This window comes from Leiobunum rupestre, chromosome 4 (assembly GCF_980474605.1).
Source record: "Leiobunum rupestre chromosome 4, qqLeiRupe1.1.hap1, whole genome shotgun sequence".
Taxonomy (NCBI): domain Eukaryota; kingdom Metazoa; phylum Arthropoda; class Arachnida; order Opiliones; family Sclerosomatidae; genus Leiobunum; species Leiobunum rupestre.
Window position 1 is genome coordinate 43,853,094 of NC_143387.1, and position 141,464 is coordinate 43,994,557.

The following is a 141,464-nucleotide window of genomic DNA, read 5'->3' on the forward strand; positions in this document are numbered from 1 at the left end:
GAATCGGTAAATTACTCGAGCTAACATGTTCTATTGAACCTTGTGAAAAACGGCACCAGGCTGTTGCCCAGGAAACTTTCTTTAATACGAGCTGGCCCGAGAAAACATTTAATTAAAAGGTTTCTGCTAGTAAAGAAATAGTTTTCTTCGGGGGAGAGGGGGTTTGCACGTTTTCTTACAAGACGGTTAGCCCGGTAAGGTTCCAACAGCCAGAACCATCTGGCACGCGCGGAAAATCCATCCACTGCAAAGCCTCCGAAACTGCTCCTGGTGGGTTTCGTTTACGAGCATCCAAATAGAAGCGCGAGCCTTACGCAACCCGATATCTTCCATAACGAACGCCAGCTGCTACGAGTAATTCTCGACAATGGCTAGCTAATACCCGATCAACATCAATATACTACCTCGTAGAAATTAGTTTTCCCTCTTTATTAGCGCTTAAAAATCGATGGTCGACCGATACAAAGGAACGATACAAGTCAATAAGTTGTGATAAACCTTTTGATCAATATCATATTAACTTTTCTACATATCAAAAATATAATAATATACTTGTAAACTTAAAAGCTTTCAGTTGTCTTAACAATAAAAAGAAACTGTATATATTAATACGATTTAATCCGATTTCACCATGGGTGGTAAGAGAAACTTCAAAGTAACTGTAATCCAAAATATAAATAAAACATTGTTAAAGAAAAATATTTAAGAAGGGCACAATATTATTTTAAACCTCTGTTAGAAAAAAATATTACTATAACGTCTTCCTAGTCGGGCCATACCATAACAGCGGTGTAACGGATGCAATGTCTAATTACTTTTTATAGAAAATAAGAACTGCTATGATAAGGAAGTATAATATTTAAGAAATCTTATAAGCTATTTTTATTAAAAGAAATATACTCTGAATAAATTGAATTGTCTGTTATCTCCAATATTATTTTCTACATACGAATTAATTAACGATATATAAATACCAAATATAAAACTTCAATTAAAAAGCGGATAATTGAGATACCGATTCGTGACACAGACGAATGCAATAAATCGGAAACAAAATGAAAAATATTTATAATCAGTCTTTAACACTCTCCCTATTAAATCGCAAACATTAACAAATACGATATTTAAAAAAAAAACTTCGTCGTCGTATCTGATGCAAATTGAATTTTCGTGTCATCTGTCCATTAAAGAAAAATACCGAGCCCCTGCTAAAAAAAGTCATACGTTTATGGCGAATAAAAAAGCGTAGGTTCAATTTCTTATCTAAATACCGAAATATATTCAAGTACAAGGATAGAAGCTGGCTATAAACGCGGTCAAAAAATGTCCTTCGTTAAAACGTCAACTCGGCGTAAATAATTAATTAATTCCGAAAGAACCCAAACAAGTATACGCGATTTTTAAATTGATAAGAATGGGATGATAGCCAGCATTTCGTACATACGCGAAAACCTACACGCTCGGCAAAGCCTTAAAAGGCGCGAAACCTTTTTCATTAGTTTTTAGCATGCGAAACCGCGAAAAACATGTTGTGAAAAAACGCCCACCAATTTCTGGCTTCCCCTCGCAATTTTTTTAAGAGGTTAAATGGGGGAATTTCCAAGTAACAATTCCTCATTTTTTAAAAGATCCCAGCTGTGCCCGTTGGTAAACAATAAGAAAGAAACCGGGACTTCTTCGCCGAAGAAAAAGGTCTGGATAGACTCCGACAAACTTGACCATCACCCCATTGGGTCGAACAAAGCCTATTGTGTAACGATGAACTTTGAAAAAATGGATTATTCTCCGAGAATATAAACCGCCTGTTTTATATTAATTTTTACAAAGACATTTCCACAAAGAATCCATATTGTCCTCTTCCCGAGTTACCCGTCTTATATCGTAAGGCGTATCCTTCAGTTTTTTGTTGTCGTTGCTAAGGGTAAAAAAACGCGCGGATCCTCATTTCTTTTTCGAGGATACTTCGAGGCCTATAACCCGGAGATTCTCGTTCAAATGAAACGCATACTTAATGCTTCGGTTGAAGAGTCTGGGTCACTATAATTCCTAGTCGCCCAAAGAAAAGCGTGTTATTGTAAGAGATGTCCGTAACAAAGCGTTGGCGCCAAGAATGGGATTAAGCTCTTTGTGTTGAAATATTAATTTTCATGTCTTTAAGAATAATTTTATTACATTTTCATTTAATAAGAAAATCAGTTTGGTGATAAATCAAACCTTATCATCAAACTGATTTTTAGAGTTATCACGGTTTAGCTCAACACAGAGCCCCTTACCGTTAAATATGCTCAGTTTGGTTACAAGTACAAGTCGGAGCTCGGCGTTAGTGTCGAAAAAACAGTTTTATAAGAAAATGTTACATTATAGCAATAGAAAGCGTCATAACATAACATAATTACTCATAAGCATGCCTCTATATCAGCGGTTCCCAAAAGGTGTTCCGCGGAACCCTAGGGTTCCGTGTAAGGATCACAGGGGTTCCGAGAATTCGCAGCGCGACCATCTTTGTTTGTGTCAAGAGTCTTTTAAGATAAGTAAAAAAATTAGTTGGGGTTCCACCAGAATTATGTGGATAATTTAGGGTTCCATAGCAAAATAAATTTGGGAACCGCTGCTCTATATAACATTTCCATTGAAAAAAATTCAATGAGACTTTGTTTCACACGGAACATACATTAAGTGGACCCAAAAATGCAAAAACTCTTATAATCCTTGCGCTATTGAAAAGGTTACCATGGAAATGAAATCATGTGCCAGGAGGGACGAGCTAAACTTGACAAGGGCAAAGCCAGAAACGCGCGAGGAATTCTCACTAATTTCCGTTTCCCATCAGTAAAGGGGATGACGCTTATTTCGTCACGGAGTTGTAAGTGACGTAATTTACGTCATATCCCGTGAACAAGGTTTCGTTAAAGAAAATGCTTTTATGGCATACTTATGAGTGATTATGTTACATAAGGTCTGCCTATTACGTTACTTATAATTTAATTAAAATATAATTTTTCAGTAAGAACGTAAAAGTGCATTTCAAAATCCATCCGCTATCGTGATTAACTATTCATAGTTTCAAATAAAAGCGCACGAACGAAAAAAAATGAAATCCAGTTCTGGTTGGGGCCTCTTATACCTCTTTCCCACCTACACGAATAAAAACGAAAAAGAAGTGTTGGCGAGCTTGGCCAACTAAGATTTAAATCAATAAAAGTCGCTTAATTATTTCGCATTTGTAATCAAATGTCGTTTTCAATTAATTGGCGTTAAATCAATTTGAAATATTTTTCACTGAAGTCTCCCATCAAGCCAATAAAGATAAGGACGAGTTCTCATTATTAATATTTTGTGACGAAAGCAACGCTTGGCGGTCATCGATAGCCCCTTCGCGACCCTCTCATTAATGAGGAATGCGGCTCCGTTAAATTAAGTGTATTATCGGGACCTTAACAATGAAAGACCCTCCAATCAGCCATCGTCCGCGGACCTATACCTCCTAACCCGGAGTCAATTCGCGATTAACAATGGCGCCGATACCTTCTTTCGTAATCAACATCACAAAGGAGCAAAAAAAAACGCCCAGTAGCTTCGAAGAGGAACCAAAAATTGTTCATTGTATTTCAAATAACGTTTTACCGCGGCGGAGTCTCGCCCGCGGCTACTTTAAACTCTAAAACGCACCGTATTTGAGCCACCGAAGAAACACCGAGATATTAGTGTTTTTGGTCTTCGAAACCGAGTGTATAAAAGGAAAGATTAGTTTGGGACGACGCTCTGGCTGCAATTAGCGAGGAATGTCACTGCCATCTGTATATCATTAAAATTCACAATAGGCTAGTTGTTGAGAAAAGAGAAAAAAAAAGCGTGCTGCCATTGAAGATTCTATTATTTAATATTTTTAAGTAACTGGGAGCGGAATTAAAAGCGAATTTATCGCGTAATTGTGGAAGGAAAGAAAAAATTACCACGCGTTCGAGGAATTTCCAGATATAATCGACAAGATCCCCGAATAGATTCTTGGAACCGTAACAATTACTCTTTAGTAATCGACATTTTAATTAGCAAAAAGCCTTAAATAAACAAAAATATTAGTCGATATTGACGGTTTAACAAGATATTGTAAAATGTGGCGCAAAGTGTTTACAACATCGAAAGATCCGCGGCTAAGAAATTAGTTTTTTAAGAAAAATTGAAAAAGCAATTATTTGGAGAAGCATGCCATTACTTAGCCAAACAAATCGGTTTAAATTATTCCCACAAAAAAAAACAGTGAAAATAAGAAGAGCGATATTTCTAGTGTTGTTAATTTTCCGGAAAAATGCAAATGCGAAAAAATTTGCAGAAAATATTCCGTAAATCGGAAAAATAAAAATTGAAACATAAATTACTTTTTAAGGGTTTTTAATGTTTTTGAACTTTTTATCGATATAAAATGTCTAATATCAGTAAACATACTACAAAACATTAATAGTGTTACATTGTTAATCAGTTTAAACTAGTCTAGAGGTTTAGTTTTACTTTTAGATTCGAAAAAAATTAGGCGAAAATGGCTCTTTATTTCAATTAGCAAACAATATTAGACGTAGGAGCTACAAACACAAGGAGAACGCAGTGTTGTGTACAAATTTCATTGGACGTTTTACTGAAAAGGGGAAGACAATTTCCGAATTTTCCCTTTCCGACGGCAGCAGGCGCTAAAGCGTCTAACCAATGAAAATTGTACACAAGAAAATAGACGACTTTGGACGGATTGCGTTCTCCTTGTGTGGGGTGCTGTGTTTGTTGCTCCTAGATTAGACTAATCATGGAATGAAAATATTTTTAATTTTTTCCGAAAAATACGGAAAATTTTCCGTTTCCTTTCCGCGGAAAATATTCCGACTTACAACACTAGATGTTTCAGTTGGAAGACGCGTGCCAGACGCTCGTCGCACGCGACCTCGTCTCGACACGTGCGAAGGATTGCCGGCGACACATTCGCTCGATCGCGTCGTAATCACTGTCCAACTTTTTCTACTTAGCTCAAATCGGCTTTTGAAAAAAGAAGCCCTCGACTGTCGAAAGACCCAGAATGTAGCTGAAACAACTTTCCTTATATTATCCCCCACTGGCTAAAGGGGTTTTCCCCGAGTTATTCGGTTTCCCCTTTCCATAAAAACTTCCCGAGTTAATAATAATCAGCTAGGCCAATACCCAAGTCATCGAGTGACTTTTAAGGCCATTAATGCAGGTGGCCGGCTTACAATGCGTAGGAGGGTGGTGCGCGTGGTCGGACAGTCAAAGAAATCTCGTACACTTTCCAAGAAATCCGAAATTCAACCTGGTTTTCTTAAAAATCCGGAGGTTTTTTCAAAATCTCGAAATTTGGCAATAAATACAGAAATCCTATGGGAGATCATTAAATCCGGCAAGAAATCCAGAAATCCTAGGGGAAATATTTAAATCCGCCAAGAAATCCAGAAATCCTAGGGGAAATATTTAAATCCGCCCAGAAATCCTAGGGGAAATCTTTAAATCCGCCAAGAAATCCAGAAATCCTAGGGGAAATCTTTAAATCCGGCAAGAAATCCAGAAATACTATGGGAAATATTTAAATCCGCCAAGAAATACAGAAATCCTAAGGGAAATCTTCAAATCCGCCAAGAAATCCAGAAATCCAATGGGAAATCTTTAAATCTGGCAAGAAAACCTGAAATCATATGGGAAATCTTCAAATCCGCCAAGAAATCCAGAAATCCATGGGAAATCTTCAAATCCGCCAAGAAATCCCGAAATCCTGTGGGAAATCTTTAAATCTGGCAAGAAATCCAGAAATACTATGGGAAATCTTTAAATCCGGCAAGAAATCCAGAAATACTATGTGAAATCTTTAAATCTGGCAAGGAATGCAGAAATCATATGGGAAATCTTTAAATCCGGCAAGAAATCCAAAATTACATCGCGAAATCTCGAAATCTGACGAGTAATCCCGTAATTCGACGAGACATCCGGAAATCCGTCGAGGAATCTAGAAATCCAACGAGAAATCGCGATATTCGGAAATACAACGAGAAATCCGGATATCCAGGGAGGAATCCGGAAATCCAGCGATAAATCTCGAAATCCGACGATAAATCCCTAAATCTGGGACAAAAGTTAAAAAATCCGATATCCAACAAGAAATCTTGAAATCCAGTCTGAAATCCCGGATTTCAAAATCCCGTACTCATTTTTGGTGAATGTCCGACCCCTCGGGGAGGTGGTAAGCCCTTCATTCCATGCGAGCCAACTACTATTACCGTTAAACTCAAGAAGGTTTTATGGAAGGGGAAACCGAAGAGCTCGAGAGAAAACTCCTTTAACCAGTGGGGAGAGAACTTGCAAACTCAACGAGGAAGGCGTAGCCTTTGTTTGGAAAAATACTTGTGGGGAGCTGTTGCACAGCGTGGTATAAAGAGCTCGCCATTACCCTTCTACGGACACCTGGAATAATTATATTAAATATCGCTCTTAGGACTAGAGTGGTGTCCCGTGTCTAGCTAATTTATCCTAATTACCCGTTAAAACCGAGGTTAAACCAATGCCGGAAAACGTGTACCGTTGTGATTACACTTGCCATTATTTTGTACGGGATTTCGGGATTTCGTAGAGATTTTGGCGATTTTATCATTACTTTTTGAAGTGATTTTGGGATTTCAATGTTAATTTACCATAGAGAGAGTTAAAAGATTTTGCGAGGGATTTTGGTAAATGTCCGACCCCTCGGATTACAGCCTGCACTTCCTAAAGGTTCCCACATTTCCGGTTCTGGCTAATGCTATCATATCGCTAAACAATAAAATCATGTTGATTTTATCTTTTTATAATAAACGTACTTTCGAAATGTGTCAGTATTTAGATACATATGGAGTCATTTTAAAATACATTTTAACCGCACCGCGTGTTGTACGCGAAAAATAAATTCTTCGAATGCAAAATAAAGTGTGATATTCAACGAAAAAAACCTACATATCCAGATGGAATGTTTTTAAAACGGCGCTTTAACGCGACAAGATACGCACATGTTGGCGCTTTAAGTTAAATGGCCGACCAATGTCATGTGGTGAGCGCGTGATTCCTTTTTCGCTGGCGCCAGGAAACCTCTTGACAACTCTCGTCGCCTTTAAGTTTCGCGACTTTTAAAACGCATTCGTATATAGCTAAGAATCGCGAAATCGGCGTCGGAGCTTCCCCGAGGAAGACTTTAGTAACGCTACGCTCTGGAATTGATTCGGACTGACCACGCGCGTTTCTTCTCGGCGCTGGAAGGGGAACGAAGTTAGACGCGGGGTCCTTGGGGCCAGAATTTGGGGAAAATAGGAAATACGGTCACGCGTTGCACCCGGCGGAAGCCACCCCAGAATTTTCCAACCCAAAACAGGAGATGACCCCGCCGGCTGCAACGCGTCGAGGAGGGGACCGAGATCGCGGGGAAACGTGAGGGCCTTGTATTTGGCTCCGAAGAATCCCGCAAACGACGACGAAGACGTTTCGACGCCGCTTCCTTTGGCTTCGTACATCGGATTAGGCTTTATTAAGCTTAATTAGCTTGAATTTCTAATGCCATTTCAAGCGCGACGAGTCGGGCTTTGTTGCGGAAATGGCCCACGCCGCCATCTCAATTGGAACCCAGTTCCTTTCATTTCGGAGGGTCTATTATTGGGAGAAGCGCTTTACAACAAGTTGCGGTTGAAACTATTTACTCGCGAATCTTTGTAATCGTAATGACATTCGATTGTTTATAGTAAGATTATTTGTAAAATGGAAGCGCCAGAAAAAGCCACGCTGAAAGCATTTGACTAACAAGGAGACTACCCGAGGTGTAACTCACTAACTCACCGATTTTGTTCAAACTCGGGGGATTGGTATGGTAGACCTTCATGTATCATATAAAATCCTAAAGGGATTCTATTCAATGGGCAACCGTTTTTCCATGGAAACGAAAAATGTTTTTGACAACACAAAATATTAAATTTTCCCATTGAAAATTTTTATCTATTTTTTCTATTTTTTGGGATTTTCGAAATTTTAAATTTGTTAAAATGTTTCACAGGGGGGGGGTCCTAGGAATTGGTCAGAATCCCATGTTATTTTCAATGGGAAAATTTTCATTTGTTATTTTGTTGTTGTCAAAAACATTTTTCGTTGCCATGGCAAATCGGTTGCCCATTGAATAAATTCCCTTTAGGATTAATTTTTCAAGTTACATGAAGGTCTAACAATCCCCCGAGTTTGAACTAAATCGGTGGGTTACACTTTGGGATGTCTCCTTGTAAGTGTTAAGCTGGAAATTTTAAAACTTGTTTCCGTTCGTTCGATTCTCTATATTTTCATCTTTTAATTAACGAATTTCGAATAACAATGGCTTTATTATATACTGTACGCTAGAATGAAACGCTGTTTCCTAGTTTACAGCCTAAAATATTCCAATAAGAATTATAATATTTCTGGGTAAAAAATAAGACCAATAAATAAATAAAAATTTAGTGAAGACATTTTTCACTTATTTATGTGTTTCTTTATACCCTTTTCAAACAAGGTTTACGTTCGATCTCAAATATCTAGAGTCAGAGGTTAATTTATATAACGTGGCAGTGATGGGCATTTTCGTCAAAGAACCACTCAGCTCACTCACCGCTCTCACTGGCTAGTCTAATATCCGCTCACGTTCACACATTTTTGAGCGGTAAAATCGGCGCTCCTCTCTTTTCGCTCTTTTTAGAACTGTAAGCGCGCCTCTCTTTTATCTCTTTTTTGAGCTGTAAAATAAGCGCTCCTCTCTTTTCGCTCTTTTTAGAACTGTAAGCGCGCCTCTCTTTTTATCTCTTTTTTGAGCTGTAAAATAAGCGCTCCTCTCTTTTCGCTCTTTTTTGAGCGGTAAAATTGGCACTCCTCTCATTTTCGTTCCCCACTCTTTTACATTTTGTCGCTCAATTTCGTTCATAATAGCAAAAGCGCTCACAATGAGTGGTGCGGTGCCCATCAATACGTACGTTGTTGTTTACTTTGTTCATTTTCAATAAAGCTGCTTTTTGTTCAAGATACTGCAGTTTCATTTATTTTAAACAAAAATGCATGCAATTTAGCTTCTTAAATTTTTAAATCTACATGTAAATAGCCACGATTCATGAAAACGCCAAAACGACGATTTTTTAGAACGCTTTCTTCAATTACCGATTATTTAAAAGCCAATATCAGCGCTCTATTTTCAGAGGTAGCATTTGTGCTCCTATCTTTTCGCTCTTTTTTGAGCGGTAAAATAAGCGCTACTCTCTTTTTGCTCTTTTTAGAGCGGTAAAATAAGCACTCCTCTCATTTTCATTTCACGCTCTTTTAAAAAAAAACACATTTTACCGATCAATTTCGCTCCTAATAACAAAAGCGCTCACAATGAGTGGAGCGGTGCCCATCACTGTAACTAGGACGCCTTCTCCACCTGTATGATATTGAAAGCCTTCCTTCTAAAAATTATTCAAAACTCTCTAATTTACGTTCAGTTGTCGGTTGAGTTATTTTTATTATTATTAAAGCACTTAAATTTATCATAGATAATATGATTAAATATTAATCTTATAATAATAATAATAAATGAAAAATAAATTCATATTATCATGAAATGTGTTTGATAAATTGGAAAATAATAATGTAAAAATCCAGAGGAAACAATTTTAAGATATTACGCAAATTCGACGTTTACGCACGCGCGAGTATCACACGCAGAAACGCGATCCACAAGAATGAACGATTACGCCAGTGCTCAGCGTTAATTGCACGAGCACGAAACCTTTGACGCGTTAGATCCCTGCAGGGCTACCGGAAATTATGCGAGGTTAGCAAACCCTCGCTCATAAATACGACTTCCATGTTAATAAAGAAGTGTTGTTCAGGAAATGAAACCCATTCGTAGACGCGAGCTCAACAGCTCGCTACTCCCCGCGAACGTAAGCCTATGGCACCCAAAAATTACGTGGACCTTTAGCTTTTAAATTTTATAGCAGGCACTTTTTTAGTTTCCTGCGTCAACTTTGGGCTCGGCTGCGGAGTACAATATCTTTTGTGTCGTATCCGGTCGCGCGACCTCTCCTATAAGCGCCACCATAAGCGTCGGAGCCTAGCAACTCCGTGGTCAAAGAAACAGCTGGGATCAGTTCCCACGTCATGTCCGGAGCAGTACCGAAGCCGTCTTATCGTCGGGGGTCGAAGAAGCCTTCTTTACCCCCTCGCGTTTGAAGTTGAACCTACTTCCTTCTAGGGTACGGGCAGTACCACAAAGATCTATCGAATCCCCGGGTTTCCGTTATCGGAATCTTACCCCGTGTAAAGCCCCGTCGATAAAAATATCAGTTGCTTATTCTTGCGCGGGGTGAACGTGAAATTCGTGGTCTTTCGAAGAAACTGGTTTAAATCTCCTCAAAGAGAGCCACATGTTCTTCTTTTTTTGGCCTTTTAAAAATGTCCCAGATTTTCTAGCAAAACAAAACGGTAGATCTCGAAATTGAAACGCAATGTTATGCGATTAACGCCAGTTACGAGTTTTCTTGGCGACAAACCACTCATCAACTAAGTTTTGATTATTCTCAACTCCATTTGCATCCTTGGTAAATAGAAAAAACGTCACGTCTAAAAATGTCTTTCGTCTTCCACCCCGAAGTTACGCTTCATTTTTTTAAATTTTATGCCTGTCAAAGTTTTTTCGGCACGACACTCTCCTCCGAAAACATTGAGTTATAAATGTTTCTCGTCCCACAATTTATCTTGCGCTCCATACATTTTGACAGCTTTTTTTTTCTAAGTCAAGTCAAAAATGGCGTTTTCAGATTATAGATTTAATAAAATGTTAATTTACAATTTTCAGCGAACACTCCGTCAATCAATGATATCGATGTTTAACGAGGTAAATAACGAATAGTTCATAAAATACTCCATTTACGAGTTGATATATGTATATGATGGCATTTTCAGATTATAAATTTAGAAAAATGTTAATTTACAATAGGTGTTTTCGTAAATCCGGCGCTTCACTTTTTACTGCCAACCGAGGCATTTTTTAGTTGGCCGTAATAGCCGGTTTTTTTTTTCGGTTTCGTCTAAAGTGTCGCCTGCTAAAGTTTATGTTTTTTTACTTAGACCGTTTCGATCGTTTCACCTAGGAGCAACAAACACAAGGAGACCGCAGCTAGCCTTTAAACACGCTAACGAAGGGTTGTGTACGAATTTCATTGGACGAGCGTCACGAGCCTTTATGCTAAACGTTTAACGGGCGGGGGGGGGGAGAATTTCCGTATTTTCCCCTTCCGACGGCAGCAGGCGCTAAAGCGTCTAGCCAATGAAAAATGTACACAAGAAAATCCACGACTTTTGACGGGTTGCGTTCTCCTTGTGTGGGGTGTTGTGTTTGTTGCTCCTAGGTTTCACCATCTTTTTAGGTTAAATTGTTATTTAATAAACTAGAAAATTATTAGTTAAACGTTTGAAACTTATTTTGAAAGTTTCAAGATAAGATAAATTGCTTTTCTTGTATATCTAAAGCTATGTACCATATGCAAACTTTTGATAGTGCCATTATTTACGATAAACCTTGTCCTACGTAAAGAAAAACTTAAAACTACATGACAAAAAAATATAAAATATATTAAAACCTACCTAGGAATATTTTCATTTATGGAGTCCATAACCCACCCAACACTTTGCCAACATATAGAATAAATACTAAAATACTAAATAGGACCAAAATTGTTATTTTCTCAAAGGCCGCAGGCTGCTGTTTCACTATCACCCAGTGTACCTGAAGCAGACGCCAAATTCGAACAAAAACGCATAACTCGTTTCTGTGACGTCGACCCCAACAGTAAAACAAGCTCGTCGGTGGGGAAAACCATTTGCTTATTCAGCTATTTTCAGCGAACACTCCGTCAATCAATGATTTCGATATAACTGTTTAACGAAGTAAATAACGTATATTTCATAAAATGCCAGATTTACGAGTTGGCCACTAAAGGTCCTTCAACAGCTTTGTAGTCCTAGTATATGATAGAAATGAAATTGGACATGTCTGAGTGAAGGGGAGAACGCGAAATATTTGACGACTTTTTTATTTAATATCTCGCAAATAGGCAGTACGATTGTTTTCCCTCGGTCGCGGACTCCACATTTGAACGGAGTCCACCGCGACGCGGACGAGCGGGGGAACCGCGAATTCGCATTAACGCGGCTGCTGAATTAAAAGTGACAGTTTATGATGAAAAACTACAAAACGGATGTTGGAAATAGAAAGCGCGTCTAGAAACGCTTTTATTTTCATTTCTATTTTTGAGAACGATGTTACGAAAGAGCAGTCGCAACCGGGGAGTAATATCGCGGTTCCAAGGTCTACCCGAGAATGTTCTCGGAGTTGTACGTATTAGCTAGTGGGTGTTTACGCGCCCCGAGAAACCCCTCTTTCTCGTTGGTAACAGATGCCAGCGAGGAGAGATAGTGCAACCCGTTGTAATAGCGGGGCTGAGCGGGCCAAATGCGAACCATCAAAATAGGAGGTCCGCCGCGGATCCCAAAATGTCCTTTCCGCGCCGCGATCTATTCTTGGACGAGAAATGAAACCATATTCTCCGCTCTTAGCGTCGGTTTACCACGAGGGTCTCTGTGTTTTGTTTATTCAGCTCCAAACCCGTATTAGACCCAAAGTAGGTCTCTAGCTTACTAGTGAACTAGAGTTTTAACGCTGAAACCTCGAGATGATTAAACGTGACTCGTGTACCCGAGAAAAGAATTTCTCCAAAGTGTCGAGTTTGTTTACATTTTTGTAATCGGCATATTGAAGAATTTACGCCTAAGCTCTTACTCTTCAAATTAGGGATTGCAATTGCTGGATCCCTCATCCAGCAATCCAGCTGGATCCAGCGCATTTTTCGGTCTGCTGGATCCAGCACCACGTGCTGGATCCAGCGATGCGGATTCGCAAGTAATTAACTTTTAAATAATTGGCACGTGAATCGCGATTTGCGCGCCGCGAATGGCACAAAAGTGAACTTTCCCGCTTTGCTAGGTGCGCTACGGCCCTGCGTGAGACAAGACCATCAATACCATTTGTTTCTTGAGATTGTACTTACAGAAAAGTTTAAAAAAGGCCTCTTAATATTTTTAAAAAGTAGTTAGTTGCCAGTATTACAATATAGTCTTGTTTATTTGTAATTGTCTGCATTATTCTTCTAAGGTGTCAACAAGAATCCCCTTAACTAGTTGGTGTAGATAGATACCCCCAATCCACGTGCGTTACAAATTATACAAACGTGATTGATTTAATCCTTTAAAATACTTCAAGACTAATATTTTATAACTCCTACTTCTAATAAGACTTTCCCATAACAGAGTTTCCTAGGAGGGGTTTTACAATTTTGTGGTGTGTCTGTTGGCAAAGTATATTCACCGCGTTGGCAGTTTCATGAACTTTGGAAAAGGTTCACCAGGGCAAAACAGGTGTAACGGCTGAACTCCTCGTTACATCTGATATATTTTTTAACGTTAACGCACACCGTTTTGACTTACTTGTTAGTGTAAACCAGCTTTTGAACGTTTGAATTCGAATTCATGCTTTTGTAATGTTTTGTGTACTGCGTGTTTGTGTTTAGACATGGGTGAATGTTGTGTATGTTCTGTAAGTATGGGGCTTCTTCTCTCCAACTCCTAATTGTTTTTTTACTTTTGGGACGGGCCGAGTGTTTAGGGTTACGGTAAATTATGTTGCAACGATACTTATACAAACAACTTTGGGAAAAGTCCGTCTTCCTTTACGTTTTTATGAACTCATTAACGTCATTTATTCTATATTATTTATTATATATATTAATTGAATCAGCAAGATTTTTATTATTTAGATTAAATTAAAATTAATTGATATAATTAAAAGTACAGTGTGAACAGGAAACGAGCAGGAGTTATATTTTTATTAAGTGGATCTTAGGGTTCCAGAGTGGCAAATACCAGGTGGAAAATAATGTGGCAAATAGTGGTAAATACCGGTCCAAATGTTTATTATTGATAACTAATAATTAGATTTTCAACTTATTCTCTTTTCGAAAGGCATATTTTCTTAATTAGCCATTATTAGGCACTATTTGCCAGTATTTTCCACTGGCCTGGACAAAAATCCAAAAAGGTGGCTGAGCCAATGACTGCCACATCTTCTAATGGCAATTAAATAATATCATCGACATACCATGGAGGAATAACAGGAGAAGTTTAAATTTGTCACGCTATTTAGTACAGTACGACAGCCAGGTGACGCTAGCAACTCCTTTCAAAAAAACTCCGGTTATTTATCCATGGTTAACTTCCGAGGAGAGGTATATTTTGGGTTTCTAACTTGTTGGGCATTTTTCATAAAATTCTTTTGTTTTTTGAAAAATATATAAATTGCTGGATCCGCGTTGGATCCAACGGGATTTATGTCGGTCCAGCAAAAATCCAGCTGGATTGAAAACCCTGCTGGATTGCAATCCCTACTTCAAATACTTTCAGATCCATCCAAATAATAATACTTACAAAGAGACATCCCGAAGTGTAACCCACCGATTTTGTTCAAACTCGGGGGATTGGTAGACCTTCGTGTAACATCAAAAATCCTAAAGGGAATTTATTCAATGGGCAACCGATTTGCCATGGCAACGAAAAATGTTTTTGATAACAACAAATGGAAATTTTCCCATTGAAAATAACATGGGATTCTGACCGATTCCTAGGACCCCCCTGTGAAAAATTTTAACAAATTCAAAAATTTCGAAAAGGCCAAAAATTTTAAAAATAGATAAAAATTAATAAAAAAACATCAAAATTGATCAACTTTTGATCAATTTGAGGTCAAAATCCCATGTTATTTTCAATGGGAAAATTTAATATTTTGTGTTGTCAAAAGCATTTTTCGTTGCCATGGCAAAACGGTTGTCCATTGAATAAATTCCCTTTCGGATTTTTCATGATACATGAAGGTCTACCAATCCCCCGAGTTTGAACAAAATCGGTGGGTTACACTTCGGGATGTCTCCTTGTTAATAATAAACGAAGCTTCAGAGTCGACCGGATCCTTTAAAACAATGACACCTTTTTATTTATGTTAGCGTGATTATAACCCTAATGCATCTTGACATCTTTTAAGCGACCCGGGCCTCTCTCTCGATGAGGATTAAGTGTAGTTTCGAACGCTAAACGCATTGTTTAAATCCGCCGCATCCTTAAAAAGTAGGTTACGACCGCGATTCAACAAGCTAAATTGTGAAAATGAACTCATTAGCATTGTTAAGCCGCGACTACCACGTAATCAGATTCTTATCGATCGAAAGGGATTTCTTTCAGAATGATTGAAAAAATTAAGTATTTAATTTATAGTACAATTAAATAACAAAATAATAACAAAATCGTATATTTAGCAGCGTCTTTTGACAATATTCCATTGAATGTGAGTCAGGAAATAAGGTCAGGCGACTGAAATGGGGTGACTTAAACTCGCAGTAGATCATCAAAGCAGAATTAATTGGCAAATTAGGGTCATCTTCAAAATATAGTACCGTTCTAATATTCTTATTAAATGAAATATCGAGGGAGATAGACTGTATTTCATTTTGATTCGTGCAGGAGCTATTTGCCCTATCACCAGAACCGTCCCTTGGGTAGGGCGAGAGGGGCAGGGGCCCAGGGCGCCAAAATGTTAGGGACCCAAAATCGATGATTTTCATTTAAATTAGATATTGAAAATTGAAAAATTTCTACTATAGGTTCTGGGGGCACCATTTTGGTTTTTGGACCAGGGTGCCATATGGACTAGGTACGACTCTGCCTATCACTTAACAGTAATTGTAGGTGGTCATTTGGGAAAATTCCTCCCTTCCTACAAGATTCTCCTAGAGTTCTTTTCAGCTGAATGAGTTTGAAGTAGTGTTGTAAGACGGAAAATTCTTCGGAAAATGACCGAGGCCTTTTTTCCAGAAAAGCTTTCCGTATTTTTCCGAAAAAAATAAAAAGTTTTAATTCCATGAATAGTCTAATACTGTTTGCAAATTTAAATAAAGCGGCATTTTCGCCTCATTTTTTCGAATATAAAAGTAAAACTAAAGCTCTAGACTAGCTGTAAACTGATTAACAATGTAATACTTTTAATGTTTTGTAGTATATTTACTGTTATTAGACATTTTATATCGATAAAAAGTTAAAAAAAATTAAAAACCCTTAAAAAGTAATTTATGTTTCAATTTTTTTATTTTTCCGATTTGCCGAAAATTTTCTAGAATTTTTTCCGCATTTTATTTTTCCGGAAAATTAACAACACTAATTTGAAGAGTGCGAAGAAAAATACTTGTCTTCGCTTAGGTTACTTTACTTAATAAATAGAAAAACCAATATTGTACAATAGTGGATTTTCTATTTATTAAGTTTATTATGTACAAGATAATTAGTAGGTTACTTTACTTAAATAATGCCATAAAAACTTGCCGAGGTTAACGGTAATAGTGAGTGTAGGGAGCTGTTGACCTAAGAATTGTAACCCACCCAGTAGAATTAATGACATTAAATGTTGCTCGATGACTTGGGTATTAGCCTAGCTGGCTGGGGATTTAAAAAATACTAAATTAAAATACTAGCCTGTGGGTAATTATTTCTGAAATCATCATACTTTAACAGATTTTAACCAAACTTTTTTTGTGCGTTCATCTACCTCTACAATGAAGATTTCCGAAGTTTACCGGAAATATTTCAAAAATTTTAAAAGTTATGATTTTTTGAAATTCGAGTTTTTTGGTTTAATTTTGGTGTATGTTATTGACATTAATTTTAATATCGCGTTCGCTAAAGGTTGGGAAAACATAAAAAAAGGGTATCCTAAGATAAAACTGTACGCTGAAACAGAATTTGAAATCTATTTCATTGTATCTGCTATAAATTTTGATATACGAGCCAAAACGTGGGGTGACACTTAATATTTTACTCACTAGGCGGCACACCTCCAATATCAAGAAGACTTTTTTCAGTGCATCATCTTATACACAGAAACGTTCTTGTAAAATATCGTTTTGGTCTAAGCATTATTTCTATATAAAAATAATATAAAATTTTTCTAATTAATGACCAATTATTTATTTAAATTTTTTTGAAGTAATATAAAAAAACCACTAATGGTTATACTAAACAATTTCTATGCAATTTATTCCATTTTTAAGAACCATGCTTTGGTCTTTTTCAAACATTCGTTCGCAAAGTAGTAATGTCTTCACCTTGGTGATGTGGGACTTTTAACTACACAAAAGAATTTCCAATTCCGAAATCCAGTGTTCATCTTTTCTATTTGGCCAGTTGTAAGAGCTCAATATTCCGTGTGGGTGAGTAAACTAATAAGTGATTCTCTGCATTCTTAATTTTTTTCTCTAACAACTCAGAAATATAACTTACGGTCCAAAATTGTGGCAACGTATTGGCCAGGCAAGAAGTCGGACCGTGGATGCAACGTTTCTTCGCATATTTTAACGCGCGGCCTTAGGGAATATTCTTTTAACAAAATTTCGATAAACTATCGTTTAATTAAAATCAGCCCGATTCCGTTAAAATTATAAACCAAAAAGCGAACGGTCGTTATAATACCCTCTGTAGATATTTCTTTCATTAAAATTTGCTTCGTATTATTTTATGTATTCAACTTATAAACTTGTACTGTAAAAAAGGGTTAAATTCAATTGTGCAGTGTTATAGTACGTCTAACTCACTGTTGTAACAACTAACTTATGATATTCTGAATAAATTAAAATTGGTCGTTACGTCTCAATTATTTTAATTATAATTAAAATTTTATACCGGGCGGGATAGAACTGGGATAACATTTTTAACAAATAACTCTAAATTGCGGAGATATATCTTAAAGAGTTATCTCGAGAAATTAATACCACTAGGGACTATTCTTCCAAGGAGAGGTATATTTTGGCTTGCCAACTTGTTTATATACCCGAAGTCTAACGACGTAAGTGTAAATTGGCACTAGGTGTTTCTATAAAATACGGGAGGTCATGTGACAATGTTTTGTCTACGTCACTACAGTAGCTCTTGAAGGTAGAGAGCACGCGCTGCAGACGCGAGACCTTTCGGAATCTGAAACCCGCGTGCAAGTAAAGCACTTAAATAGCTCGTGACGCAGATAAAAACATTTCGTACTTGTAATTTTTATTAATTTATTTCATAGAAACACTTATTATCTAAAAATCGGGAAAAACAATTATTTTGTGTTTTTTATGCCAATATATTTTTTTCTGGTTTCAATTCTTTTTTATAGATTTTACCTAAAACATTGCTTAAAATATTGTTATTGTTAAAATAAATAACTAAATATGTATTCCCTTCCAGCCAAAAGGTTTAAATTGCCGACATATAGTATAAATAAAAGCATTAAATCAAACATTTAATGATTTGTTTCCCTGTAAACAATTTGCGAATAGCTCAATTAACAAGGAACCATACGCGTCTTGGTGTGTTCAAAATGGCGGCAACCACATTTTGTCGCGAAAAAGTATAGTGAATAGAAAATTGCTCCTCGTCGTCCTTTTTCTCTTTAATAAGTTATTATGTTAATATCTTACGTAACTAGTTTATAGATTAAAATACAAGTATACAGGCGGATCTTTCAGTTTTCAAAAAGGATTTGGCACAAAACAAATGAACTCGTAATTTCTATATAATTCAATGTACCACGTATAACGTACAATTGAGTTTAAATTTCGAGCAAAAATAAAACAATTTTACATCGTAATTACAATCCAATCAACATACATGGTCACAATTTGCCAAAGTTAATGACATTTTATCGTTTTTCTTCGTACGCGTTATTTCATCGGTTTCAAAAAAAATGGGTCACCTCTTTGGGTCCCCTTGAAAGACAAACTCTCTCTCTCTCTTTCTTTGGGACGAATTAGAGAAGAAGTGTACAGTGATGGGGTTGGTCTTTGTCTCATTATTATAGTTAAGTGGCGTTGTTGGTGGGAGTTCATCAGCCGTTCCACAAGACACGCTCGCTACTTCAATAAAAAAACGCCATTTAAGCTTAATTACGAGCTCGGAATAGTAATTTCTTTATCGTCCATCTATTGTGCGCGAAACTAGGTCGATCTTGGAACGGCCCCAGACTCTTGCCGCCGCGTCCGCGCTATCAACCGTTAATTCTCTTCTTATCGGACGCGGAGACCACATTGGAAATTTAGCGGGTGTCTCGCTGATATATTATTCCGGGGGCCCCCCGTTTTCCAATACAAATACAGAATATTGATAGGAAAGCACTCCGGATAAATCGAGTGGGTCCTCCTCGCGATTGTCTTGTTATTTTTTTCCGGTATCGCCTATTTCATTCATCGATACGTTGATGGTTTACGTTTACGAATGAAGTTGTAAGAACACAGAATCATTTATTTTATAACGGAAGGTTTTCTTCAACCTTAAGGGGGAAGACTATAGTCGCCATTATCTACTTTCGCGCTATTTCAAGCTGAACTCTTTTAATTTTGTATTTTAATTTATAAAATTAATATTTATGTGTAGAACAGCCTCTTCTTTAGTGCTTAAAATAATTTTGACAATTTCAAATTTAAAAGTAATAAAGTTATTACGTTTTAATTCGGACCCCCGGAGCTAAACAAGTTGGGCAAGCGCCCAAACTAACCTTTAGTTAAGACCTTATATCTCGTTAACTATTAATATTAGAATTATCAAAATTATTTTAAGCGCTAGAGGAAGGTTCAACCTAATAAGAATATATAATTCAATTGTGTAATTGTTAAAACAGAAACGTTCAGCTTGAACGAAAAAGAGGCTTTTACTGTATTCTTCCCCCTTAATCAATCAGATTTAGTTTTTTAGATCATTTATGTACGCGTTGTCTTAATTACTACCCTTATTTTATTTATTAACACCATTAACATTTAACGATGTTGTTTACGTAATTAAAATCCGTCAGCGCCAATGGTTTAAATAACATTAAGTTTTTTTTGATAATTAACCTTGAGCGAAATTTTATTCCATTGGTAGCCCATCAACCTTTCGTATTTCAATATTGGCAAACATATTTTTTTCTCTATACGGAAATAAGGATTTAATATCGTAGGGTTTCCCCGCAATCCCTCCCTAGAGCATTTTTCCGTTGACTTTTGTTTAGATGATTTTATTTCGAAACCCGAGTTGACGAGGGCACCGCGCGGAATATATCCCCAGTAATCCTAGTTTCTAGGCTACAGTTATTACAGTTCTCTTGATTAGAAAGAAGCGTCTCACCGTGAAAGCTTCTCCGTTTCTCTAATACCGAAGAGATGAAAATGTGGGACCTCTATAAAACAGTCTCTAAAGGCGAATCACCGGCGCTGCTTTACGAGAAGCCAACAAACAATCTAAACGAGAAGTAATAACATTGGCTTCCTTCTATTCGAGATCGCGCGCCTTAATTCGACGCTATGAGATAGAGACACGGTGATAGCGAAGACGTCCTATCCTATTGTTCTCTCGTTCTTCACCTAAGAGTGCGCCTCCGAGTGCGCCTCCGAGTGCAGCGCCACTAAAGCAGGGTCACCGCGGAAGTTCAATGTCATTCTAGATTAGATAAAGCGAGCGGTCACGCTATGACCGCGATAAAAGTCAGCCACTCGAAATTATTGCTTTCTCGCGCATCGCGTGCTCGCTTGACGAAGCAAATAAGAATTGAGGCGCTTGTTTTCCACTCCGAGTAGCGACAGATACCCGTTCTTTCGGGGCTCGTGTTCAATTCGATCCTTATTGCACGATTTCGCGCGTCTTACTGTATATTATCAAGAAAATACGAACAAATGATTTATAGTGTTTATACATAAGGATATACTTTGTGGATTTTAACTCAAAATCCGCGAGGTTACCTTGAAACATTCCGTGGTCCTAATTGGGCACGTTCACCTATTTTCAATAAAAGATAAACTAACAATAATCAGTTTAATGAGAAAGGGAAAATTAAAATGAGGAAACTGTTTAACAAACGTTGCTATTGCGAGTTTTTAATAAAATTTTAGCTCTTATAAAATTGATGGTTGGCATATAGTTTTTTTCAATCACTTCACGCCGCTCTGGCCCTTAAACAACGTAAAACCTAAATGGAATTATTTTAGATGCAGCCCAACGGCTCGGGCCATTCGTTATACTTTCTCTTCGGGTGCCAAAGTTCAATATTTGAGTAGAAAATTTACGTCCAGTTTTTCCGCATCGAGTGTACGCTGGGGTCACTTGAAAAATAATATTTCATCGTGACATTTTTGGATACAATTTGTCACGCGACGTTGAACTATCGTTGATTGAAAAGAAAGCAAACCGTCCCTAGCTGAAGGTATAAGAACCTTTTTCTTTACATTATTCTTTAATGCGAAAGAAAGAAAGAGGAAACGTTGTAATATCCTTGACCCTACAAAACGTATGCCGACGAGGAGGAGAAGACAAGACGTTGCACTATATCGTTGAGTAACTTCAGAAGAAGACAAAAGCCCACTAGAACCACCACGATTTGTTTTGATGCCGATCGTTCGACTATAACAACGTAACAATGATTTGCAAACGTATACGTGGAGTTAAATATTAGGTAAAGAAATTCTTTTGCTTAATTTCATGATTTGGGTACATTTGTTCGAATTTCATTCGTCCGAACGGTGGTAAAAATGTTCGAATGCCGGAAAAGAGGATCGTATATCCGAAAACGTATTTCATTTGCCCGAAAAATTTATCACAACTTTTGTTGGTGATTTAGTCGTTCAATTTATGTTAACTTTACTGGCGAATTTCATTTGTTCGAATACTCGTTTGTCCGTTTTTTCGAACATTAGGAATTGTTTTTTTTTTAAATATTGTTAATATAAGAAAATAGTAACATTAACGTGAACCTAACCTAAAATATCCACAACATTCAACGCAATTCCCACAAAAAAACAGCAATAAGAAATACTAATTTAGCGACAGAATTCGGACAAGTGATGCTACCGATTCGGACGAATGAAACAAACAAGTTGTCTAATTCGAACAATTGAAACATTTGTTATTTCCGCGATTCGGACGAATGAAATTCGAACATTTGTTCCACCGTTCGGACGATTGAAATTCGAGCAAATGTACCTACCCCAATTTCATATACTCAATGATTATTTTATTTGTAAAAATTTCGTTAATGTAGCAAACTATGTTTCTTGACATTTAAATAGATCGTTTTTTTGAAAAGTGGATATCGAAATATTAGAGAGGTTAAGCAGGACGCTCTAGAAGTTAGAAAGACAACGTGGGGAGTATCTAGACGTTGGCGAAATTAAATTCTTTGAAATAGACCTTTCTATAAAATAAGCTACGCTTGTTGAACTTGTTTTTACGTAGCTCATTCGTCACGAAATACGTAGTAGTTCAGTTCAGATTATGTTTAAAAACAGGGTTCCTCGATAAATTTAACCCTTATGTCCAGGGCTTTTCGTAGTAAAACGTCATCGATATATCACCCGTGACGCAGAAGCAATATATAAAAAAGGATAAGGACTAATAAAGTATAGAATTTTAAAACGTTTTTAGAAATATTTGCTTAGCCCGGGTACACGACGAAAATAAAAACGGGTATAACCAATACTAAAAAGGCGCCTGTTGTTCAATTTAATAGCTTTGGGAGAGCTGATGTTATCTATAGGAGTTAATCTAGCGGACTGAAACACTAAAATTAACGTTAGCACGTAAAAGTTCCGGGACCTAGCACGTAAGAGCTCGCTTATAGAAAAATAAACTGGAACGCACTTGATTTAAAATTTAACAATTGAAGTTTTATTTACTTTGACCGCACATTGGCCACCACGTTATATTACATTTGGTCGGTGCACATTGCTTGACCGCACGATTCCAACATTAAAACATTTCTGCCCTTTTTTGGACTCTAGAGGCGCGAGGAAGCCTCCGATGGGACTCGGTTTAATATCCCTCCCGGAATGCTGGGAAGTTTCCAGAGAGCGTGCAACCTAGGAGCAACAAACACAACACCCCACACAAGGAGAACGCAACCCGTCAAAAGTCGTGGATTTTCTTGCGTACATTTTTCATTGGCTAGACGCTTTGGCGCCTGCTGCCGTCGGAAGGGGAAAATTTGGAAATTGTCTTTCCCCCGCCCGTAAAACGTATAGCGTAAAGGCTAGTGACACTCGTCCAATGAAATTCGTACACAACCCTTCGTTAGCGTGTTTAAAGGCTAGCTGCGTTCTCCTTGTGTTTGTTGCTCCTAGGTGCAACGAAAAAGGACCAGCATTCTCGATGGAAAAAACCCAAACGTTTCACGGGCGAGCCCCTAAACGGCTCCTTACTGCCTCCACAACTTATACTGATTGACAGCGAAAAGATACAATTTTACAAAAGGATTCTAAAAAGGAGTTTCACAATAAGCATACACTTTGGAAATTTACATCAATAATACAAGCAAAGAAAAATATATACATATTCAAAATTAAAATAAACGTGAAAGTCTTAACTTAATTAACTATACAGTTACACAATAAATAAAGATTTCGATTTTTAACACTTGTGTGTATTGTCTAAACGCAAACATTTGTTTCCATGTTTATTTATTTATTTATTTATTTATTTTTTTTTTATTTATTTATTTATTTATTTATTTATTTATTTATTTATTTATTTATTTATTTATTTATTTATTTATTTATTTATTTATTTATTTATTGAACAGTAAACATCTGTGAAGCCGTTGCCGACTTATATACCGACTGCGGATTAGATACAAAAGTAATGGGAATCCAGATTATAATGCACCACATTGAGATCATATGAGTGAGAAAAAGGAAAGAATATATAAAAAAAATATTAATTTCTTTTTACAGACAATGCCCGATAGGTACTCGCTAGAGTATAACAGAAAAAAGTGGGGCAAATGTTAGTTATACATGATTAGGGAACAGTAATAAGCAGGTTATTAAACACAAAAGAAAAAAACATCTAATACTTATTGAAATGGTCTATTAAAGAGGTCCGAAATTTGGAATAGTTTTTAAGGGAAATAATTTCTTGGGGCAAAGAGTTCCAGTCATTTATAACGGTGTGAGCAAATGAATTAAGTCGAGTGGCAGTGAGAGCTCGGGGCTTACTTAGTTTTAGGGAATGACCTCTTGTGCGCGAACCAACAGGTACAGTGAAGAATTCATTGAAGTCAAGAACCAGGTTGTTATAAAAAAATTATGCAGCAAAATAAGGTTGTTAATTTTATGTCGAATTGTAACTGATTGTATTTTAAGAGATTTAAGTCGAGAGGGTGCGGAATGGGATTGATATTTGGTGGTTAATTTGGAAAAGCGGTTCTGGGCGTTTTGAAGTGCCAATCGAGGGGATGATCACTCCGCGTAATCGGTGTACAGAGCCGTACCTTTGACTGTACTAATGGGATTACGCGTAATCTTTGAAGTCCCTGCCTTTGGCAGTGCTAATCTAAGCGTAATCCGGTGTACAGACTTTCTAAGAGTGGTTAGCCCCTCGGTGCCAATTGATCAGATGCAAGGTACCATGCTTTACTATAAATGTGGCTCCGATTTCGCCTTAAATATACAAGACTTGGCACATTTTATTTAAACTAATATTTATACGATTGCTAAAACGCATGTTGCTAGAAAATGACAACCTATCATCATAATCTCTCGATTTGTTCAGCAAAAAATTGTAATATTCCGGATTTTTCGGGTTTTTTACTTAAACGAGATATTCACTTGTCACATAAGCTCGACAGAAATATGGCGTCGTCTTCAAGTTGTAAATGGTTCCAATTCCGAAGTATAAACGAAATAAGAAAACCGTGGAGGATGATCATGTGACTCTCGACGTTGTGGTTCAAACTTCTAGAGCGCTCTGCTTACCCTCTCTATTGTTTGATTTTGAATAAAGAGTTCTTTGGTGAAATAAAATCAAACACGTAAAAATATGAATTAATTATTGCTCTTACGTCACAAGACAGAACTGTATTATTTTGCGTTCTACACAAGCGCGATTTGCATTCGCGCCAGAAAATGAGACGGTGACGTAAGAGCTACGATCAAACGAGAAGGCCACGTGACTTTACAGAAAAGCCTATTTAGAATTCAAATTGAAGTGATTGTATTAATTAGGCGTAAACTTTTAAAGGAGTTTTTTTTTAAAGGGAGAAAAACACCCATCTAATCTCGGGAAATCCACGTTCTAGGGTTCTAACAAATAAGTTCTAACTAGTTAAAACTTAGGAAATCTTTCACATAATTTCGAAATAATTTTTTAGCATTTGGGCAGAGTGAAAGTTGGCGAGGTATAAGCGAAATTGGGCGCTTTTAATGTCACGAACGTATATTACCACCCATCTTGACCCGCTGACCTTCGTAAACGGGACAACACCCTCACCCGCTCGCGCACACCCGGATCCTCTCGCGCTTCTACGGAAAGCCGATCGCCCCTATAAGAGCATCTACATACGGACGCCATACACTAGTAAAGAAGAATCGAAGAGAATCTAGTTATCGTCTCTCACACGAGAGTGGAATAATATCGCTTGCTTTTGGCCCGTATGTTAAAGAGTCAACGGTCTAAGCCCCGCCATTTCTCGCCATAGAAGTATAGTGCGGATTGAGTGAAATGTCACGAGCTATTTTAGCCTCGTAGCTGCGGCGATGAAAGCTTAAGAGCGGCTAATTACGCTCAATGGCGTGAATTGGATGTACGCGTGCTCTACCCACGCATTAGTAACGGTGAAACTTTCTTATTATCGCGATGCTTCGGTGGAGTAGCATCCTAATTATCAACGGATTAATTTTATGTGGAAAATGTTACAATAATTTATTTATTTATATAATATAGAAATCGGTCACTAAGCTAGTGTTAGCTTATATGTGGCCGTACAGTACATCAAAATAGTTACGGGTTATTAATTAAACAACAAAAACTTACAAAATACAAATAAAAGGGGTGCATACGGTACAACGAGTTAAAAGGGTCATTTGAGACTAGAGTAAAACAGAAGTCAGAGATAATAGTATAAATGGTATAGTTGGGGAAAACGTAAAAGGGGAGTAAAATAAAAGTTAAGCTAGTTGGTCAAGTTTAGGACGCACAATCTCGCGAACAGAGCGTCGGAGAGCAGAACGAGTGCCACAAGAGAGAATATCAGCTGGTAGATAATTCCATAGATCAATAGTTGATTTTATAAAATGTCTTTACGCTTGATCAACTTATTGAAATGTTGCCGTGGAATAGTTCAGCCAATGCCTAAGAATGAGTTCATAAGCTCTTTAGTGGGAGAGAAAACGAATCCACAGCTGAAGCGGGGAGGCAACATTTCAACAAGATGGCCAAGGTTATTTTATAAAAGGAACTATTGTTCGGTGGGAGAAATGCCATTGGCGCAGGGATGTTCTAGTCCTAGGTTTAAAGAAATATATGAAATTTCGGATAATTTTACGCAAAAAAATAAAGTTAATTTCCTATCTTTGACTTTGTTTATCTATAAAAATGTAATTTAAAAATATCGCTCAAAAATTATTATTAGTAGTTCCTCTGAAGATAAAAAAAAATCATTTTATAGAGACTTATATACTCAGGTGTCACGTAGGAAATTGTAAAAAAGAACGCGGAAAAGAACCTTAGAAAAACAGCTATAGAACGAAATTTAAAACGTATTTCGCATAATCATAAGTAACGTAATAACTTTAAGTATGACATTTACTTGCGAAATCAAGGCTTAGTTCATAGAGTAATCAACTCACAAAGAGTGGAAGGCTATCAGCTAAACTTGTTAACACTTTTTGTACGCAACGTCTTGTTTTCGAGGCGTGAAATAAACAAGTTGGCCTAAAGTTCATATACAATATCTGGATAAAAAAAGTAAGTTTCTACTCGAAAAAAAATTAAAAACAACACCATCGCTCTGCGCAATATAATTATTCACGCCTCGAAAACAAGTTGGCCCGTTAGGATTAATGTTTCACGCGCTCCCATGGGGCCTTCCACTCAATGTGAGTGGTTTACTCTATGGTTTAGTTCAGCAAAGAGCCTTCTATTGCCTAAATATATCCAAGGTGAAATACACTACTACAGCCAGTCCAAGACGGAGCTTGTTGAGAGTATCAGTGTTGAAAAAAGGTTCGGTAAGGAAATTGCTAATAAGATGTGTCATACGCGAGGGGCAGGTCACTTCCATATTGGAATTTGGGTGCGTCTTAATCATAGTAAAATGATTAAATCAGGGTTATCAAGATTAAAAAATCTAATCAAGATTAGAAAATCTAATCACGATTTAATCTTTTTAATCAGGATTTAATCATTTAAATGAGATTTAATCATTCTAATCATGATCTAATCTTTTTAATTAGATTTAATCATTTTAATTAGGTTTAATTATTTTAATCACGATTTAATCAATATAATCGGTCGAATATAGAATTAAAATCAAAACTAAAGTACGATTTAATCATACTAAACACGATATAATTTTTTTAATAAGGATTTAATCATTTTAAACAGATTTAACCAATTTAATCAGATTAAATCAGATTTAAACATTATAATCATGATTAAACGTGATTTAATCAACTTAATCGTGATTTAATTTAATCAAAATAATCACGATTAAATCGGATTTAATCTTTTGAGGGGTGCGTCGTTAATCGGTTATACGTATCGTTATTATTTTGCTTATGCATAATGCATATTCACTCAAAAGTGTGTTCTAACTTCATTTTAATTTACAGACTCCCCGCCATCATTAAATGGAATACCGAACACTCTTTTCCCGACGTTCGTAATTTACCGAAACGACACGAACAACTTTCAAATCTCCAAAGTTTTGACATAAAAAGTGTTTTAAATACGTAGCGATAAATAAAATTGGTGCATTTTGTAGCGTAGCCTACAGCGGCTTAAAAGGGGTAGCGGCCATCGTATGTTTGCGATAAATCTTGGCAAACCCCCGGAAGGTAACCGAACCGAGCCGCGTCCGCGCACCAACTTTCTTTATCAACAAAACTCCGAGAAAGTGTAATAAGAAGAAACAAGAAAACTTCTGGGCGCCGAGAAGAGAAGCTTCCTGACAGGGGTTTACGAGGGGGGGGGGTCATCCAACAGGGGGGAGGGAGACTTTTGGTCGAGTTTTCCCGGGATACTCTATGGTGGGGGAAGGGAATATCGGCATGAGGTCCGCGTCCGAGCGTCGATTCTCGAGCAAACATGAAGTGTAGCGCGCGAGAGGGAAACAGAGAGCCAAGCATCCGACCCGAAAGACGCAGTTGAGCCGCGATCTTTGAAGAGCGCGGTTGCCGAACACGCTGGTTCCGTCCATTATGTAATTAACTCTCGGGATTCGATAGCTCTCTTCTTTATAGCCGAGTATCAATTAGGTTTTTTTTTCATCTTCGAGTGCGGAAAAGAGTTTGCGTCTTCGAAGGAAGTTAGTCGGACATTTCGCGCGAGGAAATTGTTTCTGGGAGCGATCCTTTTCGAACTTTCGCGACAATGTTAAAGCACGTGTCATCCTCGCAGTTGTCACCTTTCAAAGGAGGCGGAAGTGGAAAATTACTCGGAGGAAGCGGTGGAAGTATTTCGGGCACTTTAAGTAGTCGTCAAGACTCTGTTAGTTTGGCCAGTTTCGGAAGTAGCGGTGGACAAGAAGCTTTAAGTAGTAGGTCGTCTAGTACCAGTAGCATCCACGAAATGCACCACATATTGCATAACCACGCGAGTCATCCGGGTCCACACAAGGTGAGATATTATTACCATTCGGTTTACCATCTTAGTATTTAGTTAAATTTAAATGCAATCGCGCCTTTTAAATATTGAAAGTTATTGGTAGTATAGGGACTATTCATTAAGGTTATTTACGGCAACTTGCGCGTATCCAAACAAATTAAATATTTAAAAACTACGGTATTAATTTTGTACAATATTAATATTTCATAAAATAAATACAGTCGTTTTTCACATTTGTTTTGTGCAAGATTAATATTTAATATAGCCTAAAATAAATAGCGTAGTTTTAAAACACTACTAGTTCTGCACCATATTAAAATTTAATAAAATAAATACCGTGCTTTTTATCTGTATTTATTTTGCACCATATTAATGTTTAATAAATTAAATACCATGGTTTTTATCTGTATTTAATTTGCACCATATTAATATTTAATAAAATAAATACCATGGTTTTTTATCTGTATTTATTTTGCACCATATTAATATTTAATACAGTATACAATAAATATCATAGCTTCTAAAATTACTTGTTTTGCACAATACTAATATTTACCAAATGAATACCATAACTTCATATCTGTATTTATTTTGCACAATATTAATATTTAATCAAATAAATACCACAATTTTTTATCTGTATTTTATTTCTTTTGCACCATATTAATATTTAATCAAATAAATACCATACATTTTTATCTGTATTTATTATTTTGCACCATATTAATATTTAATCAAATAAATACCATACATTTTTATCTGTATTTATTAATTTTGCACCATAGTAATATTTAACATACATTTTTATCGGTATTTATTCATTTTGCACCATATTAATATTTAATACAGCGCAAATTAAATATCATGGCTTCTAAAGCTAATTGTTTACACAATATTAATATTTAATAAAATAAACACCAAGGTATTTTTATTTATTTTGCTTAATATTACGCCAAAATTGTCAAAATTTATATTTATCAATGAAAAACCGTGATTTAGTTTTTGGTAAAAATAAAAACCATCGCTTCTAACGCTATTAATTTTTAATGTTTAAATAATATGGTTTTTAAGCTCTTCATTGGTTATTGAGTCACCGTATGAACTATAAAATAGTTTGTTTGGCCGACACTTTTAGCGTTGAAATCATCCAAATGACTTTCGCAAATGTGTTTCATCTATAATTTGGACGATTTCCAAAATACATCATATATATATATGGTGTATTATATATATGTGATGTATATATATCTGTGTGTATATATACGGCCCCAAATCGTTATTTCTATGAACGTTTCTCAACTTTACGGCCATTTATTTCGATTTATTCTTAAAGGCAGAAACGTTTATGAAAGGGTCAACTTGACAATTTTCTTTTCCACCTACGTGAAACCAAGTTTCGTTTAATTTTAAAAGTACCACTTTTATAATTGGGCTTTAAAAAACATGGTAAAAAAACTGAAATGAAATGAAAGAGATGTTTGACTTCAGCTTCCCCGGCTTATTTGGCTAAATTTCGGACTCCCTTTTTAGACCTCTTTTTATGAGGGGTAAAATCTTCCCACGATGATTTTGATTAATTTCGAAAGTACGTGGGATCAACGTAGGTGTTTCTTCTCCACCAGATCCGTCAACTTTCGTTGGCTTGAACTACTTTAGTCCGCCTAAGGAACTAGGTATACGTAAAATGCTGCCAATGAGAGTGACGGAAGAACAGCATAATTAAAGGCAAGCGCACTCACCAATAATTTAGCAATTTGCATATTTCCTAAATATCTTACAAAGAAATCTTTAATTCTTACGTTGGTATTTCTTAAATCTTAAAAAATGACTAGGCCTTCAAATGTTTCTATTACTACAACTTAAAAGATTGAACGGAGTGGGTGAATATTAGATAGGAGCCTAAGATATTTTTGTTACTAGAATTGTAAAAATATCAGATTAAACTTTTATTTATTTTTTATGACTTAGTTCAATAATAAAATTTATTTAATTGGATGAAAAAGGGCATTGAAAATAAATATAACGAGACGTGCAAAAACGGTTTAAATTCCTAAAAATATTTAAAATCAAAACACTATAATATATCTGAAGATGCAGTACTAGCTTCTACGAAATATTAAGAAATTACGTTTCTTTATAAATTTGTTAGTACATGCTTTTTTCCTGGATATAACAAATTATGTTAATGCTCAGTAATTAAAATAAAGAATTAAAATCTTAATTATATTTTTGAAATTTTTCATAAAATTTTATTTGAAATAATATTTAATTATTACCCGTTCATATTCTGTAACGAACTAGTTTTGGTAATATATGATTTAAATTAATAAATTTTTACAATATTTTTTTTATTTTTAACGTGAATTAATTACAAATCTATTAGATAAGTTTTAATATTTAATATAAGAGACGAAATAATTAGAGATAATGTTTTAACTAAATATATAACAAGATAATTTAATTTAAACTTCATATTGAATTTTAAAAATATTTTAAATTTTTAAAGTGTATGAATTATAACTGGACGAAATAAATTTTAAATTAATTGGAGCTTCATATTTAATTTAATTATTTTATTTTAATTAATTTGACCCAAAATAAAAATCAGTTTTGATAAAAAAGATAGCCAAATATTACTAAGAGCGGTGTGCGAAAAGGATGCAAATTTCCGAACCGATATCGCGTCGGAAGAAAAAAAAGGAGCAGAAAAACCCGGCAGACGCGATTTGAGATAAACAGGATTAGATTTGGATAGCCGGCATCTACTACTTAGAAAAAAGTCTCGAGGCGTTCGATAAAGGATCGAACGGGCCCAGCGGCGTTACAACCCCAAATGGATCCCGACAAATTCCGGTTGTTTAAAATTCACCGGAGAAAACTCTACTCTCCAGATATTTTAAGGTCGATTTTTTTTGGAACGGACAAATGAGGTGGATTTAATTCGAGAAATTCCCGGCATCGTCGCGCGGAAGGAATAAGAAACGATATTTCTGCGGATTGGGAACAAAACCCAGATTCTTAAAACGAAAATGATGAAACCAGTCGGAAATTCCCCCCTTTCAAGGTAATTTCACCGCGGTTCTCAGAAAATGTCTCCATTTTCAATCGATACAACGTTTCGCAAAATTCCGTAATCTTTTCCGTATTTATCCCCAATTCTAGGTCACATAATTGAACGAAAATTTATCTTAGTAAGTAAAATACTAAGAAACAACCGAAATTGATGTTTAAAAAGGAAAAATTAAGAAAAACTAATATTAAAATAGCAATTTAAGAACATCTTTGATTTAATAATTACATCTACGTAAATATAAAAAGTTATGATTTTTATTTGATTAATTAATGAGGAATTAAATCATAACTCGAGGTTAGATTTGATAGAATCCACCTTTTCAGCGCCTTAAGATTTAATTTAAAACATTATATCTAATTACATTTTGAATTTAAAATTGTCAGAACTATTTTAAGCTCTAAAGGAAAGTGAACTCTATCCGTGGAAATTAATATTACAAATGTGAATTGATAAATAAAAATGTTCTACTTGAACTAAAACTGCGTATAGCAATGACTATAGTGATCTTCCCTTCTATTAGGTGTAAAAATATAGATAATAATCCCGTATAAATAACGGGTTAGGAAAACGCGTACTACCTTTATTATTCGCGCAAGCTAATTATATTTTGCCTACGCGGTATTTCGCTACGCGCTTCCCGGCTAATACCTTTATGTTGACATACCAAACGAAAACAAGAAAATGAACTAGTTCTTTTCAATTTAAATTACAGAAAAGAAATTGAAAATTCGCTCCGATTGGTATAAAAATCAAATCATAAATATTTAAGTAGCTAAAACGTTGCGAAGGGGGTCTATTCCGAATACGTAAGCTCTAACGATATGCCCTCCTGGCGTCAGTTCGAATACTTTTCACATGATAATTCCACCCCCCTCGGAAGGGAGTAGGGGGTCCAGCGGGAACGACACTCTGGAATGCGCGGTCCCGCCGAGCTGCTAAATATCCCCTTTCTACGCGCGCTCCTCTCTTTCTCACTGTCTGCGTTGGCCAGATCCAGTTGGTTGGGAACTATCAAATCTTAAAGGTTGGCTATAGCCACTTTCGCACGACATTGAGGGGTTTTTATTCCCCGCTTATTCTATTTAATAGTTTCTGAGCCTTCGCGTGACTGTTTGTTCGCGTGTTAACTTATCTCATTGCCGCGGCTTCCACGAACAATTCCTCGTATAATTAGACTCTACCGCGCAATGGCACGACCAACGACATTTTAACAAATAGGTCTAGCCAATAATACGCTATTTTTAGCGTTCGTTTTTAGATTCTTGATCCGATTTCTTTTAATGGAAGTACGTTATCCCGTTAAATAGTTTCACCGTGTCCCCTAATGGATAATCACAAATAAATATGCGGAGAAAAAGACATTATAATAAGCGCTACTAAGTGATCGTATTCTTTTCGGGTTATCTTTAATACGAAAAAAAATCTTTTAAGTAAAAAATTTAATACGGAAGGTTTGTATTAGATATTTGACCTTTCAAAGATAAAACAAAATTGTCTGTCGCAATATTTGAAATAGTTTCCAAGTAAAATCGCCACCTTCTACAAACTTCCTCGAAAGTAGCACCGGTTTAAATTAGAATGAGGTAAATGTAAACGAATAAAGCAAACCCAGCGCATTCATTCCGAAGCTTCAAGGAGTGCCTTTCGAATAGTTTCCCTTTGAAATTCTATGTAAATTTTGTTTTCTAGTAACTGTTTCGAGAGACTCCCGGAATTCCGTATAAAATATAAAAGAACAAGTTCAGAAGTTTCAACAGGATACGAACATTTTTGTTTCGTTAAAACTGACCAAAACAATTTTAATATTATCTTTCATAAATAGGCTCTGTTCTAGCGGAATTACTTGAACTTCCAATATCCGGAAAATCACACTGTTGTTAATTATACTACCAAATATAATTTAAAGGCCTAAGTTTTCTTCGCCTGTCTGTTTTCTTCCCGCCGCGCAAATATCGTGGTGGTAGGCCAGCCGCAGAACACGTTGGCCTACCACCAGGATATTTGCGCGGCGGGAAGTAAACTTAGAGGCAGACAGGCGGAAGAAAACCTAGGCCTTTATTTTTTTAATTTTAAATTTAACCGTAGCTGTTTTAATTTTAAATTTCGCGAAAGTCGTAGTTCATCGCGAAATGGCCGTCTTCCATTAGTCATTTAGGAGTTTTTAAATTGGGGAAATTCCCCGTGCGGTGTTTATTTAAAACGCGTTCTCATCCGCGAAATGAAAAGGTATCGGTATACAGCGTCATTGTTCGCGATTACGTAAGAATTTTAATGACCAAGAATGAGTATTCACTTTTAAAAATTCTTAATTGTCGCTTCTTGGAAAAAGGAATGCCATAGCGAATTCAGTCGCCGAAAAACGATATTCTCCGCATTGTTCTTTTCTTAGAGATCCGGTACACGAAGGGAAATATTATATTATAAGCAAAAACCTCATCGAATCGCCAAAATAAAATCGAACTTCGGTATAATTGAACACCGGTCGACTATCGCGCGAGGAGATCGACTATACAGTCTCGAGGTCACCGCGTATTGGAAAGTTATTTAATCGTAATTCCGAATACGAACCAGGAAGGAGACTCGCTCTAACTTCGCCTCCGCGATAATTCCCCCGATCATTCCTCGGAACGGTGATTAGCGCGACATTCGATTGGAACAATAATACTTTATACTGACTAATGACCTGACACGGCGCTATATCGGCGAAACTAAAGCGACTATCTACGAACAACCAACCGGTAAAAAGAGCGGACCATAATGACATCAAATAACAGAGCGACAGGACGGGAGTATTAAAAACACAGCTGGTCGGGGTCACCACACTCCACCATTATTTAAAAAAACCAGCAGCTGCGAAGAATACCGCGTTGGATCTTTAAAACCTGACCTCGAGTCGCGGCTATTTTCTTAGATATTTCACTCCTCCACGTGCCTCTCCAAAATCAGCGCGAAAAAATTTGTTTCTTTCGAGTCTTTAATTTTGCTTTCGAAACACTCGCCTTACAGCCTTGGGATTTCATTGACTGGTGTGGCTAAGACTCGGCGTTCTCTCGCAACCCTCTAATATACTTTAATAAGGAGACTGACTCACCTATAACTGGATTTACGAAGTTATTTCTTCCTGGAAAAGAAAATTCGATTTGTCCTTTAAGGAGTCGAGTCTTTTTTGCCCCGATGTCAAACGGTTGTCGTAACCGACCCTGACGTAAAGTCATTCGGTAAACCATTTCTAATCCAACCCAATTGAGGAATTTCATGCCACTAGCAATTTCGGTAATTAAGGCTAAATAGTTTTGGTCACAAATTCGACAGAAAATGGGTGCCTTTTTCGCGAAAACGAAACGAATGTTTAACGAGTGTTTGTCGCAATAATTTTTTATATAATTATCATCTAATGTAGGAATTTCCAGAAGTTAAATCTCAATAGCTAGAATAACGCAAAAATAATGTTGGCCATCTTCAGGCTAAATCGTGAACTAGGAAAGTGTCTGTCTTGTGTGGGTGTCGCGAATTATCCTTCCACGCGACTTAAAACAGCTTTTTCTACGCCTATAATAGCTAATTTCTGTGACGAACCGCTTTACTACCGGGAAGCTTGAATAAAATGTAATAAATTTAAGCATTAATTACTATAATTAAATTACATACCGACGCGTACAAAATTTTGATATATTTCAAAAATTGTAAAAATTTATAATTACACACTTAGTTTTTTACATATCCATTTTCGTGTTTCTCTGGCTGTAGTTTTTTTTTTCTAAAATAATTGTCGCCTTAAAATATAATTAGCCCCGTAATTAAATCGAATGTATCCCCTACTCGTTTGTATATTTACAGCTGTGACTACGCGTACTCTTTCAATTGAAAGAAAAATCGACATAAGTCACGAAGCCTGGTCGTCGACTAATGAATCATTACCTTCTATTTTTTCCTATTTCTTCAATTCCATTAATGAAAATAAGGTCAGAAGGTTTTTACATTTGCATTTTCTTTGTTACCACTGGCGATGGCAAATGAGCGCATCCGAGAGCGTCTCGGAATTATAATAGAATCCGCTGCAGAAATCTTCCTTCTGGTTACGCGTTAATGGCTGTTTTTTACACGAACAAATCGAAGGGACGCCAAGGCTTAGCTCATCCGTTACTTCTTTTCCCGTCTCGTTCAACAATCGCCCAGAGGCCAAGAAAGTACACACCTCCAATTTAAAGGGACTAATTATATACATCTCGCGTATTAAAAAAAAACTGCCAAAGCGGTACTGTTCATTTGAAGGAAGCATCGGCTTTTTTGATGTAACCTTTCCACCGAAATTGTAGCAGCCTCGAATACATCAAATTCAATTGTTGAAATTTCAAAGGCCGCCAGTGAATTGGAAATCGCGATATCCTATTATTAACCCAAACGTTAAATACGTAAAGCTTCAACGGAAAACGACGCGTTGTATCTAAATTCAATCTTATCTATAGCTCCGTAGTAAACCAACCGTCCTGGATTGTCCAATTACGTTTGCTTTGCTGAGCAGGTAACACGACACTTTATTATTGAAGCCTTGGTTGAACGTGCCATTGAGTAATTGTTTACTATGGCCGTTGTCTTATAGTTTGAAAACATATACGCGAAATAAGCCAATCTGATCAGAAAATGGTGGATCAAGTTAGATGTCAGATCCAATCTGTACTTCATTTGGTCCATTTACAATGTACGAAATTCAACTTTATTCCGATTTCCGGGTGACCACAGAATATTTTAAAATTCTTAAAAGGAATTATAGGAAATTTATCAGTGAAATATAGAAAGAAAATTGGGGAGAGAAAAGGAAAATATAGGAAGAAAATTGGGAGAAAAAAGGAAAAATAGGAGAACATTAATTATACTATAAAAGAAAACGGTTGTCAAAATTGTTTAAAGGGGGTATAACATTCAAAATAAAGTTGATAACCGATAGAAATAGTGAAAAACTATCGCCGAACAGTGTTGGAACTAAGCATCTTTTAAAACTAGGACGTTTTAAAGACTTCAAATGGGAAAATATCAACTATTTTAATTTCTTCAGACTTATGAGTATATTATAAAGGGTATTATAGGAAATTTAATGAAATTATAGGAAAAAATAGGAAATATAGGCACTGTAGTCACCCTGCGATTTGATAAAAAGTATTTAATCCCAAAGGAAAAGAATTCAAACTGGATACGCGTTGATTCCAGTTGGATCCTAACTTGGACATTTGATCGATTTGCCTAAGGGTTACCGCGTGATTCGGCACATAATACCTGCAATATGACCAATATTTCTGACGTCTTATTGCGCCGACCCAAATATAGCCTGAAACTCGTACCCATTCTCCGAATTAACGAAGACGATTTTCGTCTGAATAAATAAAAAGAAACTGAAAAGGGGGTTTCCGGAACAACTTGTATTCCACGAAACTGGAGCCGCTATTGCGATCTTCCGTAAATGGAAACCTCAACGGATTCTCGTGGATCAATTAAAAAAATTATCGCGGTGAAAACGACCCAGATATTTAAGATACCCACGATTATAGTAATTTCTTATCGGAATACCTCTGGGCGTTTGAATGGTTCCATTTCCGATTAAAAGTGTGTTACCGCGATGACAAAATTCAAAATATATAGTCCCGCGGGGGCATTTGATTCACGCTCCGGCCAACCCCATTATATTCTTCTGAAAAGCGGATTTCGCGGCGGTACGAGTGGCCCGTTGTTCAAATATATTTGTTTCGACTTTTATATTTACGGAAGTTCTTATTCGGCACCCGAGAGTTTTCATTAAATTCGGCTTCGCGGCGCATTGTTCGCGGCGAACAATAATTCGCTATTAAATATCGTCAAATCTAGACTAATGTGGTCACGAACGAATGGCGCAAAATTATCGGAGTGAGAAATGGCTCGGTTCAAGGGCAACGAGACTTTGTTTTCTTTTTTATCATTCGACTATTGTTAGTCGCGAATTTCGACATTTCGTGGTATGCAAATAATAACTATACCGGTTTTGAGCAAACGCCGGTTGACGCGGGTTTATTTTTTCCGAGTCTGACAAAGCCGTTCAATATTTGTCGAAAAAAAACTATTTGGTGGTTCCTTATACGCAGCTTCGTGTGACAACAGAGGTCACGGCTGGGTTTTCATTAACTAATAATACTTGGCTAGGCTAATATAACAATGCGCCACTTTAGGCTCAAGTCATCGAGCGACTTTTAATGCCATAAATTCAGTTGACCGGGTGGTTATACTCGGTTATACTGCGTAGAGAGTAATGGCACGCGAGCCAACAGCACCCTACACTTACTATTACCGTTAAACTAAAAGGAGAAACTGAATAACAAGAGGAAAAACCCCTTTAATTATCTCGCGAATTTTAGATAATAACAACCTATAAGTTCGCCAAATAAACAAGTCTGTCAGGTACTCAATTAAAGGCTCGCTATTTAAATAATTATAATAATGACAATTTAGGTTTATTCTATAAAATGGCGTCAAAAAACTGTAACGGTATAAAACTCCCTGATAAGTGAATAATTTTACGCATTGTCATATGCGGAACTCTTGTATTGCTTAAAATAGAGAACTAAATATGATTTTTATATAGTTAAAATAGAGAAGGTTTCTTTGGATCAAAATTACAAAACAAAATTAGATATTATCCACCAAAATGACGCCCCCCCCCCCCCCCCCTAGGACAGGATTTTATTTTACCTTTACTTTATAATAGTATTGTTAATCCGCAAATCAAAAAAAATATAAAATTGAACCATAAATTACTTTTTAAGGGTTTTCAATGTTTTTAACTTTTCATCGATATAAAATGTCTAATATCAGTAAACACACTACAAAACATTAATAGTGTTACATTGTTAATCAGTTTAAACTAGTCTAGAGTTTAAGTTTTACTTTTATATTCGATAACAATAGGCGAAAATGCCGCTTTATTTAAATTTGTTAATAATATATTAGACTAATCATGGATAATTTTTTACTTTTTTTCGGAAAAATACGGAAAATTTTCCGGAAAAAAAGGTCTCGGTCATTTTCCGACTTACAACACTATAAAATTTATAAAATAAACTGCTGCTTCATAGAACACTTTATCTCGGAAGCTTCCTAGGAACTAAAGCGCTCCTTACTTAATAATTTTAATACTGCCTAGAGAGTTCTTGAGATAAAACGTTTTAGTTGTAAATGAATTATTATTTTTAGTTCCACGAAGTACCAGTTTATTTTATAAATTAAATTTAGAAACTGGTATATAGCATCCTGAAGAGATTTCAACTTAAGCTTATTTAGACTTTTTGAACTTATTTTGACCTAGAGTTTGATCGACACATTTCAAAAACACCCTCTATATCTTTGTAAAAATATAAACATTTGAAATTTTTTAGGGATGTTAATTTTCCGGAAAAATAAAATGCGGAAAATTTTCCAGAAAAGTTTCCGGAAAGTTTTCCGAATTGCGGAAACTTTTCCGCAAATCGGAAAAATAAAAATTTGAAATATAAATTATCTTTTAAGGGTTTTTAATGTTTTTAACTTTTTATCGATATAAAATGTCTAATATCAGTAAACATACTACAAAACATTAATAGCGTTACATTGTTAATCGGTTTAAACTAGTCTAGAGGTTTAGTTTTACTTTCAGATTCGAAAAAATGAGGAGAAAATACCGCTTTATTTCAATTTGCAAACAATATATTAGACTAATCATGGAATGAAAACTTTTTTTTATTTTTTTCGGAAAAATACGGAAAATTTTCCGGAAAAGAGGCCTCGGTCATTTTCCGGAAAATTATCCGAGCCGGAAATTATCCGCGGAAAATTTTCCGACTTACAACACTAAAATTTTTATTTCCACTATTTTACATATTGACGCGTATCGCGCGAAACAACGACTTTTCCAAAACAAGCCAAACTGTTGATACAGCTTTACAGAGCGATATAGTTAACAAATCACAGATATTAGGCGGCATATCGCGTCACGGGGCAAATGACGCGTAAATCATATAGCGACGCCAAGGGCCAAAGGGAAGCGTCATAATGAAGATGGGAGTCCGACTATCTTTCCAAAAATAACGTTATACATTTTCAGGGGCTAAAAAATCACCGGAGATAGGGTGTTCTGGTTTCCGCTAAAGTCTTTCTTGCGTAGCTCCTTTCTCGTAAATAAGACAAACGGGGTCCCAGAGACTGTCCTCCACTGACGTACGTACTCGTCCCGGCAGTTCAGCCTGAAAAGCGCCGCTTCTATACACCTCCGTGACGAATTTATATTCTAATATCTTCCAGCAATTCTATACGCGTTTATGTGGGCAACAAAGGCTTCGCAAAATCATAGGAATACCCCGCGGTGTTGGGTCACAATTGAGATTTACGTTTCGCGTGGGACTTCGTCGTGAAAACTCCGGTATATACCGCGGGTATTTACGGATTCGTCGTAAAACGCCCTAAAAAACGCGATGTGGGATTCGACTATTCATCGGAATAGAGGATATGACGTCACCCTCGTTTTATTTCGGAGCATCCGCGAAGCTCGCCTTTCTTCGACAAACAAAAGCGTTATTAATACTTTTTCTTTCATAAACAGACTATTTGGGGAAAAGCGCTTTTATTCGCGTATCCCGGAAACTATAAATTGAATATCTATTTCCTAATAAAAACATTTAATACATTTCCTAGAGCATACTCGTTTTTATTTCAGTTAATTAGACTCGTCTTCCAAAATTTAATAACGGGGAAAACTGTTAAATATTACGAATGCAAAACCGCCCAAAAATATATCGCGAAATCCCGTTAAGTTAAGCGTGACTTTCGCGGTGTTTGGAAGAGTGTTTTAATGGGAATTTAGAATACGTATTCAGTTTACTCTCTCTTTGTCTCTCTTTCTGGCTTTCAAAATGTCGTTTTTCAACACTCGTTTCCTCCAGCGTTCGATTAGTTCCACATCTTCGATTTTTCCCGATGGGAATCAAACTTCTCGGTGTACTTTCTCATTTGAGCTCGCGTTCAAATCAGGAAGCGTAAATGACGCAATTACGAGATGAGAAAGTTTTTGGGAAAGCGCTCAAGTTCAAACCGCAAAAATATCCTCGTAGTTTTCACCCCTATCTTTTTTTAACATCCGTTTTACCTTAAGTCGTACGATTTATAAATATTTTCTAAGCAATTTAATTTAAGGGATTAAAAACTAAATCGAAAAATTGTCTGCTAATACGAGCTAAGACTTGTCTTTAACTTAACTAGTACCAATCACTCTTAGCTTCTCTTAAACCTAGGAAGATGGAAATACGTGGTATTATATTCCTAGCTTAAACCTAGTGACCAAAATGCGAAATTCGTTGATCCACCATTAATGAAGTGTGTACACCCTTAAAACATGTGTTCGGAACTGAATTAACCATTAATCAAAATAAGTACGTGAGAAGAGCGTTATATAAAGATACGTATAAATAAATAGTTTATATTTTTAATTAGATGTAAATGCTTAGGTGCCAATCCTGCCAATATTCTTAGCAGTGGTTTCAAAGATCAGAAAGAGAGAGATGATTTTATTTTTGGTTGAATCCCTCCCGCATTATCTATTTGAAGCTTAGTTCGTTCTCAAAGTGTTTACGAAATATGTTAATTGAAACGAAGTGCAGGCGCGGTACTTAACGCGGGGAGTAAGCCAAGTAGCCCAGTGGGGCAAAAGCTTTTAAAAAGTGGGTTCTTCTCGTCTACGGTACATCCTGAGAGCTCGCTCCGTTTGACTTGAAAGCAAACACCCCCGACGGACTGCGAGTTAATGAGTAAAGCCCCTTTTTAAAATAAGTCGCGGTATTATTTATGGAGGACCTTGGTAACCCCTGGAGAGTCACGTAACCGTGATTAATTTATTCCGGGCTGTTTATACGATGGGAAGTTTCATTGAGAGCTCCGAAGCCAAGATGTAAGAAAACAGAGCGTATCTTTTCTTCGTTCTGCCAGTAAGGTGACGCGTTTTACACTTTTAGAGCGTCATCAAAAAACGCTCGCAAAATGGGGCACCCGCTGTGACATTTCGACGCTAGAAAGACATTCAGTTCGCTCGGTCATTTTCCTCGAATCTTTGGATATGTTTCTTATAAATTTGATAAAATTAGCGAAAAAGTAGATTAGTCCATTAGGAAAATACATAATAAAGCTAAACCCTAAACAAATTTGAAGAAATTTAAAAACTTACTAATAGCTCGTACCGATAGGTCTTCGAGCAAACAAAAAGACGCGAAACTCGGACCAAATATTTCTTCGAGTGAAAATCTAAATTAAATTAAATAAAATAGCCAGAAATTCCAACGGTAGACCGGTTTCGTCCTATTTGGGACTCGTCAGTACCGTGCGGGAAATCTGGCTCGCGACTATTGGTGGATCTTAAAATTCATTTTGCGCGTTAAAATACGCCGCCATGTTAAGGTATAAATGCAAGTAAATAAGCCTGCTATACCTCATGATGTATAGGTAGTGTCACGCGCAAATACGTAATTTTGAAATCGGTCAATAACACCGAATAGAGACACTAAGCCTAAATATTAAACATTTCAAAACGAGTTGCGTAGCAACGGAAAGCCGAATAGGGGGAGAGTGGTGGAGATTAGTATATACGCTCGAAGACCTATTTGGTCCGAGTTTCGCGTCTTTTTGTTTGCTCGAAGACCTATCGGTACGAGCTATTGGTAAGTTTTTAAATTTCTTCAAATTTGTTTAGGGTTTGGCTTTATTATCCCTTTTCATAATGGACTAAGCTACTTATTCGCTAATTTTATCATCCTTTACAATGCAGTCCATAGGTGGTTCCTTTCATATAAATTTGGCTTACTTAATATCGAAGAATTTACACGCGATAGTTCAGTGCTCAGATAAAAACTTTCGGTGCGCTGGATTGATCGAGAATTTAATTAGGCCTGGATACGCGCTTATTTACGAAAGACATTTTAATAACAACTTGCAAAATATTGTAAATGTTTTCAGTTTGATTTTCCCTCTAGTCAACAGCTGCGAAGCTCTTAGTCAATATCAATTGTCATTACGGCCTTAAGCGTTTTACGCTACCTGTTAAGCGCGCTGTCAAGTGGCTCAGTCACTGGCGATGTCATTCTCCCAGTGCCCACCCCAGGTATTTCCGCGCACCTGGCGGATGCAAGGTGACTTTGTAAGGGGAAAAAGCCTTACACGTACCAGGTTTGTTTAGCGAAAAAAACTTTCGATAGCACTAGCAACCTTCTTTTGAGATAATGAACATTTTACTTTCCTCAAAAATCTACTGTTAAAATGAAAGCCTTGTTTTTATAACGGAATCGAAAAGACTTGAGTTATTCGAGCGACACCTGTTGGCTGGGGATGTTCGTTTAATCTGAGTACTTCGTTATTCGGCGAGGGTGGGAAAAAGGGTTAGACAACTCTCGAGAAGAGTTTTAGATGTTTTTCGAGTCAAACGCGCCGAATCGGAACGTCAAAGTCTTTTCGTATAATACGCCAAAGGAAAAAAAATCTACAAACGCGAATTTCTCATAGAAAAAAAAAACCAAAAACTAATAGCTTTATTCCCACTGAAACTATAAACGTAAAAATGTGAATATTTTGATCGCGCAATTTCGGGAGCCAGCAAATTACTATAATAGAAGCGGAGACTTTTTTGGTAAAATGCTTTCTTTTCGGAGGGAAAAGTATTAAAAGGAAACATTATATCGCTTCTTGTAAGAATCCGGGTCCCCAGGGAGTCAGTTGGCTCGGAAGAACGATATGAGCCGCATTTGGGGCTCCTCCCACGCGAGAGACGCCAACCTCAAAGAGTGCCAACAACGGCGTGTTGTCCGAGTCAACAGCCCGTGTCTTCCAAATGAACCTCAGCCCTTTCAGATAAACGGACCACCTTGAAAGACTTCACCGTGAAATACAGGAAAAGAGGTGACCTTAATGACTTCATCGCTGGTAAATATGAAATCCCCGGGGATGAGTCGCTGGATATTTTGACACTTAATAGCTTTACCACGAATTAGAATCTGATTTAATCATTAGTAATTAAATTCAATCGTGATTTATAATTCGTAATCAAAATGATTACATCATGGTTAAAATAATCAAAATGATTGATTTTTAATAAATTAATCTTAATTATGAGGACCCTAAAGCGTATTGATCTATACCCCTCGGTTTCTACCAATGAGGTAGAATAAATAGCGATCCAAATCCGCCTTCCAGGACCTACCGTTTCGCGAGACAGTATTTGCTGAGTTGGAGAGTTAGGCCTAGTAAATGAACTTAATCAAATCGTGTTGGCGCCATCTATCGTGTTATTGGAAAACTAAACCTTAACATATTTTGCGAAATTGTCTGCTTGTAGAAACAGATGGCGCCAACACGATTGGATAAAGTTAAAACTTAAGCCTAATTCTCCTACTCAAATAAAACGTGTCCCGCGAATCCCAGATTTGTTTGGAACTCTATTTATTCTACCTCATTGGTTTCTACTTACAAATGTTGTAAGCTGCGTTACGATAATTTGAAAAATGGTCAAATGATTTCCGGCAAAAGGCCGCCACTTCAGCGGCTTAGGAATAATTACAACCTAATTGAGGAAAATAATCGGTTATTTGACTCGGAAAGGCACGCAAATTGGCATCCTCTTTTTCACATTCGAGTATACGTATTTCATTTAAAAAAAAATGTAAATTTAATTGCACACTCGTGGTAACGGAAGCCATATTCTCGCGCAATTCAGACATTCGCCCTTGAAAACGTAGGCATTTACGGCGCTCGTTCGGTTCTTAAAAATCAGATTATCACGAACTATCGGCTCATTTGAATGACATTGTAACAAACGTGGCCGTCCAATAGCGCCGCCATGGGACGCCGTTTCATTAAATGCGTCTGGATAAAGGATACCCTTGTGAGAAATAAAACCCGTTGACGCGTATACGCGATTTTAGCTGCGCTATAGTTAATACAGATCGGTTCTGTTCGACGAGAGAGTCGAGCAATGATGTTCGAACGGAGCAATAGCGTTTCGAGATATATAACGATCGTAATAACGAGCGAGAGCGAATGCGGAATAAATTAACCATTATAATAAAATTCCGAATTGATCACGCTGATTTTACAAATATTGTAATGAAGTTTGGCCCATAAAATCACTTCTCCTCCGGCGTCGTGCGCTCCGTGGGTTAATCTAGAATATTTTGGCCGACCCCCGATGGCAAAATGCGTAATTCGCGCTCGCTTGAGAGTCGAAATCTTGTTTAGCAGAAGTGAAATTGACCCCCTGTCAGAGAATCATCCACCAGATGTTCCAGGCGGAATTATAGCGCCGCGTTCTTAAGCAGTCGGGGTCATAGAACGCGAGTAACGCTACTTATATCGTCTCCGTTAAGATATATCTATCCATTAAGATGTAAATATTATTCGCCGCTCGTACATTTAAAATTACGCTGGTGAAACTCGAGTTATACGTAAGCCATTAATTTTGCAATGCCGATAGAGATTTAGTTAAACAGGTTTTAACCCCATGATCACTCTTCGAAAGCGAGTAGACGAACCACTCGGTAACGACGGAATAAACCTTGACCTTAAGACTCAAACACGCGCGATTCAAATAATATGGCAATTGCGGTGAATAAGACGAATGGTAAAAAGCGCAAATTATTTCTCAAAATCACCATCCACATTTTTATTTCTTTATTATACTAAATAAAGTTTCGTAGATAAGAACATTCTAAAAGCGGAAGATATATTAGTCCACCTATTATACAAAATTAAATTCCAGACGAGCTAAGAATAAACTTTAAGCTTTGTTTTGAAAATAGTCTTAAGGCTCATTTTCATGCTCGCTGGTAGCGGATAAAAATCATCAAAATTCGCATCCGCCACTCGCAAGCGTGAAAATAAAGCTAAAATATCTGTTTGAAACAGATCGACGCGGAAAGTCAAAAAGTGTGTAGCGGAAGCGGATTTTGTCGATTTTTACTCGCTACCAGCGAGCATGAAAATGGAGCTTTAGTCTAGGCATCAAAAACAAGCAGTGTAAGATTTGGTCGTAAATAATTTATCTTTCGAATTAAGTACTCCCAAAATAAAATGAAATGAAACTTCAAAATAATCATAGATAATTAATAAATTTATTTATTTATCGAACTTCCAACGTATCAGATCATTTATTAAACAACTTAATTCCGAAAAAGAGGGAGAAATTTTAGATTTAAAAATAAAGACGAAAGCAAAGAAGCGTAACGTTCATTGTGAGATATGAGGAAAATGGCGAATTTCGTTGGTCACAAAACACGCGTCTTTTCTTCCCAAAAGCTCGCTTAGAGAAGCGTTTCTGCCCTTCGAATACGCTGAAAAATAGCGACTGCAAGGAGCAGAAATGATAGAGAAGGCTTTTCTTTCGCGTGAGAAAAGAACGTTTATCGCGAAGGCCGAAGAATCTGGGAAAACAAATTATTTCTCTTTTTTTATTGTCTTTTTCTGCATCCGTGTCAGAGCGACCCATTCAACGTTTTCCCGTTCCTTTCAAATATTTGTTTTTTTTTTATTTTTAATAATAATAATACACGCCTCGGGTAAACACAAATACAACTTTAAAAATTGTCAAATATGCTATTTCAACGAAAAGTATAAATAAAAACGAAATAAGTAAATTGAAATTCAGTCGTTAGAATCAAAGTCTCGTTTCTATGGCATTTCGGTAATCAAAGCCATTCATCGAGTTCATGTTTTAAAATCCAATTCATCTTCCAAATTGGACGCGAGAATTTGATATAAAAATAATATCGAAGGAACCTAAATAAGAAATATTATTTTGAAGAGGAAAAATGTATTCGGGGTGGAAGGGGCGGCTTTTGATGGATGGAAAACGCTGACTTAATTGCGTTACGACTTTCACGGAGGCCGGATTCGTTTGCCATCCGAATCTCGATGTCCCCTTTGATAATGTAAATGCATTGATCGGGAGAAAGTCGCCCTTTTAAGCGAAAGCGCGCCGAAGTATCGCGTTTCACGGCGTATCTTATTCGCTGACTTTCTCTGACAATCTTCGAGGGCTCACCGTTTACGAGACTGTAAGGCGCCATCCCGTTTTAGCTATCGCGTGCCAAAGATCGCGCCCTTTTCAAATCGCTCCCATAAATTAAGATTCAATTTTTTCCCCTATCAAAACTGAACTGAATGACGACGGATTTTATGAAAATTACCCGTGTCTAAGATACGCGAATAAAAGAAGGATGGATAGTTTATAGAGCCCCGAAGGTCACGAATCTCAAATTTTGTTTTGGAAAGCAAACATTCGCGTTTTCCCACGTTGTTACCACTCCGAAAAACTCATCATCCAATTGTACGTCCTTATTTCTTTAGCATTTACGCGCTGAAACAAATCTGATAAATTACCTAATTGTTTGCAAATAAATTAGTTGGCCCCACGAACCGTCGACCGACAGCGACAAACAGTCATCGCGTCGATTCCGTTTTCGTTTAGAATAGGGAAAGAACAAAAGTCTAGTATCTGTCCAAGTTTGCGGTGGATCTCGCGTACAAAGTAGATTGCGAGTGACGACCAGGAAGCCCCGAACGTATTTCGAAGGAAACCAGAAATTGCTAATGGAAAAGATTAAACGATGAGCAGAAGCAAAAGTGAAGCCAAGGAAATAAATTTCCCCTTTACTGGAAAGTTAGGAAGCTTTCCGCTATTAAGTTATCAATCGATTTTCGTCAGTTTGTCGGGGGGTACACGAGGAGATCGGAAGTCCTCCCAGATGGTTCCAGGGACGCCAAAAAGAGCGCCTCCGCGGGTTGCCCAAAATCTGGGCCGCCTTTCCGGAGCCGAGCACTCCCCCCGTGACCCCGCGCGTTCCTTCTGGGGTCAGGGTGAATATATCGCTCGACGGACCATCGGTTTCGCAACAATGGTCATTTTTGTCTCGAAGCGACATTAGGGGAAGTTTTTTTTTCTTTTCGAACGAGAAGACAATTCGTCTTCGGTGGCCAGTTCATCTCGTCGCGGAAAAAGGTTGCGTCGGGATATTTTCCCTTCGATGGACTAGTATCTTTTAAGGTGTCGCCGATGCTGAGCGGGGAAAATCAGTTTCGTTTTGAAATATTACATACAGAGCCACTTAATAAATTAATTCGCTATTTGGTTTCGGGTCAATAAATAGGTTCTATCCGCGGGTCTTCGTGATATTTTTGCTTAGAATTTCTACGACGAAAGTTGTTAAAAATAGCGCAGGGCCCCCACTCAAATCTTAAATTTTTTGATAGAAAAAATAGGATTATTTTTCCAAAAATATAGGACTTTATAGGACTATTTTTACAAAATTATATTTAATTTACTAACTTTATGCATTTAAAAACCAAATCTATATTTAGATAAATAAATCTTTTTAAAAAATAGAAACTATTTAACCATTTTATCACCAAAATATACTAGTAGCTAACCATGTTAACAATAACAAAAGTATAGACAAGAACGACTTGGTATAGGAATTTATCCTATAGCTAAATCTAGCAAGTTAACTGACATTGTGAGTGGCTGGATTTGAAATGGACCAAATACCAAAATTATAGGATTTTATAGGACTTTTGGATTATTTTGCTAAAAATATAGGATGTTATAGGACATTTTTGAAAATATAGGATCTTATCGGAATTATAGGACCTCTGGGGGCCCTGATAGCGTCGTTAAAACCGAGTATTTTATTTATTATTTTAAGATGCTTTTAATAAATTAGTCCATCAGTCGCGATGTTTACGTACCTAGCTTCTATACGCCAAAGGAATTGTGGAAGCGCGCTTTCAAAACGTTTTCGGAGACCCATAAAGTCGAAACGTAAAATCTTTATTTTGGTAATAAGCGCTGGCTACTCCGTTGCTTTATATATAACGTTGTAGCTACTTATGGATAAAATTGCTCTCTAAAGGAAAGGTCGTAAGGCCATAAAACGACAGTGATTTTAAAGCGGCGACATAAATTCTTACTTTTTATAGAGCGACCATAGACGACCACGATACAAAGAAGAATTTTAAGATCTTTAAACAATGGAGATCCTTTTTCTTATCAGAAAAAACAACCGCGTTTAAAGTGATGTATGATATAAATAGATAAAGCATCGGGTAAGCCATTGAGCAAATCAAACAAATAGTCGGTACAAATGAATATTTAACTTACTGAAATGTAATATACTATTTATATTATATTTATTTATAACTCATTCCAACGCGGAACAAATATTAAAAGTTTTTTTATAGCTTCATTATGTAAAGGCTGTAATTGTTATACGGTTTATTATTTTCAATAAAATTTTCTGTTTTAATCAGTGATTGGAATAAAGCAAAATCGACCCGCCATAGACGAATATCACTCCAAAGTGGTACAACGCAACCATTATTTTTTTCTCGTAAAGGAAAAATTTGCCTCCCCAAAAAATGGCGGCTAAAGTTACTACTATACTATACTACACTACTTAATACTTGGGGTACAACAATTGTTTTTGGCAGTACAGTCCAGCCAGTGAGTGGGGGGCATTGTTAGTGCACGCGTGACCTCTAGCGTGACTTTCCCGGGCGGCTCCCGAAAGCGGTGCTGGGAGCGGCATTGCGAGGCCCGGATGCGAGGGCGCATTCATTAGGCGGCCACATTGCCCCGTCTGTTCCAAGTTGTTATCACTTTTTCCGTTGAAAGATCTGCAGAGACCCTCTCCTCGAGTATTATTGTTTATCTAATTTTAGCCGTCTTTCTCCAGATATTTACAATACGAATACGTTTTCCAGCGAAATTAAACTAGCAGTCAGAGTTAAGCGTAATTATTGAATTTGCGGAAAGAAGCTAGATTTTTCCCACGTTTCGCGCGTCGATGACCGATAGTAATTGTTCGTCATTTTTTCCCGCGTACAGAAGCGTAATGAATAATAATTATTGAAAGAAACGATCGATCATCACGCTGACAGCCGTACATATTTACGAAACTCCGCGTATTAATCACGCTTAACTCAAAGTATGGCTCATAAATACGAGGTTGCGGATAATATCGTAAAACTATTTCAAGCAACTCATTTACCTTTAAGCGAAAGAATTTTCGATACGAACCAAATAAATTAGCCGCGTTCACACTAGACACTTAGGAAACGTTTTAAAACGGTTTCGAAATATCAAATTTTAAAATTTTGGTGTCGAATGTATTTATCGTATGGCTATTAATACAGTTGACTCCGAAATTATTGAATTTTATCTTTCGAAACCGTTTCAAAATGTTTCCAAAGTGTGTAGTGTGAACGCGGCTAAAGTAACACGCTATTCTGATTCCGAACGTTTTTCATTGTAAGAGTGATTTAAATAAAAACATTAATAATTTTTGAGGAAATGTAATAAAACGTTTAGAGTCAGAATCAATAGGCCTTTCCATAAAGTCGCTACGACTGTCCAGCTTGTTCTAGAAATTGCGCAGTCACACCTAGGGACGAGTTTATTAGTTCTCTTTATGGGGAGAGCTGAGGAAGCATTGTAGAAGTGAAGAAAAAAACCGTAAACAAGAGGGTCACGTTAATTTATAGAAAGGCCTATTGACGGTACCGCAAATGTAATCTTTGAAAAACATTCGCCTGTCTAATTAAGCTAGGACTACTGTATCTAATGAGGTTGATTTCGGTTAACTAGAAATTAAAATTAGTTTCGTAATTCCACGAGTCAGTTTTTTCAATATAGGCGCTGCATTGGCCGATATCTCTTGGTCCAGCTACCCTTTAATGACTTCATTGCGAAAGAATAAACGAAATGAATGGAATATATCGCCTTCCACGCCAAGACACGGCCACGCCAGAAAGAATGGCCCCTTATTAGGGCCAACGCGTATTGTTCGGATTTTTCTATTAATTAAATTAGAACAAGCGCGGCTATAGCTAAAGGTAACGTTCTTAATTTTTCTCAAAATCTCCTATTGTTTCATTCGCATATACACTCTAAAATCGGAGCGATTTCTCTCGGAAAAAGGACATTTTTTCAGCGACAATTTGAAGTAGTCCCCCGAAACATATTTTGTCAGCGAAAAAAAGTCATCTAAAAATGAAGTCGAAGATTTATCGTACAAGTCCGTAATAATAGCGCGTTTCTGAGGCGGTTTTTTGGACATTTTTCCCCCCTTCGTCCAGAAATTTCCATTGTGAGTCGTTTCTTATTGTTAAGCGTCCGCAGCGACATTCCTGGATACGCGTGATTGCTTCCCACTTTTGATAGGCCGTCTCACGCGGCCCTTCTTCGCTGTAGCTACGGGGCTCTTTACCTCCTCGTATTTACTCTGCCTCCAAGTTCTACGGTTATTGCCACCAACTCCTCGTCTTAGGACCAAGTACTTCGCCTATTCCATTCGCCGAGAACCGATGAAGTTTGACCGCTCTGACGATTTAAGTACCAATCTTCAAAAACAAAAGGACCCTATTTTCGTCACACAATATTTTCTATATTTTGAATAGGCGATATTATAAAGTCAGATATGCTTGCTCAACTTGTTAAAATGGGATAACGAAATAGTACAGTTAAAGCCTACGGATGAATTCATAGGCTCTTTGGTGGGAAAGCTAATGGAAGCATAGTGGAAGGTAGCCTTTCCCATCAAAACAAGAAGGCCACGTTACTTTATTATATCACCTATTGAACCGCGATATATTTTTATTTGCTTTAGGATTAAATTTTAAAAAAGTACCAATGAAGAAAAACTTTTGTAATTGCCCGATTTCAAAATTACGTTTTTGCGCGTGACAGTACCTTTACATTATGAGGTATAGCAGGCTTATTTACCAGCGTTTATACCCTAACATGGCAACGTATTTTCACGCGCAAAATGAATTTTAAGATCCCCCAATTTACACTCTTTTAAGAAGTCGGCCATTTCATTACGTCGCGTGCACTTGACCGCGTGAAGCGGCCTGGCATGCACTATTTGAAATCAGACCTGTAATAAAATGGCAGCTCTCATAAAATAAGGAGTATTACTTTAGTATTACTTTAGTTCGACAGAATCTCGTGCGCATTAGCCATTAGCGCGTTTCTTTCATTTTAAAAGATTTCAGCTTTTTAAAACGCCTCTCGCTTCAAGCTTTGTCGAATTTGAATGTAATTTCCACGCGTATACGAATAAGAAAAAAGAGCAATCTTTTTATTTGTAAGTTACCGAGGAATTAAGCCCCATTTTCATGCTCGCTGGTAGCGGATAAAAATCGTCAAAATTCGCCTCTGCCACTCGCAAGCGTGAAAATAAAGCTAAAATATCTGTTTGTAACAGATCGACGCGGAAAGTGAATAAGTGTATAGCTGAAGCGGATTTTGACGATTTTTACCCGCTACCAGAGAGCATGAAAATGGGGCTTAAAGCCCAGGAACCAGAACAGCGAGACTTTAGGCACAAATCTAGCAAAATGAAATCGAGAAAAAAACCATGCTTATGAACTGTAATAATCATCCAGATTATAATAAGAAATTGAGAATTAAGGAATCGTAAGAAAAAATTTAAAATTAATAGCAATATCGCCATGAAAGTTTTTTCGACAAATAATTTCACGATAAATTACATTCGCAAAGTAAATTACGCGTGGATTGAAACAGAAACGTGCTAAAAGCAGCGAGAATATCGACTTCAGTTAATCGCCAGAAACATTAAGCTCGCGATAAAACGCGTGAAGCAGATAGGCGTTTCGTACAGGCGGTTGGAAGCTTACTTTTAACGGTCGAGAGCGTAATTACAAAAAATATATCATCAAGAAAGGAAAGGAAATTGCGAGTGGATGGAATAAACGCGCAAATATTTTAATTTTCCTTAGATTAGTCGAAAAATTAATGAACAGCGGAATACAGAGCTTTTGGTTCTACTTTCTGGAACGACGCTAAGAAGCCTAATCTTCATTTTACCGACTGGTGACTTAATTTTGCTTTTGGAATGTCGCGTGTTTGCGACTTTGGAATACGTTTTCTCGAACATAAAAGGGTTAGCCAAGCCTATCAATGTCTTTCACGGGACCGTTGGCTCCCGCGTGAAGACTCGTCTTTGTTTCGCGGATGAAATCGGACCAATAATGGATGGAAAACCACTCACTCGATGACTCGTGGTCGCATTATTCTAGGAATTTCACCGATTCCTTTATCATTTTTGAACTAACTTGACCCCTAGCGTTTGGGACATTCAAGGACGGTAAAAATAAAGTCATCAAAGTTGAATATTCTATCGAGGACACCGCTTTTTGTTCGCGGATGGCGTTTTTTCACCTGTAAAGATTTCGCTGATAAGTAGCCCAGTCCTATGGACAACCTGAATTTTAGATTAGAGATTGTACATCTGAAGACTAACTAACTTAACGAACAACAAAAACAAAATTGTTTAATAAATTCATCAAAAAATTGAAAAACAAAGATTAGTGATATTTGAACACACCGATTTTCTATCATTTTTGCATCACTAACTGCTTTTAACTAAATCTTGTAGTAATGCTATTTAAAGTTATACTTTAGTGATGCAAAGAATAAATAAAAAATAAATTAATTTATTGCAATTTATTTAACATTTCTAATATTAGGAGTAATATAATTGTATGTTATCTTTGGAAAGGATTTTGTGATAATAAAATAAAGCAAATTAGTGAAAAAAGTGGGTTTATTAGTATTCATTATGATAGTAATTGCCCAGAAACAAAAAAATTCCCCAACTAATTTCAGTTCGAGACCAGCGAAACTAAAGTTTTATCTCATGCTATAGGATAAAATAAATATCTGAGGGTGAATGAAGTTTAAACTTCCCGCGAATCCCATAAGGTGGTCGAGTGCAAAGAAAAGAAGCGTCATGCACTGTGAGAAGGTCTTTAGTTCTGGGTTGACACTTGATATAGGCGCAGTAGCGGTAGTAGGAACTAGGAAGGAGCCTACTAAATCGATTGGGTCATTAGCGAACAATGAAGGAAAAGAAAAAAAACGCAACAAAAGATGGGGGTCATATAAACCTGGCGGATATGAGGGTGCCCCGACGCAGAAGCGAAGGAAATAACATATAGAAATAACTCTTTGATTTGGCTAGGAGGACCTCTTGGAAGATCGCCAACTGGCAAACGCGTCATCTTAGCAACTCTTTCGGAGCTGAGTAAATAACGACTATATCTAGTCGACAGCGCTACCAAAGGCGCTTCCAGGGCATTATACGTATCGGGATAATTTGACGGTATCTTTGCCTTTCCGCGCTGTGCCCGGTGACGTGGGACTACAACGAGGCTTGTTACCACTCACTCGCTCACGCGGCTAATCTTTGGCGAGAAAGGAAAATATATATCTCGCCTACAAAGAGAGGAAGAATTATGGTGATGACATTCGGCGAGGACATTTTTTCGTGCTCACTAAATCACCCTTTTTACGAGGATCCGCCTCTCATCACCGTGTTACTCTCTATGACAAACAAACTCAGCCCGCGAATCGCGCGGTAATTAGGAAAAGTAGCCTAAAAACACTTACTCCACTGCAGGCGGCTATTAAAGTAACGGAACTAAATTCCTGTAGCTTCGACTGAAACATAACGAAGCTCTCTTTCATTTAAATATAAAATAACAATATTTTATTAAAAATGAAGTATTTTAAATAAATTTTGTAATACATAATATTAATAAGTTTATGTTAGCATTTATAAGATACCTTTTAAATTTAAATAAAAAATAATAAAAACTGTGTTTTTAAGTATAGGATTTTTAATAATTTTATTACCCAGTATTATTGAATTTAATTGCAATTTACAAATGTACTCCTTATTTTAAAAAATCCGGGAGCATCCGTGAAATACAACGTTATTAGATTTGAAAGAACAGCGTGAAGAATATGGCAGTTTGAACCTTCGATGCAATTAACGAAAGGAAATAAAACCCAGTTTGAACTCGTAATCCGAACCAGCTCATTCTCTAATAAAAGATTATTATCCAAAAATACGAGTTTCGACAAGGGCGGCGGTTGAACGAGAACCATATTGGTCCGGCGCGTCTAGGAAAGAGAGGATGGCACTTCCACCCGCTCGCTTCTCGACGACCCTTATTCCCGCCTTTCTAATCAAGCATGAGAAAATAGGAAACGGATGTCGTCCAGAATTGAACATTTCCTCTTTAAGCTTGATGACATCTCCGGTATAGTCTCGACTCTTTATATATCGGCCAATCACAATTCGATATTCCAGTCCATCATTGCCGTCTAGCCAATTTTCCTATACGAGAGAATGTAACGAAAAGCCGATGGATGGAATGGAATGGTGGGAGCCAGTAGGACCCCTTCAAAAACCAATTGTTCGCGTCCCATCATTACGGAGACGATAGGATGTTCGTTGTGAAATTGAATTGACGGGCTTACGTTTCCTCGTCGCTCAAAACGAACGAAGAGAAGCTAATATCGTTCTATTATACGGCTTTCGACAATCTCGGAAATAACGCCGATATATTTGCACTGACAAGTCCTTTATGTAGGAGTACAAAGAAATTGCTTAAACGGTTTGACAACGCTCCAAAATCCGAGTTATTTGCTCGATCATAATATAATAGCTGGGTTAAGCGCGAGATAGAAAACGCGTCGCCAGAACATCTAGGGTAAATAGTTTGCCCACGACAAAGCTACGATTTCACTCCTACCCGTTCGCCGTACGCGATTTCTAGCGCGAGCTTTACCTATCAAATATTTGGCTCCGAGCGACAAGGCCACTCTAACTCGGTCGATTTCCCGTAAAATAATAATATATAATATTATATAATGTAATATAATGTAATATAATAATTGGAAAATACGAAGTATACTATACACATACACTTGTAAAATCTTCAATTAATAAAAACATAATAATTCGATTTATATGCTAAAATTAAAAAAAATAAGAAAAAAAGTTCTTAACGAAAACGTCTTTACAAAGCATTATTTATTAAACAGTCACGAGAATTGGCAGTTCGGCTAAAAAAAAACGTTGAGCCATCTATTGTTTAATTGCTGTACTTTTTTTATATACTTAACGTGGCCAACCTGATGATCCCTTAAGGGCTAATTTGGAATACGTAAATAATTAATGACTTCGAAAAGAAAACGCTCGAAAGATATTCTCCGAACGCGCACCGCCGTTCAATTCTTCGTAAGCTCAATTTTAGAAGAGGAGAAATAAACTAAAATAAAATTTTGGGCTTGTGAAAGAAATTATATAAATTATACGTAACGGGAAACGAGGTTACTGCCCATGGAGAAAGTGTTTCTACTAGCAAATTCACTCATTTGTCTTCATTTAGAATTTAATTTAGTTTTGGAACTCTTACAATATTTAAAATACTTAATACGTGGTTATAACGGAATCGCGTAATTACGTTATCCATGAAGGGAGAATAGAATAAATAAAAAAATTGTCTTCAAAGACTCGCTACGATTGTTTTTAAGGTAACTATAGCGCCAATCACCCCTAGCTTCTGTTAAACCTGGTGTGAAAAATGTTAAATTCGTGTATCCACCTTAAAGGGAATATAACCTCAGGTATATGGTGTGGAACACCAACGTTTGCAACTCTGGCCGCACTTGCCTTTGGCTTTAAAAATGTTTGGCGCCACTGTACAGGGTAATTTGAAAAATTGAAGGGGTCTTCCATAAAGATTGCTTTGCAGGTTATATACCCTTTAAATATAGAAGTTCAAAATCCAATTACCATATATTAGTTTTACGCGTATATCAGTAGATGTTTTAAGGGTTTTCGGTATATCAGTAGACGCTTTAAGGGTTTTCGGTATATCAGTAGTTGCCTAAATGTCTTTTGCTTATAATTTTTTCTAACCTTTACTAATCATTTCTCTTTTTTGGTGCATCTTTTTCTAATCTCTGGTTATCTTGGTGGTTTTGGGCTCTTAATATTCCTTGCACTCTAACAAAGTTGCGTCTAAACCCGACACTTAGTCCTCACATCATTGTAAACAGAAATGACAGAGTAGTGGTCAAGGTAAGAGAGCATGTTTCTGAAATGTCCCGCTAAAATGTATTTGCACGTTGCAGCTTCGCGATAAGTAGTCAAATTTGAAACCAAAGCGCCATTTCTAAATTATCCGTAAAGAACGCAAACTTTGCAGTTTAAAGCCTCGATGAGAATGAGGTGAGATATAAAGGGCCTCTATTCAGAAACTGTTATTTAGAAGTAGCTTCCATATCGTTAAAGCATTCTTCGTAACGTTTTCAGCAGTAAAGCCTATAATCATCTAAAATAAAACGAAGCTAGAGCTATTGTCAAGTTTATAGCGCCTTCACGAACCATCTTCGCCATCATTAGAAATTCTAAATATTAATACAGGTGTATAAAAAAAATGCTAGATTAAAACATTTTCTTATAAGGCTAAAGGCTTCGTAGAAACGAAATTCCTGAAGATGGTTTATAAACTTTGGGTGAGTCTCTTAGAAAAGAGACGTTCACGCGACGGTCTCAAGGTCGGATGACTTCCGTTTCCGCCGTGTAGGTAGTGTTAGATAAACTTGGGTGGGTCCTCCCTGATGCGCCTAAGGCCTGGACGTTGGTTAATAGAGAAAATAACGTTTTATTATAAAGGAAAAAAGGAGACGGGAATGAAATAGTTGTAGCTACGGACAAAGGGAGGCGGGTCAAACGCGCCGCTCTAAACGAGCGAGACGCCACGGGGTCGAAATGACTTTCTGCTTTGGAAAACGGGCGGGGAATGAAATTAGTGGGATAAAAGCTGCCGAATCCAATTGAAAGTAATTAATGAGTTACGGGGGCCCATCGTTACAGTTATACGCGTTCTGTCACAGGCTGACAGTTACGGAATCATTGCGCATTGAAAGGCGTTTTCCGACCATACACAATCTCATCTGTACTGAGGATATTTGAAACGCTGTCTGGAATTTGAAATCTACAAGATATCTACAAAACCCGCTTTACGATAACCCTACATAAGTCACGTTATCAAGCCTAATTAATTGCCCAAATCATATGGAAACGAACGTGTGCGACTTAAAGACTAAAATCGTAGCGTTAGCAATAAACAAACCGAAATACGTCACGGAAAATATTAATTTTTAATTCGTTAATTGGTAGAAATAAAAGAAACGGGAACCGGAAATCTTAATCTACGCTCATTTATTAAATCTAATTGCGATAAGATTAGACTTCGAATCGTACCTAAGCCCCGAAGCGTTTAGCCTTCCAGCCATTCTACGTACACTGCCTAGTTATTTAACAAAAGTCGAGCCCCCGAGGAAACCAAAAATGCCATCACGAACTATGATAATCTTAGTAAATACCAATCAATTAGGTTGAGAGTTATAAAAAGCGCGCGTATCTGCCTTCTTCGAGATATAACGCGCCTCTGGAATGAAGCGACTAGACGAGACCCACCGGAAACACGTCGCTGCTACATGGCCATCGGAAGTGCCCTTTTTTTAACTGACTCTCTTCTACGATTATACTTCAAAATATACGATAAAAGAATTACATTTTTGTGCTTTCCAGTTTCGTAAAAATATCGGAGAAGAAACTGCGGTTTCTTCATTAGTTAAGTCAACTGGAAAATATAATTTTTGAAATCAAAAGGAATGCGTTACCAACTTCCTTCTTCGCGGTAGCACCTGATTCTCTAGCGTATACGCGCTATCAAGAACGCATAGAGGTACTAAGAACTATGAACCTTAACATTGTCCCCTGCTGCCATGATCTTTTGATTTCAGAAGCAATCTAAGCAGTCGACGGTTCTCTCTCTACGTAAAAATCCATTACACCAAGGCCTAAGTTAGGGTTAAGCCATCGGCAAAGTATAACTTCATGGCCCCAAAATTTAAGTCTTTCATAGTTCTTGGCGCTATAAATAAACATCCACAGCGCACTCTGGTATTCATTTACGCGCGCTCTCGCTACAGAATGTAAACCGAGAACTTACGCGTTTCACAGTTCCGCTCCCTAATTATTTCGTCATTCAATTTAAGAAGAAACTAAAACGATATTTTTGGTAGCGTATCGTCACGGGGTTTTAATTCCGTGACCCCCGACGGAATTAGTTAAATTCCCGTGACAGTGTTTTCGTTTGCTTGTCGTATTTAGACTGAACAACGTTCATTCGCGGTTTTCCAAGTGGTAATGGCCAAGTGTACTAGACACTAGGATCGACAGACTAAATTTAGACTTATTTACGTACTTTGTTTACGGTTGTTGCTATAATTAAATTTATTGTTTTTGCCTATATTAATATCTTTATTTTTTTTATTTCGCCAGGTGGTAGTCAAGATCTACGCTCGCGTCTTGTGCGCCGACATGGAGTACAAGACACTCTCCATATCTCAGAGTACAAGCAGCCGAGAAGTCATTAAACTGTTGCTCAATAAGTTTCGTATGAAACACCGAGATCCCAATCTATTCTACTTAACTATGGAGGTCTGGGTCAAGAAAACAGGTAATCATCTCGACAACTCTTACGACTGTAAAGCCACCGTAGAACCGCGAAAGGTATAATGCCCCGGGAACTGTATCATTATTTCGAGAAGATTCGAATGCTAATTATACGGTATAGGTATTTTCATCACTTGAATGGATACCACATGAATAACCCATATATATATATACAACCCAATTAACGTCGTATATTTGTAAAATATTTCGATGGCACATATGATTTCTTTTAATCCGCGTATGCCAGGTGATCTGAGAAGGGTTCGTATCGATTTCGTCAATCCATTTCTATGAATGAATTTTTTTTCTCTACGAAAGTGAAGCGAATGATGAAACTTCGCTTCACGCGCTGCTAAATTAAGTGTAAAAGCGATTCGCTTCGGTCATTATGGTGCTATGCCGAAATGGATTCTAATCAAAGGGCGCAATATTACAAGTTAAAACTTGTATTTGATTGCGCCTTAAATATTTCAAAAATCGTTGCGTCATCGGAAAGAATATAGAGCTACGGGACTACGGGTGAACAATTTCGCTACGCGCATCACCGTCATAAACAGAAAATTAGAAATTTAGGCTTTAATATAGTTCTCCGGATATGTTTTTATAAAAAGTTTATATTTTTTTATTTTGATAAAAAATTAATTTCTTGAAAGTAAACAGATCAATATGGTAAACATTAATTGATAAAAATCAAATTGTAATAGCTCTATTGGCTGCATTATCAAAACCTGTAGAGCCATCTGTCGAATATTCGTATACGAATTCCAAAAAAAACCTAAAGATGGCGCGAGCGAAATTTTTCTTTATAAAATATCTTCGGATAGTGCTCAACAATAGAGTAGTAGCACTCCTTAGCTTTGGCCATGGCCGCTATTTCGGTCGCAATTTTTTTATCTATAGGACGTCACAGTGCCATTACTCTATTACGAAAAAATTAGGCAATCAAACGCTTACGGTGGTTGGCTCGTATCATATTCTACCGATTTCCTCAGATTTAGGGGGGCACCGTCATTTTTAAGCTTGTGGATGGCGGCCCTTGGCGGGATCTGCTGTAGTTATATTGTCCGCCGCCTCGCATTCGGCTTCATGACAGACTAAGCAAACATTCCAGAAAGCTCGGACGTACGACGACCAACGTACCAAGCGCTCCTTATAATATAGATTACTAAATATTTGCTCCTCATCCCCCCCCCCTTGTTACCAGCTTAAGAGTGCTTCGTCCTTCAGTGGGTTTTCTATGTGCATGGCGTTACTATAAAAAAATAGAGGCGCTTAAAAAAAAGGATATTAATCCAAATCTTTTCTTACTTTGCATGATACCCCTATTTTCTCCATAAGGTAAGATTAACCCGGAAACGGAAAAATTTCGCAACAACTTTAAATTAGTCAAAGGTAATTGTCGAATTATTTTTATGTATAATTCCTTTTCCGATTAGTCTAGGTCATTTAATATTCGTCTGGCGAAAGGTATTAGTAACAGGAACTTTATCACGAGCTTTTCGAATCCGTATTTGCCCAACTCCGGAGTTCCAACTTCATTATTTACTCTATAACTTACCATATTTAATTCGAGTCCTCTATTGTCACGCAAATGAGTCTTCGGCGCTTCAGTCCCTTTCATTCGAAGGAAGCGATACAATTGATTCGCCCGGAAAGCATTTGTCGCACTCCAGACTCGAACCTTCCAAAGTCAAACAGAGTTTTATTAGCGAAACCCAATTTGAAATGCAAAAATTCGACGGATATTGGCGAAGTTCTCTTTCAAGTGAATTTAAGCAATGTTTGGTCTAGAATTATTCGGCGTACTCTACGGAATAGTCACATCCATTTTAATTTTAAAGAAAAAGTAAAGTTTGCTTTTGGAATCTGTCACGAAAATAAAATTGGGTGGAGCATCAAATCACTTTTTAGAAAGTACACTCAATGCTGAACTATGGTATCGGTAGACTTGATCGAGTGCAGCGCCTCGCAATTATATGGGCGGAAATTTTACAAATAAGTTATCTTTTTGTACAACATAACCGAGTGTAAGACCTTTCGATTACCATGTGTCTTGTTAAACGCTATAACCAAAAATAAGCATTAATATATTTTGCTAACTAAAAATACTGATAGATATGATAGGTAAAACATCTGTAGACCAATAGGAGCTCCAAACCTTTTCTACCCACCAAACAAATGACACCTTGACAACCAGAGGGCGTTACAAAAAACGTTTATATGGCTCAAATTCGAGATGCACTCTGCTAGTTTATTTCCTCGGTAACTGCAGATCGCGGAGGTTTATTTTTTATATGATGGCAGCGACCACTAGACTTTATCGGGTGATACGGTACATTTTAATTAGCTGTGCCAATTAATTAGGGTGAACGGGTACGTAGTCGAGGCTCTGCGCAATGAAAGTACGTCAACGCGAGTACACGTTTTTCATACGATCTAAACCTCTTTAAAATTATTGACTGAGTGAATCTTACTATGCGGGTAGAAAACATAACGGCTTTAAATCTGCGTAACTTGATAACCGAAGACTTATAAATTTTCAACATAGTTCATGAATAAGACGTATTCTGTGAAGTTTACGGTGTAAACGCTAATTATGTGTTATTAAAGTTTTATCTAAATTCCCCCCAGTTACCTCGCTTTTACGTTGCGCGCCAGTTTCAACTACAGCCTAGTGTAAAGCCATTTGGTCGATCGTGACAACCTTATTTGGTCGTTCATATAGATTTTCCGAATTTCGGACTTTGACGCTTGGCGGAATAAAGGGTTCGAAATTTCTCCAATTCGCGGGCTATATCGATGTCGCCACACCGAAAGTACATTCCGGTAAAACACGCACGTGCGGAGATCACCTGGCCGAACTGCATTTTTGACGGACCATAATCCAGCATTATTTCGAAACGCCTCCTCCCGCAACACGTGCGATTTATTCTCTGCACGTCTTTAGATTGAAAATCTCGTATATCGCAAATATAAAAGAAAACGATCCCTCCAGTTTCGTCCTGTCACGGATATTTCTGAGAATTTTCTCTTTCTTTCTCAACCGTAGAATATAAATAGAATCTCGATTTTATATTATCCGAAATTGAATAAAGTTACTATACTGAATGCGTTTTTTCACGAAGATTGTTTACCGTCATAGGGCCGCTTTAGGGCGTGTGTTGCTCGTGAAAAATAACGTCTGACTGCTCTGGCATTCAATTGAAAAGATATTTTTAAAAGGACAGCTTTAATTTTTAGGTCTTGGAAAAGTCCCAATTCTTATAGTTATTTTTACATCTAGTTAAAATTCTACATTTTAGATTGTGTAAATTAGCTTATTAGTCAGGGATTTTATTCAGCAATACGAGTTTGACGAGGGAGCAGATACATTCACGGGGGTTACGACATTAGCGGTCGATTTTTAAATACCCGAAGTTTTACCAGATGGCGTCAGCAGTCTGAAACGAGGGGATAATCACATCTGTAAATTCTGTACACCGATTACAGAGGGTACAGCCTTTGGTAGTACAGAGTAAGCGTACTCTTTTTTTGTACAGTCAAAGCTACAGGCATGTACACAGATTACGCGTAGTGATCAACCCCGCGGTCTGAATGGGATAAATTTTAAATTATATAAAAGTGGAGAAAAATATAATTTCTTTCGTGTTTCTCTTTTAACCCGATTTTTTCTAGATTCGAAAATTGTTTATAGTTTTTACGTAAAACATGGCTTAAAATAGTTTTGAACTTTTTTGTAATAGTTCATTAGCGCCATCTAAATAAATAAAGTAAAATCAAACCTTTAAGAGCTTCGTTATAAGTATTTGTTTCCCTGTACGCAATTAGCGAATCGGTCTACGTCAATGAAGAATATACCCTCTCTATGCGTGGTTTTTTTCGCCGTTCTAGCCTCTTTTCAGAGAATTTTTAAGTCGTGTTCTTTGAAGCAAAGACTGCGGGGGTACATACTTCTTTACGAGTCCTGGTCGGGGTCGAATCATCAGGTCAAATTTCTGGGCGTGTGTGTGAGCAAGCGGTATTTTTAAACTCTACCACTCAAATCGTAACATGCCGGGGTTCGCGAATAACCTTAAAAGCATTCTAAATCATGTTGAATGCGGTAAATGGCTTTTAAAAAATATATATTTGAGTTGCGCAATAGCTTTTTGGAATTTAAGAAAGCAAAAGGCAACGCTACAAAGTTCAAGTATACTTCTCATGACCTCTCAAAACCATAAAATTATTTTACTGATAAAAAATAAAAATAAAATATTTTTAAAGTCAAAATTATACAAATATTTGATGTAAAATATGTCATATTTACTTCGTTTGTATTTAGGAATTTAGACGCGCGCGTTAAATAATGATGTAAAATAATTTTAAGTACGTATGATCGTGGCCTCGTCCCTGGAATAAAAATACAACTCAAGATTTCTTTTAGAAGTCGTATCAAATTTCAACATAATGGATCTAACAAGTGGTCACCAGATGTTAGCTCGTTTAAATTTCGGTACCGCTGTATAGCAGATTTGGCTATTTTGTTTCTAAGGGTTAAGTCCTTCTAAAAGGGGGAGTGAAATCACATAGAAACTAAATTAAGTAAGGATCACTTAACTTTTTAACTAAATTGTACATTTAATGAATAAAAATAATAGTAAATAATGATACCCAAACGTAATAGACAATCGAACTAAATTTAAATTCAAATAAATTTAATTCCGAAATTTCTGTCCGCAAATTTAAAAACAAAGGGACAGAGTCACAGAGGAAACGTTTTAAAAGTCGTTACCTTAATTGTTTTTAAATAATTTAAATTTATCTGGCTTAGTTTCCCCTGGTGTATCATCACGGTGAGCTCAGGCATCTTAACGATATTACTACGTTCAAAGAAACGTAGAAAGACCCCGCTCGAAATAGCGCGTATTTCCATTCCAAATTAGAAGCATTGTTTCTCGTCTCAAGATGTAGATTTTCTTTTAAAATATTCTTGGTTTTTTCAACCCGCCGCTAATCGTATGCCTGGCAATACCCCAGTTCAGTAAACCCCTCCAAATCGGATACATACCCATTCTTTGAGGTCTGCCGTAGAACGTTGATGATCCAAACCCTTCTTCCACGCATGAGAGATTTTATTTCATACTCCACTTCGACTATTATTTCACCTTCGCGAACACTACAGAAAATGGGCGCTCGCGAACAATAAAAATTTTCAACTAACAATACGGAATTACCTTAACGACACGCGCCCTCTTATTGAGGTATAGCTTATATTTGGTACCGGGTAATTTCATCGAAATATTTCATTTCATACCTACATTCCTAATAAGAGCAATTCCGAACGAAGGAATCATTACACTTAAATTAATTAGAATAATAACAATTGTTTTTCATTGTAATAAATTATTATTTTAAATAATTTGATTGCGAGCTTAACTTTTTGTCAATATCTTTTTAGGTATGCCTATTCGAACAATTATGGTTTTGGACGATGAAGCCAGACCAGCCGAATTACAAGCTTGCCACCCACGAGGAGATTCAAAGTTAGTGTTCATTATTTCTTTGGGATTCAAAAGTTAATACTGGCGGGTATGGTAAATATTATTATCTCCTACGATAAATATTTAATGCGTAAACTAACGAAAGTTGTTTACGTTCACATTATGAAATTAGTCGGAGGACGTTACGAATTTAGTGTTATTTGCGTATTGTTTCATACGTATTCGTTGTCATTGTGATTGATATATTTATCATAACGTTTCAATATTTTAGGTTCTGTTTACAAATGAGAAGAGGTGGACTCGTAAAAATATACGACGGTTGCCTGATGCAAGGGGTAAGTTGAGGAACCACCGCGTTGCTAAATCATAAAAATACGATCGACAATTAACGAATATTCTGAAATACGTAGAGCCTGTACAAAAGCCTATTGGTGTCCGACCGAACGACGGTGGAAGAGCTAATACAATTACTACTTCACTGCTACAACTCCAAAGAATGGGCGGCCAAGTTTTCGCTTTTCGAAGTGTCGACGACTCAGAAATGTAAGACAATTCGCCAACAAATTTCTAGAATAATTACCCGAATGTTAATGGCTCAACTAAGAGCGTAAATATAGCGAATTAGTAAGGTTATCGAATTTACCAAGAGCGGGACCATCACCGTAATCGACTTTAACCATTATCCATAAAGTTCTCGGGAATTAAAATAATTATAGCGTTCGCGAGATGAAGTGGCCCGTAAAAACGTTAGCTTTCAACGCCTATTAAGCGATAATTGGTTTTAGATAAAACTTTGCTTTTACGTCGCGGAGCTGTTACAACGATATAAAACATCAAAGGTCCGAATTTTATCCTATAAACGTCAAAATGTATTATTCGCTAATCCCTTTAAAATCTAAAAAGGTCGCGGCCATCCATTTCCGCGTACTAAGCCGTTAGATTATAAAAACGGACTCGCGCCGATGGCGATTTAATGACGACCCGAAATAATGAATCGAACTTTCCATGAAACATCTGACTCTTTGGGTACTTTTCCAGACGAGAGACGCCTTCATCACAGGGATTACCCTTTGCTCGTGCAGCAAGCCTGGCCGAACCCTCAGCAGTTTGTCTTTCAACTCAGAAGAAACAGTAGCGACCCGAGTCCGAAAAGAAGAGTGAGTGTTTCCTTCGCCTTCGTTTCTACTTTTCCTTCGCTTCATTCCAAATCTATCGCCTCAACCTTTCTTAAGCAACTGTCGATATAGATCGCTACGATTTAAGAAACAAACTTTCTTCGCGATCCGATACTAGTTCGGTTTTTAAAAACAACCGTCAATTTTCGTTGTTTAAAACTAACGTCTAAAATTACTTTATCGATTTAATCGTACGCTAGAAAACCGGTATCGATTCTAAGCAATCAAAAAGGTTTTCTTATTTCGTACTATTTATAAAGAGGCTTTTCTTCGCGGGTAACGAGATTCTAAAAAACGTCCGCGTTAGTCCAGTAGATACTTTCTGTTTTCAAATATATAAATACTCCAATTTCCGAACAACATAAAAAGTTCGCAATTATTCGCCTTTCCGAGCTCGTTTGTTCGTTTGACGAAAAGAAAACGACATTCTTTTTTTTGTTTTGTTTCTACGCACGACCGAGCGCGATACAAATGTAGGCGCTTGTTTGACGAATTTCTAAACGCGCTCTTACTTTGAAAGGTGCTTATCAATATAGAATTTAGTTTATCTTTGCACATTTTTTCATTTCTTTCCGTTTTTCTATTCATCGCGTATTTTCGGTGAAAATCGAAACTTGTTAGCGCACTCGCATTTATTGTTTCCTAAGCACAGACTATTGCCTTTCTTTTTGCAGGATTGGCATGGCTCTCAGAATTCTGTCACCTCTTTTCAGCTCTATGTATGACAATAAGCAGATTTCCTATTCGCTATGTTAGAGTCAAGGTAAGATAGCTTCCTGAAGCAAAATTGACAATCTGGCAAATACTCACGTTTTTCGCTCTTATGCCAATAATCCGCTTCTATATAGAAAAATGTTATTCGGCAAATTAATTACCTCTACTTTCACTTTATCAATAAATAGATCTAAATAATTATAAGCTTCATTTTAAATTCCCATAAGAATCCTATATGTAATTAAATCATTTCAAAAACAATAATAGTTTAAAATGACTATATCAAGGAGAGAAAGAGCACTCGATTCACCGGGTAATACCATAAGTCTATTATATTACTCAATAAGTATAACAGTTAGTCGAAAAATTAATGGTAGTTATGTGTAGAGTGACGTAGAATTGGCGTCATACCCGCCTCTATCGAGAATAATACGCAACATAAATATTATCACAAAAATATTGGCCATTTGATAGTCATTCCTGCTATGGCCCTCAATAAAATGAACACGCAGAAGATAGGAACTAACACACTTTAGTGAAATATAATTATAAACTTATGGTAATGTGTATGCCAACTGGCGCTTTGGTTGGAAAGAAAGGGAACAAAGAACAGAAACGTGGCCGCGGCTTGTGGAATCCAAACCAAAGAGTCCTGGCTCATGGTACCGCAGCCTAGTTTCTGTTCTATCACGAAAACGGCAGAAGGTCGAGTCAAACAAATTTCTAGTGATCATCCTAAATCGAGATTTTATCATTTTAATCGTTATTTAGACTAATAAGCTTTCTTTGGTATTTTAGCCGCCTCTTTGGTTGAGGAGCTTGGACGTCGAAGGACAAATTAGCTTTCGTCTGTGCGTCCGAGACGAAGTGTGTCCCAGTGCGATTCATTCTCCCACATTGAAACCATCATTCAACAACTATGAGAACTATTTCTACATTTGATTATTAACCAACGATGTCATACGTTCAATTCAAATTTGGTGTCACGTTTGCATCTCTCTCTATCTCTCAGTAGTCGATTGTTACGACTACCGCCCCTAGTCAAGAAATCAACAAGCTTAGTTAGACAAATGGTTTAAAGCCATCGTCGGCCGTTTCTATTCGATGGAATCAAATTATTTGCTCATTGGTCCCTTCATATTTTGTTCATGGAAAGTGCAAGAATGGCTAGTCTATTTATTGTATATATAAATAAAAACCAAACGTGTTAAAAGTTAAATTTTACATAAATAAAGTTGAATTCAATCCACAATATTCACAACTAAAAACCTTACTGAGTATACTTTAAGACCCTTATAAACTTACGGTAAACTCTGGATGATATTCTGTCCAACTACGGACGACTTCTTTCTGCTCGGACCATACCTTCTTGCGAAATACGCATCTGACATTACTTCGCTAGTCCAAACGCAGTTTGAAAATGTTTATATTGTGGACTTGTAGATCATTTACGAGACCAGTACGTGGCCCCGCCATCGCGCCTTAGTAGTAACCTTGGCTTCTAAGTCAGAGTACAATGGCGGCGCCCATCGAAAAGGGCTCGTAAATTATTTATAATTTGAAAAAATGTTTTATCGAGGCAGTTAATATTAAAAAAATGAACAGCTAAACCAAAGTTGTTGGCAATCTAAAAAGGGATTACCATATTAGAGTATTTATTGTCTATCATTCATTTATTTGTAAATTTCATTTTATATTATATTAAGTTCCAAAGAATATATTATGTAAATACTTTTATAATAATTTGAATATTTTGTTTCTGGATTTGTTTGTGAAAAACGTTTATTTTAAAAGTATTTCTATTTGCTTGTACAACTAACAAATATACGCTGACCTGTTTCTTATACGTTGTACCAGTTGTGAAATATGTTTATAAAGATGTGTTTAAAACCCGAGTTACATTAGTTTTTCATTAAGAGTTATCATTTACTTTAGATACTAGACAGTTTCTGAAACATATAAAAATTACATTCCTGTTTACGTCATTTTCATGGCTTGCTGGAGCTGTCTATTCCAAGAAAGAACATTCTTTTACTTAGGGATATGATTGACTACTCTTAGTTTCTACAGCAGGGATTCTCAAACGGGGCTTTATGGAACCACAGGGCGCCATTTAAAATTCTTGGGGCTCCACGAGATTATGATAGAAAATACTTTCGACAGAAAAATTTAAGTACCGAATTTTTTTCAAACGAAGTTTCCACGATAAATTTGGAAGTGAAATGTGGTTCGTCGAGGTGACAAATGTTGAGGACCATGATTGATAAGGACACTGGAACCGTTTTAAAGCGTAAAGTGTTACTATTTGGCGCTACAAGTCTGAAATAAATCATTTTAATAGCGCGACAAAAACGATAAACATGCATATCATCAGATGTGGATAATGGGATATCTGATCCACTTTTGATATCATTGACTGTCTATTACAGCACCTCGCTAGACTAAGATTTCGCTGTATTTTTGGTTAAGTTAGGCATGAGTTAGGTTAGGTTAATTTAGGGTCAAGCCAATTTCAGTTTAAGGCCGTAACTAATCCAGAAATTCGTCAAATGGGTCGAGGAGGGTGAAATTTTAGTACAGTGAAAGCTATGCCCAAGGGGTGACAGATACAGAAGTCCCCATCATTCCTACGCCACTGGGTTCAGGTTAAGGTTAGGTTATGTTAAATTAAGTCAGTGTATCTTTTGCGTGAAAACTTTGGTTTGTGACATAATATTTTACTTATCAAAATTGCGAACCATTGCTACGATAAAGGGCCATATTTCGTTTGAAAATCTCGTTGAAAATCGAGTAGCTTATTATTTTCCGAACCTCCGGATCATATTCATCCTTATTTCCGGATCTCGCGCGGTAAACTAGAAAATATCAAATGCCGGAATATTCTTCGTGCGTAGTTTACATTTTGGTCATAAGTATCACTGCCTACCGACCGAGTTTTAAATTGAATATATGAAAGCTGCCTGCTCGTTCAAATTTATCTCTGCATAAGAGCTGAAAGTTCAACCGGAAAACCTAGAAATTCAAAAGGTGTCTGCTATTTTTTCACACATTTAGTTTACGGATATCAAGGCAAATGGCGCTATATTTCCTAAGCTCGAAGCCTATGGCCCTTTAAGTCATATGTGAAATTTTCGAGACGGGACCTTTTATTTATAGTTTTTACATAAAATATGTAAAAATAGTGTTCAAGTATCATTTTATTTTAGTATTTTATTTCCAACCGAAATGCAAGGCTGCCAACGTCAAAGGGGCCCTTAACGGGTCACGGTGTGCAATAACTGGTGGCTTTACCGGGGAGTCGGGGTCCGGCTCTTGAAACCCGTTCGGGCGGTGGCGCACCTCCAACTTCGGTCAGGTAGGGGTAGCCAGCTGTGGGGCGGCGGGTTCTCCGTATGAGGCGCTGTGATCCTGTTCCCCGGTAGGTAGGGTGTAGGCTGACTGTTGCTAGATAATTCACACTCTCCTTTCCACTGTTTCCACAGCTATGCGCGAAGTGGAAGACGGTCGCCCCATTGCTGCGTCTTTGGTTGGGATGAGTCGCTTGCTTCGATGGTGTGACCGTCAGTAGTAGGGCTCTCTTGCTACCGATGGTGTGACGACCAAAGAGCAAGATAGTTTTTATTACTTCCTTAAAGCTACAGTTTCCATTCTTCTTCAATCTTTTCCTTGACTTAGGGCGAGACTTAGGGTATACTATGATACTAGCTTGGCGAAACGATTAATTTACATTTGTGTTTTTCAGTTTAAAAAGATGGGTCTAGCAACTGGTCACAAGATAACGGTTGAACAATTTAATAATTTAAACTTGAGTTATATCAGTGTTATTCCACTTTTACCCTGCTTATATCTAGTACTGTAATGCATCAAATAAAAGCTGTCTGCTGCAGCACTGAAGCAGATAATTTCTTTTGCTATCTGCTTGTTTTTCTAATATATATTACAATTGCGAATCCCAATCCGCTTATCAAAGATACAAATTTCAAAGAATTTAAATTTTTAAAACCTTTACACTGTTTTTTCAAACGTAATAGATGCCATTTAGTTTCATTAAAATATAAAATGGATAGTCAGATCCATTGTACAACTGCAGGTCATTTTTGGGATTGTTGTAGTTGTGACAGTGTTGTAACTATAAGCAATCATGAAATAACCTCACTTGCATTTGGAAAATATCATTGTCTCTTTTTGACCACTGATAAAAAGGTATTTAGTTTTGGTAAAAATTCCCATGGACAGTTAGGGTCTGGTGACAATTCCGAACATTTGAAAGAACCTTATTACTTATCAACCCTTCCCCAGAATATCAATTCAGTTAGCTGTGGATCAAGTATATCAGCAGCTTTAACGGTTGATGGATGTGTTTACATGTGGGGAAACAATGAGGCTGGTCAATGTGGAACCAAAGGCAGTGAAGTGGTTTTATCTCCTCAGCTAGTTCCTATTGTTGAAACACCCTCTTGTGGACATGTTCTTCCAAACCTGTTCAGGACATGTAAAATTGTTCAAATATCATGCGGAACGTTTCATACCATGGCTCTTACTTCAAATAATGATATCTGGGTTTGGGGCTCTGGAATTCAACGAGGAATTCCTGAAAATACTACTTCTGAGCCAGTAAAATTGAGTTTTTTCTCTGAGAGAAGAATATTGTCAATATCATGTGGATATGATTATAGTCTCGCTGTTGTTACGTCAGTTGCACTTGTAGATAAAGAAAATAATTCTACAAATGAAAATTCAAATATAGATTACTGCACGGCTTGTATGACTGACACCCAAAATATATGCCCATTAGGGCTTCTCATGGATTCAACAACTAATGATTTAAGCAATGCAAATCCAGAAACTTTGGATATTTTATCTTATACTAGTAACAATGAGGAAGGGGAAAACAAAGGAGCTGAAAACAAATTAGAAAGTGTAGAGCTAGGAACTAAAAATATAAAGTTTTCTGAAGTTGATAACATCCCAGATGGCAATTTGCAACTTGAAAAACTAGAACCAATTTCTGACAGTTTGATAGACATAGAAGAACAAAGACCATCAGAAGTTGATTTCAGAAAAGGATCAAACAATTCCTCAAAGCGTGGTGGATCTCTATTGGATACTGAAGTTGCTAAGTTATACTTGGAAAAATTTACAGATGATGTATTTCATCCTAAAGAAGAAGTTGAAAACAGTTATGAGAGTGAAAATAAAGAATTTAAGGAAAAGAGAGAATCCAAACTACCATTTGTTTGGGGTGTAGTTTCAAAAATGAGAAACTCATTAGACAAAATTCAAATGGGTAATTTTGGAATACTGAGTAGTGGGGGACAGATGGAAAAATCTGTAAGCCAAGAATCATTTGAAGTCTTGGAAACAAATTTAATAGAAACTGAGACTTCAAGTTTTGATAGTAGTGAAAAGTTTGATGAGTCAATTAAAAGAACAGGCTCTTTCAAGTCACTTCTGGAGTTGAAGCAAGGGCAAAAATTAAAAATAGCTGCAAGAAAAACTAGTATAGAAGCACTTGTTACCATTTCTCGTAGCAAAGGGAAGAAAAAAGTCCTAGAAAGCAAATCGAAATTGCTTAAGAATGGCAAAAGAAATGAAAATGGACATGTTCTTTTACAAACTGAGGTTTGGTCATGGGGTTCAGGAACTTTTGGACAACTTGGCCATGGAGATGAAATGGAACGGTGAGTTAAATTTACCTTAATACTATAAATTCAATCAGAGAAATAATTATTAAAAATTTTTTATTTAGAAACAAATGTAGACATAATGCTCCCTTACCAAAAAATAAGTTGGCTAAAAACCACTTACGACAACTTGTTTTTCAACTTGGTTTTCAGTTTGTATTTGGGACAAATGCCTACTAAAAAATAACTTAAATCGTCTTTATTAATCAACTTATTTCCAACCAAACCAGAATCAACATTTACATTTAACTACTTGAAAGCAACTTCAATCCTACTAGGGAAACATCTAAAAACCAACTTAAAAATAATATGTAATTTCCTGACTACTAAAAACCATCTAATTACAAACTTAGCGAAAGAAGTATTTTCCTACCAACTGAATAACAACTTATTACCCCTTCAACTAGTAACTTGAAATAGGCTGACAACTTGAGCCTACTTATTACCAAGTTAATATCAACTAATAATGTGTATACAAACTAAATACAAACTGAAATCCAACTTATTTTTTGGTAAGGGATCTAGCTTCTGTTAAAACTGTTGGAAGAAATGTTAACTTCATTGATCCACTTCCTTTAAGGAATTTCATTACCTTTGGAAGTTTTTACTACCAAAATCAAAAAATTATGTAAGTGCTGCTTTTCATTTTCAGAAATATTCCTTGCTGCGTGAAGCAATTATCTGGACATGGCGTTGTAAGAGTTCTTGCGGGACATGGACATTCTATAGCTTTAACTGCTGATGGAAGAGTTATAAGTTGGGGACTAAATTCTGATGGGCAACTAGGGCATAGTTTTACACAAGAAAAAGTTCTTACACCAAAGGCAGTTGAGCTGCATAATTTAATTTGGGATGTTGCAATTGGTGACAAAAGAACAATTTTTTTAGTGGACCATAAAGCACCAAGAGTAGCTATGTACTATTGCGGAGCTCATGAACTGTAAGTATTTTTCATTATCAAAGTTAGCCTAGCTTCACTATTTCATTGAAGCATAATTGTAGTCTATACCAACACTCATTTCAAACCATCCTTAGAGGTGAGAGGGTCCTTTTTTTCGGATTTCTATAGTTCCAAGTCTTTGACTTCAATTTTCCAATTACTCAGTGCAGTCTTCAAGTTTGTAAGAAATTATTCTTCCAAAATAGATAGGTTAAGACCATCCTAGAAAATCTGTTCAATACATGATTATACGTTTTCTAGCCTAGGTTTAACTTGTATAATTTATTATTTTCCAGTATTTGATTTATTATTAGCAAACAAATTTCGTGTTTTATCCCCCCTGACTCGAGAATCTCAGAACCGCTTGGTTGAACCTACCTGCAGCGCCATCTCGTGAAATAAACATTTTTTCCCAGGTTTTATCGTTTTTTCGATCGGAACTGTCGTCTGCTATGACATTCTCCTTGGCTTTTTAATCTAGTTATATTGGTAGATTGTAGTTAATCGTGTTTTTAAAATGCCTTACACGCCGCCCTTTCTCAAATTTTTGCCGCTACATTCTTTTGGCGCTACACGTAGGTTCAACCACAATTTCTGAAATTTTTGAAGCCGTTTGATGTAGGTTACGGAGAAAGTAGCGTAACTTTTTAAATACTTTTCCAATAACTATAAAATTTCAGGGACATAATTATCTTTCTGTAAAAAAACCTCGTAAATTTTGGTTTTGGTGACAGTTCTCCTTTAAGCTGAAAATGAAATGGTCACAACCAGGCAAGGGAGTCTTCCCGGGTAGAAGCCTGGATGCAGTGGGATTTTTCCTGGTGTACTTAACAGATCATAAATACTATCATATTTGTTGTGCTGCTAAGGTATCACTTGAGGTGAATGTGAAATTGTCACCACCAGGCAGGGAGTATTCCCGGGAAGAAGCCTGTATACAGTGAGATTTTTCCTGATGTACTTAACAGATCATAAATACTATCGTATTGGTTGTGCTCCTAAAGTATCACTCAGACTCCAGCAAAATTCTTTACATCTTAGCTTGAGGAAGAAGCAGAGCCTTGATTGTCCAGCAAAAAGAGTTACCCTAACCCCTTCCACTATACATAGAGGTTCAACTCTATAAACCATCCTACATTCAAATAGTTTTCTTTTTTCCTTACTTCAAAGTTAATTTTTCATTTTTTAAAAATACCATACTTAATTGACATTTTGAATGCATTAAATGTTTCCAGAATTGATAACACCAAATGTGTATGCCCGAAAGAGAAAGGGATTCACCAACTTAATATTTTAAAAAAGGTAAGGTACAATATATAGTAATTGCAACACAATTACAAAATAAGATCATCATAAATGGAAAGTTTTTATTTTTTAAGAGCGGTTTGATTGAACGGGTGTTTGCTGGTCAATCATACTGTGGATGTCTTGTAAACCTACAGGGCTGGAGTGAACTACCAGTATTACACGAATTTGCAGCTACTGAAAGACAGTTTCTTTATCAACTTCAGATCATGTTAACAAAACTCTTAAGGCCACTTCTAAAAGGTAGAATTATACTAAGGAGTCAGTTTGACCTTAACATAACTTTTTTGAAGGATCTATCTCTTCAATGCAAGATGTTTATGCTGACCCACTAAAATGTTTGATTGCCAAATTAACAACTATTGTTGATATGGTTGCTGTTAATACATATGACTTAACACTGATTGTGCTCTCTAAAGGCCATTTAGATAGCATTAGTTTTGTTGCAAATAATGACGAATGGGTTGAACAATTGTTTTCCTATTCTGATTTGCTTTGCAATGTCATTTCTGTTAACGGTTGTGCAGCTCTTGCTAGAGAATGGAGGTAAGTTTTCATAAGCAATCCCAAACAGTATAGAATTTTATGTCTAAAAAAATATGCTTCTTCTATGTGTATTTTTTTTACTTTTAGTATGAACCCAAACTCTTTGAAAATGCTTGCAAGAGATATCTTGGGTGAAGCTAGTATTGACAATAAAACATCAGCCGAAATACTTGTTCATTTGTTATCTATTCCTAAGAGAAGGATTCAAGACTATGTTAAATTATTGAGTAAAATTGCAACTTCAAATTTAAAGGTTATTTTTACTTGTAGTAGATACCTGAGACTAAAAACGTTTTTAGAAGTAATTTGTAACAGGTCCACTTAATTGATGGCAAGATCTAAGTTAGTCTTGGGTATTGCACTTCTTTACTTGATTTTTTTTTAACAAAATTATATTAAATTTAAGCTAATGCCAAATGCAACGTACAATGAAAGACGTTTTCCTTAGCTCTCTGGCGCCAAAAACACTAACAATAAATTAAATTAATTTTTTTTTGAAACAGTGTGTTCAAGAACTGAACATTCAAGATCTACTTCTTAAAATCCAAATATTGTTAGATACAATTACCTATGAATTCAAGTTAGCGGAAAAAACCAAAAAATTTTGGGAAGGTGCACCACAGAGATTAATTGTTAGTTTATAATGTTTTGTTTCTAATATCCATGATAACTAATATACAGAAAATAAAACTGATATAATGTTTTTGTAGGATAACTACAGAATTCCATCTCGTCGTCTTATTAGAGAAAGCAAAGATCGTCCTATAAACTTAGTTTCGTCTGGGAGGTTTAGTTCACATTGGTTTATATTATTTAATGACATATTAGTTCATCAACATGTAAGAGTCATCATTTTTAATGTTAATTAAGATTTCCATAGTTAAATCTTTTAGAACAGATTTAAATGAAGATAATGTTGATGACACTTTGCAAACTAAAACTATATTTATTTATTTTTGAATTTATATAAATATGTTTTTCGATCATGTCCTTCATAATTTAACTATGTAAAGTCTTTGGTAATTGTGCACTTCAACCAAAAATGTACTATTATTTTTTTCATTACCATAGTTTTCTGCTACGCATTCGTATTCACTGCAACTAATTTGGGTAGAACCAATGCCTGATACGGAATCAATAACGTAAAAATGGTTAAACTTAAGTTTTAAAATCATTAAATAATTACCACTGTATTTATTAGGAATGGTTTCGTATTACGCATGCCTGAAGATGTATTTATAATTACTGCCACTACATCAGTAGGAAAAACTGACTGGGTCTGTGCATTAAATGCATCAATTCGTCAATTATTAGATAATGAAAAAGATCCATTATCTCGCTTAAGAAGCCATAGTGGAGGAAATGGATATGGAAATGACACACGACGGCTTTCTCCACCTCTTCCAAGACAGGGCTCTTACACTTTTCTTAAGACTCCATTTTTAAAAGATGGATCTTATAATGGAATGTGGTTGTGTGCGAAAGTTCATGGCCAGTAAGTAATTTTCTTAAAGGAGGCGAGTGCTGGTGATGTGAAGCTAAGAAATATGCTTATGAACCCTTTCCCCCTTCTGCAGAGGTCCGGAACTCATTTTCAGTGTTTATTATTAGGTTAAGAGGATGAAATTAATTCAATAATTTATTTTAAATATTCAAAAAGATTGATCACACGTAAGCAAATTATGTTTATTCACAAACAATCAACAATTTTGTAAATGAATAGATAATGCCAACCTCTTAACTTGTTAACTCAAAGCCTACATTCAAAATTCTTCATTACCTTAAAAGATATAAAACATTTTGATAAGCAAAGCAGTTTGACCTCAATTAATTAAGTTATAGCTTAAAATAAATGTTGGGCGATACAAGGATATGACCTGCTCAATTATTTTTTGGGTGTTCAAAGTAATGATCATTATTAATATTGATATAACAAATTACTTTTAAAAAACCCCATCACGTAAGAAGTTATTATAAATTTCTGGTGTCACTAATGTTTAAATATTGGTAAATGTTCTAAAATAACATGACATTGCAATATTGCTGAGATGATCTAATTATGGTCTAAAAATTTTCAGTGGTACTCTAGTTTGGCCTGATAATCGAAAATATGTCGGGAAATTTAAACAAAATGTCCTTCAAGGTGAAGGAGTTATGACATCTCCACATGGTGATAGAGAATATATATATCGGGGATTTTGGCAAAATAACAAGCTCAGTGGATATGGGTCTATCAAGTATGTACAGTTAATTAACTATTAATTTTAGCTTATAGTTAATATAATTTTTTTGCTTGTAATATATCAGTTTAGTAATAGCATAAGGGTTTTGTTAGTCCCCATTAAAAGATTTACAAACTCATGGATTTACAAACCTTTTTAAGATGAATCCATCCCAGTGGCAAAAAAGTAAAAAACATGACTGAATGTGGCTAAAATGTCTAATTTCGAATTTTTTTAAAACTATTAGTTTTAAATATAACAAACTACACTTATCAAAAGTACAAGACCAAAAAAATTGGAAAAAATTTATATTTACACCCTGATAGACATTTTATTTACATTTATGTAAACATATTTGGCCACTTTTTTCTACCTAGTCCAGGAAACTCATTATTATTTTCCTAAATATTTTGTTACAGAATCTCTAGCGCGTTGTATAGTTTTTAGTGGGTCCTTTTTTTATGTGCGTTTTTTTTTCTTCCACACCTACCTAAAACTTCGGTTTATTTATTTTGGTAGGTATCCAAACGGAGACCTTTATGAAGGTTACTTTAAAGATGGGTTACGGCATGGACATGGTATAAATACCATTGACTTTCAATGTTATTCCAATTACAAAACTTTATGGTTTTTTTTTATAAGGGATGCTCAAAACGGGACAGCTCAGAGACAGCTTCTCAGCTAGTGTTTATATTGGTCAATGGTTTGGTGATCAAAGAAGTGGCTATGGAGTTTTAGATAACATTCCCATGGGAGAAAAGTACATGGGTATCTGGCAAGATGATTGTAAAAGTGGAAAGGGTTTGGTTGTTACCATTGATGGAATTTACTATGAAGGGACTTTTGTCAATGATAAGTTGCAGGTATTATTATTATTCCTTTACGTACATGTACTTAAAAAAAAATTATTTTCTACTTAGCTTTATTTTTTCAATTTTAGGGTGTTGGTGTTATGATGTTTGAAGATGGAACATTTTTTGAAGGAGAACTCGGTCCAAATGGAACTTTAGATGGCAAAGTAATTCCATATATATTTAGAATTTGAACATTCAAGTTTTGCCATTGGCTTTACTAGTATTTTGTTTGTTTTTTAATGTACCTGATTTCCAAATAGGGCATTTTGTATCTATCAAATGGTGATCATATTGATGGCACTTTTAATGGAATTTGGAGTTCCAACATTGGAATAAAAACAAATGGGTATTACCACAAATCAACAAGCATATCAAGTGCTAATGACATAAAATTAGCTGAAGAAAAGAGAAAATGGTGCGTAGAAAGTTTTTTCACAATCAGTATTAAAGCGATTTCTTGCACTATTAAAGATAGTTAATACAAACCAAAGTAACCACTGCAATTTTAGTCTGTTTTTCTTTTAGGAATTTTGGGCAACTTTGTGTACCAGCTGATGATAAATGGGTTGATATATTTAACATGTGCAAAGATGATATGGGAATGAAAGGAGACAACCAAATTGATTCAGATAATAGCAAGGCATGGGAATCAATTGCAATTGCAGTAGCAAAACATAAGAAAAGCACGAAACATATTAAAAGGCAAGCACCTGCTTATTTTGCTTAATGGTTAATCCAGCCCTAAATTTTGGTAGCAACATATTAATGGTTTCACATAGCCATGAATAAATAGTTTCATTTCTGGTAGGCATCAATTTGTGCCAAATTTTGATGTACTTGAGAGAATTCCCAAAACCAGCATTTCAAAGAAATCTCTTACACTTGATGGTTAGACCATTTTTAAAGAAAATAGATGTTTAATTTGTTAAAATATTTGTAGCCCTCACTAATAATTTTTTTAAACTAGATCTTAAAGAAATTGAGGATTATCTAACGTCTGCTTGCGATTGTCCTTTTCATCCAATTGGACAACTTTTTGAAAACATTGTAGATGTTTATAGGTAAAAATTTGGTAACTGGAATGCATTTGTATTTACAAAAGAAGTTATTAATAAACCCTTATTTGCCTTCATTATTTATAGCCTTGCCAATATTTATTTTTAATATTTCTAGGGCTGCCTATTTAGGAATTGGAGCTCATAAGACTCTTCTACCTCATGCAGTTTCAGAAATTAATATGTTTATTTCCAAAACATATAAAATTATTAGGTAAATTTAGTTTATACAATATATATATCACTGTACTCTTGGACCTCGGTTTATCAATCATTTATTAAATTTAACCAGTAGCTTAGCCAGGGGGGCACAGGGCGCACATGCCCCCCGCCCCGAAACGTATTGTTGAATATTTTTTTACTTTTTTTTCAATGGCGTGCCCCCCCCCCCCCCAAATGAAATCCTGGCTACGCCACTGAATTGAACAAATTTTATGGTTAATTTAAAAGGTATTATAATACAAATTTTAAATGAATAGAGAACTCTTCCCTGATTTGCCCGAAGAAGATGAATTCTTGGCAATTTCATCGCACAACAATAACATGACAGAAAATTCCAGTAGTAATACTGGTAACCTTATAAGTTCATCAGACTCGGAGGAAGATGTTGAAGAGTAAGAAAGCCAAAAAGGCTCATGATTTTTTTATGTATTGAAAACCAAAGATTTATACTTCAATTATTATAGAGAATTCATCAGCTCTAGTAGTTTATTGCATCCTTTACTTCTGCCTCGTTTATATCCTATAATATTCACTATATATGCTCTACACAATGAACAACAAGATACACAATATTGGAAAAGAATTTTGAAATGGAATAGGCAGGCTGACATTTCTCTTATGTCTTTTCTTGGTGTACATCAGTAAGTGTAATCATAGACCAAGAATTTGGGGAGACTCACAAAAAAATTGGTAAACGACTGCCAAATTTAGTTCATTAATTCTTCTCGACTTGTAGCAGCTAGGTAACACATAGTAGCAAGCCTTACAATTTAGGCCATGCTTACTTTGTCAAAAAAGGGGAATACTGAGTCCCCATAGATAATTCTTGCTCCATGGTATAATTGTTTAACCATTTTAGTTATCTCCTTACTCACATTTTTGTTTAAATGTTCTTAAGAAAATTCTGGATGATGAAAGTAACCCCTGATATTCTGACAGATAAGCTCAAGGTTGGTTGTTATACTTTCTTTTTACCAAATTTTAAGAATATAAAAATAATTTAAGAAAACATTGAAAATTAGAGCCTTTCATCATTTAAAGATATTTATTTTGCCACTGCAGTTGATACACTACAGAGAATAAGGTAGGGAAGACTTCTAAAGTTAAAAATCTGAACTTTTTATCAATTGTGTTTTAGTAAATACAACTACTTTATTGTGAAATTGCAGCACAGAATTTACTCCTAAGGACAAACTTAAAACTATCCATCATGCTTTTAAAGAAATTAATGAGGTTTGACAAACCATAATTTATAGTACAAGGGCATGATGTTAAACTTTGCCCATTTATAATAAGGCTTTGAAATGTTTTGTACAGATTCTTTTTCACATTATATCAATGAACCCCTAGTTAATTTTTTGAGAACACTGCTCAAGGGCCGGGATTTTCTTAACTACTTTTAGGACATTGCCAGCTTAACAGGCATCTTTATCTCATTAGCATCAGTGAGAATCCCATGTACATGGTGTGCCTTGCAGAGGAGGGGATATCCTTTCCCATCCTTTGTAACTTTATTATTAATCTCAAGGGTTTGAGCATCTTGATATGTACAACCTTTCCAACATCTTGCTGAACAAACCCTTACCAAAAAATAAGTGGGATTTTAGTTTGTATACACATTATTAGTTGATATTGAGTTGGTATTAAGTAGGCTCAAGTTGTCAGCATATTTCAAGTTACTATTAAAGGGGTAATAAGTTGTTATTCAGTTGGTAGGAAAATACTGCTTTTGCTAAGTTTATAATTAGTTGGTTTTTACTAGTCAGGAAATTACATAATATTTTTAAGTTGGTTTTTAGATGTTTCCCTAGTAGGATTTAAGTTGCTTTTAAGTTGATTCTGGCTTAGTTGGAAATAAGTTGATTAATAAAGAGGATTTAAGTTATTTTTAAGTAGGCATTTGTCCCAAATACAAACTGAAAACCAAGTTGAAAAACAAGTTGTCCTAAGTGGTTTTTAGCCAACTTATTTTTGGTAAGGGAATTTTACACTTCATTTCCAAATCTAATGGCTGTGGTAGCCAAATGGACCTCTGGTCAGAGTACAAGGTTGGCCTCGACCCAACCACCTATTCCCTCAAATTATAATAAAAAAATACTACACTCTTAACTTCGAATTGCTATATTCAGTAAAATTTTATTATTGATAAGATGAGGCTTTAGTTTAAAAATAGCCCTAACAAAATTAGACATTATATAATGAAATATTAATTAGCATGTGCACTATTTGTTTTGAAGTTAAGAAATATACATATGCCACATGATAAACCAAGAATTTAATTATAAAACCACAAAAAATTCAAATATTATTAATATTTAAGAGCTCAAAGACAATATTTAGACATTAAAGAATGAAATTGGCGTATTTGGTGGAAAACCTTTTTTTCAAAAGTAGTAAGTTGCAGTTCTATATGTTGTTCATTATTTCAAGAGGTCTACATCAAGCCACTGTTGGTTCTTGTTAAATAAAATTAGGAGGCCATTTTTAAAATTTTTAAAAAGAGTTATGTACAATTTTTATTTTATACTAAAACTACGTGGTGTCATCAGGCGAAGAATTTATTTAATATGAATTATTTAAAATAAATCCTTTTTTGCCAATTGAGGCTTGATATAGACCTCTTCATCTTTGATGATGATCCACTAACGGTCATAAGTGGGTCATTCCATGACAATTCCCCTAAAATATTAAAGGGTTTATTGAATAATATTAATAGGGGCTCATTTTAAAGCTTTTGCACACCCTTATAAGAGTATCTATTCAATTTTGTAATATGACTTAATTTGAATTTTCTTGACGACTAAAAACAAACTACTTGTCATTAAATATCTTTGTCTATTTGTGGACCATCTTTGGACTTTTTTGTCGAATAATTTTACATTTCATAGAAAAACTATTTCAACTGGGAATGTTGCTGTCAAATAATAATCTATATGCCCAAGAGTCTGTAGAAAACATTTTAGACGAATAAATGGTGTAACAAATTTTTTGTAACGTTAAAACACATTTTAAAAACAGGAAGTACAAAAAGGATTGAATGATGATGAATTTCTATGGAACATGGATGATTTATTTCCTGTCTTTCAATATGTTGTGGTGCGAGCGAGGATTAGGCATTTGGGATCAGAAATTCACTTCATAGGGGATTTAATGGAAAAACATTATGAAATGGGAGAGCTAGGTTTAATGTTCACAACTCTTAAAGTGAGCCTGACGTTGTCCATAATTTTGCAATTTTTAATATTTATCATTTTTAGGCTTGTTACTTTCAAATTCGTACTGAAAAAGCTCAACAATAAGTTCTTACGATTGTTAGAAACTACTGTTTTTTGTATGATAAAGTATATCTTAACTATTTTGCTAAATTATTTTGTTATATATTCGCAAAATTGATCCTAGAGTATAACTGCCAGATTAATATTATCAAAACAAATTTGTAAGAAAATTAATGTAGTTTGATTTTTATAAATAAAAACGTTTTATTGCCTTATATGTTAATTCTCATTTTTGGCTTTACCACGCATTCAAGACCAATCTGTTTCCACCATATTAGAGCTATAACCGTAATTTTCCTTGATATCTTTTTTGTAAAACTACATTTTCTATGACATTCACTTTCAAATCTATTTGTTGACTACTCCCATAGCAGTGATACTTTTAACAATATCATTGAATACAGCAGTGTGTCAGAATTTATAGCCCGGTGTACCTAGTAACAAAGACCATACCACCGGAGGCCTATCATCATAGTGCCCTACGCCAGCGTCCCCAAGCCGGACAGGTGACAAATCCAGCATGGGTAGCAGAACCCTACTACTGATGGTCGCACCTTAGACACAAGCCACTCAACCCAGCTGAAGGTGCAGCAATCCCCACTTCGCACACAGCAGTGGGATTAAGAGTGGATGCTATAGCAACTCCAGTCGACACCCTACCTACGTAGGTAAGGAGTCAAACCCTTTGGAGAGAGCTAAAGGGGAACGACGACCACACAGCAGCCCAAGTAAACCAGCACAGCTGGCACCGGAGATCCCGGTGGACCCCAAAAGGCCGGGAAACAGGACTGCCACAGTAGGCTACCCAATCCGCCGTGGCGCCCAGTTTGCCTGGACCCTTTCCGTTAGCCTGAACCGAAGCTCAGTATCCAGCCCAAACCTGACCGAAGTTGGAGGTGGCGATAGGACCATTTGATCAGAGCTAACATCTCCCAGTGCGCCACCGCCCTTATGGGTTACAAGAGCCGGACCCCGACTCCCCGGTAAAGCCACCAGTTATTGCACACTCTAACCCATTTAGGGCCCATTGAATACAGCAAAGGAAAATCTTCATAATAATTATTAAGTAATAATATAATCCCACCAAAGTGCCTAGCATAAAGGCAATATCGTTTTATGATAGGCCAAGAAAGAAAAGACATCTTACACTTACATATTGTGATAATAGGCATGGTTTCTCCTGAAGAAAAAATTACTAGAACCGAAATTAGACTAGAAAGGAGCTCATATAATAAATGTGAAGAATGTAATGAAAACACAACTTTCAAGGTGAAAAGACAATTTGTTAAGTTGTCTTTTCACTTTGAAGTACCATGCGTATTCCCCTAAAAACGTTGGTCTAACAAGATGCCTTTTGACCTTTAAAACCTATTAGATGTAGTACAATGGTTCTTGTTTTGTTATAAACCACATGCAGGCCTTACCCAATCATCATTATCAATGTGATGATGTTTCTATAATCGTTGTCTTATTTCTACCTCAAATAGACCTGAATAAATACTCATAAGTGTGCCTCTGTGTAACATTTACATAGATATAAAATTTCAATGAGACCTTGTTTCACATGGAACATACCATAAGTGTACCCAAAAACGGAAAATTCTTATACTCTTTGTGCAGTTGAGAAGGTGAGTGTGGAAACTAAATCAGGTTAGAATCCATGAATGATCCCACGTGTATGTAGGAAAGTAAAAGGCTAGTTACAACGGGGTTTCACCTGGTTCCCAGAGGGGATCGTTAGTAACCTTCAGTCCTCAGCACGATACCTTACACCTTGGCTTAAGGAAGAACCAGAGCCTTAGTTGGCCAGCATGAAGGGTTGCCCCTCCACCACGTAGAGGTTCAAGGTTGCAGTTTATCTACAGGGCCTCTATTTCTCTTGGGCACATACCAGGCTCTTGGAAGCATTCAAAGGTTATCTTTATTCCTAAACTCGGGAAAACCAATCGTTATCCTTCATTTCTCCTAAAAATTCTGGAGAAATTAGTTGATAGACATATTAGAGAGGAGGTTCTTAGTGTTACACCCCTCTCTGATGCTCAGTATGCCTATCAAAAGGGTTAATCTACTGAGACTACCCTTCATGGCATAATTAATTGCCTTGAAAATGCAATTGAGTTCAAAGAAATAGCATTAGCTGTTTTTCTGGACATCGAGGAGGCTTTTGATAAAGTCTCTAAGGCTGTCATTCTTAAGGCTGCTAAGCGTTTCAGTCTATGGATCGATTCTATGTTGACTGATCAGGTCGTGATGGCCTCCTTGCTTGACGAATCACTGAGTCTCACCACTAGCCACAGCTGCCCCCAAGGGTGTTTTTTCACACCTTGTGGACGATTTCTTAGTGAGGCTAAACAACGACGGCTGTCGCGGCTTTGGTTACGCCGACGATGTTGTGATGATTATTACTGGGAAATTACCAGGAACCATTTCGGTTATGATGAGGAAAGCTCTCATCTCTGTGGAATGCTGGTGTAGGGAGGTTGGCCTCACCGTCAATCCTGATAAGACGAGTCTGATTCCCTTCACTCGGAGGAAGGTACAGGACCTGTTCAACGATATTTTATCCTTTGGAACCACTTTGGTTAAGTCAACTGAGATAAAATACCTCGGTGTCACTCTCGACGGTAAGCTAACATGGAAGCCTATCTTGATCTTAGTGTGTCAGAATTTATAGCCCGGTGTACCTAGGCCTTAGTATCAGGAAAGATAAAATGTTATTCTGGAGGGTAAGGGGTACCATAAGCCAGTCGTGGGGTCTTAAGCCCAATGGTTGTTTATTAGATTTATACTATGATAATCAGACCTATGCTAATATATTCAGCAGGGGTTTGGTGGTCGAGGGTAGTGCTTAAGTCAGTTCAAACTGAATTAAGCACTGTGCAAAGGCTAGCCTGTATTAGCATTACAGGTGCTATGAGAGAAGCCTCAAGCGTTTCTCTGGAGGTGCACCTGAATATTTTTCCGCTCCATCTTTATATAGAGGAGGTTGTAATTATGAGTGCCTCTCGGTTTCGGTTACTACATAATGGTTGGTGGAGGTCTGCTAATTGGGAATGCAGCCACACCAAATTGTTTCGGCAATATTCTGGTCATTTATCGACAACATGGCTGCAAAGTTACACTTTGAAAAGCTGTTTAGTATTTACTTTCCAAGTTGATTAGATTGGACTGGCAACACAGTTTTTGGAACCAATGGTGAAATTGTTTGGTTCACGGATGGCTCCAAGACCCACTCAGGGGTGGGATCTGGAGTTTACTGTCAGACTAAGAAGTTTGGCTTTTTTGAGAGCCTTGGCGTTTTGGTTACGGTTTTTCAGGCAGAGATTTCTGCCATTTGCTTCTGTGTAGACTTCTGTCTTGAGAAGAAGTATCAGGGCAAGACTGTTCAGATTTTCTCGGACAGTCAGGCTGCCCTTAGTATCACTTCTAAGTTCGTTCTTAGTTGTTTGGATCTCCTTTCAGAACTGGGCACCCATAATAGGGTTCAACTCTATTGGGTGCCTGGTCATAGGGCAGGTTCGGACTGGGACCTAAAACCGGCCTGGGTATTTTAGAAACGTAAGCCCCTACATCCCACAAAAACACTACATTGTCATCCTGACTAGACGGCCTCATGGCCCTTTGACCACACCGGCCCATCAGGCATTTGCCCGATCTGCCCTATGGCCAGTCCGGGCCTGTCATAGGGTAATAAACAGGTCAACACTCTGGCCTAGGAGGGTGTGGAGGCTAGGTTCTTGGGTGCTGAACCTGCTTTTCCAATACCCAATGGCCTGGTTCGCAGCCATGTGCATTGTGCTATGGCTGAGAGACCAGTCAAGCGACGGATGGTCAGAGACAGGCCAAGGAGTTTATCCCTGGGCCTTCTAAGAAAAGAGCAACTGACTTGCTCTCTCTCTCTCTAAGAGTAGTATCAGGGTGGTTACGGGCCTACTTTTAGACATCTGCATCTGATTAGCATCAGTGAGAGTCCTATGTGCAGTGCATGCCTTGCAGAGGAGTAAATTTCCTCTCATGTCCTTTGTGTCTCTGATTTTTATGGGGCTCAAAGGCACCTTGGTATTCACAGGCTGGAAATGAGTGATCTTTCCAATATCTTGGCAAAGCAATCTTACGGTTCATTTTGGAGACTGAGCTTTTCCGTGTCTAAAAGGCTGGGGCTGCACAATGGACCTGTGGTCGAAGTGCTAGGTTGGGCTTGACCCAACCCCTACTAATAATAATAATAATAATAAGATCAGGTGATGGCAATGCGCAAGCTAAACTATAAATTGTTAAAGTTAGAAATCCACTCCACTAACTACCATTTCCCTTCAATAAAATAGATGTAGCATATTTTGTCACGGAGTTGTAAGTGACATAATTTACAACATATCCCATAAAGAATATCCTTTATATACGTTATTATCAAAAGAGTCAACAAGATGTAAATGGTGTCCGGCTCGATCCCATTAATTGTGGAATAAGCATGAAAACATATCTGAAAATTATTAAATAATTTTTGAAAAATAAGAATTAAGAATTCCATAAAAAGTATGTATAAAATAAATAGTTTTCTAAACAGCTCAAATTCTCAACTAGTATACATTTATTTTTACCGGGTTTACCTACATATATCTATACAAAATGAGTTTTGTATAAAAGACAGTCATACCAAATAACATCGAGATTCACAACACATGATACCTCAAACTTGTATAAAATAACAATCTTATAAACCCACTATTGACTAACCAGTAGCCACATATTAATTGGCACTTGATTTTCCCCAATATTTTAAATTTATTATGGAATGACCATAAGCAATATATATTCTTTTCAAATTGTTTCATCCATTAAACGTATATATAGATTATTACTAAAACACTAAAATTTGTACCAATTCTTAATTTATTATAATTTGCAAATAATAATGCTAAAGATTAATTTTTCGATTTCTTATTTTTCTTGATATATTTGTTAGTTGCATTTAGTTTTCTTGATCCATATTGCTGAAATTTAATAAAAATCACATTTGTTCCTTGGTGTGTCAGATTTAATATTTCATAAATTTAAAGTTTTTTCAAATGCTAGTGCAGCACTTGGACATTAAAAGTAATACCAATAATAGTTACTAAAGTTGAACTTTGCCTTTTGTGTGGCAGTAACTATTTTAACTAAAACCAAAAGTAACAAAACTCCTAAAAGTGTGTCCCTTTCTAATCAAACCGTTCTAAAAAAAACAAGTTTCATTATTAAAGATCACTTACAATGTTAGATCAACCACTTCACTTTATTAGTTTGTGATTTCTTTGTTGCAGTATTATTGGGTAAAACCTTGTGAAACAAAACGTTTTACCGAAATATTCAAGATTTTAGCTAAATCATGCATTGTACTCTAGATGTGACATACGAGCCACTGAGTACCTTTAAAAGGACTCATTTGCATTACCATTGTCAGCCATTCTTATTTCATGCCATTATACTCTTCGTGTAGCCAAAATAGCGCTATTTGCTTTATTACTTGTCAGCAGGAAATAGCTAACTTTATGAATTTAATGTTCCAGATTGAAATTTATATCTGTGGTTCAGTGAGAATTTTTATTGAGCAGATGGAAGCTCTTCTGATTAAAATTTAAACTACGCATCAAGCATCTTGCAAAATGAAGGATATCACAGTTTTGAGTGTTATGTTACTTTTTTAAAACCTAAAATATGGGTTTTTAATAGTTCCATCAATAAATTCGTAACTTAATTGCCCAAACCGTTACAAGAAGACTGAAAAGTTATTGCTATAGCTAGGACTACCAGTTCATAACTTTCCTTTCTCCATATTCTTAGGGGTAATCGCTCATAGAGGGATTTATAGAAAGAACTATTTAATTGTTTTTGGAAGACATGCACTTTCAATATGGGGGTCAGTTGAAATGCTTCCTTTTACAAATTTTCACTGCCATTAAGTGTGCATCACAGATAACTTGTTTGTTTATCATCTAATTGAACAAGCCTTGTTTTAATGTAATTATTATTGAAATAAGTTATTTATAAACTGATTGTAAAACTGATTAATAAACTCCATCTAGGTAAATAATTTTAGGCCAAATATTTTTTAACTTTAGTTTGTGATTTCATCTATAAGTAATTAACCTTTGAGAAAACAAATTATGTCAAGAACGTATTTACAATTACTGAGAACAGACAAGTCGACCACTGAGCTTTGCTGGAATGCCTGAAACTACTTGCCACTTCTTATCCAGAACTAAACTGAATTACTTTACTTCTAACAATATATTTTTCTATCTTTGATGGTTTGTTCCATTATTTTTATAAAATTGCAAAACTATGAACTAATACATCTCTGATGCATTTAACTTATTGGAATTTGTAATTATTTCATTTATTTTTATGTCACCCATAACCAGACTCCTAAATGGAGTTGCCTTATAAGTTTTTTAATAGAAATAAAATATTTACATTATATTCATGTTATAGTTATAAAAAGATAATGGGATAAAATTTAAGTAGCCTTCAAAACCTTGCACAATTTGTACTATATCACTACACATTTGCAAATATATCTTCTATGTTCTCAATAATCTTAAAGAAGTTCATGATTTTAAATAATTTTCTCTCATGTTTTTTTTTTTACTGTACCCAATACAAAAGTAATTAAACATTCTGTAGATGGTCTTATACGTAAAAAGGTACATTAATATGGAGTATATATATTACTAAAAGCATAATAAAAAATTTCAGGCTTAAAAATTTGGCTACAAACAAACAAATACAAATTATAATAACAATTACAAGATATTTACAAAAATTTAGGCATTCATTCCGGAAACTTAACCTATACACCATATTTATTTTAGTATAATAGCTGGAAGCACAAGAATTATGTTCACAATAAAAGTTGCACAATTCACTTGTTTATTTAAAAAAATAAGGAATTCCTTCTGTCAGTCTATTCATGTTATACATGCATATCAGTCTTCCAGCATAATTTAAAAAATGTAACACTTATACCAGCACTAAAAAACTCACGCAATATGCTTTTAACCACCATGAATATTCAACGGCATCATTATTATATGTTTCCATTTTTAAAAGTGATAGGTGAAATCTATATTCATACTACATGGGTGAAGGGTTTCTTAATTAGATTTAAGCCTTGTTTCAATTTAGAAAATCGTACCTCACAAGCTCTCTAAATAATCTAAATAAGTGATTTAATGGTTAGCTAGACAAATGCATGTACACAATTTTAAATTGTCCAACAACTTCAGTGATAAAACCAATCACGGTGGCAGTGTTCATTTTAATAGCCACCTATTGCTGAGCAAGAGCAATTATGCCTGTTGAATATCCATGGTGTTCAACAAATTCATGTTTTCAAATACTAGAGCAAATTTAAAATATTAGCTTAAGCTTCTAAATAAATGGACACTAGAGATTACTTAATTCAGTAAGTTTCAAACGAAAAACCCCATCTATAAAGTAAAAATAGAACCAATTGATACTTGCAAATACGACAACACAAATGGCATTCATCTCAGTTCACTGTGTGTAAAACCACATGTTGGATGAAACACAAGATATTGCTATTCGTGACAATTGATGGTAGCTATTAATTCCATTTTCTCTTGGTAGATATGAATTTTATATGAAATTCGTGAATTGTGTATTTATCAACTATCATTACTCAGAATCTGAACAATTTCTTAATTAGCAATATAATTACTAATAAATCAATTTTTAAATAAAAATGTAATATACTTAACATGCCATTAAATATAACAGACAAGGCACAGTGCATTAATCGACTGATTTGCTTCCAAAATATCAATTTCATACATCAATAGATTTTGGGCAAACAAAGAGATTGAAACAAAAACCATGGAGTTCAAACAAAATATCAATTTTAGAAAAAGATAAAAAACTTTCAATTTTAATCATGAATAAAGGTAGAGAACAGTGCAAATAGGACTTAAATCAGTAGTGATTATTCTACAGCTAGCACAATTGGCTCATAATTGAAAAATTATCGAATTTGCCTGAAAACTAAAGATTTTATTTATTTAAATTAATTCAGTTATAGCTGTATAAATTTTTAAAGGAAACTAACACATCAGCTTTGGACAAAATATCAATTTTAAAATACTTTTCAAAAATTTGAATTTAATGAGATCAAAATTGGTCAAAAGCAAAAAACACCAATTAGGGTCACTAAAGGTTCCAATTTAATATAAGCGATTTACTGTGATTTCTTAACTCAATCTCCTTCAGTACGCAAAAAATATTGATCTAGAATATTCAGTATAGTACATGCTGCCCAGTTTTTAACACACTGTGGAAGAAGGTCACTGGATGGACGGCTTTTGACCTGCAAATATACTGGCCATATTTTTGACTAGACCATAATGCTCCATTCATTTGTCCATCTTAGTTTATAATGCCAAATTTATCTACTTTTAACTTGTTATTAAACGTAAAACCAGGACATGATAAAGTTTGGTTGCACATACAAACAATCTTTTATCTCAAATGCAGTCCCTTAGGTAAGCACAAGGAAAAGAATTCCATAATCATAACAAGAGCGGGTATTTGGCACACTACGAGCTATTATGTTTATTAACACTAAGTTTTAAATTAAAATTTTTCTTTAGTATTTGAATCAATGGACGGAAAATCTTCATTTACAGAGGTATCCGAAAGTAAGCCATGTTCAGCACGTCTTTCCCAGTAAGATGCCCTTTGTAAAATGGTTTTTGACATGGATGAACGTTTTGTTTTATGCCGGGGTAAAGAAGATGAGGGGTTGCTGGTAGCCGAGCTTTCATCAGAAGTATAACCACCAGCTGAGCTACTAATAATTGCATCTCTTTCATTTTCAGCATTAACAGCAGATGGACTGTAAGCAAGGTTGTTCTTCGTACTACTGCCATTACATGCATTATTGTTAGACACCATTGGGCTTATTGACCGATCAGTGTCTAAGCTTGTTGGCTGACTGCTGCTACTTATAGAGAGAGTGCGGTTCATTGGTCGCGGGACATTGTTTTTAGTTAGTTGCCGAAACTCCTTTGACAAACTTCGAGCAGTCAAACTATGAACCTAAAAAAGGATAAAAACCACAAATTATAGGAAAATATATATGTACAAAGACAGCAGAACATATAAAGTGAGTATGTTTTGAATTCTTAAAAGCACAGTAGTAATAATAATAATAATAGCAATAACTAAGAAAATTGAAAATTACAATAAAAAGATTACATAAGCTAATGGCCCATATTGCAAGAAGTCGAGAATTCTTAAGACAATTCTATCTACTAAAGCTAAGAAATTATAAACATTTAAGCAACACCAGCTTTCTAAAGACATGGAAAATTATACCAATTAGTGCATTAACTACAATGTAGTGCTTAAAACAAAAGCTTTAGCAAACAAAGCTAAATGTTGTATTCAGCTAACCCTTTGAACCGAAGCTCCTGATTGATCATCACTACTGAACTGCCGCGAAAGTAGCTTAACAACTTGTGGCATTGCTGATAAATGTGGGCTACACTGGTTGTTGCTGTTCAGTGCCTCATCATTGGTCTGACTATTCTTTGTTTTCTGAGCATAGGCGTCTACCTGATATTTTGCAGGAGGGGGAGACAAAAACTGTCTGCTTAAAGCAGACACTCCTGGATTTCCCTGCAGTGATGAAAATGGACTATTCTGATTATTAGATGATGAGCTAACATCACTTTCCACAATAATAACTTCTTTTTCATCATCAATATACTGTTTCTGAAAAAAAAGATGCCCTTAATGTTATTTTTATTGATCAATGCACAAAGGTAAAGATTAAAAAAAAACCAGATTTTTACTTAAACTATAACCTATTTATTTATAGAGCTTGATTAGGGTTTTTCTTAAATAACTTTTAAAGAAAAGTCTAAATAAGCCACAAAAAAAATCCAATTTAACCATAACACCGAGCAACTGAAGATAATAATGTGATTGAAAGAGTTCCTTTAAAATTTACTGATAAAAACAATATAAAATGACTTACATTAGCTGGTTGGCAATTAGCTTCTTCAAGTTTTGGATTAATAAAAAGGTTTGCTAATTTTTTCACTGAAGGTAAATTAGCACTAATATCTTCATCTGAGCTTCCAACATATGAATGTCTATTCTTGTAAGTATTTTGATTTGCATAGCTGCTGTATTCGGATGATGATGAACCAATTGAGCTTTTTCTAAGTAGCTCTCCGCATACATTTTTCACTTCAGACTCTACTTGCATGACTTTTCGTCTAGCATTTTCCTCCTCGGCTAAAGCTTGAGCTACTCGATCCTCCAATGCTTTTACCCCTGATAGGTCATTGACTCTAAGTCTAACTTCTTCTTCAAGCTGTTGAACTTCATTGTCCAAAGAAATTAATTGGCTAGCACTTTCATAAACCTATTAAAAACATTTTTTTATCAGCATAAACATTTCATATGAAATTAATGTACTCTAAACTTTCCAAACTTTTTTTTAAAAAACCCAGTTTTAGGTTATTTTCATAAAGTAACTAAAGGTTTTTCTAATATGCACCCATCCCTTTAGTATAGTCTTTGGCATATAAATGTACATTAAGTTTAGTTTTTGTGTTACAAAATTTGGAAATTTAAAACTTCGTAGTATATTAAAAAATTTTGTATTTAAAAACAAAAAAGTAGCTGGCACAATAAACTTAGTTAAAAATGATATACCTTTTCCTCCAAATTGTTAATAACATGTTTTGGCTTTGAAGCTTTGACCATATTTGACTTAACAGATCTGGAATTAGAATTTCTTCTTCCTGGACTATAATGGGATCCACTGCTTGTGCTATCATGCACATAATAATCTCTCTTGTATCTGTCATACTCTTTCTCTAAAGTTGGACCCAATTTTGTGCTTCCTATTATTTGTTCATCCTGGTCTCTTTGCTTGGAAAACTCTTCAAATGTCATTGGTGAATCGCTTAAGCTTAAATCTGATATTCGACGTTCCAGTTTTTTTTTCGTAATGTTTTCTTTACTATATGGATTATTTTGCAAAGGAGCTGCTGTTTGCCACTTACGATGTTCTCTTTCTGCGATTGAACCTAAATATTTAACGGCAAAATGTATGATTGACTTAAAACGATATATCATCATGCATGATTAGTTAAAACCAGAATCCATAAACATAACATAGAATGCACAAGAGAGATTCAGGGGGTCAAATCGAAGCTTTTTCAGAATATTTCAACACTTAAAGCTTTGTGTTTTGGACCAAATAAACCCTGGACCCAGCAATCAATCACTCTCCCCTTACCAAAAAATAAGTTGGCTAAAAACCACTTAGGACAACTTGTTTTTCAACTTGGTTTTCAGTTTGTATTTGGGACAAATGCCTACTTAAAAATAACTTAAATCCTATTTATTATTCAACTTATTTCCAACTAAACCAGAATCAACATTTACCCTTAACTACTTAAAAGCAACTTAAATCCTACTAGGGAAACATCTAAAAACCAACTTAAAAATATAATGTAATTTCCTGACTACTAAAAACCAACTAATTATGAACTTAGCAAAAGAAGTATTTTCCTACCAGCTGAATAACAACTTATTACCCCTTTAATAGTAACTTGAAATATGCTGACAACTTGAGCCTACTTAATACCAACTCAGTATCAACTAATAATGTGTATACAAACTAAATACAAACTAAAATCCAACTTATTTTTTGGTAAGGGTCAGTAGTCCACTCAAACACTAGCTTGCCAAGAACAACAACAAAAGGTTCCCTAATTCCTCTTTTTTAAACCCCTTTTCTAAGGAGTTCATGATCTCTCTCTTCCTCAGTTCCTAGTGGCCTCTATCCTATCTTGCCAGCACTGTGCTCTCTTTTAAAAATAGTGTTCAGACAAAAAAATTCTGTGAGCAAGATGCATGGTGGTATTGGTGGTTGTCTATCTCTTGTTGCATCCAGTGCTATTTTGGCCCAGCTTTACAATAGGGAGATTTTTAAGGTAATAAACAAAATTGTGGATTTTTTATTTAAAAATATTGTTAAAAACTACTACACAGCTCTATGTTTACATTTATGGCTTCTTTGTTAAAGATTTAGTACCAGGTTTAGGGGGTAAACTTAGATCTGATGGAAGAATTGTTTCATTGTGAGCATAAGCATTGCCATTAATGTTGTTAGATCGGTGCACAAGGCCTCCTTTAGTCTGTTAAAAATTATATAAAAAATTATTTTTAATATTGAAAAAAAAAAGAAACAAAAGTAAATAAAAGCAAAATGTCAAGCAGGATTAAGCTATATCTATAGAAGCTACTATGAAATACTGAAAATTGACTTAAAAATTTTGTATAAATTTACTGAAATATTGAAAGTTAAGTGCACTATATGCTAGAACATTTTGATGACACTTGCAAATACAGTGAGTGGCCCAAGTGCAACTGATAGTTTTCACTAAATATATTTTCTATTTAATAGAATGTAAATATCATCAAAGTATACAATTTCCTATTACTTATTATAAAATAAATAAGAAATACTGCAGCAATCTTAAAAGTAAAGATGGTTAAAATTTAAAATAAATTACACCTGGAATTTTGTCTATAATGAAAAAAATTACACTAAACATTGGGTAGTAAAACAAATTAATACTGTTTATGCCTCATAGAAAAGTAAATTCATAACAAATGTGCTTTAATAAAATTAATAAAGTTTCTCAACCCTATCCGGCCAAGTAATTCAGGAAGTGGTGCAAAACTAGGATTTTCGGAGAACAAGGCTGCATTACATATTAAATTAATATAGAATGAAATTAAATGTACCAATGAAATAAATTTCCTTAAAAAGATCTTCCAATGGACTATAGTGAAATATGAGAGACCATTGTTTCTTAAAAGCATATGGTTGAAAAGAATGGTTCAATGGATTAAGGATTGCAAATAAAAGCTGGTTTCATAAATATTGTTTTGTTACAATTTTATAACCCTTTAAGCTGCTTCACTCTATAGTGCGTTGTACGAGTAATTCAAAGTTTATGCTCAAAAAGCTCATTTTCTTTGAACGAAGTATTTTAATTCCATTAAGTAGAGCTCCTTTGGAATAAAATAAGTCATACCTAAATGAGATAATGATAATACAGCTCTCTTTAAAAATCTTTAAAAATCTACTAGTTGTAAAGGACCAAAGAAAACCCATCAGTCAACATGATTTTAGTTTAAATAAAAAAACCCCAAATTGAATCATTAAATTTTAAATTATTTGTATCAAAAACACCGATTGGTTAATAATTTTTAGTCACATTACGTTTCATACACACATTTTTTCTTTAATATCATATACAATTTAGAAAATTCCAGGGATATCTAAGATAATTTATACGATTTATGAATAAGCAGTTTTTAGATAATGCTAAGCTTCCTTTAACTGTTTAAACAAGCAGCTTGAAGGGTTAAGCTGGATTGTACATGATTTTACCTTAATTTCTTGTTGACGGTCTAGCCACGTACGCTGAATTACAATGGGGGGTTCAAAACGAACCTTAATTGACGGAGATTTAAGGTTAGATTTAACTGCAGGTTGACTGGTATGGACAAATTTCTGAGCTCCAAACCATCACCGAAATTGAAAAAATATTAATACCCAGAACAGAGTAAAAGGAAAGAAACCATGTTAGTATTGGAAAAAACAAATTAAAAAATTTAAGTAGTACCAGTACTTTCACATATTTCCGAAGATATTAACTGTTTTAGCATCATAATAAACCGAAAAATAAAACATTGTAAATGTACCTCTTTGTTTTCTTTTGATGTATTAGAATCAGATCTCTCTACCTTATCGTTTATTAATACCTGATTGGTAATTTCACCTGTAAATAAATTAAAGGTTATAAAGATGATTGATAAAAGTGTTTAGGGATCCACCCAAGTATCAATTAATATTGATTTTGTATAATTTTCCCAAAGAACTTCCACCCCAAACAATAACTAGAATTTAATTGAATCTACTATATAACTGTGAGGCTGAGCGAGCAAAAAATGCATTTCAGAGTAAAATCCAACTTTGTAACTGTGAATAGTAGTAAATCACAATCATATCTCCTAGAGATGAGTTATGAAAGACCTGATTCCATTTTATTTGTGATTATATAGATTTGAATTATTGAAGATTTCTTTTCAGTAAAATGAAAAACTGCGAGACCAGCTAATTCAAACATTTGAACCATTTTCTAACACATATTGAATCAAAAAAACTTCTCATGCTGCCATTGCTCAGACACACGCACCTACAGACAAAAGGATTTCAAGTCTAGAGCACCTCTTTTCACTGTCAAAAATTATTCAATAAAATGCAACTCATATTTCCCCCAAAATATGCAAAAACATTTTCAAAGTGCACAAAAAATTTAAAAAGTAATGATACATGTTTAAATTTACTTTTTCAATTGGTGGGGAATATTATCTAATTAACTGACACATGTAAAACCACAAACTAATATTATAAATAACTCAAAACATAAATCACCTATTCTGTGTGTAATAGTTGAAACAGCATGCCCCATCCTATTACTAGAAACCACCTCATATCCACCTTCATCCGACTTCTCTACATTTGAGATTTCCACTACCCATTCCCCATAACCAAGATTTTCTGGAACAGAAATTACAATATAGTTCATTTTGGAATTGAAAATAAAATGTATATAATATATCAAGACACACTATTCTTACCAATACTATGCTTTAAAGATCCAGATATTGGCTTTCTATTATGAAATAACATAGCTCGTGGCTCTGGATAGCCAGATAGTGTGCAAGAAAGTTTAGCTGTTTTGCCAGGAATTGAAGAAACTACTCTAAGCGGAACGATGAATTCTGGAGCACAGTGAGCGCGAGTGGTGGCTTTGATTTTCAAGGAGAAATCAACCCACTGTTGACCACCTGATTGACCATAAGCAACGCAAGAGTAAATTCCAGAATCTCCCGCATCTGTATCATAAATGTGTAAGGAATAAATTCCCCTTTCAGGAACTTGTTGTACATCATGCCGTTGATCTTCCTTTATTAACTGGCATTCCCTAAACCATGAAACAGCTGGAAACATGGAAACAAAAAGAATAAACAAATTATTACTGGCTATATATGAAAACAATTGTATGCACGATGTATTTAAACATCAACATAGATCAATTAATGAACTGAAATTATGAGTAGCCTATTTCTAAACCACTAAACCCACGTAATCCGTAACTGAGGCTCACCCTTACCAAAAAATAAGTTGGTTTTTAGTTGGTATTCACATTTAAGTTGATATTAAGTTGTCAGCATATTTCAGTAAACTAGTTAAGTTGGTGGGAAAATTCCTTTTTCTTTAAGTTGGTATTTAGTTGGTTTTTAGTGGTCAGAAAATTACATATTATTTTTTAAGTTGGTTTTAAGTGGTCTTTATTAAGTAACATTTTAAGTAAGTTTTAAGTTGGCTTGAAGTGGTCTTTATTAAGTAACATTTTAAGTAAGTTTTAAGTTGGCTTTAAGTGGTCTTTATTAAGTAACATTTTAAGTAAGTTTTAAGTTGGTGTTAAGTTGTTTTTAAGTAGGTTTTTAGTTGGTATTTGTCTCAAATAACTTAAAACCAACTTAAATAGTTCTTAGACCACTTATTTTTTGGTAAGGGCAGTCATTTCCCCTAATCCAATTCTCAGCACTCTCTCTCACTCTCTCAAGCCTGATCATTATGACACACTTTACTAGCCCATGCTGATCAAATTTACAAAGCTCTTTTTCCACCCTCCCTCAGCGGCTCATTGAAAATCCATTTCACAATGAAATGGTCATTGATAGTTTTGCTGTTATTATAAAAAAAACAATTCATACCTATTGGTCTTGTTCCTTTAACATGACATTTAAATTGAGCTACTTTTCCAGCGTGGATTGTTAAATCTTCTGGTGAAAATACAAAAACTGGGTCAATGCAAGACTGCCTTCTTTCCAGATCAACAAAACAAGGTATCGGTAATGTAATTGGAGGAGGAGTTGGAGGATTTCGACAACTCTTTAGCTGCTTGACTTTTGTTGGGCTGGTTTGCTTCTTCGAAGGTTCATTGTAATAATTGTATTTAGTAGAGTTGATTTTAGGAGTCGAGGTAAGGGGTTCTTCAACTTTTGCAAAATGTTGAGCAACATTTTGAGCAAGTCTTACAAGTTCTGCTGAATCTGTTGATTTTAATTCAGAATCTGACTCTCTTTCACTATCAGAAAAATCTAAAGAACCAACTGAGTTTTGCTCTGACAAATCAGAAAGTTGATCAATGTCCCTAGAAAAAAATTACTCCTTAACAAATAGTTCAGAAATTAAAATTAAAGATGTTTATAACATAGGAAGATAGAAATTACTCCTTAACAAATAGTCCAGAAATTAAAATTAAAGATGTTTATGACATAGGAAGAATAAGGAGTTAGATAGGAGATTATTTTAAACTTCTAATTTAAAGTTAAAAAATTACTCTAGCTACAACACATTTTTGGTTATTTACAGGTGAATTACTTACATAAAGAACATAATTAAATTTACTTTATTAGTAGTATCAATTTAAAGAATACCACACCTGGAGTCAATCTGAGCATGAGAGTTGCTTTCCTGTGAATTTGGTATAAGTAGACATGGCGATTCACCATAAAAACCCAAAAGTTGATGGCGTAAGCTTCCATAAGGAAAGAGTTTTTTCTTTCTAAAAAGCCAATTTTCTTCCCAAGCTGATATACAGGATTGTCTGGAACTAACATCTGTACCATTGGCTTCATTTTCATAGTTTTCTCCATCTTCATCACTGAATTCAACATTATTGTCAATAATATCCACTCCAAACTCTGGAAATGGCACTCTGCGACTTTCCACCAAATCCCAAGCATTTAGAAAGTCTAGTTCTGGGATATTTTGTGGAGATCCAATTGCATTCTTCTCCACTGGTTCCTCATCAACCGAAGAATATGTTCTTGTTAAAGGTCTTTTAATTGATTTTCTACTAGATTCAGGGCCTTTTACAGTGCTATGTTCTTCATCACCATCTGTATATTCTTCTTGAGTAATCTCTTCAATTCTTTCTTCAATCTGAAGGACAAAATTTGCAGACCACGTTAGAAAAGTTGTTCGAATTACATCAAACAGAAAAATAATAATATGAATTCCATGTTGACAAACGTTATAAAGAGCACTAATAAAATCAAAAGAGTATACACAAACTATTTTTATAAACCGAATAAAAGCACTAATCAGAAAACTTGGTAGTGTGCGGAAAAAATAAAACACTCTTAGTAAGAGAATGGTAGGAACCATCACTTTAAAGTTCAAGAAAACAATATCAATAAATGAAAGAAACAATAAAATTTGCCAACTATAAGTAACATTGCAATCTTTCAGCACAATAACACAGGATATTCAAAATTAAGCATGAAAATAAATTGGCAAGACAAAATAAAATGGGCTCGTTACGTAAATCTGATATAGATAAGGCTAAAAATGATCGGCTGCCTGTACTTTGTTCTATACTCTCTCACTGCCACTTCAAAGCATGACAATAAAGATAAAGTTCATTTGAGAAAACGTATCAAATACAAGGCATTTGTTATCTTTGCTAGAAAACAAAAAATAAGAGTGGGTCTGAAGATTATTCATTTGACATAATCAAAAACCTTTTTGGAAATTTAGGTGTGAAATAAATATACATACATATAGAACACCACAAAAATATATATTATATAATTATAATACCGCAATCTGAGATTAATACATATGTTTGTTTCAAAAATGGTGGTAGGACCGAAAGTCTACGGGTTCTATAGGTCATTTGGAATCGTAAATGTTATATGAAAATTTATCCTACTAGCTTCTGTTTCAGAGTACCAAAACAATTGATGTACGTATGCCCTCTTATTAATTTAGCTTAACCCAAAATCTTCATCAATGGAGATTAACATTTCATTCACAGTGAACATCACGTGGGCACAATAAAAAAAATAATTAATGCGCCTTCTTTTACAATTGAATTTAATTGAAGAGTGCTCAAGTGTTTTGATTAAATAACAAGATTTACTTCTTTAAAATAACTACTACAATTATCGAATGATGTCAACAAAGTTTATGATTAATATATAAGCGAGGGGAAAATGCCTTTCTGCGTGTTCCAGGCATAATTTAGCACAGTGGATTATTGCAGACCAAGAATAAATTGCTATTTCATTTGCCCGGACAACGTTAAAGTAGTGTTTGTATGAGGACCACGACCACCAAATTACCGTGTTTTGACATTTTACTATTTAAATGGTGTTTTTACCAAAGTGTTAATCTAGGAAGATAATAATAATAATAATAATAATAATAATAATAATCAGCTAGGCTATCACCCAAGGCACCACTTTAGGTCCAAGTATTCTAGCGACTTTTAATGCCTTTAAACAGGTGGCCAGGTTACAATGCGTAGGAGGGTAGTGGCAAGCCATTCATGCCACGCGAGGCAACAGCTTACCATTACCATTAACCTCAGTAACCTCAGCAAGTTTTTATGGAAAGGGGAAACTGATGGGCTCCGGGGAAAACCCCTTTAACCAGTGGGGGAAGAACTTGCAAACTCAACACAGGAGTAGTGGTTTCAAGTTACACCCAGTGCCACATGCTGGGATTGAACCTGGCTCCTCTTGCTCCAAGGCGAAAGTGCTAACCACTCCGGCATCCCACTTCCTCCATTACCTAACTCCAAACAACATTGTTTGTGCTAGCTCACTGCAAAACCTCTAAATCAAGATTTTAAGAGGATCTTATAACTTTTGAAGAACTTAGTGACTTTTTGTAAATGTTGAGTTACATAAAAGTTTGAAATGCCAGAGGTTTTACGGCTACTAATATTTTCAATGCTACTTATACTTGAATGAAGGGGGAACCATTAACCCCCCCACCCAAAGTATGCCTATGTACATTTCTATGGGGTGCTAAAATTGTCTACTATCTAATCAACTTCACTAGGATTTTACCATTTGAATCCGAATTTAACCATTTGAATCACAATTTAATCATTTCAATGACGATTAACCAAATTTTATAATTTTAATCATATAAATACAATTAAATAATATTTATCATAATTTAACCTAATTTCATCTTGTTCTAATAATCCTTGCAGTTTCTTGAACCTTGGTCTGTTGTTCTAATTAATTTTATAGCAAAAACCGGTTCTCTATTAGGCACTAAATATCATTCTAACTCAGTAAAATAATACTCTAATGGTAACTGATGGGGTTTAAGTTTCATATGGAAGGTTTCGGCAAAATTGCACTACAGCGGCCTCATGTAATTTCGTGTTATTTTTTGGTGGAGAATGTAGCACTTGACGCGTAGATTACGAAACTAATTTTTTTTGGGCCGCAAATGATAATTAAATTAATTAACTTAATGTTAAAAATGTACTAATTTTAGGGAATTACCGTGTTTTTGTATTTTTGGGTGGCGGAGAATGTAGCACTTGACGCGTAGATTACGAAACAATTTTTTTGGGCCGCAAATGATAATTAAATTAATTAACTTAATGTTAAAAATGTACTAATTGTAGGAAATTACCGTGTTTTTGTATTTTTGGGTGGCGGAGAATGTAGCACTTGACGCGTAGATTACGAAACTAATTTTTTTTGGGGCCGCAAATGATAATTAAATTAATTAACTTAATGTTAAAAATGAACTAATTTTAGTTAATTACCGTGTTTTTGTAATTTTTGGGTGGCGGAGAATGTAGCACTTGACGCGTAGATTACGAAACTATTTTTTGGGCCGCAAATGATAATTAAATTAATTAACTTAATGTTTAAAAATGTACTAATTGTAGGAAATTACCGTGTTTTTGTATTTTTGGGTGGCGGAGAATGTAGCACTTGACGCGTTGATTACCAAACTTTTGTTTTTGGGTCGAAAATGATAATTAAATTAATTAACTTAATGTTAAAAAGTTAGTAGAGTGGAAACCTAAACAAACAGTAACAAGCCGTGGTGTAGGCGACAACCCGACGAAGATAATTACTTCCAAAACACGTAAAAGACGTTACTAAACTCCCCGTATTGGCGCCTGACGGCGCCGCGCACTCACTTCGCTCAAGCGCTGGGGGCGCGTTGCGCCTCCCCAACCCCATACTAAAAAAAGCGATGGGCCATCTATAACGCGACAAGTATATACTTTTAATCTCAACCAGAAACAAAGTGGCCCAATAATAGAAAACACCGAGAAAATGAACAAAAACTGTAAAAGATTTGATAAAGTACGGGAATATTACTTTGTGGCCCAAAAATATAAAACACCGAGAAAATGAACAAAAACTGTAACTGATTTTATACAAAAAGGGAATATCACGTGGAATTCATTAGGACACCGAAACTGTGTTGCCGGCGAACACACGACGGAAATAAGTACAACAAAACACGTGCAAATGCCCAAAAATTAGAAATTTAAAATTACATTAAAAAATTAAATAATCATCATTTGCGGCCAAAATAAAAATTACCCTCGGCATCTACGTGGCAAGGTCTATCAGGCGCAACCAAAATTAATATAAAATTCAATGAAAATGAGAAATTTTTAAAATTAAAAAAATTAAGTTAAACAATTAAATAATCATTTGCGGCCAAAATAAAAATTACCCTCGACATCTACGTGACAATGTCTATCACGCGCAACCAAAATTAATATAAAATTCAATGAAAATGAGAAATTTTTTAAATTAAAAAAATTAAATTAAACAATTAAATACTCATTTGCGGCCAAAATAAAAAATACATTCGGGATCTACGTGACAAGGTCTATCAGGCGCAAACAAAATTAATATTAAATTCAATGAAAATGAGAAATTTTTAAAATTAAAAAAATTAAGCTAAACAATTAAAAAATCATTTGCGGCCAAAATAAAAAATACCCTCGACATCTACGTGACAAGGTCTATCAGGCGCAACCAAAATTAATATCAAATTCGATGAGGCCGCTGTACTACACTTCACACAAGGTGGCTTATACCTACTTAAATTTTCACTGCCCAATATGTATAATAAATGATAAAAAAAAGTCCAGGAATTATTGCAAGAAGAAATAGGCTGGGTGAATAGCATTTTTAGCCTATCGAGACGAATATCGAATGCCCAATAAATTTCTAATCGAATACCGAGACGAATAGTAGTTTTTGAACCAAATACCGAATAATTAGGCTTATTAAAAATATTACCTTATCAAATATTCGTTGAATACTATACCGAATATTCGCCGAATACTATACCAAATATTCGTCAAATACTATACCGAATATTCGTCGAATACTATACCGAATATTGACCCAAATATTTGTCGAAAACTATACTGAATATTGACCCAAATATTTGTCGAAGAACAGATCTAATAGTCTAAATATTAAAAAAAAATTAATATCTAAATGGTAGAATTGTATCAGTTTAAAGTACCATTGAGCATCCCAAAATAAAAAATATATTTTATTTTAAAATATCACTAGAGTACACAATCTTTGGTACTACAATATTGAAGTATATCTCGGTATTAAATAAGAAAATCACATTTTAACTTTTTAGGATACTTTTAGTAATTTTTTAGCCGAATATTCGCCGAATATTTTACGAATATTCGCCGAATATTTAACGAATAATAATTACCGAATAATACAAATGCTATTCGATATTCGATCAAATACCAAAAAAGGCGTGAAGCGAATATCGAGACGGTTATTCGTCTCGATATTCGATCGAATTATTCGGTTAATTCGGTTATTCACCCAGCCTTAAGAAATATCTTTAATTTAAGATTAAAGATATTTAATATTACAAAAAACCACATATATTTGGATTGGGTAAATACATACTATCAAGAATTAATAAACGTTAACTGAGAATAAGAAGGCAGCACCCTGATCACCTTATTATTTAACAGAAAAAAACAACTCACAACATATTCTACTCTGGGTGGTTTTGTGGTATCAAGATTAGAAGCCCAGTGGAATTCATCAGCTGCATCAACACCTCCTAAGCTTCTAGATTCAAGATCATCCAACACAGATTCTCTTTCACTGTCAGTACTAGAACTACTCGTACTATGACTTAAGACTCCACTCGCCTTCTTTTTAAGGGGCACATCATTATCCGATGTGGAGAGTTCAGATTGGCTACTTTCTCTTCCACTTGTTCCATACTGTAACTTTTGACTTTGATCTACAAGCTGTGTAAAAAATGATAATTTGGTTAAGCAGTCAAGATTTAGACATAAAACTGCAATCTAAGGAGAACTGTTTTCAGAATTTTGCCAATAAGTATAAGTAGCATACATTCTTTCAAAGTTAAACTAACACTTACTCTGATAATAATGATGAATTATTAAATGCCAATAAATTAACAATTTTGAATGTTCTCTGTTAATAATTTAAAAAATATAAGACCTAATTAAAAGCATTTTGGCTGGTAGAGTTCCGACATGTTTCAATTCTTGCATGGACTTAAGGTACTTAATGATAGGCTCATGATAGCAGATATTTTTATGCCAAAACAAATTTATTATGTTTTTAAAATTAATAAAACCTTAAGTAAAATTGTCATATAAAAAGCATTTTCAATTGAAATTTTGCTTTTTCAATATTTTTATTTTTACCTTTATTAGATGAAAACTTACACAGCACAACAAAATTCCTGTAATACACTAACTCGTAATTTTATTTTAAGTAATAAATAAGTAACAAGTTTGAAACTTTATTTAATATAACTATAATTGTAATAGAAATGGAACGACAGCTTACTTTATTTATAACTGCAGAAGCTAAAAGCTCTTCATAAGACTGAAAGATGTAACTATCAGAGAATTTTGATAGTCCTTGTGAGTCTTGGGTATCTTCATTGATTAACTTTTGCGATTCACATCTCTGCAAATAAGAAATGAAAACAAAATTAAATAATTACCTTAATATAGCTTATTGCTTACAGGAGGAAATAAATCTTAAAATTTCTAATATATTTCAAACTTACTTCTAGACACGGAAGTGCTGCAACATTTTCACCAATACGGACAATAATTTGTTTAAGACTGGCATGTGCTGTGGTTGGTGTTACACCACTACCATCATTAGGTTTATCTATAATAAAATAATTTTAGCAATATGTACCATGTGAATAAAAGTACTAGTATAGTATAAATATTACTTAGTATAGCAGTTTCAAGTGCCTGACGTAGTTTAAGCATAGAAGTAACAAGTTGTTTATGGAAATCAGTAAAAAGCTGAAGGTCTAAAAAAAATAGGTTGTTAAATATCTTACTTAGGGCAATGTTAGTTTTAGTAAAGTTTTAATACTGTAATTTTGGTTAAATATGACACATCTATAAGTGAAAAGAAATGCGGTGGTGGCTTAACTTCTGATGCAGCATATTTATGATTTTTTCACTTCTTTTATTTTGGATCATGACAGGGAAATGTACTTTCCTAATCCAGTGATAAAATCACTATTCATGGGGAAAGGGGCTTACGCAATCTAGAAATAGAGCCCTTGTTTTTTGGATACTTTGGGTGAGGCTAATCTTCCAAAGCAGAGTATCTGGTGTCTTTAATTTTTTTGGCTTATTTTTGGGGAGCATGGTTTAGTGTAGTCTACCTATCCAAAGTTATGGTAGTGTACATTTAACTAAATTGACCTACAAGCTGTTTTTCTTAATTTTTTGTTAAGTCATGTAATAGCAAAGGTATCCTTCTCTTCAAGTACACAGGCACCACTTTGTATGTACTCTAAATTATCTAAAATTTTTTCAAGTCATTGTTGTAAAACATGAGTCTTCCAAAAATATTTTTTTTTTTGAGGTTGAAGGCAGACGTCAATGAATAGTGGACATTGTCACTAGTCATAACCTTTTACTAAAAGAACTTATTTTGGATAATAATGAATATTATAATCAAATTTTCATGCACTTAGTGAAATACAATTGTGAGCTGAAAAATGAAGAAGGGCATTTGTCTTGACATCCCGCTTAAACTGCTCTCGATGTGTTGTTTAAATGTATATTAACGACTTGAAGAGCAATTTTCCATTTCAAACATAAGCTTTTCCGTCATCACATTAAAAAATTCAGTTCGAAGTTATGTAAATAATGGTTCATTTACCCCAAACTCTTCCACCATATCCGAAGTCACTGATACCGGTTATAAATTTTTTTACGAAACAATATAATTAAATTTTCCATAATTACTAGAAAAAAATTTAAAGCTTTGCAAATAAATATTAATTTAAATATAAGTAGTTTAATGTAATGTAACTACTACCACGCCTGTGCTACTACTATCAGAGCTGTATTTTTTTAAATGTACAGGTAAATAAAATTCCAGCCTTGAGTGTCATATTTATAAATTGTCTAACGCATAAAAAACGACAAGCTAACCAGGAATCAGGAAAAATGTGTAATAAAAATAAGAGGAAAACTTTCAATGGCATTTTAATCAATTTTTTTCTTCCCCATCTAACAGGAATCCCCCCCCCCCCCTTTCACTCTTAAGGACTCAGGCAATTAAACAAGAAACCGGTTTAACAAGCACAGACAGATAGAATTCAAAACGGTTTAGAGACCAGGGAAAATCTTCAGGGGTTTAACAGTGTACAAGCGCGAAAAAGTCTACAAATGCATAGAATTAATGCCAACAAAATAATAATATCTATACCAGTAGTACCTGTACCTGAAATTCTAATTTAATTAATAAATAATAATTAATACTATATTATATTATTAACATATAATTTTTTTATTTAATATTAATTCGATTATCACCAATAATTAACTCTGGAACTTGATGATAAAATGCAAAATGTAAAAATACATTAAAATACTTACATTGTGAATGACTGTAAGCTTTGTCAACACGTGCAGTGTCCAGAGAATCGCCAACTAGACCTTCAACAACTGTTTCTATATGCTGACGAACTTTAGATACATCTTTAGCTTCAGAAGTTTGTTCTACCACAGGGCCTGTTCAAAACAAAAAATCAATTATCATCCGATTTGCTGAAAATAGCTCCAGTTTAAGAAAAAAAGACAAAAATGGACCCAAAACTATTACTGAAATGACAAAATCACATTAAAGGCCATTGCTCCCACATAAAATTAAGCAGGTGGAACAAAACTAGATTCATTTAATATCTTGGTGAGCTTTATATATTATAATATAATTCTTCGGTTCATAAAAAATAGGAACAGGGTGTATCCGCGACGGAAATATCGACTTGTCATGGTTCCATTCAAATGTCTTAAGGCAACTGTTAAGTGGGTAAAAACAATTTTAATCTATTTAACTATGGGTATGAGATTGCACATATCTTGTTTGAATAAATAAAGAATGACCTTAAAGGTTCTTGTTATTTGTATCTCGCTAAATGGCTTTATGTGGATTTTCAGCAAACCTGCACAACATACGTGAAGAACGGAAAATTACAGAGTTACCATTTTATGAATTTAAAAAAAATCTTTAAATTGATTATCTTAATTTAATAATACATTTTTCAGACTTATCGAGTGAATAACTGATAGAAGAAGTAAAGTATCAAACTAAAAGTTAATTTTATCTTAATTCAAATTAATTACTATTAAACAATTTAATTTGATAAGGATTACTTTGGATTGGAATTGTTACGGAACCTATTTTAGCCATTTTACAATTCCTCCATTGATTTTTTTTTAAATTAACTTTCCTTAAATAATAATTTCAATCAAATTGATTCACAGATCAACAGAATCATGAGAAATTGTTAGCCCAGCAATGATAATTTCATATTTTCCCCACCTTATTTCCAGAAACTAGCATGGAAAACTAGCACTTTAAATCAGCCGACCCTGGACAATTCTCTAATGCATCATGAACCATTATATGTTTAAATAATTTAATAAAAGTATATGAAAAGTGAGCTCACCAGAAACTGATACAGTGTCACCATTTTCCTCTTGCTTTAATTTGGCGTGAAATCCAGGAAAGAGCAAATGTAAATTCACAGGGCTTCCTTTGTAATTTCCTTCAGAAAACGTCGGTCCATATCCCGAATCATTTTCACTATCAATACCAGATTCTTTTCTTTTCCCTTTTAGCTGGTCAAGAATTTTTGCACTACCAAAGCGCTGAAACTTCTTTTGAATATGTTCGTAAAACCACTCGCAAGATTGGACGTACAAAATTCTAGTGGATTTTAAAGAAAATTTAATAATATACGTAAACATGTTTGGTAAACATCTATTTTTAGGTATTTGTATATTTTTGCTAAATCTATACTAATCATATTTTTAATACATGCCCTGCACTATTTGGCCCTGGAAAGTTTTTCTTATTTAATAGTTCACGCTGAAAGAAACTATCAATCAAAATTAGGTTGGATGGTACCTTTGTTGATCACAGACATGACACAACCAGGTTTTTCCTTGGCTTTCCCAAGTAGCGCAATTTCGGCACACCAAGAATTGACAATTTCCACATTGCAACTTTTTATTAAACAGTAAATTAAAAGCTGAACAACAAAGAATACAACTATAAGGAAAAAAATCTATTTAAGTAAATACATCATTTTTTATTAGACACTGAAGTAAAATACTGGATCATTCCTTTTCATTTCAACATCATAAGCATTTTATGGAATATTTATTTAAAAACTTTTGCAGTCAATACTGCAAAAAGGTAAAGCATATTTATATATGCCATTAAAGTCATGTGAACCTCATTATCAGCTAGAGAGATTTCATGGAAAATGTATGTTTTATGGTGTGGTAAAAATGACATTGAATGACCCAATGATTTCCATAATCTAGTCAAAAACTACCATTTTTCATTGAACTCCTTCCTTTTTGCCAAAATGTTCCTTTGGTTAGCAGCTTCATTAAGTTCACTTTCAATTTTACTGTTGAAATCAAAACAATTAGGCAAACAATGGCATACGGTCATCACGAGGGTTTTAGACTTTTAGTTGTTAATTTTAAATCCAATCTTGAGATAAATTAATAGTTAATAAATTAACTCCCAATTGCCGGTCACCCATCTGTGGACACTAGTGTAAGGCATTTCTGATGAGACCACCAGTGTTATGGGATAATACAATATCTTAAGTGCACTAGCTGGTATACATTAAATTCTGACACAATGCCAGTCACTAAGAATTTAATAAAAGCTTTACAAGTGCAAGGTTATTAATAATAATTTTGATCCATTTTGAACATTGAACAAATATTTCAAATTAGTTGCATATGTAAATGATTTAATTGATCTATTTAAAATATTTTCAACAAGGCCCAGAGCCCAGAGCTTTTTTCTTTAACAGAAACGTTAGCAATTTTTGGGTGGTCAGTACCGTTGCTGCCATAAATAAACTAGCATCATTCAATTTCTACTTCAAAATAATGAGACGACGGTAAGGAGTATAGACCTGCTGCTATTTGAGATGCGTGTCTGCAAATCATAGCCAGTTCTATATTCATGGGTGTATTTTTATAAATTCATGGTGATAGGGGGGATCTTAAAAACACAAATCACACCCAATATAATTTCATCATCTTAGATTCTGTTTGTCTCCAGAAAAAAAGGTCACTAGACCCAATTTCCTTCCACAATTGTACAATATCATGTATACGGATTAAAATCTTTAAAAAACAATTGAAATAAAAGTTAGTTTTAAACTTACTTTAATCTTTCTTGTTCTCTTCTTCTCAAATCAAAATCTCTGTGAATTACACCTAGAACCCACTCATATTCTTTCTCATCTAATTGATTCATTTTCATTTTTCGTCCCATGACCTTAGGTCAAAAATGAGGAATACTATGTTGAACACCAAACATCCCTGATACATTTATAATTATAAGTTCTTGATGGACATTGTACTCAAGGAATTAGCTCACTTTTCCATTATTACTCTGAAAATAAAAAATATAGTATTTGAACAATAAAGTATGAAATTTAAAAACCTAATGGATAAAAGTAACATTACACATTTTGAGTATGAAACTGGGAAACGTTTGTACAATAGTATTTAAAAAAACTTACAAGACTAATCTATTATAAATAAATAGGTAATGGGTCACTAGAAGGACTATGCAATGTACTGGAAAACTAATTGCCCTAAAAAAACCATTGTTTCAATTACATGTCACTCACCATTATGGCCACTAGCAGGGAAATATGTTAATAAAGTTTGAATGAAGTTACTATACATAAAGGTATAATGAAATTTCTGAAAGATTATCAATATAGCAGTATCTTATCAGTACTAGTAGCATTAAACTGTAATAAATAAATAAAATGGAATATGTGTTCTACGCAAACAAAGAGCGTCACAATATAATACTACATCTGCTTTATTAAGTACAATGTTAAATACAGTGCAAAAAATAGATATATTAAGATATAGGCTTCCTGAATTGGCTGTCAATTTTCAAAAATTAATACACTGATAATATTTTCATTCGATCTGGTTAAAAAATAAAGGCTTGCTTTGAAAAAAAATTGTTTCAACTTTTAATGGTGGGCCAACAATAAAGATAAAAAAAAAGTCAAAATTGCAGCTAAAATAGAACAGAAACAAGATAGAAGATATTGGATGTGGGGCCTGCATAATACAAAAGATTTTACGATTCTATCACTGGTTTTACTACCTATAGAATGAGTTTTTAGAACACTGACCCAAATAGCCTTAACAGCTAGGGTGACAGCAAAATATTGGTTACGTGGAATGTCCCTGAAATGTAGTTGCTCTGCAACACAAATACATCTGGTTTTATTTACTGGTACTTGTCAGATCAAAGTTCGAAAGAATTATCCGTAAATTAAAACAAACATTTACTCACATAATAGCCAGTTAAAAAATCAAGTAAGTATAACCAACTCAAAATCTTTACTGAAATATACACAACAATGTAGTTGTAGTTGCATAATTGTCTCATTTAAAAAAAAATTGTTAGGCACCTATCAAAATTCCCCCTTTTCAATTGGTCACACACGAGTGATTATTAAAGTTTCACTTTTAATAACCTAGAGACCATGACAGAAAATGAGTGTTTCAACTTGAGTCTGACTTCAGAATAATAACCGGTCTTATGAGAACTGAAGAGGAAAAAAATCATAAGAAAATTTAATAATAAAAACCAAATTTGGTAAATATTAATAACAAGACCATTACATATCTAAAAAGTAAAAACAACATTAATTGCAAGTTCCACCCAGAAATATTTCAAGAAATGAAATTGCAGCTTAAACTAGTTACATATAATGCCACAGCTTGTTTGAAAATTGACCAACATGTATTACACTCATTCATTGTCTGGTCAAAGTGGAGCAGATAAGTATATAAGTTGTTATATTGTGTTAGATGCCCCATTTTAATATAATTTCAAGACTTTTTGATTGTATAAGAACTATAAATGAAATACAATATATTTCTACTTTTGTATACTTGAAGGTCACATTTTGATATTATAAAATTGGTTTACATAAGGTTATAAATATCACTCAGCAGCACACCCAGACATTATTTGAAGGCGTGGGCATTTCTCCAAAGCTTGAATAAAAATATATTGATTGTAATTCAGTATGTTATGGAGAGGCCTGGAGGTCTCACTAAAGCTTAAGTTAATCAATGGATTCATATTTTTATTTAGTCTAGCTATGGAGAAACTATTAGTTTGACAAGCTGATATTGCATAATTAACAAATGAAATATGTCTGTTCACGTAGGGGATCTGAAAAACAAACGTTTGCGAGTATATCAGTATGGTTCAAATTTATCTCCTTGCTTTAAGGCACAAATTAGTTTGACAACCATAGCTACATCACTGATGATGCAATCGTCTGCACAATTATTTATGGCCAAATAGTAAGAATGGTGAAGAAATATTGAACTTTGTTTATTTAGAAGCACATTCATGGTATTTAACACAGTTCTACAGTAAAAATATTTCAGTGTTTAATGAAGTTTATTATTCTCAAAGTGAATTATTCATAAACTGCAAGTATGGGAACAACAAATATGGTTAAAGCCACATAGCAACTAGCACCTTAAAGACAAAGCAAAAGAAATTCGCCATCACCAGATTCAATCATTCATTTTTCTTAATATGTTAATTTGACAAGCTACATAAATAATGAATCATGACTATTTATTAAAAAATCTTCAGATATAAACAGTTTAAAACAGGTGCTTCGTAATAATGAATAATTTATGAGAAGGCAGTTCAAATTTATATAAAATACATGCAGAGGAGCTACATGTATACATTCGGTTTCACAAAAAATTTGGCCAATGAAGAGAGCACCATACCATAAGTAACATAATAACAATAAGTATGTCAATTTACGAGATTTACAACCGAACTGATTTTCATAGTTATTGAGTAATCAAGATTTTTTCTCAGCACAAAGCCCTCTAGTGTCTAAAATATGCGAGACTTCCGCTAAGCCAAAATATCTGGTTTCCGATAGATAGGCGGAATATTAGGCTAAAATGATAAAAATTTAAAAGGTTTTTCTCAGCGCCACAAGCTCTTGTTTTATTATCACGCATGATTCGCACGCAGGCTTCAAAACAAAGTCAAAGCCCCTCGCGACTCCAGAACGTGCTCTCCGATATTAGGCTTAAATTTTTATCAAAAAGTAGTCATCCAAAACCTTAAGTCGCCAGTCCAAGTCACAGCTTGAAGAGAGTATTAGTGCCAAAAATGGGTTCGGTTAGAAAATTAGCATTAAAGCAATAGGAAGTGTCATCCTTATTATTATTATGTTACTTATGACCATACTTAAATAAAAATGAAAATGTCTCACCAAAAGTATTTTTAATAGCACTTGTCATTTCATATAGCAGTTTTATATAAAATTTAGCATGAAAGCATTTTAAAGAGGCTCAATCTTTAAATGTTTAAATCATTAACTATATTCAAAGAATAATAAATTGTGGAATGTATTCTGTCAAGATATTTTTATACAGCAAAGTGCTAGATGTTAATGCAGGTTTATCTTTTTTTTTTCATTTTGGAGCTGAGAATACCTTACTTCCCCAGAGTAATGAATTACTGGGAAGTGGAAAATAAATTTAAAAATTAATATAAATAATGAATGAAAATAAAGCTCTTAATGTAATATACTTGTGATGACACTAACATTTACTGTAACTGTACCTTTCGGGGGGGGGAACAATATAAACTTCAAATGGCCACAAAATAAATAGTCAAACGGTTAGTGGTCACAATAACCTCTATTCAGTCCAAATTATTATTTTAAATGTTGATATTGATGCGCAATTAATGTAAAAACTGAGGGTTAATGGCAGCATAGACTTATAATTAGATTTCATAAAAGAAATCTATTATTTGCTTATGTTAGCTGGCAGCTTGCTGCCATGATAAGTTGACAACAGTTACTGAGCTCTAAGAAGGAGGCTTTGGAAAAGAGCAAAATAAAAAAACTATGTTTACCTAGTCACACCGGCTGAAAGTTAATATCCACAAAAACACAATTAAACGGATTTTTTTGCAAATATTAGGTCTACATTACACCTAATACTCTTAATTAGCGTCCAACTGTACAATTTTTTCGCGCACGTAAACAGTATCCGACGCGACGCGTCACCGAAATAGCTCAAGGCATTACGCCGTACGGGGTACGGTAATACTAAGGCCTTGTAGCCCCCTGTAGCCCTGTAGCTGACTCAGCGTGATGACCGCGGCGTCACGGAGGTTGGGCGGTTCTCGTGATTGGTAGGCTACCCAATGGTCGATCATGCTGCTTGTGCTCCTCACCTCCCCCAAAAAACTTACGCAGTTAAGCCCTCCTTGTCTTTCCTCCATGGTACTGCCATGGCAGTACTACCGGTTCTGAGTGACTTCAAAGTGCTGCTTTCTATACACATAGCCGTCATTAATAAATATTATTAATTAGAACAATATAATGTAGAGTAGTATAAAATGTTATATTCGCGACCGAAAAATATCGCTACGCCCCCTTTGGTTCGTCATTGAAACCTAGATAGGTAGCGGCTAAAGTTAATTAATTAATGAAAGGTGATATTAAGAAACAAACTGCTTCTGAGCTGAGGCATAATCATCTCTACTCTTTAGTCTCTGGTTATGGATAATGGATTGATCATGTAGTCTTTGGGACTGATGGTGACTGTAGCGGACGACAAATAATTTTTTTTTGTTCCCTGCAATGTTGGCAGATTGTGGAAAACTTTCCATATTGTGGAAATTTTTGTGGTTCATTTTGGCTCTATGGGAAAAAGGAAAGTGTTTTTCGAAAACGTAGATTTTGTGGGAATTTTCATGTTGGCGGGTTTTAATTTTACTATCAATAGAAAGCCCAAAATTATCTAGAGCAGTGTATTTTCGTGAATCTTGGGATTTTATAAATAATATAAAGGAGGCGCCAATGCATAGTCCTAACAACCAAAATGTTTAAAAATTGTAATTTCAATCAAATTTATTTTTAAAAAGTGAATTTTTCAAAAATTATGGCATGTTTTCCGTTGAGTTTTCGTTGGGGGCGGGGCTGAATTGGGGTGTGGGAATTTGTGGGAAATTTGATATCCAGCAATGGGAATTTCGACTTTCGAACATTGGCAACACAGGTTCCTTGTTGTTGCTTTGCTTCGGAATTTCGGAAAATAAGAGTAAACGGACTCGAAGTGTTTTGAAGCATAACTGCAAATTTTAAAGCAGTTTTTATATAATGCAAAACATGGAAAATGACACGTATAGAAGCAGAACTGTTTGGTGCGGAAATCTTTCTGAAAAAACAACAGAAATTATTTTATATGAATTATTTCTACAAGCTGGCCCCCTAGACGACGTGCATATGCCCAAAGACAAAGATGGGAAGAAAAGAAACTATGCTTTTGTAACTTTTAAACATCAAGATTCGGTTCCGTATGCCATAGAACTCTTAAATGGAATCAATCTATATGGTAAACCCCTTAGGTTAGATTGTCGTGAAGGTTTAACCCGAAATGAAAACCCATATAGACTAGCTTTAATGAAACATCATAGATCACAGTCATGTCCCAGTGTAAGCCAGAACGCTGATCCACATTCCAGAAATGAAGAAAATTCATCTAGAATGTCCAGATTACAGGAATCACAACCTAACTGGTCTTCGCAAAATAATTGGTCTCAAAATGGTCATAATGTTAGATTACCTCCAGGAATGTCTAGATTCTCACCAGGTATATCATTCCAAATGACCTCATTTATGAGTGGAACTACATCTTTTCCCCAAATAAACCCACAGCTGTTTATGTTTGGAAATAATCAGCAGGGTATGTTCCCTTGGCAAACTGGGCTACCTAACCAAATGACTCAAGAACATTGGTTCAATCAACGTCGGTTTTAAAACAAAAATACATATTCAAGACATAAATTGCTGTTAATTTTTCAAAATTTGTATTACAGTGCAAGGCATTAAAACAAACATTTTTTAAAGTTTCATATCTTATTTGTTGTACACAAAATGCAGAAATACAATTTATTATTTTTTTTTAAACATAATTGGAAAATCGATCATTTCATAGTAATGAAACTCAGGGAAAAACTTAATTTCTGTAAACTTGAAATACTATTAAACTGAAGCAAGTTGGCTAAGTTGAGTAGGTAAAGACGGATAAATCTTCAGTGCATCTTTAAGTTGTGCAGATTGTAACAATAGACACATTGACTTATAGTCCTTTTGTCCCTTGAAAGATGGTACAGAGGAAAGATTATCTACAGATCTTACTAATTCTAAATGTTCTAGGTTTTCAAAAGCTTTTGAGACAACAGGTTTGGAGAACTCCTGCATTCCCGAAAGTCCGCCATTAGAATCATTTCTAATTAATTTTTTGTACTGTTCATAGATTATATGAAAATTAAAAGGTTCACCTTCATGAATTGTAGAATGTTGAAACATAACAATGATTAGTGTAAGTTCAAGAAGAGATAGACTTCGAATGATAATACTTTTGGAATCAATTACTAATGGTTGTATACTATTAAATAGAGTATCATTTAGTACTAAAGGCTTGTCTTGACCTTTGCAAGATTTCAGGGCAACCAATATATCATCCACCAAAGGCCAAATAATTTTCTGTAAAGAATTGAAATTTAAGGTATAATTGTAATTTTGCTTCAACGCTGCCAAAACTGTTTCATTTTTAAATATTTTCACAACAAAATTATTCCAATTCTCTTTCACTTGACAATCTGTAAATGTTTCATTTAAAGTTAGCCAATAAGCAGCTGTTGCTACGTATTCGTCAAATGAGAGGTCAGTAAAAATATGAAGCTGGCGGTGGGAAAATCTTGATTTCACCCTTTTTTCTAAAAGTTCAATGACATCTAAACGACAAGTTATACCAATAACAACTATTGGTGTATTCATTGATTGTGCAACATCGAAAAGATTGTACAGGAGAGTTTGATTTTTATGGTAGGAAAACAAATCAAATTCTTCTAAACAAAATATAATCGTTTGACTTCCTGCTATTCCAGTTTTTAAAGTTTCCAATATTAAAGTCATATTTTCTGCAAAACTTCCAACAACTCGGTCATCAACTACATTGTTTAATTTTAGCTGTCTTGCAATGTCTTTTAACGCAATGCTGTCATCCGTATGAATGAGGCCATTTAGTTCAACAATCTCCACTTTAGTATTAGTTCTTTTCTCATTTTTAATAAAATCTAAAGAGCTGTTTAGAAGGGCTGACTTGCCACTTCCTCTTGGACCAAGTACAATTAATGAATTACTTTCGCCAGTTTTTACAGTGTCTTGAACTAATTTTACGATAGTATCAAAAAGTGGCTTAAACAATTTTGAGGTTGGTATTTCATCATAATTTACCAGTGACTGACCACATAGTTGCTTTTTCACAACTCTTATAACTTCATTGTACAAAACATTATCATTCGAACAATTGTTACCCGTATTTTTTTTCATTGATCTTGAAGCTGATTTACTCATTTTAAAATATTTAAGAGAAAATATAGAACTAGATAGAAAACTCTATCCCATTACATTCCAAATTAAATGCACCCCGGGACCCATTGAGTTAGGAATATTAATCTAGAGGTCCAATCAAAACGTCGTATACTCGTATTTCAGTATATCGCGATTCGCGAAACAAGTTTTTAAAAAATAAGAATACTGCCGTCTGCTCCCAAATGACGAGACAACTTTATCATTCTACCCGTGGCGCCGTCTATCTCTCAATGGTTCGTTCAAATAGACGCGTTTTCCGGCAAAAATATTTTTTTTCTAAAATAATGGATGGCGCCACGGGCCATATGATAACGTTTTCTCGTCATTTTATAGGAGACGGCCAGCCTTGGAAATAAGCTATTTTTTTAACTGGTCCTTATGACCAGTGACCCCTTAGATTATTAATTATTAAACTGGTCCTTGTGACCAATAACCCCCTAGCTTATGAATTATTAAACTGGTCTCATATAAAATGTTCTAATGTCATTTTATAAGCCTAAAAAACCTATACTGCATGTTTAGAAGTTAGATTATGCTGGTAACATTAATTTTACACGTATTCAAAATAGTTAACAGGGCAAAATAGGGCAGAGGGGGTTCGACAGTTTCGACCTCGTTCGTGGGGTGCGAGCGAGGGACTCTGCATAAAGCCTCGACGTGCGGCCGCGGCGGTACTACGGTTTATAGGGAAATCAAAATTAATAGAAACCTTGAATTAATAAACTGGTCATATCCTATTAATTTATATTATTTCGAATTATTAAACTGGTCACCTTCTATTTTTTTGTTATTATTTCGAATTAATAAACTGGACATGGTGACCAGTGACCCCAGAAATTTTGAATAAATAAACTGGTCTGAGCAATTAATAAACTGGTCTTTGACCACTTGACCACCGTTATTTCCAAGGCTGGAGACGGCACATTCGTAATTATCAAAAACTTGTTTCGCGGGGAGCAGATTTGATTGCATCTCTAGATTAATATTCCCAACTCAATGCTCGGATCCCGGTCTACCACGAATTTTGAAAAATCGCTTAGTTGCAGGGTTTCCAATGTTCGAAAGGTAAGAAAGCTCGTGCTATCGTCGCGAGAGCCATTGTCTCCTGCTTAAAAATTATACTAAAAGTCACCAATAGATGGTGTCTAAAGACTACGGCCTGCGGAAAGGTCAAGCACTTAGTACCAAAATGCTAAGAGAGCTCACGCTCTTGGTCACGTGCCTTCCTCGGTGTCTGCTAGGTGTAAATTCCGTATTTTATGTTAGGCTTAGACGCCCCGAAATTTATCTAGACCTTTATATACATTTCTTATATCTATGGTTAACACAGAAACGTCAACGAATGAGATGGCCGCGGTAGCGCGAGAGATGCACGAGACATCAAAGTTGGCCGTGGTAATACAAAATCGTCTTGAAAAATCGTTTATCGCTTTATAACATTCAAAAATAATATTTTTCCCGCACCATGTAGATAACCGAACATCCGCTCGTCTAGGTAAAGTTTGTGTTGTCAACGCGCGTATTAGAAAGCAAAATGAGATTTAAGAAAGTAGGTTGTAATTCGGAACGATATTAATACTTTTCACGAATTTTGTCATCAGTGAATTATAAATATGACTTGAAATAAGTTTCAAGGTTTATTTAAAAGCTAGTTTCATAACTTTTCATCCATTGGTTCGTTCAGAATGTATCTTTAAAGTAGACGAAAATTTTAAGGCGCTGAATCTTAAGCCTCGGTTTAATCTACTGCGTATTTTGAAACGGAAAAACCCGATTACTATCGTTAACTCTTGGTTAAATGATGGCAAACGCTCCTTGTGATAAGAAACAAATAACGAAATACGTTATAAGCTTAATTAACGCCAAAAATTCAACGTATTTCGTTATTTGTTTCGTATTAAAAATATCATATTATTAATCCAAGATTTAACGATAGTAATCGGGTTTTTCCGTTTCAAAATACGCAGTAGATTAAACCGAGGCTTAAGACTGGAAAAGATTCGCCGCCTTCAAATTTTCGTCTACTCTAAAGATATATTCTGAACGAACCAATGGATGAAAAGTTATGAAACTAGCTTTTAAATACACCTTGAAACTTATTTCAAGTCATATTTATAATTCACTGATGACCAAATTCGCGAAAAGTATTAATATCGTTCCGAATTACACCCACTTTCTAAAATCTCATTTTATTTTCTAATACGCGCGTTGACAACGCAAACTTATTATGTTATTAATGTTAATAATATTATTTTTGAATGTTATAAAGCAATAAACAGTTTTTCAAGACGATTTTATATTACATTTAAGTTCATATAAACGGGAAAATTTGTATGTTGAATACTTCTTACTAGCCGAGAAGCCCGCCTTACAGGCGGGCCCTCAGCTAGTTGGGTGTTTCGAGGCACTTCACCCCAGTACGCCCCCAACCCCTGGCTACGTTCAGCAGCAGTCAACTGAAAAAAACCCGATGGATTTTATATTTTCCACCGATGAGCTTTTTCGTCATAATTACGTCGTAAGTTGCTGAACGCTTTTATTCAGTCATCGGTGTTTTTTAAAATGCCGTAGTTTTTATAGTAGTTTTACGTCAGAAATGACGTCAGTTATCGAAAAAACCGAATCTTCCAGCCGATGACTTCGGTGAGTAAACGATGACTATCGTGACGTCAAAACCGGAAACGCGAAAAAGCGTACAGTAGGAAACCGATGTCACCGATTAGTAATCGGTGAGTCCGATGAGCTCTGCTGAACGTACCAAATATTTCCGTGGCACCCTTTTCCCCAAAGTAGAACCACCCCAGTAAGGCCCTACCTCCACTTTTTCCCCATGTGATAATTACCGGGGTACCCCCAGTAAGGCCCTACCTCCCCCTTTTCCCCATGTGATAATTACCGGGGTACTCCCCGTTTTTCCCATGTGATAATTACCGTCCCTCCCCTTTTTTCCCGTGTAATAATTACCGTCGTACCCACCTCCCCCTTTTTCCCATGTGATAATTACCGTGGTACCCACCTCCCCCTTTTCTCCTTGTGATAATTACCGTGGTACCCCCTCTCCGCTTTTCCCATTTGATAATTACCGTTTTACCCACCTCCCCCATTTCTCCTTGTGATAATTACCGTGGTACCCTTTTCCCCATAGTAGAACCACCCCAGTAAGACCCTTCCTCCCCCTTTTACCCACGTGATTATTACCGTGGTACCCCCTCTCCGCTTTTCCCATGTGATAATTACCGTGGTACCGACCTCCCCCTTTCCAATGCGAGAATTACCGTGGTACCCTTTTCCCCGCAAAAATAACTCAGTCGTACCAAACGCCCCTGTACCCCTTTAAACCCCCTGTATCCACCCCACTCTCTTACCCTGTGGGAGTTGGCATCAAGCTACCGGGGTAAAAAGATTATTCATAAAGCCTCCTCTCTCTTCCTCCATGAACAGTCTCATCGGTGTCGTGTTTTCTTTTCAAAGCCGAGGGGCTGATTACTCCGTGTAATCGGTGTACAGAGCCGTACCTTTGACTGTACTAATGGGATTACGCGTAATCTTTGAAGTCAATGCCTTTGGCAGTGCTAATCTAAGCGTAATCCGGTGTACAGACTTTCTAAGAGTGGTTAGCCCCTCGTTCAAAGCATTGATACTGGTCTTTTGGATTTATTCCTTACGGCAGTCAATATGCACTTAAATTGAAGTGACCCATTATTCCGACTTTCCCATCATTTTGTCTCACACAACCTTCACAATAGCTTCATTTTTAAGATATTTATTGCAGAAATAACAAGAGTTAGCTGGGTGGTAAATTTTAAACGCGGTTACATGAAGAGCGGTGGATGCGTTTTAAGTCAACGAAGGCGCAAAATTGTATGACGCGTTTCGGGTACAACGTTAAAACCGCGAATACGACACAACGATTGCTCGTATGTAAAATGTTCATAGAACATTTTTTGTTGGAAATAGCCGGACCCTAATGTTCATACTTGGGTTTATATAGCCGTACATATTATACTAACGTAGATATTCGTGATAAACCATTACTGTGCACCGGTTTCCCCCATAACCATTGCTCGTAAAACAACTATTTCTAACAGTAACCTGTGAAAAGATATGTTTTTGTTTGAGTAATTACTCCTAAAATATTTAATTACGGAATTTTGAACCATTCTTCATTTTTTATTTAAAAAAACTAGCTTTCTATGATTTGAAAGAAACGCGTTTTCTAGTGCGTTCTTAGCGAATGGAAATTATGGTAAAAAGAAAACTATTTCAAACACTAACCTGTGAAAAGATATGTTTTCTTTTGAGTATGTACTCTTACACGATTTGATTACGCAGTTTTTTGCCATTCTTCAACTTTAATTAAACATAAGTTACTTTAAAGATTTAAAAAAACCGCGTTAGCGTCGAGCTAAAGTCGGCCATTTAATTTTAGGCGAAATAGTGTTAGTTCATCAGTTTGGCACCGATGGCGTAACTTTCGTTGCCAGATAAACGAAAAGCATGGGCCAAAGGCAGGGTTTTTTAAAAGTTCTAATCGGACCCCACGATAAAATTTCAAAAATCGTTCTAGTTTGTTATCCGATTTCTATGCTTTTACCCATTAAAAAATTCAAAAATACCCTTAAAATTCCCACAAGAACCAAACAATAAAATACTCACTTTTACCCATTTTAAATTTAAAAATACCCTGAAAATTCCCATAAAAAACAACGATTTAAAAAATGTAGTTTAATTATACAGTTTTTTCGTTAATTTTTACAAAGAAAAAGACAGTAATTTTAATGGTAGGTATTCAATTCACCTGTTATCCGATTTCTATGATTTAGCCCATAGAAACAGTGTTTCCACTCTGCGGTCGAGATTTTCTCCTATTTTATGGGCAATTTTATCAGTTTTCGCCGGTCCTATCATAGAAATCTTATACCAAACTAGAACGATTTTTGAAATTTTGTCGCTTGGTCCGATTAGAGCTTTTGGCCCATGCTTTTCGTTTGGCTGGTAACGAAAGTTACGCCATCGGCACCGCACTGGTGAACTAACAATCTATTTCGCCTAAGCACGGCCAACTTTGATTTCTCGCGCATCTCTCGCGCTACAGCGGCCATCTCATTAGTTGACGTTTCTGTGTTAACCTATGATCAAAAGATGTGTATGACGTCAGCGCCCCTAGCGGATTATTATTTTTAGTATAGTTTTTACATTGGGGACAATATAACCACCGAGCGTGGCGCTGAACTCCTACACATTATAGTACAGTTTATAGGGGGAAAATCCTTTCTCGCGGAATTTCGACGAATGTGTTGGCCATAGACATAATAAAGAAATAGACCCAAGATTCTACGGGGGTTAAATACGGGAGCGATAACGAGCAGACAACCGGTATTAGTTCCGTATTCCTGTGGTACCACGTTTAAGCGACGCCTGTCGATTAGGCGAGAAAATACAAAATCATCACGTGACACGTCACACCATAGACATGGTCACACATGTTCGTGTTTGTAATCTTTTAGGTACTCTGACGTGATTCGCGAATATTTTGGCTGTGATAATTTAAAATAAGGTAAATTTTTTTTATAATTTTTAAATAAGTCAATTAATTCTTTCAAAACCCAAATAAAAAGCAGCAGATGATCTTATAATTAAAAACAAAAAATTCTATTTGCGAAATGATATTTTGTCAAAGGCTTAAGTAACTATCCGGTTTGTTCAACAAACCGGATAGTTACTTAAGCAATAACAAGTAAAACAATACCGGAAAAGGTTTCATTCCATAAGTAGGATTAAATTATCATATTATTTCGATGAATATTCATTCTTATTTAAAATCTTTTTATAACGAAACCTACAATACTTTCTCAATGGACAATTGCTGTAAATCGCGACACATTCAAATCATGATTTAATTTGTAATGATCACTTTTTAAAACGGGATATACAAATTGTAAATGGCGGGTCACACCAAAAGCCATTCCAACTCTGGTTTGGTTTCCATAGAATTAAAACAAGTAAAAATAGTCAAAATAATTTTTTTATTTAATTTAAAGAAATTACATCCAGTTGAAAGTGAAATAGAAAAAACCGGTGATGCTAACTTCTCACCTTTAAATTTTGACCAAGGATCATTTCGTGTAGGTTTAATTATGTTATTATAATTTGAGTAAGATCTCCTTGGTTTTTAGCCAATTTTGTTTAGTTGTTATGAAGAGATATTCCTCTCTCTATAAAAGAAATGTAGTCTAAGAACTAGAACTTGCTGTATTATGAAATATTGTTGGCATGGACATCTTACCAGATCACCATGAACATGTTTGATCCTGAAGTTGGAATCGAACATCATCATTAAGAAAGTTATTAATTTATATTGCAAGCTCAAGACTCCACAAATTAGAGAAGGACAAAAATCTAGAAATGAAGGGTCAAGCCATCAGACTTAAATTGTCAAAGCTAATTTTATTTCAAGAACAATAGCTACATACCTTTAGTAGAATCATTCTTAATCCAAGGTAGAATCATCCTTTTCATCAAAATTCCATTTACTTTTGTTTAGAATCTCAGAATATTCCCATAACAAGCCATAACCACAAGTTCCACAACAAACCGGATAGTTACTTAAGCCTTTGACAAAATATCATTTCGCAAATAGAATTTTTTGTTTTTAATTATAAGATCATCTGCTGCTTTTTATTTGGGTTTTGAAAGAATTAATTGACTTATTTAAAAATTATAATAAAAATTTACCTGATTTTAAATTCTCACAGCCAAAATATTCGCGAATCACGTCAGAGTACGTATCACGTGATGATTTTGTATTTTCTCGCCTAACCGACAGGCGTCGCTTAAACGTGGTACCACAGGAATACGGAACAAATACCGGTTGTCTGCTAGTTATCGCTCCCGTATATTTTTGGCAAATCAAACTCCGCGTAAGGTGTCTATTTCTTTATTATGTCTATGGTGTTGGCCGTAGTAGCGCGAACAGCGCGTGATCAAAGTTGGCCGTGGCCTAAGATTAAATGGGAGACTTTAGCTCGACGCTAACGCGATTTTTTTGGCACCTTTAAAGCGACTTATGTTTAATTAAAGTTGAAGAATGGCTCAAAATTGCGTAATTAAATCTTGTAAGAGTAAATACACAAAAGAAAACATCTTTTCACAGGTTAGTGTTTGAAATAGTTTTCTTTTTACCATAATTTCCATTCGCTAAGAACGCACTAGAAAACGCGTTTCTTTCAAATCATAGAAAGCTAGTTTTTTTTTAAATAAAAAATGAAGAATGGTTCAAAATTTCGTTATTAACTATTTTAGGAGTAATTACTCAAACAAAAACATATCTTCTCACAGGTTACTGTTAGAAATAATTGTTTTGCGCGCAATGGTTATGGGGGAAACCGGTGCACAGTAATGGTTTATCGCTAATATCTACGTTAGTATTGTATGTACGGCTATAAATTCAATTACGAACATTAGGGCCAGGCTATTTCCTACAAAAAATGTTCTATGGACATTTTACATACGAGGAATCGTTGTGTCGTATTCGCGGTTTTAAAGTTGTACCCGAAACGCGTCTTACAATTTTGCGCCTTCGTTGACTTAAAACGCATCCGCCGCTCTTCATGTAACCGCGTTTAAAATTTACCACCCAGCTAACTCTTGTTATTTCTGCAATAAATCTCTTGAAAATGAAGCTATTGTGAAGGTTGTGTGAGATAAAATTATGGGAAAGTCGGAATAATGGGTCACTTCAATTTAAGTGCATCTTGACTGCTGTAAGGATTAAATCCAAAAGACCAGTATCAATGCTTTGAAAAGAAAATACGACACCGATGAGACTGTTCGACATGTAGAACGCGAGCGGGCTATTTTTAACAATAGGTACTTTTGTTTTTTTGGGGTTTTGTTTATTTTTTTAGATGTATTATTTGTCAAGGCACGGCCAACTTTGATTTCTCGCGCATCTCTCGCGCTACAGTGGCCATCTCATTCGTTGACGTTCCTGTGTTAACCCACGGCCAACTTAGATCCACTGCTACTCGCACTAGAAGGCCCCCAGCTTTATTTTCCTCCCATGTTAACGACCGTATGAGGAAAAGCCGATTTACGCGGGAAAATTCCGCTTGGCACGCTAGGAACCGGGACAACCCTTCTAATGTTATCCTACGGGGAAAATTTTTCGAAACAGTCCCACTTTTAGGAACCTTTTCCCTTATCTTTGCAATATTGTTCAACGCTGAGATTTTAAAATGATTTGAAGTAAGGTTTTAGCCTTATTTTAAGACTATGTTTGTAATTTTCCGATCTTTGGTTCGCGTACAATCTTCTTTTAAAATCGACCAAAATTTTAAGGCGAGGAATTGACTCCGTATCGAAAAAAAGCCTCGGCGTCATCTTGCGTGGCGCGAGATTAAAAAATGTAAAGCTAAGAACACAAAATAAAATATCTCAGATTATCTGAAATACAACTTGGGTTCTATTTTTTACTTTAGTTAATATTTTATTACTTAAATTTTTACGTTTTATTATTATTAAACTGTTCAAAACATTATTTCAAATGGTTAAAGTTTGCTGTCTCTGATACAACCTAGGCTAATACAGTGTTTTGTATTAATTTGTGATTGTAACAATCAACAACACACTGAGAAATTGGATAAAACCATTATGAATCGCTTAGTTCCTCCTCTTCTGGACCATTTGATACACAATATTTCTCAAAAATTTGAAAAAGTTAAACACCTACAATACAAACCAGTTAGTCGAAAAGTTTTGAAACTTTAAATTTTATCTAAAACACTTTTATATTTCACGTGAAATTTGTTACAAGAAATTAAATTCAATTTGTAAAACTATGAAATTTAATATAAGACAAGTTTTTAAAATTTAATACAGAGTTTGAAATAGGCCTACTTACTAGTGGAATTTATGTTTAATTTTCAATCAGGTTTTATCCAATTTCTCAGTGTGTTGTTGATTGTTACAATCACAAATTAATACAAAACACTGTATTAGCTTAGGTTGTATCAGAGACAGCAAACTTTAACCATTTGAAATAATGTTTTGAACAGTTTAATAATAATAAAACGTAAAAATTTAAGTAATAAAATATTAACTAAAGTAAAAAATAGAACCCAAGTTGTATTTCAGATAATCTGAGATATTTTATTTTGGGTTCTTAGCTTTACATTTTTTAATCTCGCGCCACGCAAGATGACGCCGAGGCTTATTTTCGATACGGAGTCAATTCCTCGCCTTAAAATTTTGGTCGATTTTAAAAGAAGATTGTACGCGAACCAAAGATCGGAAAATTACAAACATAGTCTTAAAATAAGGCTAAAACCTTACTTCAAATCATTTTAAAATCTCAGCGTTGAACAATATTGCAAAGATAAGGGAAAAGGTTCCTAAAAGTGGGACTGTTTCGAAAAATTTTCCCCGTAGGATAACATTAGAAGGGTTGTCCCGGTTCCTAGCGTGCCAAGCGGAATTTTCCCGCGTAAATCGGCTTTTCCTCATACGGTCGTTAACATGGGAGGAAAATAAAGCTGGGGGTCCTTCTAGTGCGAGTAGCAGTGGATCTAAGTTGGCCATGGTTAACCTATGAGCAAAAGATGTGTATGACGTCAGCGCCCCTAGCGGATTATTATTTTTAGTATAGTTTTTACATTGGGGACAATATAACCACCGAGCGTGGCGCGGAACTCCTACACATTATAGTACAGTTTATATGGGGAAAATCCTTGCTCGCGGAATTTCGACGAATGTGTTGGCCGTAGTAGCGCGAAAAGCGCGTGATCAAAGTTGGCCGTGGTCAAGGATTACAATAATGCAAAAAGTTTTAACCGCAATTTATTATTTAGAAAGTTATGATAAATTTAAAATTGTGACTTGCCAGCAATTTTTACCTAGGAAAATACGACATATTTCGAGATTTTTGTACTTGTTGGAGTTGGATGAGGTAGGACTGATGACGAATTAGATTTAACGACAAGATATTACTAAATTTTTAAAACGTGTGCAAACCGAAAATGTGTTTACGGCTTTTTTGGTTTTGTTATTGTTTTTTGTTTATTATTTGTCAAGTTTTAACCGCAATTTATTATTTAGAAAGAGTGTAGAATAGCTGCCCCCCCCACCCGATTTTTTTATATATTTTTTTTTGGATAGAGGGCAAGATGGGGATTACTTTAATTTTCATTTTATTTTGGCGACAATGAATATTAACAAAGATATGCATTTTTAAACATTGGCCTTTTGCAGTGAATTTTCCCTAGGACGATTCTTTAAATTCCTAGATTTTAGTGCGTTGTGGATAACGTGGCGCTGATGACGAAAAAGAAAATGTGGAAATGCAAAACATACTAACTTTCTTTTTTATTTTAGGTATTTTCGCCGTATTTCAATGCATTTTAGGGGTTTTGGCGGGGATAATGGGTTAGGTTATTTATATTATTAGGTTGGATTAATATCGGGTTGACGATACTTGATGCGTCAGGCTTGGTGCTGTCCTCTAGGTTGCGTTATAGATGACCCATAGCTTTTTTTAGTATGGGGTTGGGGAGGCGCCGCGCGCCCCCAGCGCTCGAGCGAAGCGAGTGCGCGGCGCCGTCAGGCGCCAATACTTAGAATACATTCGACATTGTATAAGTCAACATTATACAGACGACATATAATATGACATAGTATGGTTAAAAAAAGGCTAAAATGCGTTTAAATACCGGAAAAATCCCCAACCCATAAAAGTTAGTACTGTTTTGTATTTCAGCCTTTTTCTTTTTCGTCATCCGTCCTACTTTATCCAAAAAGTATTAAAATCTAGTAATTTAAAGAATCGTCCTCGTCAACAGTCCTACCTCATCCAACACATACAGAAATCTCGAAATATGTCGTATTTTCCGTTGTAAAAATTGCTAGCAAGTAGCAATTTTACATTGATCATATCTTTTTAAATAATAACTTGCGGTTAAAACTTTTTGCATTACTGTAATCCTTGACAAATAGCAAACCAAAAAAAACACAAAAAAACAAAAGTACCTATTGTTAAAAAATTCCCGCGAGCGTATCAAACGTATCATAAATCATATTTAAAGGTGGTTTCACACTCGACGGAAAATATGCCGGAAAGACGATAATAAACGCCGAGCTGAAAATTGATTCCCATTCGATATACCGCTAACGTTCAACTTTACGCTGCTAATTTTCCGTTGAGTGTGAAACCAGCTTAATACTTTAAATTAATATATACATTGTGTATTATTTCAACGCTAAATGTAGACCTCAGAGACAGCAAGAATATACTTGGTTAATACCTTATATAATCCTTTAGCAAAGGAAGCTTTGCATTTTTCATTTAGCCAAGAATCTAATCGGTGGTCTGCTAGCCCATGGACACCCCGTTCCCGAATATTTGCTTCGGGTGATTGTTAAATGTGCGCTCTGGCGGTATAGTTAAGAATTAACGGAAAACTAGGGTCAAACGGGGATGAGTAAAAGGGGGGGCGACGAACATAAAGCTAGTCCATGTGGCTACCACGTTGTGGCACGTACAGTTTCGTTTTTCAGATTTAAATTAGCTATAATTGTCGTTCTTAATTTGAACTAAATAGAAAATGAATTTTTCTTCATAAACTTATGAAGCGATGTTTATTTCTCCACTTAAAAAAGGGAAAAAATGAATTGGATGTCGATTTTGTTTTTGGTAAGTGTTTACCAAGGCTTAATAAACAGCCTTTTTATCGCTATCAATTTCAGAATTGCTCTATTGTAATATTGATTTTATTTTGTAGATGATGATGATGATTTAGGGTTTAGACAATAGTATAAAAAAAACTCAACTCATATGCTGTTTACTGCTGTATCTTTAATCACTTTTACACGATTTCCAAGTTTTTCATTTTTCCCAATAAAAATATAATCTAATGCTAAAAAACGAGCATCACCTCGTAGCTTTGGCCATGGCCGCCATTTTAGGCGCGTTTTTTTTCTCTATTCGCGACCGAAACAGCTCTAGGTGGAGATGCGTTGCCTTAGTTTTCCCGCCACTTCTTGTGTGTGTAGCGTCTGCTAATGCCGAAAATAAATACATCTGGGGTCTATGACGTTCTGTGTTGTATTCTAATAATAAAACTAGTAACTTCTGAGGAAAATATTATATATTTTTATATATTTCAGTACGATTTAAAACTTTGATTGTTAGTACCGTCTGCTAATGCGCGACCTGTTACTGCTTCCGTCTGCTGCCCAATGAGGGCGTATCCATAGTTTTCGGTCGCGAATAGGAAAAAGCATGGGTGACGTTGCGTGATGTAGCACTGACACTACTCTATTGCAGCAAAAAAAGACCGTTGTAATAACTGAGATAGAACCGTCTGCTCCTTTTTCAAAATTCAGAAGTGGTATTGAAAACTACTAGATGGCGGTAGCCGTTTCCTTTTTGTGACGTTTTGACCCGAGTAAAATTCTGTCGGGAGGGGGGGATAAAAAGAGGAAGAGCATTTAACAAGGGTCTTTCGGAGCTCCCTATAGGAATAACATGGGAACGGGGTGTCCCTGTGTTAATTAGTCCATGGCTAGCCATTCGATTAAGCGTTCTAGTTTGTTATCCGATTTCTATGGGTCCTATAGTCGATTTTTGCCACAATTTCCCCCCATAGATTTACCTTAATTTCCTTTAGTGTCACTGCATATGTTTCTTCTCTTTATTTCCAATCTTCTATTTAGGCAATATATTTATTTTTTACAAAAGGTAACTATTGGTTTTTTAAATAAAAAAACAATTTTAGATAAAGTTTATCTCTGCCAAAAAATTGAATGGGTTGTCATTAGGGGCACAGTTAGGTCCTGGATAGTAGATTTTAGAGGATCGGTAAAAAGCCTGGTTTTTAGCCCCCGTAAACCAAAGGGAGTCGTCCAAGGTTATTTGAAAAAAAAACAAGTATGGCTAAGAGTGGACAATACTGTTCGAAAAAAGAAAAATGATAAACACGAAGTACATTTTTACGCCAAAAGGTATTTTTTCACGTTTTTATAGATTAAATATGATATCAGTTGATAGTTTTTATTGAATTAAAAAACCAAAATTAAAAATTACTAAAATATAAAGCGCAAAAAAATTACGTAACAATATCAACCGCCATTTTGAAATTTTAAGATCACGGGGTACAAACGATCTTGCAAAACTCCCTCGGAGTCTCTCGAGCTGATTGATACGCGGGGAGAAATAAAATGCACTGTGGAAGGGTATCGAAAACCTGTCCTCTTAATTTACTGTTCATGGTTAGGTGGACTACAGAGACGATGATTTTTTAGTTTTTCTGAATGAAAATATCGAAAAATATTTTCGCCGAAAATTTCGCCGTTTTTAATGGTTTTCGCCGGTTTTAAAATTTCTGTTGCTCACCAAGACAGTTTTTGCCGAAAACGCCCCTTTTCGCCGCAAAGTGGAAACACTGCATAGAAATATCATAAGTACCTAGAATCAGCACCGTAACCAGGATTTGATTTCAGGGGGGGGGGGGGGGGGGCACGCAATGGAAAAAAAAATAAAAAATTGTACATACAACCATACGGTTCAGGGTGGGCACGGCCCGACGCCCCCCCCTGGTTACGGCCCTGCCTAGAATGCTGCTGCTGCCGTCTATGGCGGGACCTGTCACCTATGCCTGTCGCCTATGCCTGTCGCCTATGCCTGTCGCCTATGCCTGTCGCCTATGCCTGTCGCCTATGCCTGTCGCCTATGCCTGTTGCCTATGCCTGTCGCCTGGTCGCCAGGAGTCGTTCAGACAATGAGAGGCGATAGAGTGACTATGCTACACCCACGACCAACTTTGACACTCAAAGGTTAAAGGTTTATTTATTGATCGCACAAACTACAAACCAACACTCCTTTAAATCGGAGCGGCATCACCGACAGTAATGTGGGCGCACAATCAGTAGCATGAGTAAATACACCTACTTAATAAGTAATAAACAACAAATTAATAATAAAAAATAAATAAAAAAACACACAAGAGATAATAACTTTTCTTTAGGACTAATAGTATAATTAACATATTGTATATATATATATATACACACATATATATACAATTACATTTGTGATTAGGCATAGATCTGGCTATGATGGTGGAGGCGAAAAAAAGTGGATAGAAGCATGAGATATAGATGACAAGCAGACATCTATTTCTAATTAACTAACGATTGAAAGGGCCTGTAGGTTGGCAGATCGCATTATTTTGGTGGGGGACTTTAATGCGCCTGATATTCATTGGCCTTCTGTAATCACAAGTAAGGGAATACGATCTGTGGAAAGGAGACTTATTGACATGATCACTACTTTTAAACTTAAACACATGTTACGTCCCCCACTCGTAGACGAGGTGAGAACATCCCGTCTCTTTTAGATTTAATTTTAACTTACGATTGGGACTTGATTGAGAATCTTACTCATTTACCGCCCTTGGGTAAAGCGATCATGACATACTCTCCTTTTCATTTAGGGTTAAAGGTAAACCTCCTGAACCGACTAATCCCCTGTTAGATTTGCCTACAGTCGTGGTGATTATGAGCTTTTTAGAGCTGCCCTTATCGCAAAGGACTGGGAGTCAATTAATAATGCCACTATTGACAAAATATTGGAGATATTTGTATCTTTTGTAACTGAAGCGCGTGATGACTCGGTACCACTAGTTAAAAATTACTCTACTGAGCGTACAAGTTTACGTAGAGAACCATGGTGGTCTTCTGATACCGAAAAGTTAATTTTGGAGAAACGCGACGCTTTTAGGACCTTTCGCATATCTCCCTCAGTAGAAACCAGACACAACTTCGCGCGAAAACGAAACAAAGTGACGCAGCACATACGTTCATCCAAGTTAAGATATGAAGCTCGCGTAATTGAAGATATTCCTAACAATCCTAAAGCTCTCTATTCGCACATGTCGCGCTCTCTCAAGCCTAAACCCCCACTAATGATAGTTGAAAATGCGGATGGTGAGCCACTTCTGGATCCAATGGAAATTGCTGAAGCGCTAAATGATTTTTTTCCGCTCAGTTTTCATTAGTGACCCGCATCCCGAGGCGGTGTATTTAGGTGACTTTTTCTCCTGTTTTGAGCAAACGTCCCTGTTAAACTACAATAACATGTCCCCCATTGACTTTGGGTTAACTTACGCTGCAGTCCGAAAATACCTCAGTCGCTTAAAAATTTACAAATCTCCTGGACCAGATAACATTCACTCAAGATTACTGTCAGAAAGCTCTGCCATTTTGGCCACTCCATTGCTAAAGATTTTTAACTGTTCTATATTAACTGGTTGACTTCCATTATTGTGGAAGAAAGCAAATATTACAGCAATCAAAAAGTATCCCAGCGGTAGATACTTTTTGATTGCTGTAATTATTTATGGTCATTATGTCATCTCAACTGAAACTGGTCAGGGCGTAAAGCTCCTACAATCTTTAAAAAGAGATGTGGTAGCCTCTCTCGAAGATGTTTTTTACACAAAGGGAACCATTGGAATGACCTGCCATCGATAGTAAAGGTCAACTCGTCTGTTCATGCGTTGAAGTCGCGTCTTGACAAGTTTCGTGGCTGGTACTAACACTTGAATAGTTTTCTTTTCATTTGTTTTAATGTTTATGTGTAGCGTGGGAATGTTGAGTTTGCGTTATGGATGTATGGGTGTTTGCTCTCCGACTTCTTCATACTGACTTTTGGGACGGACCGAGTGCTGAGGGTTACGATAAACGTCTCAACGTCCAAATGGCAGGGCTTCCACCAATTGTTTACGGTATTCGTCTTGGTATCAATTTTGCGATCGCATCGGGCGGGATTAGAACCCGAGCCCTCCTGCATGTTACGGTTCAAAGAAAATTTTAAGCTCAGCTTAAGCCGAATCGTTTATTACAAATTAACAGAGCATTAAATTTAAGTTTTTAAAATAGAACGAAATTTCGTGTTCCATTTAAATTATTGCATCGAATGTAACCTCTTCTCTGTTGATTAAAAAGAATGCGCCGCCCAGGATTCGAACCCGAGCCCTTCTATATGACAGGCGAATGTTCTACCACAGAACCACCGATGCATATAAAGTTTCTTAGAAAATTATAAACTCAGCTTAGCAGAAGAGTATATTAATGGTTTTTAAAGTCTACATTGTTTACGTATGAAATTTTAAAAGTCAAATCTTGTTTTAGCGCAGTCAGCAAAGATAAGAGGGTTAAAGGTAGAACCTGTGGGTGGTCCACTTTGTTAGTTTTTTGTTATTTATTTATTTTATTATCGTCTTAAATATAGTTGTAATAACGCAAATGCGTTTATTTAACGATTATTGATATAAGCGCTGCCGTTTAGTCATGTGGCTCTCTGTGCCTTGTTGATGGTAAGGTTTTTGCTTCTTGGTAATACTTTTGGTGTGGATATTTGGATATCTACGATTCCTAACGCAGTCATTAATTTCCTGGGTGTGCGAGTCATTATATGATATTGGAAATTGGCAGTGGCGTCGCTAGGCTGTTTTAGGTAGCGCTTGAGCCACCTGAAAATTTTCTGAAGCGCCTCCTAAAATTCCCGAACTTGATTTCATTGTTTTGATGAAACTCATAAAAGGGTTTCTTTTACAATTTTGGAAATAAAAGGGTTTCTATTACAATTTCGGAAATAAAATGGTTTTATTTTCTTAAAACGTTTCGTTATATACCTTTAATTTAGGTGGTTGGTTTCGGGAGAGTGAAGGGAGGAGAGGACAGAGAAGCTTTAACTTTTCCAACGTTATCTGAATTCGACCGAAGTTTTCTTGATAAAAATTATTTTTTAAAAAGTCATTGGTTTGCTGAGCCCTTGAGCAGGCGCTTAAGCACCCCCAAAACGGAAATTCTGGTGACGCCACTGGAAATTGAACGGTATTGGTCTTTTGCATGCGGTATGTGTCACAACGTCAACTGGAAGTCTACGAGTCGTCCACTACCAGATGTCGAATATAGCTTTTCTACGGTATCTTCATCAAAGGCGAGTGTTGAAATAATATGAGCGTTAAAGATGCGGCAAGTATTTCGTAAGCGAGAAAAATACAAATACCCTGTGTAGATATTTCTTTCATTAAAATTTGCTTTCGTATTATATTCAACTGATAAACTTGTACTGTAAAAAGGGGTTAAATTTAAATGTCCATTGTTTTAGTACGTCTTAATTTATAATATTCTGAATAAATTAAAATCGGTTTTTCGTCTCAATTATTTTAATCATAATTATAATTTTATACCAAGAGGGATAGAACCAGGATTACGTTTTTAGTAAATAACTCTGAAATGCGGAAATATATCTTTAATGGTCATCTCGAGAATTTAATACCACTAGGGACAATTCTTCTGAGGAGAGGTATATTTTGGCAAGCTTGCCAACTTGTTGGGATTTACTAACGTATATATCCTTGTGTATGTATTCGGGACTCAATAAGTGCATAGCACTTTCTCTCCTGATAAATAAAATTATTATTATAGTTCTCGCGATACTCCCGACGTTTTCTATCCGTCTCTTTTTTCCAGAATGTCAGAGTATATTTAACACTCGCGCAATCGCGGCCAACCCATTCGCCGAAATTCCACGAACAAGGATTTTCCTGCTATAAACTATCGGCGTTCAGTACCAAGCTCGTTTTTATATTGGCTTCAATGCGAAAACTATTCTAAAAATAGAAACTTCAACCATGGACAGTAAATTAAGAGGACAGGTTTTCGATACCCTTCCACAGTGCATTTTATTTCTCCCCGCGTATCAATCAGCTCGAGAGACTCCGAGGGAGTCTTGCAAGGTCGTTTGTACGCGCTACTACGGCCAACACATTCGTCGAAATTCCGCGAGCAAGGATTTTCCCCCTATAAACTGTACTATAATGTGTAGGAGGTCAGCGCCACGCTCGGTTTTTATATTGACTTCAATGTAAAAGCTATTCTAAAAATAATAATCCGCTAGGGGCGCTGACGTCATACACATCTTTTGCTCATAGGTTAACACAGAAACGTCAACGAATGAGATGGCCGCTGTAGCGCGAGAGATGCGCGAGAAATCAAAGTTGGCCGTGGTATGAGGAACAGCCGATTTACGCGGGAAAATTCCGTTTCGCGCTGAAAGCCGGGACAACCCTTCTAATGTTATCCTACAGGGAAAAATTTTCGAAAGAGTCCCACCTTTAGGAACCTTTTCCGTTATCTTTGCGATTTTTGTTAATGCTGAGATTTTAATATGATTTGAAGTAAGGTTTAAGCTTTATTTTAAGGCTATGTTTGTAATTTTCCGATCTTTGCTTCGCTTACTATCTTCTTTTAAATTCGACCAAAAGTTTAAGGCGAGGAATTGACTCCGTATCGAAAATAATCACCAGCCATATTTAAAAACATCGACAGTAAAATTAAAAATAAAAGAGATATCGGCCAATCAATTGCTGGTTCTATAGTGACGTAATGTATATAAAGTAATTTATTATTAGGTGGTTTTTTTCGCCTGTTCTGGGTTTTTTGAGCAGGTTAAAAAGTGTAGCCCTATGACGTAATTTTACTCCAATTATTCTTGACGAAAAAAACGAGTTGGTGTAAGAAGGGAGTAGTTAAAGGTTATTTATTTGCCGTAGCAGCCGTAGTTTTGTTTTAAGATGGCGACCGGTGGTAAGGTGATCAATATATGACTCATTTTTCTCATTTATTTAATAATAATAATAATCAGCTAGGTTAATACCCAAGGCCCCACCATAGGCCTAAGTCATTGTTAAATAGCATTTAACAATTGGATTTTCGTTATTAAAAGCTTGCCACATGTGAAGATGCTCAAAACCCGTGATGTTTTCGTGAAACGAAGTTTAAGCAGACGAATTTTCTAGCTAGATTACTCCCTCTACAGCAGCGGTTCCCAAAAGGTGTTCCGCGGAACCCTGGGGTTCCGTTCAAGGGTCATAGGGGTTCCGAGAGTTCGCAGCGGGGCCATCTTTGTTTGTGACAAGAGTCTTATAAGATAAGTAAAAAAAATAGTTGGGGTTCCGCCAAAATTAGGTGGATAATTTAGGGTTCCATGGCAAAACAAAATTGGGAACCGCTGCTCTACAGTCTACACCTCCTTTCGAGGAGGAGTAAAAAAGTGTAACCTTTGAGCTCTGGAACCAGCGAACAAAATTCGGGACAGGGTAAATCTTACCCCGAGCACAGGCGAATAAAACATTTTAGGGTAAAAAGTTTATACTTTTTGTCCTCGGACAGGCGAAAAAAACCACATAATATTAAAGGGGAATTGTCACCACCCTAAAATTGGTTTAAAACTATTTAAATGGATAGAGGACGTCCGAAAATGGTTATACAAAAAATTTCATGTTAATATTTCCAGTATTTGATTTATTATTAGCAAACAAATTTCGTGTTTTGTCCTCCCCCCCCCCCTCGAGAATCCCAAACCACTTGGTTGAACCTACCTGCAGCGCCATCTCGTGAACGAAATATTATTTTCCCCAGTTTTATCGTTTTTCAGTCAGAACTGTCGTCTGCTACGACATTCTCCTTGGCTTTTTAATTGAGTTATATTCGTAGATTGTAGTTTATCGTGTTTTTAAAATGCCTTACACGCCGCCCTTTCTAAAATTTTTGCCGCTTCATTCTTTGGGCGCTGTACGTAGGTTCAACCGTGATTTCTGAAATTTTTGGAGCCGTTTGATGTAGGTTGCGGAAAAAGGAGCGTAACTTTTTAAATACTTTTTCAATACCTATAAAATTTCAGGGGCATAATCATTAATATTTTTTCTATCATTCTTTAAAAAAACCTCGTAAATTTTGGTTTTGGTGACAATTCCCCTTTAAGAACTCAAGCTAGATGTCACACGTTACAGGCGGTAGTCGCTCTTTGAGTCCTGATTGGTTTTTCTCAGTTACGCGGCAGCATTTTAGATACCTATTTCTATGATTTAGCCCCGCCCCCAACGAAAACCAAACCAACGGAAAACATGCCATAATTTTCCAACTTTTTAAAATTAAATTTTATTTAAATTACAATTTTTAAACATTTTGTTTGTTAGGCATATACATTGTTTGATTGAAGTATTAAGAGGCCCCACCTTTATACTGTCGTGATCTGCACAAGGTATTAACAACCAAAACTTCATTTTAAGAAAACTCCGTTTTGTTACTTTTTTTATCAATAAGAAACCTTACCTTGGATTTTATTTAAATATCCTATCTATAAGTATTTTTTCTGCTCTTTTTAAATATCAAGTTTCTGATTGGTTTCTGCGGTTCCTTCATTCTGCTTATTAAGATATCACAGCTTTTTTAACTTTGGGTGGTTAAAAATGTGTTATCATTAATTTATTGAGATTGGAAGATTATATCACAGTTTCAATAGTGAAAGCCTTTTGACTATTATTATAATTGTCGAGTATCGACTGAAGAAGAAATCATCGGCTGCCATCCTGACAGCGCACCCAAGTCTTAAAGACGATCAGCTGCTGTTGCAGACGCTATCGTTAACATGTGTATGAAATATACAATCGCTGATTGGCTGAATCCATAAAATGCTTTTGTGCTAAGTAACGAATGGCGCTTAATGCCTTTTTGCGAAGTAATTCCGTGAAACACTGAAATAATGCTTTGTGAGTTTGTGACAAGTGTTACTATCTTAAACAATAAGAGGGCTGGAAACAGACTGATTTCAGATTCGGAATCAGCACCATCGACTTACTCAGATAAGACTAAAACATCAAAATGTCAAAAATGGTCGTTAAGGCCTTTATGCAAATCATTGCAGCATATTATTTCTAAAATCCCAAGATTCACGAAAATACACAGCTCTAGATAATTTTGAGCTTTCTATTGATAGTCAAATTTAAAAAACCTCGGATAAATAACCGTAGACATGAAAATTCCCTTAAAATCAACGTTTTTGAAAAAATTACATTTTCCCCACCACCAAAAGCAAAAAATGACACTTGACTTCAACTCCACGTTACTCTAGGCTATCAACATTATTAGGCCTAATCTACCGCGTTCTTTTTTCCAAATACTAATTTTGAACACCGATAGATGGCACTATTACGTAGCGCATCCAGAAAATATTTTCCAAATACTCATCATAACCTAATTAAGAAATTTTAATTTAAGTGAGAGTTAGTGTGATTTTATGTCAATTCGCGTGACCCCATAATCCGCGAACAGCATATTCTGATATTTGAATTTTGTGATAAGGATATACCGCCATCTATCTCCAAATATATTATTGACCTTGCAATCGTCAAAAAGTGATTCTTCGCTATTGTTGTATCAATATGGGCCCTCGGGGACCTATTTATTGGACATAAGCTGTCTCTCACGCCATGGGCGATATAAAGGAATGGAAGACATCAATCGATAGATGATATCGTGCTGTCTTTCATATGTCTCACTTTTGGGCTATAGGGCCTAGAAGCTGGGCATTGGCTGTACCCCGCACCATTTGTGATAGAAAGAAAAATGATATATCAATTGATGGACTATATCATGCCCTTTCTGTCGCTCTCTTAATTTTGGGCAAAGATGCCCAGAAATTGGGCATTGGCTGTCGTTCGCACCAGTAGGCGTAGAAAGGAAAATGATGTGTAAGTTGACTAGGGATATCAAGCCCTTGTTGTTGCTGTATCATGTTTGGCACTCGAAGGTTCAGATATCGGTCGTTTGCCCGATTAAAGGTGTATTTCTGTTCCTAACACATGGGAGGATGGCGTGTAGTTAAATGTCCATGACATCTTGTTAACCTCCTTCTCACGCTACTCCACGGCTATTAATATTTAGTTTGGCACATACAGACGCTCCGTCGGTAGAATTTTTCTAATTTGGTGCGCCCCCAACAACCTTGCGCCCGGGGGCCAGCTCGTGGATGGGAGGGTCTTCAATTGAAGGAGTAGGCGGGTGGGAATTCCAAGAAAGGAAGAGTGGGTAGGGAGATGCAAGAGCCGAGCGCGAACAAAAAGTATTGATGAAAATATCTGTCGGGGTTTTTTTTTTCAACACTTACAAAAACTATTATTTTTATTTTAAAATAAAATTGAAGCAGCCAACCACATTGGCGTCGACCTCAGGTTATGGTTCGGTGTTTTTGCGCTTACTCGGCGTCGAAGGGTGGGTGCGCTTAATGGTTAATACTGGCCGATCATTAGTGCTAACAGGTTTGGAGTTGTTAAGGGTGATCGAGGGAGTGTCAGGTCCTAGGATAATTTGTGCTCTCTCGAACTACCAGCGAACCAAAAAAATTTATGTTTCCGAAACTTTTAAATTTTTACCCGAAAATTTTCTTTTACCTTTGGGTCTTAAATTATTATGTTGCGTAATTACGTTAATTCGCCTTCCAAGTTTTGAAATTGCTTGTTTCGCGCATATAAATATTTATTGCTCTCCGCAAACCTATGCTGGAATCCCAGCTTTCTTAGGCTGCTTTCACAGCCGCGCGACCTTCGCTGTACGCCTTGCTACCTCCCGTAAATTTTAAAGTCTCGTAAACAAGGTCGATCAGAATTATATTTAAATAACAAAAAGCAGATATATCTAAAATTTAAGTTCCGGTTTCTACTTTTTTTTAAAGAATAAACTCTTTAACCCCTTTGGCCAAGAGTTAGAATTAACGTTAACTCCGAAAGCGTTTTGGAATTGCAAACAATAAACCTAATAAACTAGTGCATTTGCAGCTCGCTCCGCTCAAGTCTTTGTTGAAAATACCGTTTCCGGTTTTACAACGTCATAGTTATTATAGTATAGCTCTGAGTATAATAAAAAAAACCTACAAAACAGGAAAGGTAGCCCCCACACGTAACCGCGTATAATTCCTCGCAGGGTCTGAACATATACCTATGAGTGTACTCTAATTTGTACATGCTCTGAAAGAACAACATAACAAGATCACAGGTAAGTTAGCAACAGATTTACGACCGCATTTCCTAAGACGCTGCCATCAGAGCTGATGGTACTCTGCCTTTGCAAGTAGAAGCGATACAGAGATGGTACTCTACAGCCCGTAGCTTTAGAACTAGTCAACCAAAAAAAGGTACGGTAACCTTGTCAGTGGCGTTATACAAGGTGTTTCAAAAGATTATGCAAAAACTTTAAGTAGTTGTAGGGGGTTGACTTGCCTGTTTTGTTTTGTTTTTTTTTTTTTTTCATTTTCCTACGATGAGTTAAAAGAGCGCCAGAGAGCTTCAAAGTGTGGCCTACTAGCCCCTGGAAGTAGGCTGCAACAAGCACAAAACCAAGCAGCAGGGAAACGCGAACATTAAGGTTTGGGTTCGTGTGATAGGTAAAAATGGACTTTGTAAACAAATCGAGGTAACCAGCGTAAAAAAGTAAACTTAAACAGTATTTAAAGTCGTGATGAACTTATCGTAACTTGTACAAAATTCACATTTTCCTACTTTGTTCTTTTGTGTTTAATTAAACTCATTGCACATTTCTTATTTACTCATTTGTTTTTTGTTATTTATATCAATTCCCACGCATTCGCAAATTCATCGTACCTCTGAAATCGCATTTATCTGCTGCTTGGTTTTGTGCTTGTTGCAGCTAATGAGGTAGAATCAACCCTAAGTTTGAATCGAAAGGCAAGTGTTGGTTCAAGCAAACGACTGGCGAAAGTACAGCGCTAAATCCACTCGGTGGCGGAAAAGAGAAACGTAACGCGTCCCGCAATGCATGATGCCAGCTAGGAGCAACAAACACAACA

At 35.7% G+C, this 141,464-nt stretch overlaps 4 protein-coding genes across 13 annotated transcripts; 2 read left to right on the top strand and 2 right to left on the bottom strand.

Annotated features, from left to right (window-relative positions):
- Positions 1-28,249: 28,249 nt before the first annotated feature.
- On the top strand, positions 28,250-68,494 carry rau (RA domain-containing protein rau). 3 transcript variants are annotated; one of them, XM_090172232.1, is made up of 9 exons: positions 28,250-28,773; positions 56,749-56,814; positions 59,089-59,266; positions 64,700-64,784; positions 65,014-65,077; positions 65,153-65,285; positions 65,781-65,899; positions 66,592-66,680; positions 67,430-67,551. In XM_090172232.1, the coding sequence occupies exons 1-8, from the start codon at positions 28,528-28,530 to the stop codon at positions 66,640-66,642; spliced, it is 942 nt and encodes a 313-aa protein (XP_090028358.1). In that variant the 5' UTR covers positions 28,250-28,527; the 3' UTR covers positions 66,643-66,680; positions 67,430-67,551. The 3 variants fall into 3 exon arrangements, with proteins under 3 accessions (XP_090028358.1, XP_090028356.1, XP_090028357.1); XM_090172230.1 differs by lacking the exon at positions 66,592-66,680 and having other exon boundaries at positions 67,430-68,494; XM_090172231.1 differs by lacking the exons at positions 56,749-56,814; positions 66,592-66,680 and having other exon boundaries at positions 67,430-68,494.
- A 2,093-nt stretch (positions 68,495-70,587) lies between these two features.
- Als2 (Amyotrophic lateral sclerosis 2) lies at positions 70,588-82,883 on the top strand. Of its 2 annotated transcripts, XM_090172234.1 has the most exons (26): positions 70,588-72,312; positions 72,968-73,255; positions 74,491-74,557; positions 74,635-74,803; positions 74,854-75,106; positions 75,194-75,359; positions 75,610-75,738; positions 75,817-75,945; positions 76,178-76,248; positions 76,308-76,601; positions 77,185-77,343; positions 77,848-77,906; positions 77,971-78,191; positions 78,269-78,346; positions 78,443-78,597; positions 78,708-78,884; positions 78,991-79,070; positions 79,150-79,243; positions 79,356-79,451; positions 79,717-79,851; positions 79,924-80,100; positions 80,358-80,409; positions 80,482-80,543; positions 80,629-80,692; positions 82,478-82,663; positions 82,717-82,883. In XM_090172234.1, the coding sequence occupies exons 1-26, from the start codon at positions 70,691-70,693 to the stop codon at positions 82,756-82,758; spliced, it is 5,025 nt and encodes a 1,674-aa protein (XP_090028360.1). In that variant the 5' UTR covers positions 70,588-70,690; the 3' UTR covers positions 82,759-82,883. The 2 variants fall into 2 exon arrangements, with proteins under 2 accessions (XP_090028360.1, XP_090028362.1); XM_090172236.1 differs by lacking the exons at positions 79,717-79,851; positions 79,924-80,100; positions 80,358-80,409; ... (2 more) ...; positions 82,478-82,663; positions 82,717-82,883 and having other exon boundaries at positions 79,150-79,254; positions 79,356-79,405.
- Positions 82,884-87,304: 4,421 nt separating this feature from the next.
- On the bottom strand, positions 87,305-114,683 carry LOC149947925 (uncharacterized). Of its 7 annotated transcripts, none has more exons than XM_090172238.1 (21): positions 114,571-114,683; positions 110,450-110,679; positions 109,595-109,672; positions 109,162-109,305; positions 108,701-108,960; positions 107,628-107,762; positions 105,956-106,039; positions 105,782-105,888; positions 105,556-105,678; positions 104,715-104,984; positions 99,342-99,844; positions 98,611-99,050; positions 97,468-97,830; positions 97,262-97,387; positions 96,529-96,605; positions 96,215-96,337; positions 94,847-94,949; positions 93,457-93,833; positions 92,771-93,163; positions 92,185-92,505; positions 87,305-91,827 (listed from the first exon to the last, which is right to left on the bottom strand). In XM_090172238.1, exons 2-21 carry the CDS (start codon positions 110,557-110,559, stop codon positions 91,363-91,365), a joined length of 4,602 nt encoding a protein of 1,533 aa, XP_090028364.1. In that variant the 5' UTR covers positions 110,560-110,679; positions 114,571-114,683; the 3' UTR covers positions 87,305-91,362. The 7 variants fall into 7 exon arrangements, with proteins under 7 accessions (XP_090028364.1, XP_090028369.1, XP_090028368.1 ...); XM_090172243.1 differs by lacking the exon at positions 114,571-114,683 and adding an exon at positions 114,229-114,546 and having other exon boundaries at positions 104,883-104,984; XM_090172242.1 differs by lacking the exon at positions 114,571-114,683 and adding an exon at positions 114,229-114,546 and having other exon boundaries at positions 92,347-92,505.
- Orc4 (origin recognition complex subunit 4) lies at positions 110,841-117,816 on the bottom strand. Its single transcript, XM_090172244.1, has 2 exons — positions 116,665-117,816; positions 110,841-110,884 (listed from the first exon to the last, which is right to left on the bottom strand). Exons 1-2 carry the CDS (start codon positions 117,740-117,742, stop codon positions 110,856-110,858), a joined length of 1,107 nt encoding a protein of 368 aa, XP_090028370.1. The 5' UTR covers positions 117,743-117,816; the 3' UTR covers positions 110,841-110,855.
- Positions 117,817-141,464: the final 23,648 nt, after the last annotated feature.

Excerpts from the sequence above, each read along its gene's own strand:
- rau (XM_090172230.1), top strand. The coding sequence starts at position 28,528 with ATGTTAAAGCACGTGTCATCCTCGCAGTTGTCACCTTTCAAAGGAGGC. Across the intron at positions 64,785-65,013 it reads CACCCACGAGGAGATTCAAA|GTTCTGTTTACAAATGAGAA; the intron begins GTTAGTGTTCAT and ends TCAATATTTTAG. Across the intron at positions 65,286-65,780 it reads AGTGTCGACGACTCAGAAAT|ACGAGAGACGCCTTCATCAC; the intron begins GTAAGACAATTC and ends GTACTTTTCCAG.
- Als2 (XM_090172234.1), top strand. The coding sequence starts at position 70,691 with ATGGATAGTCAGATCCATTGTACAACTGCAGGTCATTTTTGGGATTGT. Across the intron at positions 78,347-78,442 it reads ATGGAACTTTAGATGGCAAA|GGCATTTTGTATCTATCAAA; the intron begins GTAATTCCATAT and ends ATTTCCAAATAG. Across the intron at positions 78,885-78,990 it reads AGCACGAAACATATTAAAAG|GCATCAATTTGTGCCAAATT; the intron begins GCAAGCACCTGC and ends CATTTCTGGTAG.
- LOC149947925 (XM_090172238.1), bottom strand. The coding sequence starts at position 110,559 with ATGGGACGAAAAATGAAAATGAATCAATTAGATGAGAAAGAATATGAG. Across the intron at positions 109,306-109,594 it reads AAGGAGTTCAATGAAAAATG|TTGTATTCTTTGTTGTTCAG; the intron begins GTAGTTTTTGAC and ends TTTTCCTTATAG. Across the intron at positions 105,889-105,955 it reads ACTTGAAACTGCTATACTAA|ATAAACCTAATGATGGTAGT; the intron begins GTAATATTTATA and ends ATTTTATTATAG.
- Orc4 (XM_090172244.1), bottom strand. The coding sequence starts at position 117,742 with ATGAGTAAATCAGCTTCAAGATCAATGAAAAAAAATACGGGTAACAAT. Across the intron at positions 110,885-116,664 it reads ACATTCTACAATTCATGAAG|GGCAATTAGTTTTCCAGTAC; the intron begins GTGAACCTTTTA and ends TGGTTTTTTTAG.